Source organism: Zingiber officinale, chromosome 4A (genome assembly GCF_018446385.1).
Source record: "Zingiber officinale cultivar Zhangliang chromosome 4A, Zo_v1.1, whole genome shotgun sequence".
Taxonomy (NCBI): Eukaryota; Viridiplantae; Streptophyta; class Magnoliopsida; order Zingiberales; family Zingiberaceae; genus Zingiber; species Zingiber officinale.
The window spans coordinates 137,223,242-137,367,420 of NC_055992.1; the positions used below are offsets into that span (position 1 = coordinate 137,223,242).

Genomic DNA, 144,179 nt, shown 5'->3' on the forward strand with positions numbered 1-144,179 from the left:
AGCCCGTCGCGTGTGAATAGACTGGATCTCGAGTCGAGCGAGTCTGTCCTCGACGGAAGGAGGTGTCGAAGTCGAAGGCCCGGCTGATGTGGAGGGTCCGGCAGAGGTGGAAGGATCTGGGAAAAACTCCTCTGCCAAGAAGTTGGGTCACTCCTCACCCTCACCTGGTACGTCCTCGGCCTCTGGAGCACCAGGAGCAACGACTGGCGATGGACGGCCCTTCCAGGCCAGAATCCCCTCGGCAGTGACCTCAACACCCGCTAATCTAAGACTACACTGACCTAACTCATCATATATGGTAAGTGGGATGAGTGTCCCTCTGGTAGTGTCTATCCTAGAGGTGGAGAAAATCTGGGTCAGGATATGGCAGTAGGGCATATGGATCACTCCAGACGTGACTGTACTAGATGCCTGAATGATGTTATGAAACATATGCAGTGCAATGTCTATATCTAGGGCCTGACTAAGAGCGTACAAAAAGAATGAGTGGGATGATCACATCTTCGATACGTCTCGAGATGTGATGGGCAGGATGCATGCTGTCAGGACTCTGTACATAACATAGTCCTTAACTCGAAGAAGAGTAGACCTGAACTCAGTCAGGCCAAAGGGTCTCTCCTCCCCCAAAAAATGCATGTAGATGTCGTCCAAGGTAATATGGGAATAAGGATCACCGAATGGTAGATCCCTACTCGGGTAACATAAGAATGTACATAGAGACTCCCTATGTAAAATATCGAAAATAGGCGAATATTAATAAGGGATTTTTTCAGAATTTTTGGAGATTTTTCGGGAATTTTTCGGAGCTCGTACGGACGAGTTAACGAGGATAAAAATGGAGCCGGGAAAGCCTGTTTAGGCTACCCTGTTTTAATGAGGAAAAGTTTTATTTTCTTTTCCTTTTCCTTTTTCTTTTCTTTTTCTTTATTTTCTCTCCTCACCCGCTCGATTCTTTCCCCAAACCCGCGCCCCTTTTTCCTCACTGATCTATGCCCTACGGCGCTGCCGTCGCCCAACCGGTGCCGCAAACCCACTGCCACCCTCTCCTCTGCCGACGTCGACGACGCCACTGCCGCTGCCCTCTCCGGCCACTCCTTCCGTGTGCCCTAGAGCCATCGCCGGCCGAGCCGCTTCTCTACCCTAGCGCTGTCTTCTTCTCCTCTCACGCGACGGTTCCTTCTCCATTTCTTTTCTTCATTCCGCGTGAGAGCCACCGCCGGCCGAACCCTCCTTCTCTTCCTCTCCCGAGCACGGGTCTCCGGCTAGTATCCCGTGCCTTAGCCGAGCAACATTACCGCCGACACTCTCCTTTCCCCCTGTGCTGCCAGAGACGATCATCACGACTGATCTTCATGCCCTAGCACTGTCACTGGTTACCCTATGAGGAGTGCCCTAGCGTCGGCTTACCTTTACTCCAGTGGATCGTCGACCGAGCAAGGGTATTCGGTTGGTTCCGGCTACCATTGTGTTGGCAGCTTGTTGTTGACTCTGCCGATCCATGGCTTCCTAGCTGTTGAAGAAGAAGAGGAGGTGAGAACAGGTTATTGTTGGTATTCAGTTTTAATGTCAATTGATGTGGAATAGGGATTTCAAAGAGTGACTTGTTTTGGAATCTTTGTAGGTGTTATTAGCCATTACAGCTCTAGCTATGCTCTTCGTGGACGATCCTTGGCTTCGGCCAACCTTCCGATCTTAAGTCATCCTTTGATGGTGAGCTATCAGCAAACCACTTGAATTCGGGTAAGTTTTGAGGTTGATTCATGATGCTTAGTAGTTGATGGTAGTGAATTTGATTGGATAAGTGGATCATTAGTTTATGTGTTCTTGGATTAAATTGATGAGAAGGAAAGGGTTGGATCAGATTAGAGGGATTAATAGTTGATATGTTGATCATAGATCCTTAGTTTTATTGAATACCCTGTATTTGTAGGATTTGAGTTGGATGCGATCTCTTGGACTTGTTGAGGACGGTTGATACGACCTGCGTATGAAGGCGGGTACCTCTTGACTTATCTTTTATGATAATGTCTTTGGATATGCATAGTATTTTATAACTACAAGCAATGAACATGTTTGTCTTTGGTATGTCACTGTTTGATATCCATAGCATGTTAGGTTTATCGCCTGTGACGTATCCGTACTTATATCATGTGATTTATTGCCATGAGTACTGTATTACCATGAATATCTTAGTTTCTAGAATAAGTGACATACCATGTTTTACTGAGGTTAGGACTAGGTTCTGGACTTTTGGTTTCAGTCATGTGTATCGAGATTGTCTGATACTTAGGTTTTATGCCATGACTGGCTTGTGTACCTCTATTTGTATATCATGTATGATTCGTGTACCTAGACCTTGATTCTTGATATGTGCATATTGTTGGTACACATGTTATGGAAGGAGATATGTTAGGATCTAGGTTGCTATACCATAGAGGACCTGTATGCCCTAGATCCATGGATTGACCTACTGATACTGTGGTACCCATATTATGTATATATGGATTTTTCTATGCTGATCAGGTTATTCCATACTTATTATGTTCAGGACATAGGTTTTTGATATTCTATCTGACCTGTGTACTATAGATTTTGGTATGTGACCATCGTTTTTACAGTACCCCTTTTGTATATATGGATATGGTTGTGTTGATCAGTTTTTGTTATGCATAGTGACATGCATCATGATTGCATGCTGTGCGATTGTCGGCTCCACTATGGTTGAGCCCATCGCCAGTTACATGTACTGCACACACCCCCACTCATGGTTTAGTGGTATATCAGGCAGGTGTGTGGCGGTTCTACTGTTTGGCTCCGTTGGTCACATGACCCAGCGAGGTAGCCGGCAATCAGTTCCGCTCTGTTTGGCTCCGCTGGCATTTAGTGTAGCAGCATAGTAGCCGGCAGACGGTGGACTCTGTTTGGCTCCGTTGGTCAGGTGACTCAGCGTGGTAGAGATACCTCCCGTCATCGTGTCAGGAGATGAGAGCATTGAGCTCCCCATTTATGATTTGGGGTCACAGGACGGGAGTACTCGACAACATCCCGCCCACTCGGTCACTCATCGGAGTAGTGACGACAGAGTGCACGCTTGTCACAACCCTACCCACTCGGTCTCACCATTTGTGTGTGAGATGATCGACCGGTCAGGGGTGACCAGGACGCATCATTAGCATCATATGCATTGATGCATTTATATTTTTATGATTGTGTTTGCTGCATTTTGGTTGGATACATACTTTTGACCTGCATACAGGATTATTGACACTTTCGGTTTGACGACCTTTTTGTCTGGATAGGAGTTCCTGGTGAGTACAGCTTCCTCAGTTACCTTTCAGTTTTGCGTATTCCCTATATATGATTAGGAAGTTGTATTCCATGTTTGTTGCTGTTAGATATATCTTACTACTCATGTCCATTGGTATTCGCTGAGTTGTTGAACTCACCCCCGTTGATACTATTTTTTTCAGGTACCAGGTTGGTTTTGGTGTCGCTTGGAGTATCCTGTCTGCTGGTCCCCACGTCACATCAGAGGACTTATCGGTTTCACGTATGTTTTGTTTGTTTTATGTATCAGTTTGTTTAGCTCTGTACTCTGGTTTTATTTTTGGAGGGTTGATGTTGTTATGTGGTGTTTTGTATTTGTTATTGGTTGTGTAAGCCTAGCCGGCTAGCAGTTTTGTGGTACAGCCGAGTAGGCTGCTTTATTTTTAACTGCGTGGTTGTGTCAGCCAGAGGCTGAATTTGATATTAACTGCGTGGTGTTTGTTTTCTTTTATTGTTATTATTCCAGTCGCATGTGGCTGAGGTATATAGTGCTTGTAGAAAAGTTTCAGATTGTCCGCCGTACAGGGGAGATGCTGCCGAAATTTCTTCGGACAGAGACTCCTCTGGGGCGTGATACCCTAAGCTCTAAGCTAGTGCGAAGCAGGGAGGGAGTGAACTGAATGTCAGTTCCACCAACTCTGGTGGAATAGGTGCTATCATCAACCTTTTCAAGGTTGTGATAGAACTGGACACACAAGTCTTGATTCATTGTGGTGTTGCAGTCAACCAGTTTACATAGGTGATAGTAGTCTATCATCTGAACTACGAGGAGACAAAATTAGGCAAAAAATGCCCTACCAACATATCTAGGTTTAATGGACTCAAAGGTAAACCTAACAAAATCTATCCTATGCTGCTCCAAGGGGAATCTAGGGTCCGTAGAAGGGGCCCTAGCCGGTGTAGGATCAACAATGCGATGTTTCCTATTTTTGACAATATATATAAAAAAATACAGAATAACTATAAATAAGGGTAATAGGGAGATGTAAAATATACCTAGGAGGCATTGTAGGGCGATGAAGGAGTTGGAAAGGGTTGAAGGCGCCTTAGGGGAAGGAATCACACGATTTGGAGAGGGAATCGCGGGAGAGAAACGGACCGTGAACGAACAGAAAAGCTTCTGTTCGTTTTTGAAATCTCGGATTGGAGGCGCCTTATATGGTTTTTAAGGCGCCTTCATTGGGACATTAGAGGCGCCTCGGAGACCATCCGAGGCGCCATTGGTTAAGGTGGTGGGAAATTTCCCGTCGTGAGTAAGGGCGCCTCCCTCGTGTGGGAGGCATCTCCGCTGGGCGCCTACGTGTCCCTTTTTTTTTTGTTAATTTTTAAACATTATGTTTAATTAAAATAAATTAATTTTGAAAAAATAATTTTAAGTTAATGAATTTAGAAAAATAATTTTAAGTTAATCAATTTAGAAAAATAATTTTAAGTTAATTAATTTTGAAAAAATAATTTAAGTTAATTAAATTTTGAAAAAAATAATTTTAAGTTAACTAATTTTAAAAAATAATTTAAGTTAATTAATTTTAAAAAAATAATTTAAGTTAATTAATTTTGAAAAAGAATTTTAAAATAATTAATTTTTGAAGCATAATTTTACATTAATTAATTTTGAAAAAGAATTTTAAGTTAATTAATTTTGAAAAATAATTTTAAGTTAATTAATTTTTGAAACATAATTTTAAGTTAATTAATTTTGAAAAATAATTTAAGTTAATTAATTTTAAAAAAATAATTTAAGTTAATTAATTTTGAAAAATAATTTAAGAAAAATAATTTTAAATTAATTAAATTTTGAAAAATAATTTTAAGTTAACTAATTTTGAAAAATAATTTAAGTTAATTAAATTTTGAAAAAGAATTTTAAGTTAATTAATTTTGAAAAATATTTTATAAGTTAAAAAGAATAATTTTAAGTTAATTAAATTTTTGAAAAAGAATTTTAAGTTAATTAATTTAGAAAAATACTTTTAAGTTAATTAATTTTGAAAATTAATTTAAGTTAATTAATTTTTGAAAAATAATTTAAATAAATTATGAATTTTAAAATCGAATTTCAAATTTAATTCTGATTTTGAATTTATCTTAATTACGAATTTAATTTTGAATTTGAATTAATCTTAATTATGAATTAATTTTGAATTTGAATTAATTTTAATTACGAATTTAGTTTTGAATTTTAATTACGAATTTAATTTTGAATTGATTTTAATTAAATTTCTATTTTCTTAGTCATCTCACCCGATCTAAATTTTCAATCAGGTAATCCTACAATATATGTGAGATGAATTAAGTTCAATTTTAGGGTTTGGTTTAACTTTGTGTTAGATTCAGGTTTAGCTTTGGGTTCAATAAGTAGGCGTTCTTTGGATAAACTTCTGGGCTATGGTGAGTCACAAGGACATTATTAAAGTAACCATGCATTCGAGATTTTCCAAATAGTCCTACCCATTGAACTTAATATAAAACTTTGGTCTAACTGGTTAGGATCCATAAAGGGTAGCTTCGGTCAGTTCCACTTAGCCAAATGCACTAGGTCGAAGCCATATCTTCCTATACATGCGATGACTAAGTTTCCCCAACGTACTATCATCCAATACTTCACCAGTACCGTGGGTCAAGTTAAACCTAGCCCATTTTAGTCTAACCTTAATTACCCGGTCGGGTAGTCTACTCTTGTTTACCCTTATCGGGTGAATTAATTTCGGAGGTGCCAACTATTCTGTAGCCTTCCTTTGGATTTTAATTTGATTTAGTTTGAATTTAATTTTAATTTAATTTAATTTGATTTTAATTTAATTTATTGTTAATTTTAATTTGATTTTATTTTAATTTAATTTTAATTTAATTTAATTTAATTTAATTTTAATTTAATTTTATTTTTAATTTAATTTAATTTGAATCTAGTTTTATTTTTATTGTTTTTCTTCTATCTCCCCCTAGATCATAACCTCGATATGGTCTATCAAGGTAATGTATTTGATCCTTAGATATCCAATATTGTCCAAGTCCAACTTGATTGATCAGGTTGTACTTGGGGACCTATGCTTGGACCATTTTTCTATTTGTTCTTTGTATAAGTGATAAATATGATTTCCTTTTCGATTTGAATCCTAGTCCAGTTCTATTGTAGATTGACCTTTGTGTTCCAAGAATTAGGTCAAGGTTCTTGGAACCCAAAGAGAATAGTTCTAATGTTTTCTCCAGATCCTTGACCTGAGTTTTCAGGCTGGAATTCTCTTCCTCAAGTTTTTGGACTTGAGTCGAGTTTTCAGTCTGAACTGGTTCAGTCAAAGATTCGGCGTTAGTCACTTCTTTAAGAATAGCTACTTCCTTTAGAAGTGTCTTAATTCTTAGATTAGACTTAGCTAATTTTTGTAACAAGTAATTAATTAGATTGTTTAGTCAAGGGATACTTACAGAGGGATCGGGCCCTTTGAAAACGAATATGGATCCGTGGCTTCTTTCTGATTCTGCTTCCGACTCGCTCTCGCTCTCGGACACATCGATCTGGTCTCGAGCCATTAGGGCAAGAAGGCTCTTCTATTTTAGCACCTTCTTCTTCCTCTGCTTCTTTTCATCCTTCTAATTGGGGCAGTTGGCCTTGATGTGCCCCTTCTGGTTGCACCCATAACATATCACCTCAAACTTAACCTTTGAGCTGGGTTGAACCTCCTTTGATTGTACGGCTTTCTTTAGGTCTTTCTTGTTGAATCCCTTCTTCTTCTTGTAGAGCTTCTTCACAAGATTCATGAGTTCGGAGGTCAATTCGTCGTCTTCATCGTCTAAGTCGGGTTCGACTTCCGATTCAAGTTCAGTTCTTCGCTGTGATCTTGGTTCGCGTATTCGACTGGTACCTGCAACCAAAGCAATACCTTTCTCGATTGGTTGTGTATTAGTTTGTTCATGCAATTCAAATTCTGAAAACAATTCATCTAGTCTAATGGAAGTTAAATCCTTAGAGACTTTGTAGGCATCTACCATCGATGCCCACAATGTGCTCCTCGGAAAAGAATTAAGTGTGTACCTTATAATGTCCCTGTTCTCAACCTTTTGCCCGATAGCGTGTAGGGAGTTGAGGATGTCTTGAATCCGTGCATGGAGTTGACTTGTTGTCTCTCATTCCTGCATTTTCAGATTATATAATTTATTGAACAAAAGATCTCTCTTGCTTACCTTGGTGTCGGAGGTGGCCTCGTGGAGTTCGATCAGTTTCTCCCAAAACTCTTTTGCGCTGGAGATTGGTCCAACTCTGTTGAGTTCCTCCTTGGCCAGTCCGCACTGGAGGGTGCAGGTTGCTCTGACATCAGCTTCCACCTTCTTGATTATGGGTCAGTTCCCATTTTTCGCAGGGTGTCAGCTTGTCGTCTTCGTCGGTTGGCAGTTGTATTCCAGTCTTGATAATCATCCACGTGTCGAACTGTGTCTTGAGAAAGGTTTCCATTCGCCCCTTCCAATATCCAAAGTCTTCTCCGGAGAAAAGTGGGGGCGAATGGTGCTGAAATCTTCTTGTTGGGTCATTAGCGATATGCAAAAACAACGACAAAATAGAAATGTCCCAAGACTAGGTCTTGGATTAGAAGTGCGGGAAATAAAGTTAAGAAATAGCGAACTCGAGTGGTGTTGCACCAGCCTTGAGCAAAAAACTGATTCGAAAAAATAATTAGAATATAGCTATTAAGCTAATTCTAATTAACTCTGTAAAACTCAAAATACCACGAAAAAATTACGTGATCAGTGGTTGCACTAGATCAACGCGACCCCGCTCTGATACCAATTGTTGGATCGAAAGCGCTAGAGGGGGGTGAATAGCGCTCGTGGCTTTCACTATTTTCGAATTTGTAAAGACGTTCGTAAATCGTTCGAGTAATAAAGCAGCGGAATAAAATAAAGAAGACACACACAAAAACACACCAATATTTACTTGGTTCGGAGCCTAGGGCGACTCCTACTCCAAGGCCCGCGATCATTGATCGCTTACTGTGGGTAACAACTATATCGCGCAAAAGTTTGTACAACTGAGAATTACAATAAGTACAAACTAAACTTATACCGACGACATAATCTTAGAATCGCGGAGCTCCGGGTCGTCAGAAACTTGTAGCAGTACTTCAGAGTGTTTTTGATGCAGTGCGTTGTAGCTTGATCGCTTGGAAGATGATATCTTGAGCCTCTGCCTCGAACCCCCTTTTAAACAGTGTTGGAGGCGCCTCCAAGCCTGTCCGAGGTGCCTCCAGACCGCCGAGTCGCACGCGTGGATCAGCTCTGATTTGGTCGCACCTTATCCCACTAAAGGCGCCTCCAAGCTGCTCCAAGGCGCCTCCAATGCCTGGTCCAAGGCGCCTCCAGTGTCCTCCGAGGCGCCTCCAGTGTCTCTAGACAGCTGGCTTCGGCTAGCACCCAAGGCGCCTCCAAGCCCCATGGAGGCGCCTCGGACACTGTTCATCCGAGGTCTAAGTTGCTCCTTTGTTCCTGCAAATTATGTTAGTCCCAAACACAAACCCTGCAAAACAAAGTTAGCACAGAAAACAATATGATAGATATACTTGACAGTCATCGGACTGTCCGGATCTGACTTCGGATTTCCAACCGGAAACTCTAGGTCGACCCGACGCCTACTGCCCCCTCTACGGGGAACGCGTCCTCACCTACTCCACCTAGGAGATTTACCTGATGCCAGTGCGATCCTCCAGATCGACTGGACTTTTGCTTAGCATTCGTAGCTTCCAGACTTTTTGCTGGACTTCCGCTTCCCGACTGGTCCAGTCTTTCACCTGGTTCGCGACACCAGGACTTTCCACCTAGGGTTACCCCCCTAGGACTTTTGCCTAAGCACCCGACCCGCCAAGACTTTCCGCATAGGGTTACCCCCCCTATGACCTATGGTTACCACTCCCTAGGGTTTTCCACCTGCCTAATCGCAGCTGGGACTTTCTTGAAACACTCAGTTAAGTGCATTAGATCACATAACAACTTAACTTTGAATTCCTTTGCCATTATCAAAACAACGGTCGATCGTTGGATGCTTCCCGCACCAACATACTCTTCTAAGAAATGAGGGAATTACCAAGAAAAACGCAAAAGCTAGTGGTAGATTTGCGATCTGTAGGATCGTCAGCCCAATCCGCATCAGAGTATGCACGCAGCTCAAGAAATGAAGTTGAAAGAAATAAAAGGCTTTAAAATTTAGTGCCCCAAAGATACCTGAGAATACGAAGAACAACGGTCTAATGAAATGTAGTTGGTGCAGCGACAAATTGACTAACCACATGAACAACATACACAATATATGGACGAGTCACGGTGAGATAAACCTAAGCTTCAACCAATAGTTCTATAAACCTAAGCTTCGAACAATAGTTCTGTACAAACTAGGATTCGGCAAAGGTGAATCATTAGATGGAGAATATCGAGCATTAGTTTCAATAGGAGTATCTGTTGATTGCTACTCGAAATACCGTCCTAGTTCTCCTGTACAAAAATTTATACAAACATAGAACTATCCTAGCTACCCATGTGCTCTGCTGAAGTTAAATTTGGATTGCAAACGATGCTTAACATTATTAATCCAAATTATCCTTCAGAAGTTAAACTTGGATTGGAAACGAAATTTAACATTCTTATTCCAAGTTTAACCAATGTAATCTTCCTAAGTTAAACCATATTGCAGAAGTTATCAAATATCTATTTCAAAAATTGACTTCCAGGTTAAACATGGCGAGGCACTAGGCCTTCTTGGGTATGGGATCATCCACCACTTCCTAGACAAAGTCTCACAAAGAAATCGGATATTTAACTTCTTATAGTAAACCAAGCTTAACTATAGAGACCTCAATAGAAACACATTATCGAAATATGAAATCAAAAAACAAAATCGATAACAAAAATGATAACTTAAAAATCGATAACCTCTTGTGTTTGGTTTTTCAAGATCTATACAAAACGATGAACTAGTCATGATGCGGAAACTAATAACTAGTTATACCTCTTGTCGCTTATAGACCTCTTGATCTTCTGTCGTATTCCCCTCCTTCTCTTGGACGTCGTGTGGACGACGATCTTCCAAGATGAAATCCACACAAGCTTCTTCCAAGGCTTCCAAGATCTGGTCACCAACTAACCTCCAAAGGATGCTAGACAAGAGAACTTCCTTCTCTTCTTCTTCTCCTTCAAGCAACCGGCCACCAAGAAGACTCCACACAAGATGCCGTCGGCCACCAAGAGAGAAACCACAAGGAGAAGAGAGAAGGACAAGGGCCGACCACCAAGGATTAGAAGAGAGGAATAGAAGATGTGTTGTTGGGTGAGGCACCCCCTCCTTCTCTTTTATAATCTTTGGTCTTGGCAAAAAAGGAAAGTTTTAAACATAATTAAAACTTCCTTATTTTCCTTACCAATGACTAAAAAGGAAAGTTTTAAAACAAAAAATTAAAACTTCCTTTTCTTCTTATCATGGTCGGCCACCTCCTTGTGCTCCAATCAAGGAAAATTTTAAACACAAAATTAAAACTTCCTTCTTTGTTTTCAGTAAAAAAATTTTAATAGAAAAATTTCTCTTTTAAATCCCTTGTTAGTTATAAAAGGAAAACTTTATAAATTAAAATCTCTCTTTTAAAACATGTGGATGGTTACAAGAAAGAAAAGTTTTATCAAAAATTAAAATCTTTCTCTTAACTACAAATAAGAAAAGATATCAAACATTTCTCTTAATCCTTTGTAAAAAGCTATAAAAGGAAAGATTTAAAATTTTTAAAACTCTATTTTAAAACCATGGCTTCCACAAAAAGAAATATTTTAAAATTAAAATACCCTTTTAATTTTATGTGGTCGGCCACCTAGCTTGGGCTCCAAGCTTGGCCGGCCATATAACTTGGCTTCAATCCTTGGCTTGACCGGCCCTAGCTTGGGCTCCAAGCATGGCTTGGACGGCCACAATCATATGAGTAAGAAACTTGGCTCTAAGTGGATATAATAATTTATAAATAAGATGCTACAACAGGGACCGAGAGGAGGAATTGGTTTTGGTCTCCCAATGAGCTTGAGCTTCCCGTGTTCGCCCCGAACACCCAACTCAAGTTCATCAATAATATCTCATTCCACTAAAGAGTTATTATTACACTACCGCAACAATCTCATATTACAATATGGGCTCCTTCTTATCATGAGTGTGTTAATCTCCCTGTGCTTAAGATATTGAATGTCCACTAATTAAATGAGTTACTGACAACTCACTTAATTAATATCTAGCTTCAAGAGTAGTATCACTCAACCTTATTGTCATGTCAGACTAAGTCCCCCTGCAGGGTTTACATGACAATCCTTATGAGCTCCTCAAGGGGACATTATCAACCTAGATTACTAGGACACAGTTTCATTCTATAATCAACAACACACCATATAAATAATATCATTTCCCAACTTATCGGGTCTATTGATTTGTCGAATTAAATCGCACCCTTTGATAAATTAAAGAAATAAATATTAAGTATACATGCTTGTTACTATATCATGATTAAGAGTACACACTTTCATAATAACAGAGGTTTTATTCTTTTAAACAATCAGTATAAAAAGAACAACCTCAAATGGTCCTGCTCAATACATTCAGAGTGTACTAGTATAATTTTATAGTCAAGATAAACTAATACCAAATTATACTACAACCATTCCAATGGTTTATCCCATTCCATCTTGGTTGTGAGCAACTATTTATAATTTATAAGGAACTGATAACATGATCTTCTGTGTGACACCACACACAATATTATCTTCAATATAAATTAAATGAACAACTACACTTAGCATATAAATGTAGACATTTGACCAATGTGATTCTTATTTCAAAATAAATGTTTACAAAAAGCTAGACTTTTAGTATACACTCTAACAGTATCAACAACTCTATTATCAGTAAGACGAGCACGCTCAAACAGATCAGATATATACTTTGACTGAGATAAAAGATAACCTTTCAGGGAATAAGTAACCTCAATATCCAAAAAGTAGCATAGTATACTCAAGTCTTTCATAGCAAAACAATAAGCCAACTCAGACTTCAAGGAAGCAATTCGATCAGAATCATCACTAGTAATAATCATGTCATCAACATATAATGATAAAAGAATACGACCTGCACTCGTACATCTGACAAACAATGCTAAATCATAATACTAGGATGAAAATCAAACAAAGTAATCACTGTAGAGAACTTTTCAAACCAAGCACGAGATGCTTATTTGAGACCATAAAACGCTTTACAAAGCCTGTAAATTTCACCAGGTTGGTGTGAAATACTAGGAGGAGGTGTCATATAAACTTCTTCATGAAGATCACCATTTAGAAATGCATTCTTGACATCCATCTAAGATATTCTCCATCGATAAACAGAAGCAACAACAATCAGAGTATGAACAATCATCATTTTTGTAACAGGAGCAAATGTTTCCTCATAATCCATACCATACTCCTGAGAATAACCTTTAGCAACAAGACGAGCTTTGTATCATTTGATAGATCCATCAGATTTAGTTTTGATCTTATATACCTAACGAGAACTAATGGTATATTTTCCTGGTGGCAATGGGACCAAATCTCATGTATGACTCTGATGCAAAGCAGTTAGTTCCTCAGCCATAGCACTCTGTCAAAGTGGGTTACAAACAGCTTCTCTAGAAAATACGAACTCAGAAAGATAATGAATAAATGCAACAAATAAAGCAAAAGAATGAGAATAACAAGAGTAAGCAAAATCTGGTAGTTTAGTAGACTTACGAATACGAGTGAATTGACAACAGTGGAGAGAAGGATCATCCGCAATCTCAAGAGATGATTGGGTGGTAGCAGAAGGAGGAGCATGTGGAGCAGATATCTCGGGAACCAAAATACCAGATTCAGTTGAGCTACCAGTAGGAGTTGTGGGTGAAGCTTCCTCAATGTCGATATTGAAAGGATCAATGCAAAGTAGATCTGACTTTATCATATTATGTGAACTAGCAAGAATAGAAAAGAATGGAATATGTTCAAGAAACACAACATAACAAGAGACATATAATTTTTGACTAACAGGATCAAAGCAACGATATCCTTTTTGACTAACACCATAATCCAAAAAGACACAAAGAACAAACTGAGAGGCTAATTTATTACGTTCGACATCTAGACGAAGGACGAAGCAAGTACAACAAAAAATACGCAAAGAGGAGTAGAGAGGAGCATGCCCATATAATTTTTCAAAGGGTGATAAACTTGAATTGTGTGAGGTTGGAATTCTAATAATCATGTGAGCAGCGATAAAGATTGTTTCCCCCGAAAAGGTACTATAAACACTGGCAGACAATAAAAATGAACGGGATGTTTCAACAAGATGTCTATATTTTCGTTCAGCCACATCATTCTATTCAGGAGTATCTGTACATAAGGTTCAATGAATAATACCATCAGAAGCAAGTAACTGTGAAAAATGATTCGAAATGTATTCACTCCCCAAATCACAACGAAAACACTTTATGACACTAGAATGTTGAGTTCTCACAAGAGCTCTGAAGTTATTGAAAATAGTAAGATAATCAGACCTATGTTTCATAAGATATACCCAAGAGTAATGAGTACAATCATCAATAAATGAAACATAATACCTTGAACCCCCTTTTGTAGGAATAGGAGAGGGTCTCCACACATCAAAATGAATAAGATCAAATGGAGCAGAAGAAAAAGAATGACTTTTAGAAAATAGTAAAGTAGAAAATTTGGCTAGTTTAAAACCACTACAATCAGAAATATTAGAACTTTTTAAAGGTCCTAATATTCCTGTAAAAGCTAAAAACTACAAACGAGACGTTGAAACATGACTTAAACGGGAGTGTCACAAATAAAAATCAAAAGATAAACGACTCAAATGAAAAGATGATCAATCCACACTTGAAATTACAACTTCTAGTACTTTGAGTTGATCTAAAACATAGAATCTTTCTTATTTATGATCAGTCTCAATCTACCTCTGAGATCGTGGGTCTTGAACATAATAATTAAATGAAACAAAAAAGACTAGATATCTCATACAGCCAATTTAATAATCTTTTGTAAAAAGATGAATCAAAAAATTAAACAGATCACTATATAAATTTTTTTTTCCATTTTTATTGGGAATCGAGCCTTATCTATTTTTATAAACCTATCGTGTTATAATTGCATGCTGCAATTGTGCAATTTGGGACCTTGTTGGACATTGTGCATCTTCAAAAGTGGTTCCAGTTAACGAGGGGTTTGCAGTGATTTAAGATTTGGAGTGCTTTTTACTTGAGAACAAAAGACTTGACAGTGTAAAGTTTATAAATTTGTAAAATTTTCTTGTTTATTAATCAATAATGGAGACCAGACTTAGACATTAATTATTAGGGACCAATAAAATATAGGAAAATAAATAAATAAATCTATTATAGAAACATACAACAAATATTTTTGGTAGCAAATTGACAGTTTTTTTATTCAAGATCTCTAATGTACTTAATTCTAATATCCCATCACCATAAACAATTTACATATAGCACAAAAACATAAAATAATAAGTAAAAAATATTTTACATTCACATTTTTTTAAACTAAAAAAATTAATCACTACTTACTATTGCAACTAGTTGCTTCTTTCTTTTTGCATTTTTACCCTTTTATAACATATTAGATGAAACTTTATTATGCTAATCACTATTTGCATGCTTGCTTGGAATTCTTAAAATTCACTTGCCAAGGTCAAAAAGAGATTAAGTTCAATACGTTTTGATAGTAAATGGATGACATTTTGACAATTTAACTAAGTATTAAGTTAATACAAGGATAAAGATTATGTGATATCGGAAAAGGATATATATCGGAGGCGGAACACATTGTCATTCATTATATTAGATGAAAAGGGTAGACAACTAATTAACATTGACATGGTAAATTTTTCTTTATAAATATATAGAAAAGGCATGACTTACAGTGGCTATGGTTCAAACATGACTCATGCAATACACGAATAAAGAAGGTCTATTAAGGAGCCAAAGACATGCTAATATAATGCTGCATTTCTTAGTTGTCATCACACTTGAAGAATAATTGAGTCCGTCTCATAAGGTCAAAAAGAGAATAGGCTCAATAAATTTTGATAGTAAATGGTTGGCATCTTGACAAGTTAACTAAGTATTTGTTAGTATAATCAACTTCTAAGATTTTGATATTTGATAATATACTTGTCTAGTCAAGTTTAACTAAGAATTGACCTAAACAGGACTTGATATTTAGAAATGAGCTAAATCTAATCAGGTCAAAGGTTCACTGGATGACTAGCAAAGGTAAAGTCTAGTCAGATCAAAAGTTAACTGTATGACTAGTAAGGAAAAATTCAAATAGATCAAAGGTGAAGGGATGCTTGGCAAAGGAAAGTTCAATGGGATCTTAGGCAAGGGCAATTCTATGCGAGTCTGAAGGACTAGAAGCTTGACAAAGAAAAATCCTAAGGGAGTTATAGGGTTAACCCTAGGTAGTGAGATCCTAGGAAGTGGACCTTATGTAGTAGTCTTGGAAGAAGTCCAAATAAGAAACCTACTAGGTTGGGTAAACTTATAGGGTTGAAGTTAATCCTAAGGGAATGATTCTTAGGTGGAAAAGTCTTAGAGAAGTGAACTCTAAGTAATAGGTAAGTCTACTCAGTTAGATAGACTTACAGGATTAGATTGCATATTTTGTTGTGTTTGCATGCTTGTCTTGCAAGATCCTGGAACTAGAAGCAAGAAGGAAAGCAGACGAAGGCAACTGAATATAGTCGAACCAAGTCCAGGGTAAATCAGACTTGACTCGGGTCTAGCCGGACACAAGTTAGCTCGGTCGACCGATCCCAAGGATCGGTAGACCGATCAGGTTCGGTTGACAGGGTTCAAATTTGGACTCAAATCGATGGCGTGGCATGGTTTCGTATACTAATCCCAAGGAATGGTAGATCTAGATCAAGTTTATCCCAGATCAGTATACTAATAGGCTTTATCAGTAGACCAAAAAAAGGCTTATAAAAAGAAGCCTCGGGAACAAAGCTCAACAACAATTCTCTATGACTTTCTTACTCTGTGTTCATGAAAACGCTTGAAGCTCTATGATCGAGGAAGGTCCAGGAGGGGTGCACTACGCTCAGGAATTCTAGATTGGTGAAAGGTTTGTTTGTATTTTATTTAAGTATTTGCACTTCATTTCTTTATCTTTGTTTGTTGCAAAAAAGGTGGAATCGCCACCTTAGCGGCCCCCTGGGTCCGGCCCTACAGATATCCAGAGGGGGTAAATCACGATTAAGCTGGGGAGGAGGGGTGATTGGGGGTCGAGTGCAATTTAAAGTGCAGCAGACCGAGGTTTTACGCTCGTGTGCAACTGGCGACCCTCGACCCCTGAACCTCCGTTGCAAGCGTCAGGCACCCTTCCAGCTGATCCAGCCCGTGGGGGCTTCTTTATCTTTGTTTGTGATACAACTCTTGTAAGTGATTTCTCCACCTTCGGAAAAGTTCTAGAAAGGAGAAGATTTAGTGGGCGGACGTCTCCTATACTTAGGTGTTGGATGTACTGAACCTAGGGAGTTGGTAACCAAGTAAACCCGCGTATCTTTTTGGTTTGTGTTCTTTATTATATTTCCGCTATGACTAACTTTGATAGAAAAAATGAGCACACTACGAGAAAAGAAAAAAGATTGATCGCACCGGTTCTACAATTGGTATCACAGCCTAGAGGGCTCTTGATGGCAAAGGAGAAACCAATGTTAGGAGTTCGGAGGAACAAACAGTGCATCATCTGCTTCAAGTGTTGAAATACTACCACTAAAGAACCAGTGCCTAGAGAATAAGATGAAGAAAAAGTCCATGGAATTAGGGGATGTGATCCAGGTCAGTAATTTTAGAATTTATGAAAATGCCCCTGATAAAATTCATGATAAATTAGATGAGAAAAATCTAAACCTTAAAATTTTCAAATTTAAATAATAAAATACATCAATATTTCGATTAAGTTAATAAAGACTTTGATCAACCCGACATTACCCTTAATTTGGTCAATCAAAATCTTCACCAAATCAATATAAATTATTATCCACATTTCGATCTAATCTAAAAAGTAATAAAGATAATTCTAATTTAAAGGATTCAAATATAATTATGAAAATAATCCAAATTAATTAATAATTCAATTAATAAAAAATAATTCAAATTAAAAAAATACAAAGTTAATCATTAATAATTTAGAATGAATTAATAATAAATTTAATCTAGATATAGACAAAATTAATCATAATCTTAATAAAAATTTTAATTTATTCAATTAAGATAAATTCCACTCTAATTAATTCTAATAATTTGAACTTAATTAATTATCAAGGTAAATCTAATTCAAATTTAATTAAATTAAATAATTAATTTATAAAACCCTCAGGTTATGTCATGTACACATCCTCGAGTAGATTTCCATTTACAAATGCAGTCTTAACATCCATATGTAAGATCTCATAATCATGGTAAGCTACAATAACAAACATGATCCGAATAAACTTACGCATCACAACCGGTAAAAAAGTTTCATCATAGTCTATACCATGAATCTATTTGAATCATTTAGCTACCGATCGTCCTTTATAGGTATGCATATGACCATCCTTATCAATTTTTCTCTTAAAGATCCACTTACACACTACAACAAAAACTGCAAACGAAAACACCCCTACGACAACGATTTTAAGAGAAAGTGTTGCGTATTTGCTCAAAGACAACGGTTTTTTCCAAAACCGTTGTCTTTGAACTCCCCATTAAATATAAAAGACAACGGTTTTGGCAAAACTATTGTCATTGAGCGACTTTTTTTTAAAACGACAACACTTTTTACAACGGTTTTATAAATCGTTATCTTTATTCGCATTTTTAGTGGCTACAACGACAGTTTTGAAAAAACCGTTGTAATTGAATTTGGTCATTTCCCCCCTTCGCTGTTTTCCTTTCCCTCGCTGTTTTCTTTTCGGTGCCGTGTTTTCGCGTTCCCAAACCTAAGCCATTTATCTTTCCCTCTCCTCATACGACGTTGTGCTCCTTCTCGTTTCCTGGTGAGCGGAGGCGTTCTCCAATGGGTTGCTGAAGATCCAGACGCATGAGAGGGGGAAACCGGAGAACGGGATCTGCCATGACGACAGCGCGCCGCCAGTGAAGGCGAAGACCATCGACGAACTACACTCCCTGCAGAAGAAGAGGTCGGTGCCGAGCACCACCACTACTTGACGCCGACCATCAGCGTCAACGACAGCGCCCTCAAGTTTACCCATGTCCTCTACAACCTCTCCTCGGCCGATATCTGCTCTCATCTCCTCTTCATCACTCAAATCATCACATTTCATTCTCATTGAAAGAATCACGAATTCCTTGTAGAACTCTACGAGCAAGCCATAAAACATAAACATGGATCATTCATAACATCGACCAGAGCCTTGGCTACCTTGTCCGGCGCAAAGACTGGTCGTTCGCCGAGGGACAAGCGCGTCGTCAAGGATGAAACCACTGCCAATGAGCTTTGGTGGGGAAAGTAAGTCCACACAACTAATTCATGATCCTTCCATTGATGGTTCCTTCTCAAAATGTATGTGCACTATTCACGCAGAGGCTCACCAAACATAGAGATGGATGAGCACACCTTCCTAGTGAACAGGGAGAGGGCTGTCGATTACCTCAACTCTTTGGATAAGGTACACATGCACATCAAGTGTTTGATGTAATTCCTCATAGATCCTAATATGCCATCTGAATGATAAAAGGTATTTGTGAATGACCAATTCCTCAACTGGGATCCCGAGCATCGAATCAAAGTTCAAAGATGGAAATTATCATCCCAGGCACCCTGAATGATAAAAGGTATTTGTGAATGACCAATTCCTAAAGGCACCTTGGATCAAGGATGGAAGGTGCATGCCAAGAGCTTGAAGTTGCCTTCGACTGGATAAGTTCTGCAGATTAATGGAAATTATCATCTCCGACGCTGCAGGGATAAACTTCACAACTTGAGGCACCTTCAAGGAGGTTGAAGGCGCCTTTAATAGCTTATAATTCCCCTCTTCGAGTAGTGCATCAGATATAACATTCTAAGCAACTTCCGCTTCTATGCGGTGCTCTGATAAAGCCTCTATGACGTTTAAAAGCTCTTACGATGATTCTGCTAAAGATTTCATCCTACAAAGTTGTCAGTATTCTTTACTTTTTTAATTACTTGTAATTATTTCAAATTGTACTTGTACTCTTTACGATTGATTAGTAATTGTCCATCAAAAGCACTCTCACATGCGGACCTTGGAGTAAGAGTCGTCACAGGCTCCAAAGCAAGTAAAAGAAACTTGTTAGCGATTGCTTTGCTTTCTTTCTTTCTTTTGTATCTCTATTCCACTGTGTTTTACTCGAACGTTTTTAAACGAACGTGGAAGCCACAAGTGTCATTCACCCCTACCCCTTGTTAGAGTGTATACTAAAAGCCTAGCTTTTGTAAACATTTATTTGTTAAAATAAAAGAATCACATTGGTCAATATCTGCATTTATTTATTAAATGTAATTGTTCAATTAATTTATATAGTAGACAACATGGAGTGTGGTGTCACACTCAGAAGATCATGTTGTCGGTTCTCTATAAATTATAAACAGTTGCTCGTGACTAAGATAGAAAGGAACAAATTATCAGTATAGTCGTAGTGTAATTAAGTATTAGTTTATCTTGACTAATAAATTACACTGATATACTTTAAGTGTATTGAGTAGGATCATTTAGATATGTTCTTTTTGTACTGACTTAGTAAAAGAACTAAATATTAGTTATTATGGAAGTGTGTGCTCTTAATCCTAATATAATAACAAGCACATATATTTAATATTTATTTCTTTGATTTATCAAAGGGTGAGGTTTAGCTCGATAAATCAATATGCCCGATAAGTTGGGAAATGATATTACTTATAGTGTGTGTTGTTGATTATAGAAGGAATCTATGTCCTAGTTATCTAGGTTGAGAATATCCCCAAGAGGAGCTCATAAGGATTGTCATGTTAAACCCTGCAGGTGGATCTAGTCCGACATGACAATGAAGTTGACTGGTACTACTCATGGTGCTAGATATTAATTAAGTGAGTTGTCAGTAACTTACTTAATTAGTGGACATTCGTAATCTTAAACACAGGGAGACTAACACACTCATGATAAGAAGGAGCCCATAATGTAATTTGGGATTGATGCGGTAGTGCGGTAATAACTCTTTAGTGGAATGAGTTGTTATCGATGAACTTGAGTTGTGTGTTCGGAGCGAGCACGGGATACTCATGTAACAACCCAAATTTCCTCATTTCAAGTTCTAAATGTCCTTAAAAATAATTAGAAATATTTTTAAAATATTCTAGAGATTTTTAGAAATTTTTAAAGTATTTTTATGTAATTTTTGGAGATCGTTTGGTATTTTTACTAAACGAAGGAAGTTTTGACAAAAAAATTATCAAAGCCCGGATTCGAACCTAAACCGAACCTTAACTAAATCCGGCCAGCCAACTGATCCGCGACCTTTTTGTGAACAAATAGGAACTCAATTGATCTTAAGTCAGAATTAACCTTAAGCCATAAAAGGAAATGAAAATACCAAAATAAGGGGCTGAGGCAAGATTCGAACTAACGATCTCCGACTCAACAAAGCCCTTATCTGCCCAGGCTGACCAAGTGAGCAAGCAATTGTTTCTTGAAGAAAATTGAAACCAATAGTAGTTAAGCCATATTTTAGAAACTGAAAATAAACATTGAAATAAAAAGTGCGTGTCTGAGGGATCGAAGCCGAGGCCCTTGATCCGAGCAAAACCCGGCTGACCAGCTGTGCCAGCGGGCTTAGCTAATTTAGGAAGGAAACGAAATTAATTTAAGTGGTATTAGATGTCGAAATACCCTAGGTATTAAAAAGGAATTGTTTTATTTCCCGAGCCCGAAAATTTCTTCTCCCTCTCGTGTGCTCACGACGGCGCAATTTCGACGGTCTCGGGCGGAAACGCAACAAGGTTAGGGCACGTCTCCGGTGGCCGACGAGCACCGTTTTCGGCCGGTCTTCACCTGCGCGTGACCACCTCGACGAGAGGATCTCGGAAACGCAAAGAAGCCGCCGAGATCTTCATCTCTCCGAAACCCTAGATCTCCCTCTTCGGCTGTGAGTTCAAGAACACGAAGGGTAAGTGCTTCCTCACCTGCGGTAAGAGTAGCTCCGGGTTCTTGTTCTTTCTAGATTTCGAATTTACGTGAGTTCTTTTCGATTGGCCTCTTTCCGGATGTGTTTTTGGAATTGGCTCGAGGTTTCACAGGGGTTCTTGCTCATGTGATTTGGCTTCGGAATTTAGCTAGTGTTTGTTGTATGAAAGAAGCTCGATGTTCTTTAGAAGGTTTTCCGTGGCTCTGTGGCGATCGATTTATCTACGGTTGAGCTCAGTTCCGATTTCTTAACTGGAAGAATGAGATTTGGATTGGGTTTCTTATGAAGTTCTAGCTTTGGTCTAATGATGTTGTGCAGCTTTGAAGTTTCTACCGTGGATTGAGGTTTCAGATTTTGTGTAGAGAATTTTGATGGTTAAGGATTGTTAGAATAGATCCAAGCTTCTGTTTTTTTTTCTTCCTTGCAATTCTGTTGAAGCTAGTTTATAGATTTTTGGTTAGAATTGGATAAGTTGAATAATGATTTCTATGTTGTGCTGTTTGTTTCCGAGATAGCTTATAGTTTGGGACAGATTTGGCTTCTCTTTGAGGATGTGTCGTGTGTCCGTTTGGTTGGTATTTAGTAAACAGAGTTTTGGATCCATCTCCAGGTTGTGTTTATTTTTGATGGTGCATACGAAGCTTGGAAGAAAATGTTTCATTGGTTTAAGTTCTGTGATGTCTGGATTCGGGAATTTTATATAGTTTCTGTTGATGTTTTTGTTGGATGGTTGATGTTTTGAATCCTTCTAATGTTCATGGAAGCTATAGACAGAATGTTGACGGCTTTGTTTATTTATTATTTATGTAACGCTGGATTCAATTTGTGGTGGTTTGTTCACTAGAAAGCAGCAGACTTGTGTGGCTCTTGAGAAATTGATTTTGGTAGATTTTAGCGTGTCTCCAAGGTGATTCCATGTTCCTCGTGGGTTCTGAAGTTTCAGGATAGTGTAGATCATTTGAGGTTTGATTTGAGAGTGATTTTTGGCTTTTATTGAGTCAACTGCAATCTTAGTCTCGGATCCAGTGTCTTCAGCTGCAGATTTTTAGTTTGCATTTAGTTCCTAGATTTCTGTTAAGCATTAGTACAGATTTTTAATATGCATTGCAGATTTTTAATATGCATTGCAGATTTTTAATATGCATTGCAGTGTAGATTTTTCATTAAGCATTTCAGTTTCAAATTTTAAGTTCCCTATCAGTAGTTTGAGTTTAAGAAAAGTATAAGAAAGATAAAGAAAAAAATAAAGACTAAGGTCTTAAATTGATCCTAAATTCCAGAAGTTTAGGATAAAAAGCACACTAAGTGTTTGAATAAATGCCAAGGCATTTTGTTATAAGAGAATTAAAGAATAACAAGTATAAGGAAGTTATAGTTAAAAAGAAAATAAGTATTTTACTTTTAATGGCATGTACCGGACACAAGGTCCATTGGGTGGGCTCCTAGATCGCCCCTAGGCACAAGATCGCCTAGAAGTACCTTAGTAGTTTTGGGATTAGCTACCTCGACTCATATTAAGGATGCGCGTAAATTGGTACAATGTCGGGCCCAAGAGAAGTTGATTATTATTTTAAAGTAATAAAGTATAAGTTTTGAAATAAATAAAACAAGCTTCATTTATGCTTAGAGTCAGTAAGTTTAGCTTCTTTTAATTTGAAGCATGCAGTATTAGTTTTATTTGTTTCCTGCTTAGTTATTTAGCATGATTAGCTTTATTTTCCAGCATGCAGTTTTATCTTTGTGTAGCATGATTAGCTATTAGAATTACATGAGTAGGTTCCTTAGCTTTTCTTTGCTATTAGTTTGACATGAGCGGATATATTTATGCTTTACTTTCTTTTAGAGCATATAGTTTTTAGTTCATTCTGTATACATGCATATTCGTGTTTTTGTGAGTTAGATAGCGCTTACTAAGCAAATTTTGCTTATAGACTGCATTTCCTCTTACTGCAGATAAAGGAAAGGAAAAGATCTAGCAAGGAAGGCGACAAGGTGGTGCGGATTGTGTGTGATGTCAGGACTATGGAATTCTTGGGACTAGAAAAGAATTCTTTTAGTTTTCTTTCTTTATTACTAAGTTTTCCATGTTTTAGTGGACTATAAACGTTTGAGATTGTACTTTATAGTTCATGTCATTTGAGTTCATCTTTGTTTTAGATTGTTATTACTGCGTGGTTGTGAAGTATATATACCAGCCGCATGTGGTTGATGGTTATTATTTGCATGTATTGATGAATTTGGTCACTGGTACAAGGGAGACTCTGTCAAAATTTTTCGGTAGGGATTCCTCGTGATTTTGATCACACCGATTAAGTAGAGTTAATAGTTAAGTAACGGTCACCTTAGAGAGTAGCAGTAGTAGTAAGAAGGGTGGTCGTTACAATTGGTATCAGAGCAGTCCCCATTCTCTAGCATCACACATCAGCACCAGCTTTGCCGTCTTCAAGTAAGAAAGTATTTAAGTTTTCCTTTTATGCTTTCTTTATTATTTGCAGTATAGAGTATTTGCTTATATGTGCTTAGTAAGATAGAAGTTTTGTTTCTCTTTTATCCATATACCTAAGTTTGTTTAGAAATGATAGAGAATATACCAAGTCTTTTTCTTTACATAATTAGATGTCAAGAAAAGGACGTCCTCGTACTGTTCGTACTGAGAACCAAGATCAGGAGAATGAAGAGCTTAGATCAACTGAGCCCAATCTCTCTGAAGTTATTGCCCAACTCCAGAGACAAGTAGTAGAGCAGCAACAAGTGATTGCCAATTTGATGGCCAATCAGCAGCCAGTTCCTCCCACTCCTCCAACCATCAATGTGGAGACTCCAGTGGTGACTGAAGTTCCACCAGCTGCCCTGGAAGTCGTCACAACACCTAGAAGACAAAAAGCATACCTGATACAGTGGCTAAAGTTGAAGCCAGAAAGTTTCTCAGGTACGACTGAGCCCTGGGATGCTCAGGCTTGGTTCAAGACACTGGAGTGCACCATGGAGCTTCTTGACTGGCCAGAAGTTGAGAAGGTCAAGTGTGCCTCTTTCTGCCTAACAGGAAATGCTCGTATGTGGTGGGAGAGAGAGAGTTAAGAGCAAGAGAGTAGTCAATTAGGAAAGAGAACTTGTAAAATTTTATAAAAGTTTTTCTCTTGTAAAATTTTTAAAAAATTATTATTCCTTTCCTAAAACATGGTGGTCGGCCACCTTGCTTGGTGCCCAAGCAAGGGACCAGCCAAGTTTAATCCTAAACCAAATAGGATTGATCTCAACCATTGATTGATGATTGATTCAATCAAGAGGAAAGAAAAGGAAAAATAAAAAGGAAAAAGGAAAAACTCTTGGATGATTTTATTTTTCGTAAAAGGTTTTTCCTTATTTGCCTTGGGCAAGTAATATAAAAGAAGGGGTGAGGGGGCTTCATGAGACAACAACTCTTATTCTTTTGCTTGGGTGATCTCTTGGTGGTCGACCTTCTCCTTTCTCCCTTTCCCTTTGCTCTCTTCTCCTTGGTGGTGGTGGTGGCCGAATTCTAGAGGAAGAGGAAGGATTCTTTTGGGTGGTGTTCATCTTGGAGGATCGTCGCCCACACGACGTCCAAGGCGAGACGAGTAATACGGCAGAAGATCTCGAGGTCATTAACATACAAAGAGAAGGTATAATTAGCAATTGTTTTCCACATCATGCTAGTTTTTCGAAATAGTTTTTCGAGTTTGTGTTTTCTTCTTTTTCGAACTTGTGATTCGATTGTTCTTTTTGGTTAACCTAAAGTTATTTAAGGAAATAAATATTAGCTTTCCTTAAAAGGCTTTACCTAGGCGGTGGTGGTTGCTCCCATATCCAAGAAGGTCATGTGCCTCGCCATGCAGTCCTGGAAGCCAATTTTGGAAATTAATATTTATAGAATTAATAATTTAGGTAGATTTGAATCAATAGTGTTAAGTTCCGCTTGCGATTCAAATCTAAACCATTAAGAACAGATAAGTTAAATTTGGAATCAATGATGTTAAGTTCCGTCTGCGATTCCTAGTTTAACTGCTAAAGAACACAATAGGTTATTTAAGGAAAGGTTCGACACTTGTACAAAAATTTTTGTACAGTGGAACTGGTACATTTTCCTAGGTTTAACCAACAATTAGTATCAGAGCTAGGGTTTTGCCTCTATGTATTTTTAGAATTCAAATAGGTTATGCACATGTCATACATAATTTAGGCAGGATAGTAGTAGGATGTGCTAACTATTTGGTTGTAGGCTCCTACTATTATGGCTTATTGATATTGTGTGTGATTGGACCCTTGGACATGTCAAGGGCATTATTTGTGTGCATGATTGTATGTATAAAATACAGCAAGAGCTGTATTATTTTTAGAATTTTATTTTTTGTTCGATCTAGAATACATGTACATTCCCTCGTGGAATATAGGATCGATATATGTAAAATTCTATTTTTGTCGTGGATCGGATTCTTGCGAGGCGTGGTACTTTTGGAGCACCAGAGCGCAGCGGAATAAGAAGCAAGAAGGATGTGACAACTCGACCCGATGGCGGTGGCTAAAGATGGCAGCAGCTAGGGTTGGAGCATACTGAAGACAGTGATGGAAAAAGTCATAATAGTTGGAAAATTAATTTTCAAATTTATTGCTTTTATTTACTGTGATGTATGCTGGGATAGGTTAAAAATCCTCATTTTTAAATAACTAAGTGGGAGAGGGATTTTAATAAATTCCATGGTCTCCATTACTGGTTTGTAAGTGATGCAACAAGCCTGCGTGTTGGCTCTGAGTGCCTCCCTCCACAACGGATGGGTTTATTGCGGATCACTAGATCAGACTTCCTTTTATGGATGGCTATAGGAAATTATTTAGGAGCGTGTGATCTTCTTCAACTGAAGGGGCACAATCCTATTTAATGGACTTAGTATCAAGTAATGGTATACACTTAGACGCATTCAATAGTATCCTCCCGAACGGAGTCACTGCTGTTGTCTTGTGTGACCAAAGTGAAACCAACTATTAATTTTATGTCATAAAGTTAGGATGACAAGATAATAAAATTAATGGATCACACCCTCCTCTTACAAATAATGAATTTGTATACGTCCACACTAACATGGCATGCAATATTCACGGTGATTTGAGGTGTTGGTTAATTTAAAATAGTATTGTTTGAGGAATCAATATTATTCTAAATTTAGAGTTTCGACCAAAGTTTACTTTTGTGATTCTTAGGATGACTTTCAACCCACTAGCCATTATACTGAAAGAGAACAAACTTACTGGTCCCAACTATATTGATTGGAAAGAAACCTGGACATAGTTCTTACTGCTGAAAGCTATAAGTTTGTACTGACTGAGGTTTGCCCTGATGCACCTGACGGTGACTCTACCCCATAAGAGATTGAGTATCATAAGAAATGGGTAAAAGCTGATGAGATGGCGCGGTGTTATATTTTGGCATCAATGTCAAATATATTGTAACATCTGTTGGTTGCTACTCGGAAAACCTATAGGTTCCACTGTACAAAAATTTTGTACAAAGGTCTGAACCTTTTCCTAGCTACCATGTGTTCTTTTAAATTAAATTTTGGATCGCCTGCGGAACTTAACACGTTTGATCCAAAACTTAATCTATTTGTTCTTTTAGGTTTTGACTTGGATCTCCTGCGGAACTTTACACGTTCGACCCAAGTCTCCTTAAGTTATTAATTCCATTAAATATCAATTTCCATAATTGGTTCCCAGTACTGACGTGGCGAGGCACATGGCCTTCTTGGATATGGGAGCAACCACCACCGACTAGACAAAACCTTTTATAGAAAGCTAATATTTAATTTCCTAAAATAACTTTAGGTTAACCAAAGAGAACAATCAAATCGCAAGGAAAAGAAAAACAAAAGAACACAGCATCGAAAAAAACATATTCGAAATTCTAGAACGTAAGCCTCTTGTATTTGGTATTATTTCCATAAATAACTAGCATGATGCGGAAATAAAAATTACTAGTTATACCTTGTAGAAAAACCTCTTGATCTTCTACCGTATTCCTCTTCTAACCTCGGACGTTGTGTGGGCAACGATCTACCGAGATGAGAAACCACCAACCACCTTCTTCTCCTCCAAGCAAGGTTCGGCCACAAAAGGAAAAACTTCACCAAGGAGAAAAACTAAAATACTAACCAAGCTCCAAGAGATGCTAGCTTTCTCTCCTTCTTCTTCTTCTTCTCCAAGTAGTATCCGGCCACCACAAGAGCTCCAAGGGGAAGAGAGAGGTTCGGCCACCACAAGAGGAAGAGAGGGAGAGGATGGCCGGCCACACCAAGGAACAAAAGAGGGAGAGAAATAATAGATGTTGTGTCTCATGAAGGCACCCTCACCCCTTCTTTTATATTCCTTGGCCTAGGCAAATTAGGAAATTTAATTACAATAAAATTTCCTCAATTTCCTTGACATGATTTTATTGAGAAAAATAAAATAAAATTTCCCAAATTAAAACCAATGGTCACATCAATGAAGGAAAAAATTAGACAAGTTTTAATCAACAATTAAAACTTCCTAATTTGTTTCCGGAAATTTTAAAAAATAAAATTTCTCTTTAAAATCTCTTCATGGTTGATAAAAGGAAATTTCTATAATTTTAATTTTATCAACATGTGAATAATTTTTAAAGAGAAAATAAAACATCTCTCCAATCTACAAATAAGGAAAGAGATCTAATCTCTTTCTTTAATCTTTTGTAGATATTTTACAAGAGAGATATTTTAATTTTAATTCTCTTTAAATTATATCTTCCACATAATAATAAAAATTAAAATTAAATTTCTTTTTTAATTTAATTTGGCCGGCCCTACTAGCTTGGGTTCAAGCTAGGGCCGGCCACCCAATTTTATACCTAGGCCGGCCCTAGCTTGTTTCCCAAGCTAGCTTGGTCGGCCCCTATTGGGTGGGTATAGAAGGTGGGTATAGGTGGGTATAGAACTCTATAACTAAGAGGCTACGATAGGGACCGAGAGGAGCAATTGGTTTTGGTCTCCCGATAAAATTAAGCATCTCGTGTTCGCCCCGAACACACAACTTAATTTTATCAATGATAATTCATTCCACTAGAGAACTATCATTGAACTACCGCACCAATCCTAAATTACATTTTTGGGCTCCTTCTTATTATGAGTGTGTTAGTCTCCCTGTGTTTAAGATATCGAATGTCCACTAATTAAGTGAGTTACTGACAACTCATTTAATTAATATCTAAGTCCAAGAGTAGTACCACTCAACCTTATCGTCATGTCGGACTAAGTCCACCTGCAGGGTTTAACATGACAATCCTTATGAGCTCCTCTTGGGGACATTATCAACCTAGTATCTCTAGGACACAGTTTCCTTCTATAATCAACAACACACACTATAAGTGATATCATTTCCCAACTTATCGGGCTTATTGATTCATCGAACTACACCTCACCCATTGATAAATTAAAGAAATAAATATCAAATATATGTGCTTGTTATTATATCAGGATTAAGAGCACACACTTCCATAATAACCGAGGTCTTTGTTTCTTTATAAAGTCAGTATAAAAGAAACGACCTCAAATGGTCCTACTCAATACACACTAAGTGTACTAGTGTAATTATACAGTCAAGATAAACTGATACCTAATTACACTACGACCTTCTAATGGTTTGTTCCTTTCCATTTTGGTCGTGAGCTACTGTTTATAATTTATAAGGTACTGATAATATCATCTTCTGTATGTGACACCACATACTATATTATCTTCAATATAAATTAATTGAACAACTACAACTAAATGTAGAAAATTTGTCCAAATGTGATTCTTTATTCATAATGAATGTTTACAAAGCTTAGGCTTTCAGTATACACTCCAACAACATCAACATCAAGATTTACCAACAGCTTATGATATAATGAACAATCTCAAAGAACTCTTTGGGCACCAGAGTCGGACTGCTAGGCAAGAGGCAATGAGGAAGTTAATGACAGCCACCATGTCTGAGGGGACACCCGTAAGGGATCATCCGTAAGGGATCATATCCTCAAAATGATGGCTTGTCTGAATGAAATACAAGTCCTTGGAGGAGAAATCGATGGGGAAACCCAGGTCGACATAATTCTCCAAACGCTACCCAGAAGTTTTGAGCAGTTCCGCTTGAACTATAACATGAACAAAAGAGAGTATACGTTGGCGGAACTTCTGACAGAACTACAGGCAGCAGAAGGAATATTTCGTCATAGTTCTTAGATTCACTATGCTGAAAATGGTTCTACTTCTAAGTCGAAAGGCAAGAAGAAGAAGAAACAAGTCTTTTCAGCAAAGAAGGTGAATAAACCTCAGAGTACAGGACAGAAAGCTGGAATGAAAAAGCCGAAGGGCAAGTGCTTCATCTGCAAGCAGTTTGGACATTGGAAAGCGGACTGTCATCGTAGGAACCAGAACAATAAAGGTATATCTCATACTCTAGTAGTTGAAACATGTTTAGCGGTGTTATCTACCAGCACTTGGTGTGTAGATACGGGAGCCACTGATCATGTCAGCAATTCTTTGCAGGGGTTCCAGGAAACCCGGCGACTATTTGATGGAGAGATAACCGTCTACATGGGCAATGCTACTAAGGTGGCGGCTGTTGTAGTGGGAGATGTCTACTTATCTTTTGATAGGAATAGAAATTTGATTTTAAGAAATTGTGTTTATGTACCCAGTTTTAGAAAGAATTTAATTTCAGTTTCTAAACTGTATATGGATGGATATTCAGTTTCCTTTATTAACAATGTCATTATAAAGAGAAATAAGGTGATTATCTGTTCTGGTGCATTGGTTGGCAATTTATACACTTTAAATTCAATTTCTCCCACAAAGCAAAATATGGAAATTAATAACACATCTTCTAACTCTAATAAGAGAAAAGAACCTTCAGAAATGAACCAAACATATCTTTGGCATCTAAGGCTTGGACATATTAACTTAAGTAGGATTCAAAGGCTTGTAGCCGATGGACTCTTGGGTTCATGAGAGTTGGAAAACTTTTCAACATGCGAATCCTGCTTGGAAGGTAAAATGACCAAGAGACCTTTTAAGGCCAAGGGGTATAGAGCCAAAGATGCGTTAAAACTTGTTCATTCTGATTTGTGTGGTCCTATGTCTATCCAGGCAAGAGGTGGTTATGAATACTTCGTCTCCTTTATAGACGATTATTCAAGATACGGATACATTTACCTGATGCGCCGCAAGTCTGAATGCTTTGACAAGTTCAAAGAATATAGGGCTGATGTGGAGAAACGTCTTGGTAAAAGTATCAAGACACTACGGTCTGACCATGGTGGCGAATACCTCTTTGGAGAGTTTAGGAATTACTTATCAGAAGTCGGGATTCAATCCCAATTGACTGCACCTACCACACCCCAGCAGAATGGTGTGGCAGAACGAAGGAATATGACTCTTATGAAAATGGTTAGATCAATGATGAGTTATTCAGAATTACCGAATTCGTTTTGGGGATATGCTTTAGAAATAACAGTGTATATTCTGAATATGGTACATTCTAAAACAGTTCCTTCTACTCCTATGGAATTATGGAGTGGGCGTAAGCCTAGTCTGAATCATATCCGGATATAGGGTAGTCCAGCACATGTGCTGAAGGAAGATACTGACAAGTTGGAATCACGTACAGAAGTTTGTCTGTTTGTTGGATATCCTAAGGGAACGAAAGGTGGTTTGTTTTATAATCCTAAAAATCAGAAGATCATTGTTAGCACCAATGCTCGATTTTTAGAAGAAGATTATGTAATGAACCATAAGCCCATGAGTGAAATAGTTCTAGAAGAAATTAGAGAGGACACGTCTATTTCAGTACCAACAGTACAAGATGAAGTACCACAAGAGACTGCAACACGTGTTGCACATGATATACAACCACAGACGGTGCCTCGTCGTAGTGGGAAGGTTGTAAGGCAACCTGAGAGATTCATGTTTTTGGGAGAGTCTTCGGACTTGATCCCGGGTAAACATGAATCTGATCCCCGAACATATGATGAAGCACTCCAAGATATAGATGTAGTATCTTGGCAAAAGACAATGAATTCTGAAATAAAGTCTATGCACTCTAATAAGGTCTGGGAGCTTGTAAAACCACCTGATGGTGTAAAAGCCGTTGGATGCAAGTGGATCTACAAAAGGAAAAGAGGGATAGATGGGAAGGTAGAAACCTTCAAAGCAAGGCTTGTTGCGAAAGAGTATACTCAGAAAGAGGGAATCGACTATGAGGAGACTTTTTCGCCGGTAGTCATGCTTAAGTCTATCCGGATACTCTTATCCATTGCTGCTCATATGGATTATGAGATTTGACAAATGGATGTCAAGACAGCTTTCCTTAATGGAAGTCTTGAAGAAAACATCCATATAAAGCAACCAGAAGGGTTCATTGAAAAATGCAAAGAGCATCTAGTGTGCAAGCTTAATCGGTCCATTTACGGATTGAAGCAAGCTTCAAGATCTTGGAACATCCGGTTTAACGAAGTAATCCAGTCATATGGATTTATTCAGTGTCTGGATGAGTCTTGTGTATACAAGAAGTGTAACGGAAACGTGGTGGTATTTCTTGTACTATACGTAGATATTTTGTTAATTGGCAACAATGTCAAGGTATTATCAGACGTAAGGGTATGGTTGTCCAAACAATTTGATATGAAGGACTTAGGAGAATGTGCACACATTCTTGGGATCAAAGTTATAAGGGATCGCAAGAAAAGAATGTTATGTCTATCCCAAGTTTTATATATATATACAATCCTTGCTCGTTTTAGCATGCAAAACTCCAAGAAAGATTCTTACCTTTTAGGCATGGAGTAGCCTTATCTAAAGAGATGCCCCCAAAGACATCAAAGGAGATTGAGGACATGAAGGCAGTTCCTTATGCTGCGACTGTAGGAAGCCTTATGTATGCAATGCTGTGTACGAGACCTGATATCTGTTTTGCCGTGGGCATGGTTAGTAGATATCAGAGTAATCCTGGACAAGGGCATTGGACTGCGGTAAAGCATATATTAAAGTATCTGAGTAAGACTAGAGATTATATGCTAGTTTACCAAGCAGACGAGTTGCTCCCTGTGGGTTACACGGATTCAGATTTTCAATCAAATAGGGGCAATAGTAAGTCAACATCAGGCTATGTGTTTACTCTAGGAGGTGGAGTCATTGCATGGAGGAGTATTAAGCAGAAATGCGTCTCGGACTCAACCATGGAAGCTGAGTATGTGACAGCCTCTGAGGCAGCCAAAGAAGCTGTATGACTCAGGAATTTTCTAATGGACTTAGATGTGATTCCTTGTTTGCCCAAGATCATCACAATTTATTGTGATAATAGCGGTGCAGTTGCAAACTCGAAGGAACCACGAGCTCATAAGGCAAGTAAACATATTGAGCGCAAGTACCACCTGATACGAGACATCGTCAAGCGAGGAGAAGTTGTCGTCGCCAAGATTGCATCAGAAGATAACCTAGCAGATCCTTTCACAAAGGCCCTTCCGGCGAAAGCTTTTGATCGGCATGTGGAGGGGATGAGAATCAGATGTAAGGCAACAGATATGGCAGCTTAGTCTTTTAGTATAAGTGAGAGATTGTTAGAGTGTATACTAAAAGCCTAGCTTTTGTAAACATTTATTTGTTAAAATAAAAGAATCACATTGGTCAATATCTGCATTTATTTATTAAATGTAATTGTTCAATTAATATATAGTAGACAACATGGAGTGTGGTTTCACACTCAGAAGATCATGTTGTCGGTTCTCTATAAATTATAAACAGTTGCTCGCGACTAAGATAGAAAGGAGCAAACTATCAGTATAGTCGTAGTGTAATTAAGTATTAGTTTATCTTGACTAATAAATTACACTGATATACTTTAAGTGTATTGAGTAGGATCATTTAGGTATGTTCTTTTTGTACTGACTTAGTAAAAGAACTAAACCTTAGTTATTATAGAAGTGTGTGCTCTTAATCCTAATATAATAACAAGCACATATATTTAATATTTATTTCTTTGATTTATCAAAGGGTGAGGTTTAGCTCGATAAGTCAATATACTCGATAAGTTGGGAAATGATATTACTTATAGTGTGTGTTGTTGATTATAGAAGGAATCTGTGTCCTAGTTATCTAGGTTGAGAATGTCCCCAAGAGGAGCTCATAAGGATTGTCATGTTAAACCCTGCAGGTGGACCTAGTCTGACATGACAATGAAGTTGAGTGGTACTACTCTTGGTGCTAGATATTAATTAAGTGAGTTGTCAGTAACTTACTTAATTAGTGAACATTCGTAATCTTAAACACAGGGAGACTAACACACTCATGATAAGAAGGAGTCATAATGTAATTTGGGATTGGTGTGGTAGTATGGTAATAACTCTTTAGTGGAATGAGTTGTTATCGATGAACTTGAGTTGTGTGTTCGGGGCGAGCACGGGATAGTCAAGCTCATCGGAAGGCCAAAACAAATTTCTCCTCTAGGTCCCTGTCGTAGTCTCATTATAGCCTCAAGTCCATCCAAATGTAAGGCTCTTCTTGGTGTCCAAGAAGGGGGTCGGACCATTGCTTGGTGACCAAGCAATGGCCGACCACATCCTCTTATAGGGGCCGGCCCTATAGCTTGGTGACCAAGCTTGTAGGGGCCGACCAACATTAATTCAAATAGGAGGGTTGTTTTGAATTTTTAAAATCTTCTCTTTGTAGAAAACTATAAGTTTTAAAAGAGAGATCTTAATTTTTAAAACTTTCCTTATTTGAATTAGGCCACATGTTTTAATAGAGAGTTTTAAAAGGTTTTAAAACTTTCCTTTTTTAACCATCCTCATGGTTTAGAAACAAAAGGGAGATAAGTTTTAAAATTAAAATTTTCTATCATCATGTTAAAAAAAGAAATTTTATAAGAGAGTTTTTAAATTTAAAACATGGTTTTAATTTTTAGAAACTTTCCTTTTTTTAACTCCTACTTTAGGAAAGAGAGCTTGTAAAATTTTATAGGAGTTTTTCTCTTGTAAAATTTTTAAAAAATTATTATTCCTTTCCTAAAACATGGTGGTCGGCCACCTTGCTTGGTGCCCAAGCAAGGGACCAGCCAAGTTTAATCCTAAACCAAATAGGATTGATCTCAACCATTGATTGATGATTGATTCAATCAAGAGGAAAGAAAAGGAAAAATAAAAAGGAAAAACTCTTGGATGATTTTATTTTTTGTAAAAGGTTTTTCTTTATTTGCCTTGGGCAAGTAATATAAAAGAAGGGGTGAGGGGGCTTCATGAGACAACAACTCTTATTCTTTTGCTTGGGTGATCTCTTGGTGGCCGACCCTCTCCTTTCTCCCTTTCCCTTTGCTCTCTTCTCTTTGGTGGTGGTGGTGGCCGAATTCTAGAGGAAGAGGAAGGATTCTTTTGGGTGGTGTTCATCTTGGAGGATCGTCGCCCACACGACGTCCAAGGCGAGACGAGGAATACGGCAGAAGATCTCGAGGTCATTAACATACAAAGAGAAGGTATAATTAGCAATTGTTTTCCGCATCATGCTAGTTTTTCTCTTTGTAAGAATTCTAAATACAAGAGACAATTAGATCTAGTTTTTCGAAATAGTTTTTCGAGTTTGTGTTTTCTTCTTTTTCGAACTTGTGATTCGATTGTTCTTTTTGGTTAACCTAAAGTTATTTAAGGAAATAAATATTAGCTTTCCTTAAAAGGTTTTGCCTAGGCGGTGGTGGTTGCTCTCATATCCAAGAAGGTCATGTGCCTCGCCATGTAGTCCTGGAAGCCAATTTTGGAAATTAATATTTATAGAATTAATAATTTAGGTAGATTTGAATCAATAGTGTTAAGTTCCGCTTGCGATTCAAATCTAAACCATTAAGAACAGATAAGTTAAATTTGGAATCAATGATGTTAAGTTCCGTCTGCGATTCCTAATTTAACTTCTAAAGAACACAATAGGTTATTTAAGGAAAGGTTCGACACTTGTACAAAAATTTTTGTACAGTGGAACCGGTACATTTTCCTAGGTTTAACCAACACCCCTCTCTTGCACATCTCGATCCTACAAAGCCGGAGCGAAAGGTTGCTCGAGAAGGCTAGAAAATGGGTTCGGGTGAGCCTTAATCCTGATGGCCGAAATCACCCAAGCGAGCGGAATCTGAAAAGGGTTCGGGTCTTGCTAAAGTTTTGGTGCCTAATTCGAAAATGATTAAGATAAGACCAAAGACTGTTGATTGATATTTATTGGATATGCACATAATAGCAGTGCGTATCGATTTTGTATGTATGAGTCACACATATCGGAGATATACAAGAATTCGATAATTGAATCAAGGAATATCTCATTCTTAGAGCATGTGTTTCCGTATAAGACTCGAGAGGATGTTACCTCATCAAAACGGGCATATAAAACACAAGGCGAAGAAGATGATGATGAACCAGTTGAGGTTGAGCTTAGACGGAGTAAAAGAGCTTGGGTAGAAAAATCATACAGATCGGATTTTATCACTTTTATGTTGGAAAGTGAGCCCCGGAGTCTCAGAAGCAATAAGCTCGTCTGATGGACCTCACTGGAAAGAGACAATTGCATCTGAGATAGAATCTATCTTGCAAAATCGTACTTGGGAACTTGTGGATCTTTCTCCAGAAAGTAAACCACTAAGTTGCAAATGGATCTTCAAGAAGAAAATGAAGTCAGATGGCACAATTGACAAGTATAAGGCCAAATTGGTAATCAAAGGATACCGACAATGAGAATGCCTCGATTACTTCAATATGTATTCTCCGGTGTCGAGAATAACTTTCATTAGAGTATTGTTTGCTATCGTCACTCTATGGAATCTTGAAATACATCAAATGGGTGTAAAGACAGTCTTTCTAAATGGGAATTTAGAAGAGAAAATCTACATGGACCAATCTGAAGGATTTTCTATGCCAGGACAGAAAACAAGGTCTGTAGATTGGTCAAGTCATTATATGGTTTGAAATAAGCACCTAAGCAGTTGCATGAGAAATTTGATAATGTCATAAAAGAATATGAATTCAAGATTAATGAATGTGATAAATGTGTCTACATAAAAGTCACAGAGAGTGTTTATGTCATCTTGTGTCTCTATGTAGATGACATACTTATCATTCAAAGTAATAATAAGATAATCAAATCCACAAAAGGGATGTTGAACTCATGATTTGATATGAAAGACATGAGCCTAGCTGATGTAGTTCTGGGAATCAAAATTCTTATAATAACAGAAGGACTTGTTCTTAGTCAGTTTCATTACGTGGACAAAATTCTTGAGAAGTTCACTAAGGGTGATACGGTGTTGGCACGAACGCCGATAGATACAAGTCAACATCTATCTAAAAATCAAGGTGAAAGTATCTCTCGCCTAGAGTACTCTCGAGTGATTGGAAGTCTGATGTACTTGATGAGTTGTACACTCATCAACCTGATGTAAGTTGGATAACGACCAGACTTAGCCTACGTAGTAAGTAACTGAGTAGATGCACGAGTAATCCTGATGTTAAGTACTGGAAGGGGATAACAGGTGTATTAAGGTACTTGAGGTATACTCGTGAATATGGACGACATTTTATCAGATATCTCGCTGTGATCGAAAGATACAGCGATGCAAGTTGGATATCTGACATAAAAGACTCCAAGTCTATGAGTGGATATGTATTCACTCTTAGAGGTGCAGTCATTTCCTAGAAATCTTCTAAGCAAACCGTAATAACCAGATCCACGATGGAATCTGAGCTTGTAGCTTTTGACAAATGTGGTGAAGAGGCTGAATGACTACGATAATTCTTAGAAGATATTCCAAGATGGCCGAAACATGTGCCAATAATTTGCATATATTGTGATAGTCAATTGGCAATTGGCTGGGCACAGAGCCATCTGTACAATGGTAAGTCTAGACATATACGTCGTAGATATAATACCATTAGACAACTACTCTCAACGGGAGTTATCACTGTTGATTATGTGAAGTCAAAGAATAACCTAGCGGATCTGCTAACCAAGGGATTAAACATAGAGTTAGTTACAAGCTTATCGCAGGGGATGAGCTTGATGCCAATGATAAATGTTGATGCAAAGGAAACCCAATCTATGTAGACTGGAGATCCCAAGAACTAGGTTCAAAGGGACAACCTAACTATACCGACAAAAAATTGCTCATTGTGGGGAATGACCCAATGGATCAGTGAAGGATGAATGTTAAGCACGCGACTTTTAATGATCCAAGTGTTGGTTGCTACTCGGAAAACCTAAAGGTTCCACTGTACAAAGATTTTATACAAAGGTCTGAACCTTTTCCTAGCTACCATGTGTTCTTTTAAATTAAATTTTAGATCACCTGCGAAACTTAACACGTTTGATCCAAAACTTAATTTATTTGTTCCTTTTGGTTTTGACTTGGATCTCTTGCGAAACTTAACACGTTCGACCCAAATCACCTTAAGTTATTAATTCCATTAAATATTAATTTCCATAATTGGTTCCCAGTACTGACGTGGCGAGACACCTGGCCTTCTTGGATATGGGAGCAACCACCACCGACTAGACAAAACCTTTTATAGAAAGCTAATATTTAATTTTCTAAAATAACTTTAGGTTAACCAAAAAGAACAATCAAATCACAAGGAAAAGAAATAAACATAAGAACACTACATCGAAAATAAATTCGAAATACTAGAATCGTAAGTCTCTTGTATTTGGTATTTTTTCCAAAAATAACTAGTATGATGCGGAAAGGAAAATTACTAGTTATACCTTCTAGAAAGACCTCTTGATCTTCTACTGTATTCCTTTTCTAACCTCGGACATTGTGTGGGCAACGAGCTTCCGAGATGAGAAACCACCAATGCACCTTCTTCTCCTCCTAGCTAGGTTCGGCCAAAATAAGAGCTTTACCAAGGATGAAGAAAACCACTAACCAAGCTCCAAGGGATGCAAGCTTTCTCTCCTTCTTCTTCTTCTTCTCCAAGTAGTATCCGGCCACCACAAGAGCACCAAGCCAAGAAAGAGGTTTCGGCCACCACAAAGAGGAAGAGAGGAAGAAGATGGCCGGCCACTCCAAGGAATAAGAGAGGGAGAAAAATAATAGAGGTGTTAACCCATGAAGGCACCCCCACCCCTTCTTTTATATTCCTTGGCTTTGACAAATTAGGAAATTTAATTACAATAAAATTTCCTTAATTTTCCTTGACATGAATTAATTGAGAAAAATAAAATAAAATTTCCCAATTAAACTTATAATGGCCGGCCACATCATAGAGAGACAAATTAGACAAGTTTCGATCAACAAATTAAAACTTCCTAATTTGTTTCCGAAAATTTTAAAAATAAAATTTCTCTTCAAAAATCCCTTCATGGTTGATAAAAAGAAATTTCTATAATTTTAATTTTTAACATGTGAATAATTTTCAAAGAGAAAATAAAATATCTTTCCAATCTACAAATAAGGAAAGAGATCTAATCTCTTTCTTTAATCTTTTGTAGATCCTTTTAAGAGAGATATTTTAATTTTAATTCTCTTTAATTAAATTATATCTTCCACATAATAAAAAATTAAAATTAAAAATCTTTTTAATTTCATTATGGCCGGCCCCCTCTAGCTTGGGTTCAAGCTAGGGTCGGCCACCCATAAACCAAGCTTAGGCCGGCCCTAGCTTGATTCCCAAGCTAGCTTGGCCGGCCCCATTTAGGTGGGTATAGGTGGGTATAGTACTCTATAAATAAGAGGCTACGATAGGGACCGAGAGGAGGAATTGGTTTTGGTCTCCCGATAAAATTAAGCATCCCGTGTTCGCCCCGAACACACAACTTAATTTTATCAATAATAATTCATTCCACTAGAGAACTATTATTGAACTATCGCACCAATCCCAATTTACATTTTTGGGCTCCTTCTTATTATGAGTGTGTTAGTCTCTCTGTGTTTAAGATATCGAATGTCCACTAATTAAGTGAGTTACTGACAACTCATTTAATTAATATCTTAGTCCAAGAGTAGTACCACTCAACCTTATCATCATGTCAGTCCTGCAGGGTTTAACATGACAATCCTTATGAGCTCATCTTGGGGACATTATCAACCTAGTATCTCTAGGACACAGTTTCCTTCTATAATCAACAATACACACTATAAGTGATATCATTTCCCAACTTATCGGGCTTATTGATTCATCAAACTAAATCTCACCCATTGATAAATTAAAGAAATAAATATCAAATATATGTGCTTGTTATTATATTAGGATTAAGAGCACACACTTCCATAATAACTGAGGTCTTTGTTCCTTTATAAAGTCAGTATAAAAGAAACGACCTCAAATGGTCCTACTCAATACACTCTGAGTGTACTAGTGTAATTATATAGTTAAGATAAACTAATACCTAATTACACTACGACCTTCTAATAGTTTGTTCCTTTCCATTTTGGTCGTGAGCTATTATTTATAATTTATAAGGTACTGATAACATCATCTTCTGCATGTGACACCACATACTATGTTATCTACTATATAAATTAATTGAACAACTACAAATAAATTGACCAAATGTGATTCTTTATTCAACATAAATATTTACAAAAGCTTAGGCTTTCAGTATACACTCCAACACCAAGAAGAGTACTGTGGAATACTCTTAAAAGATCACCTATATGAGAAAGAAGTGGGATCGCTTCGAAGAGAATTGGAGGCACAATTCTTAGAACTTCTCACAGAACCAGGCATGTTCATGGCCAAGAATGAACACACTCATGAGAACTGAGTGTATCAGGAAAAGTCTTGAGTGAGATATGTCAATACTTATACAGACGACAAAACAGTTCAAGGACATCACGTCTACTGTCAGCCAGTAAGTAAACAAATCTTCAAAAAGGAAGGTTCAAAGGGTAAAACCTACCTGTCCTATACTAGACTCAACTGCTGAATACTATCATATACCCTATCTCCATTCATGTGGGAGATTGTTGAATATGAGTGAATAGAGAAGAGGTGGAAGAAGATAGAAGCTCAATTGTGAATAAGACTTTAGTCCCACATTGGGAGTTTCTTGGCATATTAGTTGATTTATATTGATTCACATGCTTTGATGATGTGAACAAATGCATGGGGAGATGCTCTCTTTCACGGATGGGTGCGCAGGGGAGGTGCAAATCTAGGGCCCGGATTGCACTGAACTAAGTTGACTCGTGTGTGCGGCCAAGTGGAATTAATAACCAACATTTTGCCATGCAAACCTTTTTGTTGCTTGAGCTCCTATAAAAGGAGGCTGCGACTACATGCAAAAGGGTTACACACACGAAAAGCTGAAGCTCTCCACCTACGTTCCCCCTTTGACTCTGTCGTGCAACTCTTGTTCAGCGGAGTGCCTGTGATAGTAGTCGGGTACCTCTCAGTTCGCTGTGACTACCAATGCTTGGTGGGAATCACGGTTAGTCGTTGTATCCTGGGAAATAAACGACCAAAGAAAGCCTCGAAGCACAGTCGGAGGTGAGGCAAATATGTTTCAAGGAAACTGCGTTCATTGCAGACCTGAGTCCCTACAATTCGGTCGGCAGCAACTCAGTCGGCAGCAACTCGCTCGGCAAAAGCCCTGCAACTCGGTCGGCAGCAACTCGCTCGGCAGAAGCCCTGCAACTCGATCGACAACAACTCGCTCGGCAGAAGCCCTGCAACTCGGTCGACCTCTTCACTCGGGCGGCCTCTTCACTCGATCGGCCTTAAGCTTCACTCAGTCGGCCTCTTCACTTGGTCGGCCTCCACACTCGGTCGGCCTTAAGCTTCGTTCAGTCGGCCTTAAGCCTCGGCAGTCGACGGTCGGCACTCGACAGTCGGCACTCTATGGTCGGCACTTGGCAGTCGGCAGTCGGCACTCGACACTCGACAGTTGGCAGTCGACAGTCGGCACTCGGCACTTAACAGTCGACACTCGACAGTTGGTACTTGGCGGTCGGCATTTGGCACTCGGCACTCGGCAGTTGGCACTCAACAGTTGGCACTTGGCAATCGACGATCGGCACTGGCATATATCAATCCCTACTGATAACTTGAAATTATAACTCAGATAATTTTAAAAGATAAATTAAATTTAAATTTATATATTCAAATACAATTCGGCAATTTACCAAATCACGCACCTAGACATCTTAATTGACCAAAAGGCGTATGCTACTTTGGTATTTACCAAAGGACGCACTTTTTCAAGTGCACTTCCCTTTTTATCCTTCTGACAAATCAAACTCTTTTTTTGTCGTTTTTCTTTTCTCCCTCTTCTCTATCCTATCTCCTCTTTCATCAACGACATTTAAAATTTAGTTAATTTTTTGATAACATTTTAATACATTTAGAGAAACTAAAATAAACTATGAATAGTAAATTTGAACTCCTTGCAACATCAAGAATCCACAGGAACTGAAATGGGTGTAATCTGAGGTCTCTAGGTCCATCAGTGGGTTTCGGTCAAAACCCACTAATGGACCTAGAGACCTCAGATTACACCCATTTCAGTTCCTGTGAATTCCTGATGTTGCAAGGAGTTCAAATATGTTATCCATTGTTTATTTTGACTTTTAGAAGGTGTTAAAATATAAGAAGAAAGAATCAGCAAAAAGGCTCCACGTTAGGCCTGATATGAATCATATCAGGCCCACGTTGGGCCTGATCATATGATTCCATACCCAATGTGGATCTCACTCTATTAGGAATGCTCAACTGTTTTAGGAACTCTTCATTTCATAATAGATGTGTTTATGATTGCTCTAAGTAGAAAAATAGATAAGGACATCAATGCATATCCTCCTATATATATGTTTCAGCTAGTGATGAAATCAAGTGGGAAAAGGCAGTAGCAAAACGTTGAGAGTTCTCTGATAAATTAGAGAATGTATAATGATTTATTACCTGTAAGAAATACATATGCAAACACTTAGAACAAATAACATAGTATAGTTATTGAAAAAAGAGAAGATACGTATAATTTTAATAAATAGAATTGACACAATACCAGATAGACCTAATTCTTCTACTAGCATGTAACTGCAAATAAGTCATGACTCACTTATTTCTTCTTTCTTTGTAAAAGAAAATTAATCCAAAAAATGAGATCACTTACGAGAAATAAAGGAAAAGGACAAAGAGACACCACTCCAAATTCTGAAGGCTGAAAGAAAAGTGTGTCAATTATTTAAATGGTAAAAGATACCAAGCAAAAGGCAGAGGAATTGGAAAAATCATTACTTTTCAATATCCAATCCAGCATATTTGAAGAGGTATTCAGCAGTTAAGGCTTTTCCAATGTGCATAATTTTTCAAACTCCCAACAAAGACATACATCATGAACTAAAATTTAAGTCAAAATAAAATGCTACATTGGAAATGAAGAGTTCCTAAAACAATTGAGCATTTCTAATAGAGTAAGATCCACATTGGGCCTGATATGGAATCATATCAGGCCCAACGTGGGCATGATATGATTCATATCAGGCCTAACGTGGAGCCTTTTTGATGATTCTTTCTTCTTATATTTTAACACATTCTAAAAGTCAAAATAAACAATGGATAGTATATTTGAACTCCTTGCAACATCAGGAATTCACAGGAACTGAAATGAGTGTAATCTGAGGTCTCTAGGTCCATCAGTGGGTTTCGGTCGAAACCCACTGATGGACCTAGAGACCTCAGATTACACCCATTTCAGTTCCTGTGAATTCCTGATGTTGCAAGGAATTCAAATATGCTATCCATTATTTATTTTAACTTTTAGAAGATGTTAAAATATAAGAAAAAAGAATCAGTAAAAAGACTCCATGTTAGACCTGATATGAATCATATCAGGCCCAACGTAGGCCTGATATGAAATTTTTTTGTTGATTTTTTTTTTTTGTATTTTAACACCTTCTAAAAGTCAAAATAAACAATGGATAGCATATTTGAACTCCTTGTAACACCAGGAATCCATAGAAACTGAAATGGGTGCAATCGGAGCTCTCTAGGTCTATTAGTGGGTTTTGACCGAAATTCACTGATGGACCTAGAGACCTCAGATTACACTCATTTCAGTTCCTGTGGATTCCTGATGTTGCAAGGAGTTCAAATTTGTTATTCATAGTTTATTTTAGCTTCTCTAAATGTATTAAAATGTTATCAAAAAATTAACTAAATTTTAAATATCGTTGATGAAAAAGGAGATAAGAAAGAGAAGAGGGAGAAAAGAAAAACAAAAAAAAAAAATTGATTTGTCAGAAAGATAAAAAGAAAAGTACACTTAAAAAAGTGTATCTTTTAGTAAATATTAAAATAGTATATATTTTTTGGTCAATTAAAATGTCTAAATGCATGATTTAATAAATTGCCGAATTCAATTAAATCCTCGAAAATCTCTCACAGGACATTGTTTCGTCCAACAGAAGAACCCTTCTCTTTGAAAAATTATTAAAACATCGTTTCATTTTAATTTTGTATAAAATAATACTATTTTAGATTTAAGTTACAAGTTGGATTATTAAGTTGTCGACACATATCTCTATGGTTAGATAGCAAAAGAGTGTTGGATATGACTTTTTAAAAAATTAATTTAAAAATAAAAATAATAAGAGAATCCAGGGTCGTCGACACCCTCAATGAACTTTTTTTAATATCACGTCAATGTCCAGTTAAAAAATAAAAATATCTCTATGTCTACCTATTATAAAAAACTCTCACAACAACTCCTCATTAGATTTAACACTCGAAATAATATTAATAATTAAAAAAATTATATAAATATTATCATATATTAAATAAAAACATAACATTATCATAATTGAACGTTGAACCTTTACTGCCACATTATGTATGTGATTTTTTAATAATAAATATTAAAAAATAATAATTAAAAAAAATCACTAACGATGGAGCGCCTCCTCCGCAACCAGAGTCACTCCGTCGTTTGAGGAACGGACCTCCCTCGAACTATGAGAGAAAGGTTTGTCTCTCACGCCACATCACCAGTGGGAAGGAGCTTCCCCGGAAATGCTCTAAGTTTTCAAATAAGGTGAATATTTTAGAAGTAAGTTTTTAGTGTGCATTATGTATGTTCTTATACGAAGCTATCTAATCAATCGAGCTTTGCTTGTATACTTTAATTATATTATCAAAAAAAAACGTACAAATTTCAAAACAAAATTATCGGTATTTTCCTTTTTTATATGATATATAAGAGTTATTGAGTACTTGCTAACTATTGTCCCTTATTTTCAGTGTTATTATAGTAATTATAATTATTATTACAAGGTGTAAAAGTGATTATGCAGTTATTATACTATGTAACACCTAATATAAATCATTGTAATGTTATAGTAGTTATTTAGTAGTTTTAAAATTAATTTTAATGAAATTTAAATAATTTTATTTAAGTTGATAAAAAGTATTTTTATATAATAGGGTTGAGAGTTTAGATTTTTGGATTTATGAATTAATTATAATTGTGTAACATCTATTACTATTAGCTACTAAGAATTAATAGTTACTATAATCTGAAAAATCATATATTTTATTTTAATCAAATTAACACATAAATTCTAAATCTTAAATATATTTAGAAGTCATAGAGTAATTTTTATATCTTATAATAGCTATTCGATAGGGCTTCAACCAAGCTGGAATAAAAGATATTTTCAAAATAAAATATCTGCTTTTGATTTATTATTATTATTATTATTATTATTATTTATAAAGGATGATGTTATCATTTGATAAATCGGGATATCTTCTAATTTTTGTTTCAAAAAAATAAAAAAATAAGAAACATAATAGGTAAAAAATGTCTACACAGGGGTAAAATAACAGATAATAAATAATACAGCTATGGATGCTCCGATGCTCTTTTATCAATATCGTACCCATATCGCTAAAAGAGTCCTTCTCTTTGAAAAATTATTAAAATAGCACTTCATTTTGTTGTTTTGTATAAAATAATAACATTTTAGAGTTCATTAGTAGAAAGTAATACCACCTTAATTTAATTACAAGTTGGATTATTAAATTGTGGACACGTATCTTTATGGTTAGATAACAAAAAACAAATAAGTGTCCTCTCATTCCATTATTGCTCCGGTTATAATGTAGCAGAAGGATTTTAATTATCATTTAAATATTTATAGTTTGATTTCTAATTAAATATAATATATTTATAAAGATTTTTTTCTAAATAAGACATATAATTAAGGATATTGAGTTTTTAGGTCATTCATCATCATGAGCACTTTTTAATTTATCATAATAATTAATATAAAACTTTAGTGAAATTAAAATGATTATCTGATTAATATTTTTTATATATAAAATTAGTCGGATATGAATTTTTTTAATTAATCTTAAAACAAAAAATTACAAGAGGATCAGTTTTCAAATGAGACGAATATTCTAGAAGTAAGTTTGAGTGCGCATAAATTTTATGCTATGCTCTTATATGAAGCTATCGAATTAATCGAGCTTCGCTTAGATTCTTTACTTAGACGTCTCAATTTTTTTTTTTAAAAAAAAAGAACATTCCTTGTGTAAAAAAATAAACAAAGCACCTATCAGGTATTTTATCCAAGAATATCCTTGATTTTTTAAGTTAGTGTAGCAGCTGCTAGTTATTATATCAGATAGCTGTTAAAATGTTGTTCTTTAATTTTGAGTATTATGATAGTAGCTATAATTGTTGTTATAATGTATAAAAGTAATTATATAGATATTATAATATGGAATATATAATACAAATAGTTGTAATATTGTAATAGTTATTTAGTAATTTTTTAAAAGTGATTTTAATTAATTTAAAATGAATTTAATAAAATTTAAATAATTTTGATCAACTTAATAAAAAAATATGAATAATGATGAAAAAATCTCAAAAAAAAAATTCAAGATACATAAATTAATGGTTCAACATTTTTATTTGTATGGACCCATCATTTTAGATATCTATCTCTAAATTTCTTTTAAAATTTTTCATTCTACATATTATTATTTTTTAAATAATTATATATAATAATATTTATAATTTATAATTTAATTATAACTATATAGTAACTACTATTAGCTGGTGTAGCATATAACAACAATTAGAAGATGAGCATTCGGTTAATTCGGTTAATTTGATATTAATTTATATAAATTTTTTTTATTGTTATTTTAAATAAATTTAGTTAATTCGGTGTTAACTGAAATAACTAATTCGATTAATTCAATTTTAGTAAAACTTTGATTTGATTCGGTTAGTCAACACTAAATCGATTTTTTATTAATTCGATTAATTTATGGATCGAATTAATCGAATGCTCACCCCTAATAATAACTACTGAATGATTGTTATAATATAAAAAATTATATATTTAATTTTAATCAAATTAAATCATAAATTATAAATCCTAAACACAATTAGGCGATATAGAGTAATTCTATCTATTTAACGGCTAGAAGCAACCAATCTGGAATAAAAGATATTTTCAAGATAAAAATTTTGTCTTTTAATTTTTTATTTTTTTTAAATTAATAAAGATCAATCGGAATCGGAGTAACCTTTCGATTTTAGCTAAAAATAAATAAATAAGAAAAATAATTTCAGAAATTGTAATTTGTAATTAGAAAAAACATATCAATCGATAGAAAAAGAATACTAGGGGCGGACTCCGTCCCCGAAACCCTAACCACAAAAAACGTAAAAACCTTAACCATCTCATCCATGCGGGGATCGAACCGACCAAGAGTTCTGCAAATTCCAGTCGCAGGTTCGCCTACCTCCGCCTCAGCCCTAGAATTTTCAGGTCAGATTTCCAATGGCTTCTCTTGTTCGATCCCTTTCAGCTCATTTCCTCTCTTCCTCCTTTCTTGTATAATGCCGAGCTGCTGCTTGCTTTGAAATGTGTTCCTCGAGTATTGAATTTGTCTGAGGTGGCGTGTCTGTGGTGGAATTACTAGTTAGGTATGCCATTTCCCCTTTAATCTAGGGGTTTATCGTCCTGAAGATGGTGTGCCAATAGAGCCCGGAATTGTTTATTACTTATCCAGTAAAGAAGCAAACTCGATGTTTTTGGAATGGAGTTGTGACCTTTATGGGAAGACGACCTCAAATGATCCTATTTTCTTTTCTCCCGTGTGTCAATCCGATGAAATGAGTACTTCCTGTTGGCTATCGCTTTTGGAAATAAATTGGTTCGTGTATCTCTGTCTGTCTGCTTGACTTTAGTTGCTATACTTTATTTCAATCTCCTAAGGTCTAGGCATTTGCTAGTTGTTGCTCCAACTAAATTCATCACGACCAAGTAGTTTCTGCCGTTCCTCTTTTACTTTGTCATTTAATTTGTCAATAAGCTTCAATATGATTCCAGTTACTAGTACTTGATTATTGGTACTTGCAGATATAAGTCAGTGGGAACCTTGTGCTATTACTTATCTTGTCTTATGTAGTCTTTAACTATATTCAAATTTTTTACTTGTAGATATTTGCTCCGTCCTAAAAATGTTAAGTCAATTTGTATAAACTGTCAGTCTAATTTTTAGTGTAGTTCTGAGTTGCATGAGGATCAGAACATCAACATTTTTACAATCCATTAGACATTTCCCACTTTTGAAATACATGTTGTTTCTTCTGTTGTATACTGTTAATTATTGTGTAAATATCTAATTATGAAATCAATAAAATAATTACATGCATTCAGGTTCTTTTGAAATGTGTTTAAGGTCTGTCTGCTTTGATCTACCTATTTCTTACAGCTATTTATTAAAAATTGTATTCAAGCTCATGATGTGATGTAGGCTTGTGTAACAAATTCCTTATCATTTTTGCGTCGGCTTGAATGGTCCATGTGGCTTTTCTAGTTAGCTACCATGTATTTTGTGTTTTTATTCAGAACGTTTTTACCCTTTTTATCTCAGTTAAATGATGAAAAAGCCATTTGTAAATATTGTAAACTCTAATAAGATATTTGAACCTAGTACTGTTAATTTTCAATTATTGTTTCTTCACTTTGTTAATTTCCTGTCGTTAAATCCTTCTGAAGAAAAAATTCATATTTTTAGGATTTGCATTGTATGTTTCTGATATTATATTGTTTTTCTCCTTCACATAATCTCATATCCTAATGCTATTCAATTCTTTCCAGCGTACTGAATTTCTGATAAGGAACAATGAATGGATCATTCAATGGGCAGATTTTGGTGGATAAGCTTACCAGACTTAACAATTCACAGCAGAGTATAGAGAGTATCCTTGTTTATAAAATTATTTTAGATCTTTCGACTGGTGCACATGACTGCACAAAGTGTGGGGAAGAAATATGATAGATTTTAGAAGTATTAGTTCAATTAATTTTAGACCTTTTAGGATTTATAGATGTTATATGAATTGTATTTTTAGAGTTCCCATTTTTGGGATCTTTCTCCAATGCCTTATGATATATTGGATCAAGATTAGTATGTCAATTTTTATCTTTTCAATGTGTTGTCCATCCTGTATTTCGCTTTGGGCCTTCTTATGTACCACTATGATGATGTAAGGATAGTCTTTCTCCCTTGCTGAAATGCTCCAGCTCTTGATTGTTTTGTTCTGGCGAACAATGTTAGTTGTTTTTAGCAATAAAACACTGATCCGGATCTATTATGCTTAACTTTGGATTAGCCTTATCACATTGGTGCATCTTCCATCGGTACAAAGCTAAGCAAGTTGTTGAAACCTGGGAGCAACAATTCTATTCCTCCCCTAGGGAACAAAGAGTTTCCTTCTTGTATCTGGCCAATGATATTTTGCAGAACAGTCGGCGAAAAGGTTTAGAATTCATTAATGAATTCTGGAAAGTGCTTCCTGATGCTTTATCTGATGTATTTGCTAATGGAGATGATATTGGAAGGAAAACTGTGCAAAGATTGGTAACATAAAATTGCTTCTCTTATTTACTTGTCTTTCTATCATCATTTGGAAGTACAATTATTTGCATTTTCTTATTTTCTTGTCTTTTATAACTTAATCCCCCCAAAAGATTAATCTCACAGATTCTTTCTATTCTCAGAAACATTATACTAATTTACTAGACTTCATGTGTAGGCTTATAGTCACAGTCACATTTCTGTTTATATTTCCTTTTGGGACTCAATCTGATTTTTTTAATACCAAATAGTCATATATTTGTCATGTCCGTCTTATCAACCGAACTAATATTAAGGGTGTGTTTGGTTGGGGGTTATCCTTGATAACCTTGGTTTTCCATCCAAGGTTATTAAAAAAAACTCTGTTTGGTTTAGGTAATCAATGATTCTCGAGTAATGTTCCACGCCTAACACGTCAGCAAAAGGGGCATGCAACCAGGAATCGGAAAACTGAGGTTTTTCTTGATTCCAGGGTTAACGAATTATTTTACCAAAAATACCCTCCGATAAGAGAAAAACATAAAAAAATAAAAAAAACATAAAAAATAATAAAAACATAAAAACATAAAAAAATAAAAAAACATAAAAAATAATAAAAATGTAAAAAAATAAAAAATAGAAAAAAATGTAAAAACATTAAAAAATATAAAAAACATAAAAAAAGTATAAAAACATAAATAGAAAAACGTAAAAAAAATAAAATTTTAAAAAAGTAATATTGTAATAAACAAAAAAAAATTAAAAATTTAAAAAAATGAAAAACAAAAAAAAAATGAAAAAATGAAAAATGTAAAAAAAATGTAAAAAGTAAAAATAAAAAACATAAAAAATAAAGAAAAACGTGAACAAGAAAAATTTAAAAAAAAAACCTAGAGTTTATATAATAATAATAATAATAATATGTATAATTGGTTTTGTAACTAAGGATAATACAGTAAAATATTAAACTAGGTTATTCATTAAAACCTTCAAACAAATAAATTTTTGTTCATTACCTAGGTTGAACCAAACAATATAACCAAGGTTATACACGATAACTTAAACTAAACACACCCTAATAGTCAACGATGCTAAGCAATATGTGCATTAGATCGTCCTCTAGACTTATTCCTGCAATACTCGATTGAATGTTTGGCATAACCACTATGAACACATTGTGGAATTGAATTTCATTTTTGATCATTTACATGTCGACCATCTGACATCTCCATGATATTGTTCAACAAAATGAAGTATATTCTTGAAATTCATTCCACTTTCTTAATATACAACACATTCTTGAATAGCAAAATACGTTCATTCTACATTCTTAAGAAAATAAAGTATCCTTGAATCAAATGACCATCAACATCTTTATACCTAGTAATGCATGTGACATTCTTTTGGAGTACATTTATCTTTAGGCAAAAATGGAAAGGGAGCCCCTTAATTTTGTTGTTGTCAAAAGGGCTCTCCATAACAAGAACAACAACAACCAAGCATTTTTCTACTAGGTGGGGTCGGTTGTATAAATCTTTTTACGCCATTGAACCCTATCTCCTATATATCATCATCTATATTTAAATAAATTTTATCTTGTTTTATTGTTGCTAACCAAGTCTTTTTTGGTCGTCCTCTTCCTCGTTTGATATGCATGTTTATCATAGTTTCACATCGCCTAACTGGAGCATTTATTGGTCGTCTAAGTACATGTCCGTACCATCTTAAACCTGTCTCTCGGAGTTTGTCCTCAATAGATGCAACTCCGACTTTCTCTCTAATGCTCTCATTCCTTATTTTATCCATCTTCGTATGCCCACACATCCACCTTAACATCCTCATCTCTACAACTCTCATCTTATGCTCCTGTGCTCGAGTCATAGCCCAACATTCAGCTCCATATAACATAGCAGGTATAATTGCGGTTTTATAGAACTTACCTTTAAGTTTAAGAGGTACTTTACGGTCACATAAAACACCCGACGCTCCCCTCCATTTCACCCATCCTGCTTGTATTTTATGTAAGACATCTCTTTCAATCCCTCCATGATTTTGTAAAAATGATCTTAAATATTTAAATCTCTCGGTTCCGGGCAACTCGTCCTCTCCTATCTTAACAATTGTTTCATTACTTTTAATATTGCTAAACTTAAATTCCATATATTCTATCTTTAATCTACTAAGCTTAAAACCTTTCCCTTTTAGTGTTTCCCTCCAAGATTCTAGCTTAGCATTTACTCCTTCACGTGTCTCATCTACCAAAATAATATCATCTGCAAACAACATGCACCATGGTACTGTGTCTTGAATGTGCGCAGGGACTTAGGGTTGATCCTTGATGTAACCCTATCTTTATTGAAAATGCTTCAGTTACTCCGCCTGAAGTCTTTACTCTGGTCGTTACATCCTCATACTTATCCTTAATTAGTTCAATATATGTTACGCTAATCTAAAATTCTCCATATAATTTCTCTTGGGACTCTATCATAAGTTTTTTCTAAGTCAATGAATACCATGTGTAGATCTTGTTTTTGCTCCCGATATTTTTCAATTAATTGTATAAGGAGATGTATAGCTTCTATTGTCGACCTTTCAGGCATGAACCCAAATTGATTTTCTGTCACTGTGGTCTCCTTCCTTAATCTTTTTTCTATTACTTTTTCTCAAAGTTTCATAGTATGACTCATTAGTTTAATACCCCTATAGTTTGCACAATTTTGTATATCTCCCTTGTTCTTATATAAGGGAATTAGGGTACTTATCCTCCATTGATCAGACATTCTTTTTGTTTTCAATATCATGTTAAATAATTTTGTAAGCTATTCAATACCTTGTTTCCCTAAGCACTTCCATACCTCTATCGGAATATCATCTGGTCCAACGGCTTTTCCATTGTGCATCTCATTTAAAGTTTGTTTTACTTCTGAAGTTTGAATTCTACGATCAAAATTAAAATTTCTATGCTCATTTAACCTAATTAAATTACCTAAGTTAAGTTGGTCACCTAAACCTTCATTAAAAAGTTGATGAAAATACCTCTTCCACCGCTCTTTTATTTCTCCATCATTTACTAATACCTTATTACATTCATCTTTAATACATCTTATTTGGCTAAGATCTATTGTTTTCCTTTCTCTCACTTTAGCTATTCTATAAATGTTTCTTTCCCCTTCTTTTATATCCAATTTTTGATATAAGCGTTCAAAAATTTCATTTTTTGCTTCACTCACTACTTTCTTAGCTTCTTTCTTAGCTATTGTATATTTTTTTAAGTTTTCCTCGTTCTTACAAATATATAATTCCTTATAAGCTATTCGTTTTTCCTTCACTTTCTCTTGTACTTTCTCATTCCACCACTAAGATTCTTTACTTAGTGGTGCATGTCCCTTTGACTTACCGAGTACACTCTTAGCTACTATTTTCAACTTTGATACCATCTTATCCTATGTTGTATTTGAGTCATCGTATATTTCACCTAATGCTTGTACTTCTACCTTCTCCTTAAATATATTTTGTTTCCCATCCTTTAACTTCCACCACTTAATTCTAGGAATTGTATATATTTTCTTTCTATTGATACTATGTTTGAGGCGTATATCCAACACTACTACCCTATGTTGGGTAATTAAGCTTTATCCAGGGATGACTTTGCAATCTTTACAAATCTTTCTATCCTTCTTCCTAACCATAAGAAAGTCAATTTGCGATTTATTATTCCCACTTTTGAATGTGACTAAGTGTTCTTCTCTTTTCTTAAAAAACGTATTAGCTAATATAAGGTCATATGCTATCGCAAAATCTAATATAGTTTTTCCTTCCTCATTTCTCGTTCCAAATCCATAACTCCCATGTACTCTCTCATATTCCTCATTTTTCACTCTGACATGCCCATTTAGATCACCTCCTATTAAAATCATTTCATTTGGTGGAATATTTTATAGTATTTCATCTAAGTCCTCCCAAAATCTTGATTTGGTAGCTTCATTTAATCCTACTCGTGGTGCATATACGCTAATTATGTTCATAGTTTCTTTCGCCACTATTATCTTAAGGGCTATAATTCTATCCCCTTTTCTAATTACTCCTACAACTTCATCCTTTAACAAACTATCTACAATGATACCCAATCCATTTCTTGCTTTATTCTTTCCATTGTACCATAACTTAAAACCCGAGTTCTCTATCATCTTTGCCTTCTCGCCTATCCATTTTGTCTCTTGTACACACAAAATATTAATTTTTCTCCCAATCATCATATCTACTATCTCCATTGATTTACTAGTGAGAGTTTCTATATTCCATGTTCCAAATCTTAGATTATTAGTTTTCCTATCATATTTGTTCTTATCTAACTTATGGTGTGAGAACTTTTGCCTATTTAACACTACATCCAAGTTCTCATGGAGATGTAGCGGTCCTTGCTGAGACGTTACAGTCGGATCCTGTAACGCGAACTCTTGCATATTTAACGCGTTCCTTTCGGGGAACAACCTAGCATTAGCACAATAGTTTAATGGATTCATTCATTGAATATTTGTCATAGTTTGATGATGACTGGCAACCTAACGCAACCCTCCTCTTTTATCCGGGCTTTGGACCGGCCATGACTTGTCATCATGGGCGGAGTTGTCAAAAGGGCTCTCCATGTTGAAAAAAAAAAAATTCAAAGGGTGCCTCATCCTATTTTTCATATAAAATACTCTTATTCTAACACTGTTGCAAAGCTGTTACAAAATGAAGCAAAAATGCACACATGGAGCATTATATTATATCAAAGTATTTTTTTTTTTCAAATTGGTTAAAATTGCTTCAACTTAGTCTAAATTGCTCCAACTTGATCAAAATTGCTCCAACACTGTTTTTGGTTAGAACTGCCACAACATTGAGAAGGTTGACTAAAATTTTGGTCAAATTATTGCAACATTGACTAGGTTGACCAAAATTGTTTGTAATAGTTTTGGACATTGTAGCAAATTTGCCCAAAACTACTACAAAAGTGCTAGAAGAAGGGTATTGATGGGGTGCTCTTTTGATATTTTTTCAACATAGGGCGCTTTTTAACGATAACGAAACTAAGGGGGGTGCCCTTTTGAGCTTTGGAAAGGGGAAACCATAAGTGTGGAAAGGTGATTGACTATGATTATCTTGGGTTTAGATGAGCATAAAGAGTAAAGAGGGTTTTGTCGACATAGATGAGCATCTTCCATGTAGAAGTTTTGGCTAGTGGAAGATCATAATGAAGGTGGAAAAACACTTGCAACTTAAGAGAAAGGGTTTTATTGTCGAACAAGCTCGGGCTTGTGATGAAGGTGGAAAATGCTCATGGCTTAAGTGGAAGGTTCGTCGTTGCAAAAGAAAGCTTAGGCTTGTGGAAGATGCTCAAAGATACTTGCAACTCAGATGCTCAGGCTCATGGAAGACACTCGCGATGAAGGCAAAGCAACATAATTTGTCCATTTGCACACGGGTATTGGTGTTTCTAGTGTGTTGGTCAATAGATGGAATGAAACATTTCGTCTTTGCAGATTGAAAGATTAAAATTTGAAATCATGCTACCTTGATTCTGCAAATGCTGCTTGTTTACACATAACTTTTTGACTAATGGGAAAATGTAACTGACATCCTCCCAACCTTATTTTTCTTCATGCAACTTCACTTTTTTTGTTTCTAAATTAGTAATCTTTTTAGGTTAACATTTGGGAAGAGCGGAAAGTTTTTGGTTCACGGGGACAAATTCTCAAGGAAGAGATACTGGGAAGGAAGCTTGAAGATAAAAATAAAAATGGAAAGGCAATTACTCAAAACTTGGTAAGGAGCTTTAGTTGTGGGGTGTATTTGTTTAAGCCTATCGGTTCGTCCGAAGTTTGTGTATTATAGTTTGCTACACTGTACTTTTGTGTTTAAAAGTCTGTTTGATTTGTACAGAACCAATCTAGTGGAATACTGGAAAAGATTATTTCAAGCTATGATAAACTTTCTGATGAAGATTCTTTATTTGGAAAATGTCAAGCTGCTCTTAACATCATTGATAAAGTAGAAAAGGAACTGGGAAGTGATTTTGAAATAGGTATATTTTCTTATCTGTTAATAAGTATCTGCTTGAGTTTCATTTGCACTTCTTTTTTACACTATTATTCCTTAGGAAAAAAAACTTGTTTCAGTTAGTAGCTTATTCATTACCTATCAATTTTACTCTTATAGGCTTAAACAAATTGACTTTATTTGTCTGTTGTTTTTTCATGATTGCTTCTTGCTAAACAAGTAAGTCTTCAGTCAATCCTAGGTTCATATTCTACTTTTTAACACAAGGTTGAGTTCTCACCCAGAATTTGTAAATAAATAAAGTACCAATTTTTGTCTGCGAGGAGCATGATATTGCGATAAGGGGCAATGCACATTAGCTAATGTAACAAGATACAAAAATGTTTCAGTGCACTAACATGGACACACTCTTAAGCATTAGAAAAACATCCTCTTTGACTATAGTGCTCAAACTGTAAATTAACTAGAAATTCCAATTAGCAGGATTGATTATAGAATGACCTAACAATTTTTTAATCTGACAATTGGCTGTATGTGTTATCTAATTTTGGTATTTAAATGTAGACAAATTACTTTCTTTCAAATACATGTTAGGATGTGCATAACTCATACCATTTCATTTCCTTGAACTAAGGTTTAAAGGAAGGTTTAAAATTTTGAGCCGTGTCAAAGTTTTGGTCCCGACCAGAACAATACGTTTTCGGTACTATATCATGTCGTGCCGATATGTTTTTGGTACTTTTTTTTAAATATAAGTGTATATTAATTAAAAATTAATTTTATTAATATTTATTGCTATATATGCTCACTATTAATGTTATATTTCAGGTGTTGAGGTGTTGAGTTGTATTTCTCATAAAATATTTGATGCATATTAAATTTTTACTTAAAAAGGTATAAATTTAAAAATTATTTTTAATTATTAACATATATAATTATTTTTAAAAAATATTTAAAAGATATAAAAGTAATTCTTAAAATACCTATTTTTTAAAAAATATGTAATTCTCAAAATTCAAAACTAAATCTAAAATTATAAAATTATTTGAAAGGATCAAAGGTAATTATAAAATTATTTGAAGATCTTAAATTATTTTTCGAATGTATTTGTAAATTTTTAATTTTTAAAAATTTATTTAAAATATTTAAGAATTGTATTTTGAAATTTTTTAAAATTATTTTAAATTCACATTCAATGTTCAACATATATTAAAAAATTAAAATTATTTTATAATTTTTAAAAATTATCCTTTAAAATTAAAAATTAAAAAATGCAGTGAATTGCCATGGTGTTAGTTAGCCGGTGGAATGGTAAATTCTGCTAGTGTCGATCAGCGGCATGACATGAAATTTAAATCCATGGTTTAAAGTACTAGCCAATTTTTAATTGGACAATTGAATGTATTTAATATGTACTTCCAGCATCCAAAGCATAGATCAACTACTTTGAAATATCAAACAGTATTACCAAGAAAGAAAGAAATACAACAAAAAAGGAAACAAAGTTGAGAAATAAATTAGAGAATAATCCGTCATTAGTGCTTTTGCAAATAAATTAAACAACTTAGAATATATTTCAATATTGGCATATCTACAAATAAATTTTAAATCTCAGTTTATCATTTGTTAATTTGGGGATTGATGTTTTTTTTCTTTTGGTAAATAATCAAGGGATAATTGTATCCTAGTTAGAGTCTAACATGTGTTCTTTATTATTTCCTAGTTTGTTTTAGATTGAGGTTATAAAGTCATCTTATGTTTAGGTAATATTCAACTTTTGATTACTGAATACTATCATCTCCTATGCAATTTAGTTATCATCCATAAAATTAATTAAAATAAAAATACCATCATTAACATTCTCTTTTACTTGCATGTTAATTTATTTACCATCTTTCATATTTTCATGCATTATATTTATTGTACCTCCATGGGCATAGCCGAGTTGGTACTTGGTGGTAGATTGTCATATGAGAACAGAGATCGAATCCCTAGAGAAACAATCCCTTTGAGGAATAAAATCCTTCTCACTTAAGGAGGTCGTTCGGTCAATGTGATTTACTCCTTTCATCTTGTTGTGGGGTTGGTGGTGAGGGACGCTTAGTGTGAGTGAGTCACTTTTTGCCACATGCATTATATTTATCGTATTATTATTATTATTTTTTTTAGAGTTGAAGGGGAGTTTTAGCGCGATGGTAATGTTGTTAAGGTTGTGTATAATAGACCCTTCTCTGAAATCCTGCTTTGTTGGAAGTTTCATGTTTTTTGTGTTATTTATCTAAGTTTAGATCTACATAATGGGAGGAAACACTATAACTATTCTACATTTATATAAGATATAAATTTTAGTTAATGTGAGTATATCAACCAAACTATACTCTTGCGAACAATGAGCTTAATTTCTTGAGAGCTAGAATTAATCATCCAAATAATTATTTTTATGCTTCTAACTCTGAATAACATGCATACTTGATGCAAATAGAAGAGCAGTTTGAGAAAGCAATTTTAATATTTTTATTGAGTCGCTTTTGGTATTCGTGCGCGAATTAATGGAACCAATAGTTAGCCGCTGCATCAATACTTATACTCAACAATATTATCTAGACAAGAATTAAATTTTTTTGCATTGTAAATCTATGCATGTTAGGATGGATGCCCTGCAATAATTGTTTGGAGATTATCATATCATATTGTACAATTGTTAGATTTTTTTTCTTCTCCGGATCCACCACAATAATTGTTTGAAAATTATATAAAATTTCTGGCATCGGGAATGATATGCAAATTCTTTGTTCTTTTCCATATATTTCTGATTGTGACAAGTAGCATTCTCCTTTAAAAGTCTATAGGCCTAAAAATTAAAAATTTTAAACATAACTTTTAATTTGGCATTTGAATAATGATGAGTCTATTTGAGAAATAAAGTGCAACAGGTCCAACGCTTGAAAGTCAAAGTTTGAAATGTTAAATAGGTAATCAAAGGAGTCTTTATCAAGCTTCTTGAATGTATATATTTATGAGTCCTTTATGTTTCTTTTCCCATGTTCTAAGAGTCCACCTAAGGACAAGTATGTGTGGTTTCTGTACTGCTGTAGTATGAAATAAAAAAGTGAGATTTAAAATTATTTTTTCAGATTGTGCGATATAATTTGCATATGGTGTGATGCTTAGGATTCTTTGGTGTGATGCCTAAGTCTCTTCAACAGGTTTTAAACTATATTTCAGTTTACTACATTACCTATCTTCAAATAATCAGACTCTCTTCTTGTGTTGCATCAATTTCTTAATAATTTTTGTAGTCCATCTGGTAGACAAAACCATATTTACATCTCACTGACAGGTAGCTGCGTTGCGATCCCTTTTATCATGTTTGGAATTTGATTCACTGCATGCTAAATAGATGATGAATAATATTAGTTTGACTAAAGCTTATCTGTCAAATTTTATTTTGTTTTTGGACATCACACCTTCAGATTAATTCAGTGGTTGTTGAATAGGAAGTGCAAATGGATCTGAAATTATTGGTAACTTACAAATTCAGCATGGCATTCTAGGAGAGTGCATTGAGCAACTGAAGGCATCTGAATTGTCTAGAGCAACTCTAATCTCATATTTAAGAGAGGCACTTAATGAGCAGGTGCAGCTGGCTGACGTTTTAAACAGCTCTAGTATAATGGACTTATTTTAGTTTGCTGAATTTTCTTCATTTACATGACAAATTTTATATATCTGTTTTTTCTTTCATTTTTATTGATTTTCAGGAACTAAAGGCTGAACAAACTGGCCACCAACTCCAGGTAATCTTCTTGTATTTTTTAAATTATCTTTGCATCAGTTGCTCCAGCCTCTAAAGATGCACTTTTTTTGGGTTCTTGTTTGATTAACAAGACTGTTGAATTTGATTCGAATGTCACTAACGCGCATTCATGTCTGAAGACGTGTTAAGGTTTCACAAATTAAGCTACAGTTATAACTCCCTCTTACACAAGAAACATACTTCCATCCCTATTTATAGAACCATATTCTTAGGTTCAAGGTCATCATATTAAGGTTTGTATTAGGGGGTGCAAACGAACCAAATCGAACCGAATAGTATGAAAATATTGATATTTGAGTTCGAACTTGAAAAACTATATATGATATTCAAATTCAATTTGAAGCTCAAAAATATAAATAATTTTGGCTCGAGCTCGGTCCTAATTGTTCAAACTATTCAAGCAGAATTGAACTATAGTTCGAAATGATTTAAATTCGAATTTGGTTCGAGTTATTCGGACCTTAATTTGAGCATATTTAAATTAAAATTATGTAAAAATAATCAAAGTTCGAGTTCGGTTTGCGAGCGGCTCATGAACAATCGAAAAAAAATATTATGGGTTCAAATTTGGCTTGAAAAAATTATCAAACATGTTCAAATTCAGCTCGAATTCGATAATTTCGAATATGAATCAAATATTTTTTGAGTTGGCTCAAAAAGCTCGCAAATAGGCTTGATTCGTTTGCACCCCTAGTTTGTATGTTGCAATATTCAGTTAAAAACTTCTAAGATAGTTTTTAATTGATTGTTTAACTTGTAATATTTCTTACATCCTGAAATAAACAAATTAATCTAATATTTTATTGGTATTTGGTTAGTATATTTAGTTTTTCAATAACTAGAACAGAATACATCTCACCTTGATAAAAAATGTATGAAATATGTCCATTTCATTCCATTCAAAATTGAAATATTGTGGACAACTAAGTATTTCTACATTTGGCTACTTGTGATAATGAAAATCATCAACTTGAAGTTTAATTGATCCACGAGATTGAGAGGATGATGATGATATTTGATAAAGGAATTGGAAGATGACTTTGACACTGTTTTACTTCTCATCTATGTTATTGCAACTCTAGTATGAACATCCAACATATATAGACGGGTAGATGAAAGAGTACAAGAAATGCATCTTCTGTCACTATTGACTTCATTGAGTCAGTGTTTTGATGTGATAAGTCTTTTTCTTCTTCTTAGTATGGATATTGACTCCATGGTGTGATAAAATGAGAGTGCGAGAGTATGCCAACCTCATTACCACAAGATACAGTTCATTAGTTCTGGTTACAGCCTCATTTAATCAATCACTCGATCTTAAAGAACTATAAAATAGTCCAAAGATTTAACTCTTAAAATGACACTTGCTGACTTGTCTGAAGCTCAATTAAGAAAATTAGTGATCTAAAAATGGAGCCAATCTTAGCATTCCATGTGATTCTCCCTACTTTTCTTGATGATCCTATTTTGGAGACCGTATCCTCTACCAGGGGATGGTCCACAATACAATTACGGTTGGGTCGCGGTCACGATTCGGCCATAATTGGTTGTGATCCCTTTCTGGGTTCACCTTCCTATCTAGATTATAATTTGGGTCAAGGTGGGTGGCCAGAGGCCGCCCCCTACTAGGCGCTTGGCCACCTACTCACCGCTGGCGGCCTCCGAGCGGCCGGCCGCTCACCCCGACTCAAACTACAATCTGGATGGAAAGGTGAATCCAAGGAGAGATCACAACCAATTGCGACCGAATCGCTGCCGTCATCCGACCACAATTGTATTGTGGACCATCCCTGGTTCATAAAAAGTGGATCAGAAGATCCTCTCTCCACTATTTTGTCAAGTGATAAATTTGCTTATAGCGGTTTTATTAAGACATTGATAATATGCTGTTTGTTGGTACTTGTTATCTCAAGTTTGCCAACTATGATTTGATTTTTTTTCCTCTTACACTGCATACCAAATTGAGAGTTTTATCATATATGAGAAAAATTGCAGTGAAGGCATTTGGAGCTTCATTTTTATTTGTTGACCTTTTCACTTGTTGCACTCTTTCAGTCTCTTCTTAGCGTTGTCATTTTCAGACATTGAAGCTGCAATTGATATATGAATGAAATTTCACCTTTCAGTAACTTGCAATGTTTCTTATATTAGAAGAAACAATTAGAGAAGATGACTATGAAGTTAAGTTTGGCTCCTTGAAGACCAATACCGCATAAGAAAGTGTCAATACGACCTTTCTTTTTATTTATTGAAAGGGACAATAAAGAAAATGTTGACAATTTGTGGGGACCTAAGTTTTTTTAAGTGAAAGAGAATGATGCAATAAAAAGATAGAACTTTTTAAAATATAAATAAATCAATCCAGTAAATAAACTAATTCTTGAATTAATTTTGTACTTGTTATAAATTTATTAATTTTTTATTTTTGTTCTACGAAATCTAGTCTGTTTATGCAATGCCATGATCCCTTTTGGTAGCACATGGATTTTATCCTACATCTTCTAAGTCCTGTGAGATTATTTGTTGCAGCGCATGCCCTTGCTCTTGCTAGTGCTTACCATTTGACTGTCTCTCCACATGACAATGTTTTTCCTTTTTTACGTGTCATTGTCTGAGATTCCTCCTACCCTTACCTTATTGCTCCCATTGTGTATATATATGATCCATCTTTTTAGTTGATTAGTTGGGTTTAGTTTCCAATATATTTAAGTTCAATTTGATGAGCTCTTTTTTTTCTTTTTCTTTTTCTTTTTCTTTATAAAAGTCATGTCTATTGAATGCATTGAATCAAATCATCATTCATTAATCTTTTATAGTCTTAGAGCATCCACATCAACTTCCCTAAATACAAAATTTACTTTAAATTTTATGAAAAAAAAAATTTTACATCAGCTACCCTATCCATTCCCTAAATTTATATTTCATAAATAGTACTTCTCTAAATTTATAGATTGAAATCCATTCCATAAACATTAAAATATCATTTCATTTGGTAGATAGAAAAAATAAAGGGAATCGATTTGGTAATGAAAAGTAGATATTAAATAGGGAGAGAGAAAAAATAATAAAAAAGTGGGAGAGAAGAAAACAACAAAAAAATAAAGATAACGGAAATTTTAGGGTAGTTGATGTAGTGTGTATTGAAAACTGATTGTCTAAATTTAATAAAGTGAGTGGTTTATTCCAAATTTTAGAGATATTATAGAGAAACTGATGTAGATGCTCTTACAGCTGAATGTAGCTTATCACAGTACTAATTCTACAATCCTAGAACTCTAACAACTTTGTTGGATAACATCTCATTTTGTAGAGTCAGGGAGTAGCATAGTTTGAGAAATATGATTTGCAAAAACAAATTAAAAAAAAATCTCCAGATTCATTTCAGTAATAAGATTTTGGCACAGCTCATATATACATGAAAACAATTTGTTCCAGAAGATTTAAAGTCCTCAAACACTCATCATGATGAGTTTGCTCAGAAGAGTTAAATGCCCCCAACCATTCATATTGTGTGATTCCCATCTGTTTGGGGGGTCAACCTTTTTCACTCAGACTTAGGACGGATACTAACAGTTTTTATAACCCCCAAATAATGCACACACAATGTTTATAATTTGAAAATGGTGAACCTAATAGCTTGTTCTCATCAGTCGTATCAAGGTGGCTCTATGGGGTGTTCACACAATATGCACGTGGAGTCTCAAATCCATCGGAAGACAGTTGGAAGACTCAACCACCTTGCTGGTGGTATATTGGCATTTGGCAGTTGAAAGTACTATTAAATCACATTTAAATTCTAGGAACTTGCCGCAGGTTGAAATAGAAGTGTTTAACCATTAGAATTGTCGCGTTTATGGTTGCCCAACTTTAGTAGTTGTCCTACATTAGTACAATATGACCCAAGCTCTTATTAGCATGCTATCTTTATAACAATTAAATTTGTGTTCCTTAAGTCAGCTGTAGTTACAACTACTTCCACATTGCATTTTATCATAAGCATGTAGATAGGGCCTAGGATCCTTCTTCTATCTTTCTCATGTTGGCAATCAGTATTATTATGACAAAATAATTCCCTAATTTAGATTGATTAAGAATGGCCAAAACTCAAGCAATACAATGCATGCTTAAGTAGCTGCAGAATATAGCTTCTTAATGCTAAATAACAAAGATTTTGTGGCTCTTTGATATTCTGGTTCTATACAATTGTGACATTCTTCATGCTTTAATGCACTGCGATCTTAAGTTTCTATCTTGTAGTATTTGAGCTAGTGCAGGATCAGTGTTAGTAGTTTCTTCTATGCTTTATGAGAAGCCATGAACTATGGAATAATACTTCCACGCTTTACCACCTCTTCTTTCAGACAGATTTATCTTTGGTCATCCACCTATGTTCTGGCTTCATTAGTGGTGATTGATATGAGTGTAATTTTTTGTTTACACCTAGTATCAAATTACATGTTCGTTCACAGTTTGTTCCTTCTCCTTTCTGATAAATTGTGTTTGGACGCTGAGCATCTAGTCTATCTTCTGCCCCTGTGGGAATCAATGTAACCTCAACAAATACTGATAGCATTAAATATGCAAATCAAGCTGTATTAGCAAGGAGATATTTGCCGTAATGTCGTAGACGTTCATTGAAGTTTTTCGACATATGCTTTCTAGTTCATGTTCATAACTTTGTTGTCAGATTTCTAGGAAATACGCACAAGCCATGTTAGTCTCAATTGCTTGCAGTTTGGAAAATATGTTACAAATAAGGTTTAACACTTTTTTTGGCCAAATTGCGCTAATTGATGTTTGCAGATTTATGTAGTGGAAGGATTACACCGAAAAATAGCTAATGATTTCTTTCAATCCACATATATACCTTGACGCCTTTTCCATTTGCTCAATCTTTGACTTTCCACTTGCTTAGTATGCTATGCTTTTTCTTCAACCCCTGGTTTCTCACTGCTTCCCTACAAGATTGGATCTTATTCCCTTTTTGGTACTTCAACAATGTGTACTTAACTTGCATTCTCTTTGTTGAGCACTGCAATTCGTCATTTCTCTCTTTATTTTTTCAAGTGATAGAATTTCTTGTCACGCGTTTTCCAGGTCGCTGAATTACGATGCAAGCAAGCAGGTAACATCTTATCGCAGCTCAATGTGGAACAACAACCTCCAGCCACACAGAACCCGACTGAGCCATTACGCTTTGCTCCTGAAGTGACTGCTAGCTCTGCTGTTGATGCTCAAATCACGCTGAGTAGATGCACCCAGGAAGAACCCCTCCCTGACATGAAACCTTCTCTCAGCGACGAGAACAGGAAAACAGAAGCTGCTGCAGTTGCAGCGAAACTCACAGCATCTGCTTCTTCAGCCCAAATGCTGAGCTTCGTCCTCTCATCTCTGGCCTCGGAAGGCGTCATTGGCCCGGCAAATAGAGAAGAATCCCCTGATAGCAAAAGGCTAAAGCTACAGAACAGCCTGCCCCCACCTCACCCTCTCCTTCAAGTGCCGATGCCACCGCCATTTTCCCATCCAGAAGCAATGCATCAGCTTCCTCCTCCGCAATCGTCATCCCCTAACCTGGAGCCGACATCCACTTCAGTGTCACTCGCGACACCGTCACCGTCAACTTCTGTCCAATTCATGCAATCTGCTGCGGGGCCTATGACAGGCGTCCCTTACGCGTATGGCTCAGCTCCGCCACCTCTACCAAACTATCCAATGTTCGGCATGCATCCCAATCTAAGTTCTCCAAACCCATTCTACAGCTTTCAACCACCTGAAGGCCCCAACCTCGTTGTGCAACCACCGTTGCCATCGGGACCACCTCCCCTGACTCGACAATAACATGGTTTCTTGTCTAGGGAGCATAAAAGATTCAACTGATGCTTATAACTTGCCCCCTTATACCCATGCAAACTCACTTCGAACCTATGTATAATCTTAAATTGCCTTGTGATCGGAAGCTTAAGCATGTACATTCTGTTATGACATATACCGACACCATTGTAGTTGAAGATATTGCTCTACTGAGTCGTGTTTTAAGAGATTGAATTGTTGTGTTAACAAATGAGAACAATATTACTATGAACATTTTATCTTTGACCATTGTTAGTATCAGTCTCTTTTTTTTTTCGATTTTAGTGTGTTTAGGGCCGGCCTTGGAGGAGGGTCATATTGGGCGATGGCCCTGGGCCCAAAATTTGGGAGGGTTTAATTTTTTTTTTTTATATTATGTATTATAGGTATGTAGTTGGGGCCTTGGGTAGTTTGGTCCAAATTCATATTTCAGAATATTTTTATAATGTTTTTTCCTTTTATCCTTTTAGGTTGTAATTTGTAAAGTGGTAAACAAATGAAAAATTAGGGATTTGAGACTGCCATGAAACAATTGGGAGGTATAATCTTATTTTTTGAAAAGTATAGGAATAATGGTTTTGTTGTAAGTTTGACTATTATTAAAAGTCTTGCATCCTAATATTTACACTAAAGCGTCATATTTTTAAGTTTCATTATCAGAATTTTTTAAAATTGATTATTTTATTGTTGTTGTGGACATGACGATTACTTTTTTAAAATGTAGATTTGAGCAAATGAAAACTTTTGAAAATATATTTGATTTTTTATTTGATTCAAAAATGTTAAGAACTTTGGATGATGATGAATTGTGAAAATATTGTGTCAATCTAAAATCTACTCTAATTCATAATAACTCATCAGATGTTAAATTAGATGATTTATTTATCGAATTAAAAAAATATTACAAATGACTTTACAAAATATAATAATGTTTACAATTGATATTTTTTAATTTGTTCAAAGTATAAATTGTTATCCAAATATTGCAATTACTTATAGAATTTTATTGATTATGCTTGTTACGGTAGCATCGATTGAAAAGAGTTTTTTAAAATTAAAATTATTGAAAATATATATGAAATCGTCACTGTCACAAGAAAAATTAAATGGATTGATAATTTTATGTATTGAAAAAGATATTTTGAAAAATCTTAAAACTGATAATATTATAGATGATTTTGTAAATAAAAATATTAGAACAAATCATAGATAAATTATATATTATTAAAAATTTATTTTGGACCTTATTTTATTTTTTCACCCTGGATCTTCTGAGTCGAAGGACCGGGGCTAGGTGTTTTGGTTATAAATCTGGTCTCATATTCTAGATGTTGGGAACGACTCAAATGTAGGAATTAGAGCAACGTTTATGTTAAGTTTATATGCACTTCACGTCTCATCGCAAGACGTTGATGAGATGCATTCAATTAGTTAGAGGGCGGATTTACACTAGGACGAGTGGTGGCACCTCTTGGTGACCTCATGTCGCCAGAGCACGCGGACCTCCAGCTTTCAGTCGTCGTCGACGGTATTTCTGGGGGTGTCGGCGTCGACAGATGCTACAAGGAGCTAGTATATCCCTTCGGGTGACTTCGTGTCGTAGGAACTGCAAGAGATCCAGTAGGTGTCGAACTACGACGACATCATGGTGTGGACAGGGGCGGATCAAGTGGGGGGGCGACATCGGTGGTCGCCCTCCCTTGCCGGCGGTGAAACCCCTAGTATTATGGGGTTTCACCGGTGGAGATAGAGGATACCGCCCCTTGTTCCGTGTAAAAATCACCTCTCCATACTTGAATTTCTGGATCGATGGGCGTGGAGTAGGTTCTATGACGTTAAATACAATGCTGTTGTACAACCAAAAATTTTAATTTCAAATCACTCAACAATTGTAATTCAGTTAAAAATTATTCAACGCCAGCCAAATTGTCAAATTGTTAAGTTTCATAATTTATTTAAATTTTAAAAATAGTTATTTTTATATTTTGAAAACAAGTGAAGATTTTTTTTTTAAAAAAGAGTATTAATTTTTAAAAAATATTATAATTTTTATTAAGATAATAGGTTTTATTAAAAAAATAGTTATTGTTTTTTTAAAAAAATCTAGGTATCTATAAGGCTGTAAATGAGCTGAGCCGAGTCGAGTTTTGGGGCGCTCAAGCTTATTTGATAAGGTAACCGAGTCAAGTCGAGCCGAACTTAAAATGAACTAAGATTTTGAAATGATTGTTCAACCTTGGCTTGGTTGATTTTTTATGAGTTTGAGCTTGTTTGAAGTTTGGCTTGAGCTTGACTTGTTTAGATGTTATCAAACTCTCAATTCAAGTTTGGCTTAAGCTTGGTTCGAGCTTAGCTTGATCTTGGTTCAAACTTAGTTTGTTTAGATGTTATCGAGCTCTCAATTTAAGCTTGTTTGATTGTTTGAGAACTTTAATTGTTTGATTAATTATTGAGCTTGATAATTTAAACTTATTTGTTTATTTTATTTTATTTTAGTATTTATTTAACATTTTAAAAAGAATTTTATTAATGAATATGGTTCGTGAACATTATTCACGAACGTTAACGAGCTGAACACATATGTGTTCAAGCTTGTTTGTTTAGTTTAACGAGTTGTTCAAACTTGTTTATTTAATTAATCTTGTGTATATTGAACGAACATAAACAAGCTCTTATTAAGCCGAACACCAAATTTGTTCATGAACATTTGGTTCATTTACAGCCCTAGGTATCTAAACTTTTTATTCATTATTGTTCAATGTGTCTTAAAAGCGACGTCCGACCTTGCTACCTCGTCGTGAGGTGGTCGGCGAGGTCCAATCTCGTGGCCTCATTACTTACAACAACATAAAGAACAAGAGTCAATTGCAACGATAACAGAATACCCTTTTGAGCTTCTGTTGGACAAAAATATGCCTCAGGAAAAGGACAAACTTCGAAAGAAAGTGAGGATTTTTGGCTTCCACATCTAAAAAAACAGACAAAAACAATGCAAAAAATAGATGTTTGAGTAAAGAATGTAGACAAGATTGTGAATTATCAACTCAAAGGATCGTTGATCGCTTGCACTGCTCCTTAGGGGTGAGGTCTGTTGGAAAAAAGAATTATGGGAGAAGAAATAAAAAAATTATAGAAAAAGAGCTCACTCTACATGGAAGAGGAGGAGAATAAAATAAAGAACTCAACTTAAAAAGATATATATTTATAGATTTATTGGATAATCACTAATCTCAAATACATTGAATTTAGATTTATTTTCTTTATTTTATCTCCACAAACTCTTATCCTTATTAAGATTATCACTCATCAAATTCTATCCCTATCTTTAAATTCTCATTCTTATCCAGAAATGTCATATCATCATATTCTATCTTCATTTATCACTTCATTATATTTTATCTCTATATATAATTAAGTTTAATTTTCAACATCCCCTCTTAAACTTAATTTTGTGATTCCAAACAAATTTCGCATTTTGATAAAGTCTTCAAATTTGAATACTTTTTAAAAATATCAACAACTTGATCTTGAGACTTTATGTATTCCACTTGTATCTTTTTTCTTGTAATGCACTTTCTGATATAATGATAGCGTGTATCAATGTGTTTGCTTCTATTATGGAAAACTAGATTCTTTACTAGTGCTATTACAGACTTATTATCAATTTGAATCTTAGTTGTCTTATACCCTTCAAGAAGTGGAGTGTTAACTCCCATGTATCTTTCTTTTCGATCATCTTAACTTCTTCATCCATCACATCTTTCCACTTTTATAGTTTCATGGAAATCCATAGACTCACAATCAGCAAAAAGGCAACATAGAGTAAGATTATCTTAATTTTTAGTTACCTCATAAAGTCACATAAGTTTCTGAAGCATGATACTATTTCACTTTAATTTTCACTTGAAATTGATGCAGATGAGTTTTCTTGAGTACTTGATGTTAGTATTACCAATGGAGTAATAGACTCCTCTCTTGTTTGCTCGTTGCTCCACATCTTCTTCTTCAAAGTATGGAAAAAAGTTGTACTCTTCAGATTTCCAATTCCATTCTTCTTCTTTATTAAATACACCATCTCGACACATGAACGTGGGTTATTCTCCCAAAAACTCTTAAATAAGCAATCTCATGTTTCCTTCCGCTCCATGCTTCTTGTGGTGTCTTGCCCCACATACTCCTTGTTGGTGATCAGTTGGATAAGTATATTGCGCATGCAACTGCTTCTACCCAAAGGTCCTTTGGTAGCCTCTTGCTTTTGAGAATGCTCCTTGTCAAGTCAAGGATGGTTCGATTCTTTCTTTCCGCCATCCTATTTTATTGAGGGGATCTTGGAACCGTCAAGGGTCGTCGTATTCCGTTGGCTTCACAAAGTTCTTGAAATTCCTTTGAGGTAAATTCTCCTCCTCGATCAGAACACATAGCTTTGATATAGAGATCACTCTCCTTTTCTATGGTAGTTTTAAATATCTTGAATATGTCGAAGACCTCTAATTTTTGCTTCAAGAAATATACCTAAGTTATTCGAAAAAAAGCATCTATGAAAATAATGAAATAATTACTCTTACTAAGTGAACTTGGCTTTATCGGGTCACAAAAATCCATATGTATAAGTTCAAGCGGCTTTTGGGCTCTTGAACTTGACTCCTTTGGAAAACCTCTTCTAAATTGCTTCCCACGTAGACATGCTTCACATAATTGATCAGAATGTTTGATGCAAGGTAGTCCTCTTACCATTTCCTTCTTTGAAAGCAATTCTAATCCTCCAAAATTAAAATGTCCAAATCGAAGATGTCATAGCTAAGTGATGTCTTTATAACAAACTTTGAGACAATTGATAACATCATTTTGAATATTAAGCAAGAGCATGCTATTTCTTAACATAGGCACTTTAGCAATTAAGCAACCAATATCATCTTTCAAGATAAGCATATTATATTTTAGATGAATATCATATCCTTTTTCCAAGAGTTGTCCTAAGCTCAAAATGTTGTTTTTCATATTTGGCACAAAGAAAACATTTGAGATAAATTCATGTTTTTCATTCTTCAAGCGGATGAGAATGCTACCTTTGTCTTTCACCTCGATCTTTGATTCATCTCCGAAGGATACATTACTATCAACTGATTCATTAAGCTCTATGAACATGTTTCTTTTTCCACACATATGATTGCTTGCACCAGTATTAAGATACCAGATTGTATCTTCGCCTCTTTCATTATCTTTATATGCTAGCAGTAATGTGTCATCTTTTTCTTTCCTTTTCTCCATATAGTTTGCTCTTTCATATACTTTATTCTTGGGCGATCCACATTCTTTAGCATAATGCTCAAACTTGTCATAATTGTAGCACTTAATTTGAGATTTATCGTACCTCGAGTTTGTGTGTCCTCTTCCACGTCCTCTTGTTGAATTTTCTCCTCTTTCATTGTTGTTGTTGGAAATCCATCCTTGTTCATTAGCACGACCTCATCCATATCCACGACCTATTCCACGTTAACTTATATTGTTACTGAAGCTTTCATCTTTCTTTGTCGGTTGAAGAGTCATCTTTAGAAGTTGTTGAGTAATTTCTTCATTTATCTTCTTCTTTTATTCATGGGCTTGTAATAAACCCAGGAGTTGCTCTATTGTCATGGCTTGTAGATCCTTGGTCTCTTCGATGATGGATGTCATATTATCAAATTTTGAATCCAATGATCGAATAATTTTTTCAATGATAGTTATTTCTTCTAGTTTTTCACCACTTCTCTTTAGTTGATTGAAAATGGTAGAGACTCTAGAAAAATAATCAGATACCAACTCACCTTCTTTCATATGAAGAGCATCAAATTGACTTCTTAACGTCTGAAGTCGTATCTTTTTTACTTTTTCTTCTTCTTGATATGAGACTTAAAGTTTTTCCCATATTTGCTTGGCCGAAAGTAGCATTTGAGATTTTCTCAAAACCATCTTCATCTAAAGCTTGATAAATGAGGAAGAGAGCCTTCTTGTCTCTCTTTCGTAAATCTCTCAGACTGTTTTTTTCAATCGAGATAGCGTCAAGTTATCACGCGGCTTAACATAGCCTTTTTTTTATAACCTCCCAAACATCATGAGCTTCAAGATGCACCTTTATCTTAATACTGTAATTATCATAATTACTGACTTTGAGTATTGGAACTTGGAAGGGAATCATATCTCCATTAGCTATAGCTTTGATACCACTTTGTTAGAAAAAGAATTATGGAAGAAGAAATAAAAGAATTATGGGAGAAGAATTCACTCTACATGGAAGAGGAGAATGAAACAACGAACACAACTTACTTTATTCATTGGAAAATATACATATTTATAGGCTTATTGGATAAGTACTAATCTCAAATACATTGAATCTAGTCTTTTTTTTCTTTATTCTATCTCCGCGAACTCTTATCCTTATCAAGATTGCCACCTCATCAAATGTTATCCCTATATTCTTATTACGAACTCTCATTCTTATCCAGTCATATTCTATCTCTATTTGCTACTTCATTATATTTTATCTCTATCTATAATTAAGTTTAATTTCCAACAAGGTCTAACCTCGTTGCTAGTAAGGTCCAACCTTGCAACCTCACCGCTAGTAAGGTCCAACCTTGCAACCTCGCCGTGAGGTCGTTAGGTGAGGTCTGACCTCACGACCTCGTTGCAAGATCACGAGCAAGGTCGCCACCGAGGTTCGGTGAGCCGTGATCTCGTCGCGACAGTGAAGACGTCACTGCTTTCCTATCCCTTCTCCTCATTTACTTTTATCCTTCATCTTTCCATTTTACTTTCCTTGCCCTTCTCCTCTTTCTCCTTATTTACTTTTTATCTTTGTCTTTCCATTCCCCTTAAGGAATATATTTCCACGGTGAATTTCTTTTCCTTCTTCATCCATACCTCTGAATAAACAAAGTGTGACCTTCTCAAATTTAAAATTATGAATCTGCCCATAGTTAAAAGTTATTTTCTATGAAATTGGTAGTTGAAAATGGAGTTTATCATCTAGAATAGATGCAACCACACTAAGAACCAAAAGGGGTGGGATTAGGGCCCCAGGGCAATAGGGCATCTTCTCAATTTTTCATACATCTAAGGATTGAATCATAGTTTTGACGAATTAATAGATGAATTTTTCTTAATGAATGATTGACCTAAAAATACTAGGTTGATAGACTATCCGAGTGCTTCCCGATTTATCTTGGTGACCAGTAAAATTTTTTCATAGGATTAAATCAGTTATTACAAGATTAGTCAGAGTAAGCTGAATATATGATGTTAATTAAAAAAATTGAAATTATGGCAACACCATGCATTCTAATGCATGGTTTGATATTCGATAGTAAAGTGTTGTTATTCAGATTCAACCCCTACAAAAATTGCTAGACAGTTCTCTACGTTCACCATCGTAATCATTACACAAAGCAACTATTGATAATAAAGTGGTGTAATCCAAATTTAAACCTCCTAGGTTAACAAACACTCTTCTACATTCAATGAGTCAATCGCTAAACAATATTTCCCGCATTGTTATTTCTTTCCATTATTCTGGCTAGATTCTCTTTCTTCCTTCTAATCTTATATCAAATGCGTATCTATCTACAAGGAGATTATTGTCAACAAAAATATTTCATAGAGCGAAGAAGTTCACACAGTGCAAAAGGACATCCCATATTATCATTTTAGTTAAAAGGATATTTTTTTAAAACAATAAATAAATAAATAAAAATAACACTTCATCATATTTTCTATCTGAAAAATACTCTTATTTTAGTATTATTAAACTTATAGCGGAAAATGATTTTAACTTTCTGTTGTTTACGGTTGGGTTGATAAGATAATTGAGTCAGAATAAGTCAAGCCTATAATGAATCAAATTGTTAAAATAATTATTTAAGTTTGATTTTTTCTTTTCAACTTGATTTATTTAGATTTTATTGTATTATGTACTCTCAATTTGAATTTGTTTAAATTTTTATATTTTTAAGTTTATTTGATTAGTTAATAAATATGATATTACAAACTTATTTGTTTGTTTTGAAAACTTTTTTTTTTATCTATTTATAAGTTTGATAAGATTTTTTTTTTGATAAATATGGTCCATAAATTTTGTATATGAGTATAGACAGTACATAATTTTTATTTATGCATATTATTGAGCTAAATATACGAGTTGTTTATTAATTTAATTTAATAAATTATTCAACTTATTTATCTCATATATATTGAAGAAAATAAATAAATTTTACTAAACTTATTAAATCAAACATCAATTTATTTACAAATATTGGATTCATTCTTTTTTTAGCCTTACATATACCGTCTCCAGAGTTATGGTATCACGATAAGACATATATTAAATTTTTGGGTTGGTCATCATACGTTTCTTGATTTATCTTGATAATTGATAAAAAATTTCCGTTAGATTTGATCGATCATTCTAGCAATGATCAATAGGCAATTTTTTTTTTTTAAGCCTTACATATACCACAAACATACTCTAGTTATATCCGACCTGTAAAGTAAACCGATTTAATTTGGTAAAAACTAATTATTTTCAGTTCAAATTGAATTGAAAAAAAAGTTTTAAAAAATAATTAACGGGAAGAAAAAAGTTTGTTTAGTCCGTCTATAATAGATAAATATGAAAAACTTACTTTCTCCATAATTGATGGATAAGTGGATAATTCATTTTATGGATGATCTATTTTAATAGACTTCATTACTTAAACAAATAGATTCATCATAATCTATCAATTATAATGAAATCATTTTTTGATCTGTAAATTATGGACAAGAGAATCTCGTCTATTATTTTCCTCAGTTTTTATTTTAGTCCCCTCAAGTAAACACTAAACAGTGATTAAAATAAACCAATTTAATTTAGTAAAAACTTATTTACATATATCTTTGTTTTGTTAAATGTTTCTAAATACATCAAATTGAAAATGTTAATGATTTCAAATATTGTTTATCTACGAAATTTGGGCAAATTTGGGCGTCCCGCCCTCAATTTCCGCATGAAATTTTAAATCCATTTATTTATTATCTTTCCATCGATAAACGTGCCATCAAGATCCAGTGCTCCTTTTCTCTTCTTCATCCCCAAGACGTTCCAGGTCGCACAACACTAAACTGTCAAATAGAAACGCCTATTGACTTGTTGACCCCACTAAGGTTAGGTAGTTCATTGGTTGTTAACAGGATACAGGGAAAGGTTAACCATACTGCATCCGTGAGTGTTTCCGCCCTCCAAAACCCCTCGCTCCGAGTCTCACTGGTTTCGTCTCGTTAGGGTTTTCGTCCATGGATTCTGATTCTGGAGTGGCAGCGGAGGAGATCAAGAACGCGGTCGGCGGATCTGGTGCCGGCGACGCTGAGCGAGAAGTCGACGAGCAGAAGGGCGAGGATGGCTCGCCGGGTGGGGCCGGAGGTGACGAAGAGGACAAGAAGGTAGAGGAAGAAGGTGGCGATGGGGCGGCCGAGGTGGCGAAGGGGGGTAAGCGGAAACGAGGGAGAGGAAGAATTGCGCGGGAGAAGAGCGGGGAGGGGGAGGAGGAAGGGACGGCGAAGAGAAAGCGTCGGTCGGTTGCGAAGGAAGCGGCCACGCCGGTGGAGAGGCCGTCGAGGGAACGTAAAAGGGTCGAAAGGTTCGCTGCGATGTCTCCGCGCAAAACCTCGGTGCCGAAGACACCGTCGTTCGAGCAGGTTAGCCGAAGTTCCTTGCTTGAACGAAAACCTCCCAGTGATTTTCCTCTGTTCAATTTGACCGATTTCTTGTAGCTGTTCTTGATATCGTTATATTTTCTGTGGATTTTAGGGCTCTGGCCAGAAGCTGAAAGACATACCAAATGGTACTACCTTTCCCAACTCGTTCTACACTTTGTTCTCACCCTTTAGTCGCTTTATGTATTGGAATTAAGTTGATCTTTAAGTGCCTTCTTGGATCATTTGCAACATAGATCGGAAAGTCGCCTTTTTGCTATTTTTTTTACTAGTGAAACATTTTGTTTTCAATTGCTTGAATGTATGATTTCGTGAAAATAGCAATGAAGGTAAGGGACAGCTCTTTCAAGTTTGGGAACAAAACATCAACAAAAATGTGGGAGAAAAACTCACCCCTGAATTATCAATATTAACTATTGTCAATAAGTAGAGAGCAAAGTAGTTACTTCTCATTAAATGATAGAAAAAACATGAGTGTCTGTGTGTTTCTCTCTGAATTTTTTATATGACATAGGGAAAGTAACGTTTTTGTAAGTTTATTACAAGACTTAGACAATTAATCTGAGTGTTGAGCAAATCAAGAATTAACATATACCTAGAGCCGAGTTAGTCAGTAGCTTTACCCTTTATTCCTCAAGTACAGTGGAGTTCATAGTGTTTGGGTGGTTGGTAACTGTGTGCAAATATTGATTGATTAATGATAAAATTTATTTAAATATCTATTTAAATAAAACAAAAAAACAAGACTTGGTAAAAGATAAAACAAGATAAAATTTATTTAAATATAGATGATGATATAATAGGAGATAGAGCTCAATGGCGTAAAAGAATTCATACAGCTGACCCCACCTAGTGGGAAAATGCTTGGTTGTTGTTGTTGTAATGATATCTGTATGGTTAAAGTGATATTTTTATTTGGTGACTGGGAGACAAACTATAATTGGGAGTTGGGACTAATATGTTTTCTTGTTGTGGTAGGAGGTAAATGATGTAAAATGTTTGGCAACTAAGTGGCAACATGTACACAGAGTTAATATAGTAGATATGAACTTGTTGGGACGGATATGTCTAGTAGATTAAAATTCCTTGATCAATGGTGGTTAATATAATCAAAATTAATGATAGTAGTAGATTGAGTTTAATAACAACAAACGAACTACATGCTGATTGTATCCCATCATACAATTTTTTTTGTACTGATAATATCTAGATGTTTTATGTGACGTACATGTAAATTCAAAACAACAACCCATGTTAATCCCAACTATTTGGGCTTTACATGAATATTATTCCTTATCGATCTCTATGAAAGACCAAATTCCTAAATGCTAATATTTATAATATTCATTCTCCTGAATCACTTTGAAGTTCTAATTATGTTAGGTGTTCTTATTCCTCATAGTACTGTTTGAACATGGTCATGTTATCTTAACTTAATTTCTCTTCTTATATGATCTATTGGAGATTTGGAGTTGCACCTTGTTGCTCTCAGATTCTAGAGATTTTTTAAATATTCTTTCTGGTGAACTTACATGTGTATCTTAACATTCTCATCTTTGCTCCTCAATTGTTTTTCTACGCTCCTTACTATTGTCATATCTTCTGACAATAAAGAATGATAGTTACCATTTTTCTTGTAGCCTTAGGGGCACATTATAATCGAACACGAGACTTCATATTCTTTTTTCATTTCAATCATCCAATCATATCTTCAGAAATGTCTTTTTTCTGGATAATAGATCTAAGATTAAGGTTTAAAATTTCAACCCATGTCGAGGTTTTGGTCCCATACGAGAATGATATGGTTTTAGTTTCGTATCATCCTGTGTCGATATGGTTTTGGTATGTTTTATTTATATATAGTAATTATAAAATAAATATGTGTATGGTGTATATAAAAATAAGTTGTATATTGATTTTGTACAAGTTTTTAATTATTGAACAATTTAATATTATTAGAAAAAATAATTAAATATAGTTTTTTTAAAGAAAAACTATTTATAATAATAAGTACATAAATTAATACAAAGATATTACTTTATATATAATAATTATATAAATTAACTATTTATTCATTTGATTAATTATTAATTAAATAATATTTATTTTAAATAGTAAAAAATATCAAGTAAAAAAATTACAAAATAATAAAAAAAATTATCAGAATATAAATCTAATTTATTAGTTTTTTTAAAAAAATTAGAATTTTTAAAAAATTTTAAATGAAATTTAAAATAATACAAAATAATAAAAAAATATATTAGAATATAAATCAGAATTATTATATTTTTTAAATTTTTTAAATGAAATTTAAAACATTAAAAAACAATTTTCCAGAATATTAATTAATAAAATTTATTAAATTTAAATTGTTTAAATTAATTAAACAGAAAATTAAATTTCGATTGGGAAAAGAAATGCCGTGGGGTGTCGTGGCGGATCGCTAGGGGGTGTCCGGTGGTGCTAGAAGAGTCTCGCGATGACTCTTATGACGCATTCAAGATGGAGATGCCTCTAGTGCTAGTTTCGTCCACTCGGCAGAATGGTAAAAACCGTCCGCACGGAATGACATTTCATTTGCTGTCCAAGATATCTAACATTATTTGCAGTTCTTGTCCATCCATCTTAACAATTGCCTATTTCCTAGATAAAAGCTCTACGGACGATAAAATCCTGGGACTGCATTAAATTTGATGCATTAGTTTTTGGATCTTTTTGGATCTAGCTCATGGAAATAAAGTTTTATACAGGGTCATCTTTAATCTAATGAAGAAGAAAATTCTTTTGTGAGATGACATAAGTAGATGTTTATTAAAGCTTATTTGTAATAGAGAGTCGGACTCATTTTGTTTTCTTTAGCTCTTTTTTTTTGCAAACTATTCTTACTTTTTTAATGACATTGCTACATGCTTTAGTTTCATTCAAGCTGTCTAAACGAAAAGCGGATGAGAATCTTCGAGCTCTTCACTCCCTTCTCTTTGGAAGGAAATCGACTGTAAGATTCTGCAATCACTGTGCTTTTATACATATGATTATTATTTCATTCCTGGAATAATTTAAATATCATTCAGGTACATTATCTTAAGAGAAATATCTTGCAGTTCTCTGGATACGTTTGGAGTCAAAATGAGGTAATTATTCTAGTCTTTCCATTTTTTATCATGTTGTAGGAAAAACAGAGAATAAGGGTGAAAGAAAAACTTGACAAGTATAATAAGGAAAGATTGCTTGATTTCTGTGATCTACTTGATATTCATGCAGTAAAGACCACTACCAAAAAGGTACACAGTACAATTGTGTTTTATTTTTTATTTTACATCAATCAGTAACCATATATGATGAGTTTCCCAGAAAATTCACCTTTAGTTCATGTTTTTCAGGAAGAAATTGTATCAAATTTAATGGAATTTTTGGAGTCGCCTTGTATTACTAGAGATGTAATACTAACAGAAAAGGTTAAGGATTTGTAATTTTGATCTAATGTTCCTTTGGACTTCTATATTTAGTTCTTTAAGAGATCTAGCATCCATAATACATTGTTGTTACTACTAGAAAGGGAAGAGGGGGAGGCAGTCAAAAGGAACGTCTGGAGAAATACCTTCAGAAAAAAGTACTAAGGTCTGTTTTTTAAGTATTATGTATTTCTTACAAATATGAGCAATTGGTTATTGGCTTGGTTAAGGAGAAATTTATTTTTGGATTTAGTTTGCATATGATATTTGTCTTGGCACTCAACACAGGCAAGACTAGCAGTACTCTTTTTTCATTCTAAGTACTTAACATGTCTGGAAATTGATTAGTCAAGGTGTTTTTGTGATACTTGTAGTTTTTTATTCTTCTCTCTTTCATCGATGTACAAATGTGCTAAACTTTTCTCAAACATATAGTATTTGCCTTCTTTGTTCGTTCAGTAGTGAAGAATTTGGTTCCATTCTAATCCTTTAATTGTTCAGATAACATGTAAAATAGTTGTAAATAACATGTCCTGTTTTGGTATTCAGAAAGTAGTCTGTTGTCATTCATTGATCAGAATTTGATTAGATCAAGTAGTTTATAGAACCTGATGTATCCTCTTTCATGTCGGCTAAATATTGATTTCAGCTTGTTCTTTTAAGTAAAGGGTATTGTATATTAAACAAACAATAAAATTTTGCACATATTTTTGGTTATAATTAAAATTATAAATATTGTCAAAATAGCCTAATGGACTACTTTAGGGCATAAGAAACTGTTATTATCGCTTGTAACGTGTGTGACTGCTTACCATTGCCAAGAGTGTAACAAAATATTTGCAATCCTCGAAAATGTTTTGAAGAAACCAAGCAAGAACTTGCTTTTTTTCTGGAAATTATTGATGGTTGTTTAGCAATCAATAAACACACTGATGCTATTCCATCGATCGTGTGGGCCTTTCAGGACCTTGCATAAACCTTGTCCTATAATGGGTGCTTTGGATTTCTGGAAAAGTAACCTTTAGCAGTTTGAATTCTATCGAAATGAAAATAAAATAGACTGTATCAGCCTGATTACAATCTTTAGAAAGTGTTCCAGCACAGTAGAAGGATTGTCTGCAAGTTTTGACCATCTGATTTTTTTTCTGTTATTACTTGGAGGGTCATTAAATTTTAAAAGCAATAATAATGGTCAAAATAATAGCACATTTGAAATCTTTGTCCAATTGGATAGTAAGATCAAGTGATCAATTCCTGGCCATAATTACTTTGGATAGTTAGATTAAATCCTTCAATGTGTATGATCAACCATTTTCATTTTGATCTGGTTGATTATCCAAGTTTCATGTTTTGATGAATAATTTCTCTTCTGTATGTTTAAGACAGTCAACCTGATGGGTTCCTCTTTTTGTACAGAAACTAAGAACGAGTAACCAACAATCCACTGCAGATGAGAATGGTGACAATGAAGAGAACGTTGCTGGTGATGCAAAGGATGAGATGCATGACGGCGAAGATGATGGGGAGTCTCAAGAAGAGAGTGATCATGGTAAGAGTGAAGAAGAGGAAGAACAAGATGAGCGTGCTCCAACCAATAAAAGTTCTGTTGCTAAGCGAACAAAGAAGAACATTGCACCATCTGAAGAGAAGAGCAAAGTTACTCCTGTCAAACAGATGGCTTCCGGTAAACGTTCTTCAGAAGATGATTTAGATGTATCTAGTGAAGATGATCCAAGTTCACCCCCAGAAAGCAAAAAAGATTCCAATAGGGAGATGAATGAACCAGAAAGGAAGGTCTCAGCAAAAGAAAAAAGGTCAAGACGAAATAAGTCTGCTAGAGGCACTAAAAGTACCTCTACATCTTCTGCTAAAAAAAGTGATTCTTTGGATGATAGTGAGTCTGAACCACCTCCAGACTCAAAAAGCAAAAAAGTAGGTAGAAAAGGCCGGACTAAGGAGAAAACTCCATCCAAGAAGGAAGCAACTGGCAAGACAAAAATATCCAAATCAGAGTCAAAGGAAACAGCAAATAAAAAACGAGGTAGATTGTTTTTTTTTCCATGTCAAAGTCAGATAACTAACTGTTTTATTAATATTCTTTTTCTGATAACAAAAGATTTCTGCCCTATATGAAGATTTATGTTATTTGGAAGTCCCTTTTTTTAAAATTATTATTTCAATTGATGAATACTCATTATCTAAATGCAATTGACAAGGTTATAGAGATATTTCTATGTGCCACTTTCGAATTCCAACTAACTTCTTTATTAGACCAAAGTTAATTTGTGCTATAATATTGCATTCTTTGAGGAACTATAGGCTTGGTAAAACAGGGGCTATGGGTAATGCTAATTTCAAGTATCGAGTGTGATTTATGTTTGAAAATCATGGATATATTTCTAACACTATTTTGTCTTGTTTGGATTAATTTTTTCTTGATTGCTGATTATCTGGTCATGAAATTAGGAAAATCTAAGCTAAGTGAGGCTAAGAAGAATGAACCCAGCACTGAGGAATTGCATTCTGTTGTTAGTAAGATATTAAAAGAAGTGGATTTCAACACTGTAAGTTGCTTCAGACTTCTTGCTTGATGCTTCAGTTTTTGACTTTTTTTTCCTTGTTGATATTTCTAATCGTCAAAAACATCCTTGGGGTACAGGCAACTTTGGCTGATATTTTGCGGCAGTTAGGTATGATTTTTCTTTGGTTTAACAACTCTACTAATTAACACTACAATCTAGGACAAAATAGGGATGAACATATTGAAAGTTGATGCATGAAATAAACTGCTGACAGGGGCTCACTTCAACACCAATCTGATGGATAGAAATGCCGAGGTGAAGCGCATAATTGAAGATGTCATCAATAACATGACTGATGAGGAGGATGAAGAAGGCGCAGAAGACGATGCTGAGAATGATGATGATGCTGATGATGCAAAAGAAGATTCTGATAGAGATGATCAAAAGTAACCCCTGGAGTGATGTGTATCTGTAGCTTACTTTTAGCGTGATGGTGCTCTCTCCTCTCATCGGAGTGACTCCCGAAGACCTAACCATTTGACAAATATATATCTGCTCGGCTGAAGTTAAAATCATGTTGTTTGACTAGTTCATGTACAATAGCCTTGTCTTTTACTAAAATGTTTTGGTAGCTAGATACTTCTGACTTAAACATGCAATAATTAGGCTTATGTTGTCTTTCCCCTTTTAACTATCAGTGAAAGACCTCTCTACTTCTCATGTTTGTTGCAGTCTTGGCTTCATGTACTTCTGCAATGTAACATTCAGCCTTTTTACATGAAGCAAGGAAGATGTTGTAGTGATTCTTTGGATTCCAATTGTCATCGTCTATTGTGTTAATGCTGTGTTTCTTTTATTTTTTTGATAATTCAAGTGCTTAAATTTCACCCGATTAATTTCAGAGATAGATGACTCTTTGGTTCGCATATTGAAAAAAACCGGAGTATAATTTATATAATGATGTGATTCACTCTTATTTCTATTGGAATGAGTTTTCCTATTTTACTTATTATTTGGAGAGTTTGAGAGTGATATGAATGATTCATTCGTTATTTCATCTTATTAACGAATTGAGATAGGCTTTACTTACTAATTTTAAAAATAGACATTATCCATATTCAAAAATCAATCTCTAAAATATTCATGCTGAATCTTATTCATCTTATTAATTCTCTAAATGTTTTATCATTGCATGCACGCTTGAAGATTTATTTATTAATAATGAGTGTCAATCAGAGTTGAGTTTGATTGTTTTTAAATGTAGAGCTATGATACTCTCAACGAAATATTTAAAGATAGACACATAAATTTATGTTCCATCATTTCATTTTTTATGAGTATCATTATTTTGTGTTTATCCTTAAATATTTTATTAAAATTCTTTATATCTGAACATATCATTTTTCTTAAATTTATTTATTTTTTTGAACTTGTTTAATTTTTATATTTTTTTTTAAGGATGGTATAAGTTACAAAAAATATAGATCATTAAAATTTTAAATATGTAAATAAAAAATCAATTTTATAATTAAATTTTATATGAATTAAATTACCTTCTGATCCATTCGATTGTTGTTTCACATTCTCACCTTCAACTAGATAAAATGTAATATTTTAATAAGGTTTGATAACCACTCGAATCGCAAGAGGCTTATGACTTGTGTATATCAACATGAACCCTAAAAATTTAATCAAACAATAAATGTTAAAAATTGAACAAAACGTTATTTATTAAAATATTTGATAAAACAGCCTCATGAATTGAAAACCTACCAATTTCGACACTCTTTGCTCTATTCATATCATGTTTAACTCTAGTAAGGTTTTAATAGGAAAAATGCAATTTATGATATTGCATTTAGTATAACATATAAAAGGAGAGCTGGATTGAGCAGAACTCGAAATTCTTCATTCGTAAAAACCCAACCGAGATATTTGTCGTTGTTTAAATGAAAAATCAGTTTCCACAAGGCTAGCTGAGCGACATAGGAAAGTACTGTAGACTAAACAGATATATATATATTTTTTGAGATATAGAAATAACCAAAAAAACCCAGGTAACAGTAGATTTCAAGAGACTAACAAAATATACACAATATGTCAGATACTTGCGATGAAGAAACTACTAAAACCTATATGGCAAAGGTTCCCAAAAAAAGGATGGTATTCGCGATGAAGAGACTACTGAAATCTATATGCCAAAGGTTCCCAAAAAGAATGAACCCGAGAGATGCCCCATCAAAACCTGAAGTCTACCAGATGGAAGGCACTGGTTAGTGATCATAAGCTTGTCTTGAGTGTATCAGCTCATTTCAAGCTGCTGAAATAAAACAGAACAGCAAGAGTTAGCATACAACAATAATAGCAAAAAAAACAAAACAAAGAAAACATGGTTTTGTTCGATTACTAGATTAGAATGAACACATGGAAAGGTGTAGTTGAGTAACAATTCAAAGTGCAAATTTATTTTCAATAATAGAAACAAGTTTCAGCATCTTTTTCTTGAGCGGAAGAAAAGAGGAAATTAACTCAAAAACAATGCATGTAAATGATGAAACTCCATTAGTTTTGAGTCCCTCTTTTCCTTCTTCCATACACGTAAATGGACCATTAGCAAACTATGTGGTCTGCTAAAATTGACTACGCGGCCACATATGTGGAACAAGCACACTTCGCAGGTCTCATTGTCGACAAATTAAAAGTATATATTGCAAAGGAATAATATTATTGCATTCAAATTGATGAAAGTGATCGTACATGATACATATAGATATTGTAACATAAATAGATGCAAATACACCTAGGAATATCAGAGATCCAAAAACAATCAAAGATGAACCGAATGAAATTAGTGTAAATAATAACATGATCCACTATTGTCATACCTTCATCTAGGCAACATGCATCAACAAGTTTATATGCAGATATTAAAATTTTAGGTGCCTTTTTTCTAAATGAATTTTATTAGAGATGCAAATTTCAACTCAAAAGATAAGTTTTGTGATCATAAATGTATTCTCCCCTTTATATAAATCACCTTAAACTAATAAGAGAGAGAAAATAATGGAATCATACGAATTTAACCATACTGATGGATTGTGGCAAGCAGTAATGTGACATCATTTAAAAATGAGGACAGTGCATCGAATGTCTTTAGTATGTATGGCACAAATTGTCCATGTCAAAGACAATACTATCATAAACAATCAATAAAGTCCTAATTTAATTTCCATAAAATCGATCATGTTTGCTATTTAAGGTGAAGCACCATCCCAAATCATGGACTCATATCAATTGGTTTGTTTCAATTATAAACTACTAACTTTTGCTAGAGAAGGTAAAATCTAAAATGAGAACCAATGATGACCAGTAAAAGAAACAAACAGTTTAAAAATAAAATAAAATAACTAAAGGGGAAGGAGAAATAATATTAATTTCATTTAAGCAAAAGGACAATTTAAGTAAGCAGATAATTCTCATTGAGGAAATACCAAAATAATAGTTTAAATTAGCAGAGACTCCTTAACAAATCAAGCTAAAGTACAGATAGATATTAGTAAAAAGAAAACCCCCATGGTATTAATCGAATTGGATTGGCAAAATTGGGGTCAGGATATAACCATTTTATAAAATTTAGAAAAAATAAATAATAAAGGAAATTTTGTAGTAGAATCTGAATTGTAGTGATATTTAATTAATATAACTTAATTATCAATTTATAATAAAATTCACATCATTTACATATTGTACAATTTGTTCAACCATCTAACTGCCTATAGTCACAAGTGCTATAATAACTTTTACTCTAAAATTATTAATACATAATATTGCAATATTAATCAACTAAATAGTTAAAAGAATATAAATTAACTAAATAACAGATAATTAATAACAATTTCAATTGCTAGTTATTACTTAAATTAATAAGTTGAATAAGTAAATTTCACAACTATTAATAGTGAATATCAAATTATTATTAATATCACATAAACAAACAGAAAATTATATCATATTTTTAATATACTTATCATATTAAATAATTAATAAATATAATAACATAAAGAAAAATGGTAGTATTTATCATTTAATAGATATTGATAATTAATAATCATATATTGACATAACATTTTCATATAGTAGATTCATATTCCTAGTTTTTTGGGGGAAAAAAAACTCCTCCCATAATTTGAGGACGGGCTATGAGGGGTATCTTGAGTGTAATCACCTTTGCTACAAATTAGTAAACCTAGTTATGCAGGAATTTGTGAACAGGCACCCTATCCATGTTCCTTCCCAAATAAAGAACAAGTATGCACAACAGCATTTAGAGGAAGATCTCTTATCCAATTAGTAATATTCTACAAGTAGAAAATGTCAAGATGTGGACACAGCCACAACATGAAACACTACTATTGACTGCTTGGGATAGCCAACATTTCACTGCTTCCAAGGTTTCATATTCTCAAACTACTCATCTAAATTTTCCATGGCAGTAGAAATAGTCCACTGGAATCTAAAGCAACTTCCATAAAAACATTCTATGTCTTAGACAAACACAAGTGAAATTTTATGATAATAAACATGAAGTTGGCCAAATTTTATGGAACGTCTTGGCATATGTATAGCAAAGGTTGTAGGCAAATGTTATAAAAAAAAAAGTAACATATCAAATTTATCATCAATGAGGAAACAAACTCAAAGATAGCAACGCTTGCTCTTATATAAGAACTGAAAGCCCTAGTCCAGGTAGCTTTCATAACATGTAGAAATTGAGGAAAAGAAAATTGTATTCCTTGTTTTTAAAGATAATATGAATGATATATAATAACTCAATTAGACCTTAAACCTAATATGTCAAACAGGGAGCTAACCCCATTAGAAAATATAGACGTGTCTAATAATTCAAATACATTTAACACGCCTTCAGATGAAGGTACGGATGTATCTATTCAGCTTGTTACATAACTAGAAAATATAGGCCAAGGCATGATAAAAATGAAAAACATATTGCTAGCGTGCATGCTAAGTAAAGCTTTGACAACACATACAGGCATTAAATCCTTGGCATCAGAGCAGCAAGTTGATAAAGTGAGGATGAATTGGTTTCCTGTATTAGATTAATAGAGTTATAAGTTTAATGGATTTGGTTTCATACTAACCGTTCTAGGTTTAGGAGTTTGTCATGAGTCTATGTAAATCCATGTAAAATCCCAAAATTCTAGGTAGTATCAAAGCCCTTTCCAGGATTAAAATTTTTAGAAGGTTTTTCATAGAGGGTGGCTGCCAATGCCCCCCTCATCTCTCATTTCTTTTCTCTCACTCATCCTTTATTTTCCTTTTTGTTGGCTTTGCAATCCTATAGCTCATCTGCTTCTGGCCCAACATGATGGGTTCTTGTTTCATGGTTGTAACTTGTGCTCCCACAAGCAGATCCTAGCACTGCTAGACCTCAAATGAAGAACGTCTGGTAATGTGTTGGGGTTATGGACAATAAAGACGGATAGCAGGCTTCCATGTGGGGAAGAAGTCACTGAGCTTCTCAAACTTCTCATGAGCCGGGTGAAGATTTATACAGGAACTTGAAGGCACACTAGGATGCAGGCAGAGAGAAATCACATTGGAAGAAAACATTAGAGGAGGCCACCAACAGCCACTCCTAGGGGATGCCACTCAACTTGGATGCTAAATCTAGTGTCTGAATGTAGAACTAAATGCACTACGTGTAGAATCGAGAAAAGCGCCCCGGGCTGAATAGCGCGTGTCATTTTTTTTTCCCACGATTTTCAAAAAATACACACAGAGGAAATAACGCAAAGACAAACACAATGCTTTTGAACCTTTGCCAATTATCAAACACAAGTTCGATTATCCAATGCTACGTATGACTAATAATTCACAATGCATTTAACAAGAATGATGGCCAAGCATGACATCCACAATCATACAAATGACAAAATACAAAAAATAAAGGGGATTTCTAAACTTTGCATAAAACAGAAGTTCATACAACGAAAATTAATGGAATAAAAGTACAGCAATGAAAAAGTTAGCTATATAAAAATGATCAACAGATAAGGGATGTTGGCTGTCACCTCACCAATATAACAAGGCAGGAATTAAGGAACCACCAGTAGATGCTTTGCGAAATAGAATGCTTAATTTCTTAATCAAATGAATATTCTAACTCCAGCTAATTTTAGTTTGCAGACAAAAAATTGGACCAGCCAGATAAGATCTCCCACAGCAAACTGCAAAAAAGAAGGGGGGAAAGGCTTTATCTAAGTCATCTAACAATCTTCCATATTTTATAGCATCAGAAACTAAATGACTAAATGCATAATGAAACAAAATGATTCTGGTATGTCAAGAATATACCAAGTTAAACAACTAGGTAACTGTTAGTTTAATGGCCTCTGCCACAGCTTCTGTTTTACTATCATGGATTATCTGCAGAAGTTCTGTAGGAGTTGCTGCAGGGTCTAGCTCAAAGAATCCCTTTGGAGCATTCTCAGCTTCTTCACCGGTCAGTAAATATGAAGGAACTTGATGTGAAAAGCGAAACATCTCTGCCCTTTGGATTCTCTTTACTTCCTTGGGATCTGTGTTAGGCCTAAATACTGTTCTAAATCCAGAAACTTTCAACAAAGGACTAACAGATACACCATGTTCTTCATTATAATCTTCGAGTACTTCAACCATATCATACTTGTAGATCACATCATCAGGAGTATGTTCATTCCATTCTGGAGACCAATTTCGGTAAAGAGCCCAGGTATCACCTTTTCTCGGGACAATTTTTATGACACCACGCGGTCCCTTTTCCCACCTAACCTTGTGCGAGAAAATATTTATGGTAGTATTCACCTCAGATCGTCCTATTCTGAAATCACCACAGCTCTTTGGAAAACCAGATGCAACCCAATTTAACGGGCCAAATTCACTATTGGACCTTGACGTCAGATAACTAATGCGGATTTTGAAAGGATTCAAAGTGATAACTTTCTGAACTAATGCATAATAACGAGGCATACCATCCTCATCATCATATGTAGTCCATATTTCATCACCTCGAAAAGATTGCTCTGAACGATCATTATCAAAATCATGAAAATCTGGATCAGGAACATCAATTGACACTGGTTCATTAATCTCACTATCTGAATCAGCGAATTGAGCATTAGGTGAATTGTTCTCATTCAAACATTGTATGGTCTCACTCTTAGGTTCCAGAGTCTGCTTTTGGCCAGTAGCATCCCCATGCACCATATCGTTGCCCTCATCTTTACCAGTTTCACTAAGCTTTTGTTTCTTCTTAGAATTTTCTTTCGCATCAAGTTTCACAGAGGCAGCAGACTTCCACTCTTTTAATTTCACTTCTATTGCTGACTTAGTCATCTCAATCAACATCGTTTTAGTATTAAAAAGACAGAACTGTATGTATGGATTGCTTGGTCTTTCAACCATTCTGGACTTTAATGTGTCACCAAAATTTCCACTCACTCTATTTATCTCAGATGAAGGAAATTGTTGTGTCAGAACTGCTCTTTTATCACTCCCAGGCTCATGACCAATGCTTCGCGCTTGTTTTACAGGTATATTAATGCTTTGACCTGTATTAGGTACCCCAGCGGGATTAGTATTTTTCTTGAGAGCATTAGTTTTCCTGTGAAGATTCACTTCCCTTCTAGCTGCTGTTTGTGCCTCTTCACGGTCTCCCCTTACTTCCTTATAAGTCTGATGGATAACATTTGCAGCCTGTGCAGCAGCAGCTGATGAGGCAGTAGCACAAGCAACTCCTGTACTACAACATAAGGGGTTCCATTTGGAGTTTGAGTGACTGAAAGAAGCTGTATTTGTTCCATTCTGGAGTCCACTAGATTCTTTATTGTGAAGCATTGAGTTACTTTTCACTTGACCTGAGGCATTTTTGCTAGGTGCACTATGATTGGAGTTTGGCTGACTCTGCTGAGAAATTGGCACCGATGATACATATAGGCTAGGAGACTTCGTCTCCTTAGCTAGAAAAGGTTTGTGGCAATTAGGACAAAGAAGGGTATGATTAAGGTACACCTTGAGATACTGATACCGCATGTTGCACTTATCACAAACTGTCCAAAATGTTTCAGGTGTTGATGACTTGCAAGATAGATTCATGGCTGCAGAAACCACTTTAGTCCTACCATTCCCCATGTGTGTGTTTTTAGTGTTTTTGGAGAAATTTGGAAACCCATTACCATTACAAGGAGCAGTTTTGTTTTTGGTTGGTTGGGAAAATTTCTGCAATTTTTGGTCATATAGCATTCTCCTATACTTATCAGATAAGACACTCCATGCCTCGGAAATTAGCTTAAAAGCACCCTCAGCACCAACAGATTTATTCTTGTCAGGATGAAGCAGGAGAGCCAACTTCCTATACTGTTTCTTGACTGTATCTTCATCCGCCATAGAACCCACACAGAGAATAGAATACCAATCGCTCTCCCCATTAGCTTTACGTTCAGACGCAATATAAACATCAAGAGTTGATATCAACTGGATCAGGCCTTCAAGAGCTGGAAAGAGATTTTGGGCCTTTAAGGCAAATTTCTTGGCAGCCACGTAATCCTTTTCCATGAGCTTCTTTTCAGAAATCACCTTTGCCCTAATGGCTTCATCCTTATTGCACTCCATCTTTCAACCTTCTTCCGGTGATCGCAAAGCTCCTCTTCCTGATAGATCTCAGCAACCAAGGTCAAATCAAACTTGCTGCACACTTAGCAATAACCCTCGCAGGAACCATTCAAACGCGATGAGTTCCCAACCCACAAAAAAATGGACAAAATATTGAAAGGTTCTCACTTTACTAAACAGACATTATTGAAAGATCCTCACTTTACTGGAAGAAAAAAACCGCACAAACGAAGTCTCAACTCATCAGCATTTCAAAAAGCTGTAAAGAGGACTTGGAGTAGGGGCGCGTGAAACACGTACCTGCCGGAAAAGAAAATGCCCAAACCCTAAACCGTAGGACCTCCAGCGATGGACGGCGAGACTACCGATTGGGAGGGTGGAAGTGGAGGCGATGGGCGGGGATTTGAGGCGGCGCGATCTCCAATTTGATTTCCCCCCAAATCCGAAAGGCGAAGCCCAAGAAAATGATATAAAACCGCTTTCTTCGCCCAAGTACGAAAATGCCCAGAGAGAGAGAGAGAGAGAGAGAGAGGGGGACGAAAGAGAGAGAAGGAGGTGACTTCCCTTACTTTTGGCCACCATTTATAGAAATAATTTTCTAACCCTAACCTAACCAAATTAGAAAAAAAAAAAAACCCTAACTCCAGTTAAATTCTAACCCCAGGAGTGGGGGTCCACTTTCACCTCTTTTTAAATTTTTAAAAATTATTAGATTTTTTTTAAATAATTTTTTATTCATGTTTAATTTTATTAAGAATTCAAGAATTATTTTTTTATTATGGTGAAATTTAACTCAATTTGAAAGAAATAAGATATTATTTCTTACTATATATTTTTTAAAAATATATATATTCATATAAAAATAGATTAGATTAATGTCAAGATCATTTTAATTCATTATGTAGTTTATTAAAATTGAGCCAATTCTTCAACTCATTCTCTTACCTTTCCATTTTTTTCCCCTCTCTCTTGCTTGAAAACATTAGACTCATTTTGAAAGATACAAACAGGAGGAGGATATGGGTTATAAAATTGCATACCAATCCTTTTCTAATGGTAAAGGGTGAAGGTGAAGTTGTTAGCTTACCAGCTCTTTTAAGATCTCACACACATTTTGAAAGAGGATAACTCATAGGACTATTATTCAGCCATAATTGAATAGTCTTCCTAAAAGAGGGTACAAGATAATCGAAAATAACATGTGTATTCATCGATAATTAAACTATATTTCTCTAGTAGCAAGTCCTGCTCGAGTATTAACTCGGCTACAACCGAGGCTATATACTAGTCTCTTCATTTATACACATCTTCGATCACTTTCCCTTTTCTCTCTCATTGCCAAAATGTGAAATCGTTATCTTAGTTGGCCCTTTTGAAAAGATTTCACACACTCTGAAAGAGGATAAATAATAGGGCTCTTATTTAGCCTTAATCAAGCAGTCTTCCTAAAAGGGGGCATAAGATAACCAAAAATAGCATTTACATCTATTGAGAATCAAACTATATATCTTTAGTAGTAAGTCTTGCCCGAGTATCAACTCAGCTACAACTAGGGGTATATACTAGTCTCTTCATTTATGCACATCTTCGATCACTTTCCCTTTTCTCCCTCGCCACTAAAATGATTTGTCTTAGCTAAATAAACCTATTGGGTCAAGCATAATATGATAATAGTTTTGTTGAGTTTAGATTGTTATGTTTGAGAGATGTCCTAAGACAATCATCTTATGTTTTGTAATATTTATTTTGATAAATAAAGATTTACTATTTGAGTGCAAATTGTTTACGTATTTGAATGATCTTAAACTCATTTACTGAATGTTCGTAATACGATTCATAGCATGAGAGGATTTGTGATTCAATCACAATAGTGAGTGTCTCTACATGTGTAATTATAAAAGTATTTGAATATTCCCTAATCAATGAATTGATTTATCTGGACATCATCAATTCTGTGAGACTAACACGGGTTATACTCATTGATTTGACTAAGTAGTTGTTACTCACTAGCTGGGAACATTGAAATGTCGAGAGTAAAACATGGATACTAGTTATGATAACTAGTTCACTAGAGTGACTTGTTGTAAAACTTCATATGATTCTCTACATGTATTGATATGTCCGTGAAGTTCTTATTACAACTCGAGTATAAGTTTCCTTAGACTTGAGGTATTCAAGTCACCTTGGTTATGGAAACTTATACTTTGATATCTTAAACAAAGTATCTCATTGGAGATGTGGACCTGAGATGATGAGATATGAGTTAAAGTGTCCGAAGGTGTTTGGATAACCCACAGAATTCACCGCTTCCTGTAGGGAGACATATACCCTATGGTCATTTGTCGAGGTTGTTACTCAAAGCCTTTACAAAACATTACATGTTAAAAGTATGAGACTCTTAGACACATGATTGGAGTAATTCGAATCCATAGAACGAGTAAATATTACTTGGGATAGGTATAATGTAGTAAGCCTAGTGGAGATAAATACATAGACCATGTTCTAAACCAAGTGGATATAAGATGAGTGAAAAGAATGAGGCACGACTCACTATAGTTGCTAAAGGGTTCAGAACTTATTTTGGAATCAACTGTGATTTTCTGGTTAATTGAGGATCATGATGTACTACTAGGTGTCACTCACGATCAATTCATAATTAAATAGTTAATTATAGACGACAAAAATAAATTGAGAACCTATTGGGTTACACACACTACGAGTATCTGAAAGATGTAAAACAAGTTTGAGAATTTAATTTTCAGATCAAGAGATAAAATGTTTGGTTGGACCAATAAAAGACAAATAAGGAAAGATATTTGTCGAAATAGAAATACAGATGACTCATGCCTGTTGTAGAAGATATGGTTTCATAATGGGTTGATAATAAATCAAAAGGGGTTTGGTTTAGTTATGAAACAACTTGGTTTAATAATAAACTAAATAGGTTTGGTTTAATTATGAACCAAGGTTGTTTGATTTTAAACCAAACTTATTCTTAATGGTAATGGATCAGTTTAGTTTTGCTTATTGAGTTGAGTAGATGATTTGCTCTCTAAGTCATGTAAAGGTTTATAAATACTCCTCTATAAGGAGAAACATATCAACATAGGTTTATTGTTCTAGGTTTTCCGAAAACACTAGCCACCCTCTCTCTCCTCTCCCTCTCCTTGACGTCGGCCACCAAGAAGCTCAGAGAGATTTTTCTTCCAAAACTTCTCAGCTTCTTCTTCTCCTCTAGAATCATCTCGCCTCTATGCTGTGCTAGTACAAATCAGAGGTAAACCTTATTGCTCACAAGAGTTGTTTTGAAAATCTCGGTTTAGATACGAATAGAGACAAGGTTCATGAACGTCGCTAAAATTGATTCCCTTTTCCTTCGCATCATCTGTAAGGTACGCCAATAATAATTGTTATTCTTTTATTTTGTGCTTATGTTTGCATGTGTTATATCTTGCATGCATAGTACTATAATGTAATAAATTAGGAATTTATTATATTTTTATTTTTCTGCTGTGTATGTTTTTGTGAAAATGTCTAAAACATGCATTCACGTTGGACTCATAACTCCCAATGGTATTAGAGCTTGACCATGCTTGGACATAATCATAAAAGATATTTTATGAGTCATAGTTGGTTATAATTTTTTTTAAAATTTTTTTTCCAATTTTTATTATGAATTTTTATTTTTGGAAAGTTTCCTAATTTTTTAGGAAATTTTATTTTTAGAAAGTTTCTTATAAAATTTGGAAATTTTCTGTTTTGAAAATATTTTGTAAAAATAAATTTAATAATAATAATTTTTTTTAGAAAATTTTCTAATTTTTATTAATGGAAAAGTTTCTCAATTTGTTAGGAAATTCTATTTTTAGAAAGTTTCTTAAAAATTTAGAAAATTTTAGTTTTGGAATTATTCTATAAAATAAATTTAGCCATAATTTTTTTTAATTATGAATTTCTATTTTTGGAAAATTTCTAATTTGTTAAAAAAAATATTTTTGACAAATTTCTTAAAAATTTGGAAAATTTTGTTTTAAGTAATATTCTGTAAAATAAATTTAGAAATTTTAAATTTTGAAAAGATCCTAAATTTATTAAGAAAAATTCTAATTTTATAAAGTTTTCCTAATTATTAGGAAATTTCTAATTTTGAAAATTTTTCTAAAATAAATTTGAAAATTTTCAAATTTGAAAGTTTTAAAATTAATTAAGTAATTCTAATTATATATTTTCTAATTTGTTAGGAAATTTAAAATTTTAAAATTATTTCCTAATTAATTAGATTTTCTAAATAGAGAATTCCTTCCTAAATAAAATATGTAATTAAATTTTAAAAATTTATTTTCTAATTTAATTAAAAATATTTGATTTGTCAAATTACATTTTAAGATATTTTTTATTTCAAATAATATTATAACAACTATGAAATTATTTTTACTATACTTGTATGTCATATAAATGCATTAGATGCATATTATCATTTTGATGCAATGTTATTTATCATGTCATTTATGTCAAGCAATGTGTTATATCATTTTATATGTCATCATTTTGATCATGTAGGTGATGTCATATAAGTAGATTATGCATAATGATGATTACACTTAAATCCCTTACAAAAATATTAAACTTACACTTTCTGTTAATATGGTAAGAAAAGAGTTTAATTACTTATTTTAGTTGTTGTGCTAAAGCTAAACTCAATCTGAAATTAAACATGTTCGAACCATTGAGATACAATTTCATGATTAACAGGCTGATTTTAACTTGAAGCGTTGATTTATTGTATCAAAGTCAAGGTCAACATGGATAGAGGTGAAGTTAGGTAATATGCATTTGATGTATATTTATTAATGTGTTAACAACCCGATATTTATGCAAATATTAATTAGTTGATAGCATAATATGATAGTTGCATATATGATCAGTATATTTGATATCTATCACTATATTTAAAAATGACTTGTTGCATCAAAGCTAAGGTTGTTCTCATCTGAAATGAATAGCAACTCATTTGGAGAAAACCTATAATCTCTCGGATTAAAAATAAAGGCTCTTGAATTTGATAAATAAGCGAGAATTTTATTCTATGTAAATTATTTACATAATAAAATCACATCTCATATATTCTCGTTTTTGTATTTCTAAGTTAATTATTTAATTATGACATCTTTAAATTTGTGTTTGTTGATGGACTCGAATAAACTAACTGGATCGAACTTCTTAAACTGGTTTCGAAACATAAGAATTGTTCTCAAGGCTCAGAAACTAATATATGTCCTTGAAAAAACACTTCCCATAAATATAGCAGATGATGCAACACCGGATCAAGTATTGGATTTTGAAAAGCACATGACTGATTCTTAGCTTGCAAGTTAAATCATACTGGCCTCGATGTCTCCTGAACTACAAAAAACAACATGAGTATATGGATGCTTATGTTGCCGCTACTCGGAATTTCGTTTTGTTTCCCCTGTACAAAAATTTGTATAAGCACAGAACTTTTCCTAGCAACCCATGTATTTTTCAAAAGTTAAACTTGGATTGCAAACGAAACTTAACATTATTAATCCAAGTTCAACTCATGTGTTCATCAGAATTTAAACCATATTACAGAAGTTGATTAAATATCTATTTCAAGGATTGACTTCTAGGTCGTTGGCGAGGCACTCGACCTTCTTGGGTATGAGATCCTCCACCACTTCCTAATCAAAGCTTTTCAAAAAAATTGAATATTTAAACTCCTTACAGTAAACCCTAGGTTAAACTACAGAGACCTCAATCAAAGCACAAGATCGCTAGCCTCTTGTGTTGGTACTTCAAGATCCATACAAAGGAAAAATAAACTAGTACACAGCAGAAACAATTAACTAGTTATATCTTTTTTTTAGCTTAAAGACCTCTTGATCTTCTGCTATATTTCTCTCCTCCTCTTAGACGTCATCTGGGCGACGATCTACCAAGACGCAAAAACCACTCAAGTCCTTCTTTCTTCCAAGACTTTCGGCCACCAAAGGATCAAAGCTAGGAATACCACCTCTTGTTCGTCTTTCTTCCTTACAACCCGTCGGCCACAAGATGGTTGAAGCCTCTTGATGCCCCCGCCCTTAGGTGAGAAAGCAATGGGAGAATAAGAATATGAGGGGGCCGACCACAAGGAGAATAGAAGACGAATAGAAATTGTGTAGATGATTATTTCCTCTAAGGCACCATATATCATCTTTTATAATCCTTGGTAATGGCTAAAAAGGAAAGATTTTAACAATAATTAAAATCTCGCTTTTAAATTTCTTATTGTGGATGGATACAAAAGAAAAGTTTTAAAATTAAAAATCACTTTTTTAAACATTATAGATGGCTAAAAAAAGGAAAGATTTTTAAAATTAAAACCTCTCTTTTAAATCATGGTTACAAAAAAGGAAAATTTTAACAAAAATAAATCTCTCTTTTAAATTTTCTATTGTGAATGACTACAAAAGGAAAGATTTTTTAAATTTATAACTCTCTTTTAAAACCATGTGGATGACTTCAAAAAAGGAAAGTTTTTAAAATTTAAAATCTCTCTTTTAAAACATTGTAGATGACTACAAAAAGAAAGATTTAAAAAATTAAGAAATTGTGTAGATGATTATTTCCTCTAAGGCACCATCTATACTCTTTTATAATCCTTGGTAATGGCTAAAAAGGAAAGATTTTAACAATAATTAAAATCTCTCTTTTAAATTTCCTATTGTGGATGACTAAAAAGAAAAATTTTAAAATTAAAAATCTCTCTTTTAAAAATGGTAGATGGCTACAAAAAGGGAAGTTTTTTAAAATTAAAACCTCTCTTTTAAATCATGATTACAAAAAAGGAAAGTTTTAACAAAAATAAAATATCTCTTTTAAACCATTGTAGATGGCTACAAAAGGATTTTTTTTTTTAAATTTAAAACTCTCTTTTAAAATCATGTGGATGACTTCAAAAAAGGAAAGTTTTTAAAATTTAAAATCTTTCTTTTAAACAATGTACAATGAACTCTGATACCAATTGTTGGCGCTATTCGGAATTTCGTTCTGTTTCCCCTATACAAAAATTTGTACAAGCATAGAACTTTTCCTAGCAACCCATGTGCTTTTCAGAAGTTAAACTTGGATTACAAACGAAATTTAACATTATTAATCCAAGTTCAACCCATGTGTTCATCAGAATTTAAACCATATTATAGAAGTTGATTAAATATATATTTCAAACATTGGCTTCCAGGTCGTTGGCGAGGCACTCGGCCTTCTTGGGTATGAGATCATCCACCACTTCCTAGTCAAAGTCTTTCAAAAAATTTAATATTTAAACTCCTTACAGTAAACCCTAGGTTAAACTACAGAGACCTCAATCAAAACACAAGATCGCTAGCTTCTTGTGTTGGTACTTCAAGATCCATACAAAGGAAAAATAAACGAGTGCACAACGGAAACAATTAATTAGTTATACCTTTCTTTGTAGCTTAAAGACCTCTTGATCTTCTACTGTATTCCTCTCCTCCTCTTGGACGTCGTGTGAGCGTCGATCTACCAATACGCAAAAACCACCCAAGTCCTTCTTTCTTCCAAGACTTTCGGCCACCAAGGGATCAAAGCTAGGAACACCACCTCTTGTTCTTCTTTCTTCCTTGCAACCTCGCCTGCCACAAGATCGTTGAAGCCTCTTGATGCCGCCGACCTTAGGTGAGAAAGCAAGGGGAGAATAAGAATATGAGGGGGTCGGCCATAAGGAGAATAGAAGAGGAATAAAAATTATGTAGATGATTATTTCCTCTAAGGCACCATCTATCCTCTTTTATAATCCTTGGTAATGGCTAAAAAGGAAAGATTTTAACAACAATTAAAATCTCTTTTTTGTATTTACTATTGTGGATGGCTACAAAAGGAAAGTTTTAAAATAAAAAATTCCTCTTTTAAACATTGTAGATGACTACAAAAATGAAAGATTTTTAAAATTAAAACTTCTCTTTTAAATCATGGTTACAAAAAGGAAAGTTTTAACAAAAATAAAATCTCTCTTTTAAATTTTCTATTGTGGATGGCTACAAAAGGAAAGTTTTAAAATTAAAAATCCACTTTTAAACCCATCTTGGTCGGCCCCTTGCTTGGGCACCAAGTAAGGGGTGGTCGGCCCCTTGCTTGGGCACCAAGCAAGGATGTGGCCGACCATAAGGATGACTTGGGTGGATGCGAGCTTTATACATAGAGGCTACAACAGGGGCCTAGAGGAGGAATTGATTTTAGCATCCTGATGAACTTGATCTTCTTGTGTTCGACCCGAACACCCAACTCAAGTTCATCAATAATAACTCATACCACTAAAGAGTTATTATTGAACTACCGCACCAATCTCATATTACATTATTGGCTCCTTCTTATCATGAGTGTGTTAATCTCCCTGTATTTAAGATATCGAATGCACATTAATTAAATGAGTTACTGACAACTCACTTAATTAACATCTAGCTCCAAGAGTTGTAAGGTATCGTAAAATAAATAATAAATGCTATTGGACGAAAAATCTTATTGGATTTTTCAGGAATTTTTAGAGATTTTTCGGGATTTAAAAGGAGTCCGTATGACTCGTTTTAAGGGGATGAATTTCGGGGCTAGTTAGAGGTCTGTTTGGAATACCCAAATTAAGTGGGACTTGATTTGGGAATGAACTTAGATTTTAATTAATCTAACTTAAGTTTAAATTCCGATTCTCTTAATTTCTTTCCCCCATTTCTGTTGGAACCCCAAGGTTGTTTTGGTGTGAACAACAAGTTAAGTTAGTTCCTGTGTGTATTTAACCTTGTGTCTAAGTGTGCAGGAGCTTAGGAACACAGGTAGTCGAGCAGAAGATACAGCTAGAGAGAAGGACGGCACGCTGTGCGTCCGAGGGACGAATCGCTGCAGAAGAGTACACCGGCGGACGAGAAGGAAGTGCGCGGTGGTTCCGAGGGACGAAAGCCGGAGCGGAAGATTGCTCGGGGAGCAAGAGACGCAGCTAGCGAGAAGGTCGACGACCGAGGGACGAAGACTGCGGATGAGTACGTTGGCGGACGAGAAGGAAACACGCGGCAATTCCGAAGGACGAGAAGCCGGAGGGAAGCACGCTCGAGAAGACCGGAAGTTGGGTTCGAGTGAGCCCTTTTCCGAATGGCAGAGATCACCCAAGCGAGCGGATCCGGAGGAAAAGAACCGGACCGAGGCGGGAGTGAACCAGAGAAGAAGTCCCGGACGAAAAAGTCAACAACTGTTGACTTTGGGCTCCGGGGCGCCCGGAACCATCCGGGGCGCCCTGAGCAGTAAAATTGACCAGATCGAGTTTTGACTCGATCTGAACGTTGGGGGATAAGTTTTATCCCCCCAGGATGCCGGGAACCCTTCCAAGCGCCCCGACCAAGGCTATAAATATAGCCTTGGTCCAGAAGCTCAGAATTAACTGAGAACTCAAGCATTCTTTCTACACTTGTATGCTTTTCTGTTTTAAGCTTCTGTTGTGCGCTTCATTGCTATAAAAGGCTTCTCCGCCTGAAGGAGATACTAGTGCTACGCTTTCTTGGATTAACAACCTTCCCGGTTGTAACCAAGTAAATCTCGGTGTGCCTTTTACTTTTATGCTTTTATTTATTTCTCTTATTTTATGCAAGTGTTAGTTTAAGAGTTCGAGAAGGGTGTTTGCGTTTTGATTCTTGCAGGGCTATTCAACCCCCCTTCTAGCCGGCCCAACGGTCCTACAAGTGGTATCAGAGCCAAGGCGCTTCAGGAGGACTAACCGCCGAACGAAGCAACGAGATGGCCGGACCAAGCATTCACCCGCCGAAATTCGAAGGGGATTTTGCCACTTGAAAAAAACATATGCAGGTATTTCTTACAACAGATATTGAACTATTTTTAACAATGAAATTTGGCTTTGAAGCTCTAGAGGACAAGGAAATAGATAAATGGACAAAAAAGGAGCAGGCTGACTTCGTGGCGAACGGCAAAGCAGAGTACCATCTGCTAAGCGTTCTTCCGCCTCAAGAAGTCAACAGGATCGGAAAATACAACTTCGCAAAGGAACTTTGGGAGAAGGTCCTCGAGCTGCACGAAGGTACGTCCGAAGCCAAACTCGCTAGACGAGATCTGCTTCGCAATCAGCTAACCAGCCTGCGACTTGGGGAAGACGAGACAGTCGCACATCTGCACTCCAGAATAAAAGAAATCATCACCGGACTCACGAATCTCGGAGAAAAGGTAAGTAACCGAGATTCGCTCAGGTACGCCTTAAATTCATTTCCAAGAAATTCAAAATGGACATCACTAGTAGATGCTTTTTACATTTCGAAGGACTTAGAAAAAATTTCATTAGAAGAATTTTTTTCAACATTTGAAGTGCATGAGTCAAGATGTGCAGGAATGAAGGAGCCCAAGAACAACGTCGCCCTCAAAGCTTCGAGAGACGAACCTGAGTCGGAATCTTCTCTGGACGACGAGGAAATGGTAATGATGGTAAGAAGATTTAAGAAACTTTGTAAATCCAGATCTACTAACCATCCGCAGGGGAAGAAGAAAAGGACGATCCGCTGCTACCACTGCGACGAAGAAGGGCACGTCAAGGACAATTGCCCCAAGCTGAAGAACAAGAACAAGGAAAAGGGTAAGAAGCCTATCCAAAAGCGAAAAGCCCTAAAGGCGACGTGGGACGATACGTCGTCGGAGTCGGAAGTCGAGGCATTCTCCGGACTTGCTCTAATGGCAAGTCATCAAGACGACGACTGCGAGTCAAGCTCTTCCGAAATGAGCATCGAGAGCATCGATGAAGGGGGGATCTTCGTCAGAAGAAAGCAACAGTTCAGGGGGAGACACGGAAAACGAACTCGATAAGGTAAGTCAGGTACGTTCTCTTCCTCCCGATAAACTTTATAAATTTATTAAAATATTAACTAAAGACTGCTGTAAATTAGAAAAAGAAATAAAAAAATTTAAAAATAATTTTAGCTAAGTCTTGCCCTCTAGAAGAATTAGATAAATCAAAATTAGAAAATGAAAAATTGAAACTTGAAAATAATGATTTGAAAATTCAAGTAGATAATTTGAAAAACCATGCATGCTCATCTAATTCTAGAAAGTTTAAAAATTTAAATTGGTATTATAGATATCACCCGGGATAAATTAAGAATATCTCTAGAAAATATGTCCCTAAGAAATTTTTAATCAATCCAGTAGGCTGGAACCTTTATTGGGTTCCTAAATCTTGCTTAGTCTAAGTTTTAAAATTAAAATTAGCACTTTTCAGTGAGAAAATTAAACAATAAGTTTCTCTATAAGGCTTTGTCTAAGAAAGTGGTTGTTGCTCCAATAACCAAGAAAGCCTAGTGCCTCGCCACGACCTGGAAGCCAAAATATTGAAATAAATGTTTAATTAACTTTCTGTCAAAGCATTAAAATTAGAATTAATTAATGCATTCAAAGTTTTTTTTAAATATTTTTGTTCAAAATTTTTATACTTAGAAAAATACTTTTTGCCTAAATCAAATTCTTACTTAAGAAAAATCCTCAAAGTTTGAAAATTTATTTCAAAAATTCTTACTTAAATTCTTTTTAGAAAAATTCTCAAAAATCACCTTTTGATAAGCTAAAAACTTTTTTCTAAAACTAGAAATCTTAGCAAAATTACTTAGAAAATTTTTTCTGAACTTCTTAAAACTTAGATTTTTTTGAAATATTCTTTTCTAAACCCTTAGATTGTTTTTCTTAGAACCCCATTTTTTTGTGATCAAAGGGGGAGAAGAAAAAGTATAAGTCTAGGGGGAGGTAGAAAATTGAAAATTACAAATTTATGTTTCTATCCTTTTGCACTAAATTGAAAATTAAGTTAGTCTTAATTTTTATATCTATTTTTGACCCTAGCTTAACTTGGGTTGATCACACCAAAAAGGGGGAGATTGTTGGAACCCCAAGGTTGTTTTGGTGTGAACAACAAGTTAAGTTAGGTCCTGTGTGTATTTAACCTTGTGTCTAAGTGTGCAGGAGCTTAGAACACAGGTAGTCGAGCGGAAGACATAGCTAGCGAGAAGGACGGCATGCTGTGCGTCCGAGGGACGAATCGCTGCGGAAGAGTACACCGGCGGACGAGAAGGAAGCGCGCGGTGGTTCCGAGGGACGAAAGCCGGAGCGGAAGATTGCTCGGGGAGAAAGAGACGCAGCTAGCGAGAAGGTCGACGACCGAGGGACGAAGACTGCGGATGAGTACGCTGGCGGACGAGAAGGAAACACGCGGCAATTCCGAAGGACGAGAAGCCGGAGGGAAGCACGCTCGAGAAGACCGGAAGTTGGGTTCGGGTGAGCCCTTTTCCGGATGGCAGAGATCACCTAAGCGAGCGGATCCGGAGGAAAAGAACCGGACCGAGGCGGGACTGAACCAGAGAAGAAGTCCCGGACGAAAAAGTCAACAACTGTTGACTTTGGGCTCCGGGGCGCCCGGAGCAGTCCGGGGCGCCCTGAGCAGTAAAATTGACCAGATCGAATTTTGACTCGATCTGAACGTTGGGGGATAAGTTTTATCCCCCCAGGGCGCCCGGAACCCTTCCAGGCGCCCCGACCAAGGCTATAAATATAGCCTTGGTCTAGAAGCTCAGAATTAACTGAGAACTCAAGCATTCTTTCTACACTTGTACGCTTTTCTGTTTTAAGCTTCTGTTGTGCGCTTCATTGCTGTAAAAGGCTTCTCCGCCTGAAGGAGATACTAGTGCTACGCTTTCTTGGATTAACAACCTTCCTGGTTGTAACCAAGTAAATCTCGGTGTGTCTTTTACTTTTATGCTTTTATTTATTTCTCTTATTTTATGCAAGTGTTAGTTTAAGAGTTCGAGAAGGGTGTTTGCGTTTTGATTCTTGCAGGGCTATTCAACCCCCCTTCTAGCCGGCCCAACGGTCCTACAATTTCTTTTTCCCCTCACGCGAGTTTCCTTTCTCCCAAGCCCTCTTTCACGCGATTTCTTCTCGCACGATCGTCGATTGCCACAACTCACCGCCGGCAATGATCTCCTCTGCCGGCGTAACCTTGGCCGAGCCTCCCTGCTCCCTCTCCCTCTCGATGCATGGAACCTTTCTCCTCTTCATATCTTGCACGAACGCCCCGATACCGACTGTGCACGTCCTCCACCGTGGTCGCGGCCTCGTCGAGTTGCCTGAAGAAGGCTGCTGGAGCTCGAAGGGTACCGATTATCTCCAGCTGAGCAGGCGTCTCGGTGGTTGTTTCTTGCGGGCGATCGACGACAATCCGGCGAAGCTAGGGCACAGCGGGGTTCCGCCCGATTGAGCCCCTTTCGCTTCTCCTCTTCGATCTACTCACTAGAGGGTGAACTAGGTCATCACCAGTTGGAATGGATCGCGCGATTGAGGTAAGGGCAGTGTCGAGAAATGCTGTGGATTCAAGAAATTATCGTGTAATGGGTTTCTTTTGTGATGTTCTTCTTGTTCTGGACAAGGGGATGGTATCAGAACAACTCTTTGATGAAGTTCCTCTGGGCATATCACTGTCCTCTACATTTTTACAGTTGAGTAAGGCTTTGGCTGAAGGATTGGCGGTCTATTAAGGTGAGTAATGTCTCTGTTTGTTAAGGTTTTATTAAACTAGTTACTCTACAGCTAGGTTTTGGGTTTGATCTTGGAAGAATTGGTGTAGTGGTGCTTCTTTAATAGTTGACGGCAGAGGTCTTGTGGGGCTGTGAATATTGATCTCTTTGGCATATCCTGCTGTTGGGGTCCAAATTGGAGAAGGGTCGGCTAACTAGGGTTTGCCATCAACAGAATGAAGCTATTGCAGAGGCTATGGCGTTTGATCACTGTGCACATGTCATGGGTGAGTTTCTTTAATGACTTCGCTTTGATTTCCATTTGTGGATAATCTGTTCTTTCCCTATTTCTCATGGGTTGGCAATTGTATGCAAGGGCTAATTCATTAGGGCAGGTGACATGTGAAGGAAGGTTTTTGATATGATGAGATTGATTATCAGATTCAGTGGTTGGAGGTGGATCATGAGGATGATTATGCATGTTTGATTTATGATGTGTAGTGGATAATAATGGGATGTTGGAGTTTGTGATCGGTTGTGGATTTGGTTAGTTGTTGATGATGATGTTAGGTGTGATGTGGATTGGATGAATTATTGTGGTGGATTAGTAATTTAGAGATAGATTTATTATTAAATCAAATGATGTTGGATAGAATTGGATTATTGATTTTAGAAGATGACCATGATTAAAGTGATTAACTGATGAGTAGAATTGAAGTGAAGGATTATGGATTTAGTTAAACCTAATTAGATTAAGGAATTAGGTTAATTATTTCGATTAGGGTTTTCTCTAATTAGATTGAGGAGTTTTATTTAGCTATTTGCTACTTATATAATTAGCTAAATATATTATGTGATTGCAGGATTTTGTTTCGAGGCGAGCGTCTCGACGTGAGATTGGTTTATCTGATACGGTCGACAGATAAAGACGGGTATTTCTTCCTTTGTCTCTATATATTTCTTTGAGCTTAGTGCATGATTATTATTCGATAGATTAGGCTGTTTTACCTTATATCGTGTTCGTTTGTTACTTTCCTGCTTGATACTTATGCTTGATCTTTGAGGTTTCTAGTTATATCATATACAGTCTCTACTCTTGATATCTACTCTGCTATATTCACACATGTAGAGTATGTATTGTAGGGATTTTCGAGTTGTTTGTATTTATCATGCTGATTGTGCATATGACGGGGATTGTACGTAGGATGATATGTGTTATAGGAGTCATCATGTTGACCATACATTTGCATGTTGTATGTACACACACACGTATTTGTTATGTACTTTTGGAGGAGTTGTGTTGATTATATATTTGTTGTATATACAAGTGTCTGATGTGATTTTACTGGAGGATACATGTTGATCATATTTATGTTTTGTGTATATGTGTCTAGTGGGGTTATTGGAGATTTTTGGTTGACTATACATGTGTAGTTGTATACATACATTTGGTGGGATATGTGGAGATATCATGACGATTATGTTCATGTTGTGGAGTACTTATGTGGTTTGGATGTTGCATTGATGATGACAGTGTTGATATCATGATTATATATATATATATATATCATGTTCATCATTTATTGCATCTGACGATTATTGTCTTCCTTGTGGTTGAGAGGGTCGTCAATCTTTTATAGCCGTCCATTCGACCACTGATGGAGAGTGGTAGCTAAGGAGTGGAGCTATGTCATGTCCTGTCGCGCTTACTCAGCTGCTCAGTGTTTTTACTCTGTCAGCCTCGACCACTCTGGAGTAGTGAGTCTTGAGGGTACAGTAGTCAAGGGGCTTGAGTTGTGAGTGGTCAGGAACCCTTAGCTATGTAGTTAGATAACTACATAGTATATTGTCGCCTCAGTTGCTTTATAGCGATTACGTGCGTGAGGCTTGTACGGTTTGTCACGGACCCAAGCCTCTCGGCCATACCAGGGTCGTGGTGTCTAGAGAGGTGGCGGAGGTGACCATGGAGTATGCATGCACATTTGCATATGATGCGCGGTGCATCTGTGGATATATATTTGCATATATGCCTAGTAGATACTAGTTGCATGTGATTATGGTTGTTGCACTTGTTTGAGATATGCTTGTTGCATATAGTTGTCATGTTGCATACATGCCATTAATTTTACATGTATATGCAGTCGTATTTATATTGCACAGGTGTCACAGGTATGTCTGTTGCAGATCCGGTGAGTTTACTGATCATTGTACCATGTGTCGATTCCAGATTGGGTATGCATCTGTCATTATGTTAGTTGTGGTTTGTACAGTTTGTATGTCAGGTTATTATGTCAGATATGTTTAGGTGCATTGATTTCGATAGTATGATCATGTTCTTTATTCCCTACTGAGATTGTATACTTTTTGATCTCCATGTTTTATTTATGGGTCATGCACTATCTTGTCTATTACCCGCTGAGTTACCTATACTCACCACCACATTTATATCTTTATGTTTTCAGGTAGATGGTAGAGTGTCGCTCGGAGTATCCTGTATGTCGGGTCCTACGTCACATCCGAAGACGGTTTCATCTAGTGTTTGTTTTCTTTTTTGTATATCCTTTTGTTATTTTTGGCATTGTATTTGTGTGTAGCCATGTGACTATCTTATGGTTTTGGTGTTGTATTTGTGTTTAAGCCGTGCCGGCATGCATTGTATTTATTTGATTTGTGTGGGCTTTCCTTCGTTTTCCGCTGTGTTTCTAGTACAGTCGTGTGAGCTGCTGTATATATAACTGCATGATTGTGATTGTTTCATTCCAGCCGAGTGGGCTGTGATTATAACTGCGTGGTTGTGTATATATTCCAGCCGTATGTGGCTGATGTATATTTTGTATGTATTGATGCTTCAAATTGTCACTGGTACAGGGGAGATGTTGTCGGATTTTTGTCTAGCAGGGACTTCTTTGGGGCGTGACACAGTACCACTCAACTTTATTGTCATGTCGGAACTAAGTCCACCTGCAAGGTTTACATGACAATCCTTATAAGCTCTTCAAGGGGACATCATCATTCTAATAAATAGGACACAGTTTTCTTATATAATGAACAACACACCATATAAATAATATTATTTCCCAACTTATCGGGTCTATTGATTTAACGAATAAATCTCACCCTTTAATAAATTAAAGAAATAAATACTAAGTACATGTGCTTGTTATTATATCGGGATTAAGAGTACGCACATCCATAATAACAGATGATCCGGTAGTAAGAGCGGGCCCCCCCTTCTCTTGCAAAGTCAACGCCAAGTGGAAGTCACCGGAACAGCCGCCCACCCAGAGGAGAGTGTGGTCCGACCGGACGGACGGCCATAGATGGTCGGTCCGACTGGACTGCCGGCCGGCCGATGGAATCGAGTACCCGGAAGCGTCCGGCCGGTTTTCACTTATAGTTGGTAGGCACCCTGTCAAATCGGGGTTCCGACGCTCAGTTAAAAAGGTCATGGACCGAGCTGACCTTTTGACCGATCACAGTCATAAAGCACCCCTGTTTGTTAGTCTCCACAAAGCACAAGTAAACCACGGCGGATGTCCGGTCGGATGTTTAGGTATCTTTCCGCTCGGACTACAAGTTTGGAGCAAAGGAAAGGGCCAGAGGATTTCTTTCTCTGACAACCTGTAGGTTTCACGTGTGTGTCATGCTCCAAATCTTGTGACAGGGGATTCTGCTGTCCCATCGAGGGCATGCTTTGACTGTAGCGATATGGACCAGGTAAAAAGGACAGCTTTCGACAGCCGCATACCTAGGATAAGACGGGGACACTTATGCACCTTGGCACGCGTGCCCAAACCTTTCACGGCTCTATATAAAGAACCTCGGGTTTCATCGACGGGGATGCTTGGTATGTACTCGAGACTTCGAGCCACCTTGTTCATCGTGATTTACCCGACTTGAGCGTCGGAGGGTCGTGAATCCCTTCCCGGCTCGACTTCTGTGATAGCCGGAGCATCTCGACACTAGTTGAGACCTACATCAGCGAGCCTTGGGCGTCACGTGCCAGGTCCAGCCGTTCGGACAGATCAAATTGGCGCCGTGCGTGGGAACGCCTCCTGCATCCGGCGAGACAATGGACGAGGCCGACGACAAGACACGGTGGCGCTTTCGAGGGAGGAACTCACGCCTGGTCGAGATAAGGGCCGCCAAACTCGTGGAGCAAAGCAAAAGCATCCACGAGCAAGGAGCAACAGCAACGTCCGCGTCGGGGCCGGAAGCACCTCCACCACCGTCGCATTCCACCGGCCTTATTTCGCACCGAGCCACGCCACCCGGAGATATAGGATCTTCCTCGGATGAAATGCCAAGGCGGGATGACAGGAAGGGCTCCCGGACGGACTCATCTCCCGAGAGGACCAACCGCCAATTTTCGGAAGCCATTCTGCGATCCTCTGCCCAAGCATTACGTGCCCCCTACGATCGGCGAGTATAATGGAACAACCGGACCGGATGATCATTTGGGTAAGTTTGATAATACCGCCACGCTCCACCAATACACTGATGGAGTGAAGTGCCGAGTCTTCCTTACCACGCTCTCGGGATCGGCTCGGTGGTTTCGTAGACCGCCGGACGGATACATCACAAGCTTCAAGGACTTCCGAACGGCCTTCCTCCACCACTTCGCCAGCAGTCGGCGTTATCAGAAAACAAGCGTTAGCTTGTTCGCCATCAAACAAGAGCCAAAGGAATCGCTTCGAACTTACATCCAGCGATTCAACCAAGTGGCGATGGACATCCCAACAGCCACATCGGAAACGATGATGAACGCCTTCACACAAGGCCTTGTTGATGGGGACTTCTTCAGGTCGCTCATCCGAAAGCCGCCCCGAGACTATGATCACATGCTACATCGGGCCAACGAATACATAAACGTGGAAGAAGCGCAAGCCGCTCGGAAAAAAGAAGCTCCAACCGAGCGTGCACTTGTTCATGCCGAGCGGAAGCAGCACTCCGCTCAGCAACCACCTAGAGGACCAAGGGCTGAAGCAATTCGATCTCCCCACACCAGATCGCACGTACAAGAAGTGGCTGCCGCTCGGCCCAAGCCAAAGAAGAGGTGGACCCCAATGTTCTGCTCCTTCCACCAGTGTCCAATCCCGTTCCCCGGAGAGCCGAACGACGGTCTCCTCCCCTCAACACGAGGCAAAGGACCCGGAAGCCGACCGGACCCGCATAGAGAGGCGACATCACCATACGTCCGATCGGCATAGATCCCCAAGGCAGGAGAGTCGCCGGACGTCGCGAAGTCCGGTCATCCACTCGGAAGAAGAAAACAGGAGCAATACTTCCCGAGGAGAGATAGGCATGATCGTCGGAGGGCCGACCGACGGTGACTCCAACATAGCCAGGAAGTCATATGCTTGGTGGTTGGAAATCCACGCCGTCAGATGCAGTAAGGAGAAGGCCGAAGGCTCCCAGATCAGCTTCGGTCCTAGGAACCTGGAGGGAGTAGAGATCCCTCATGATGATGCCCTGCTCACCCGAGCGGTGATCGCCAACTACACCATTCAGCGGACTTTCATCGACCCGGGGAGTTCGGTGAACATTATCTTTAAGAAGCCATTCGATTAGATGTAGATTGATTGAAGTGAGCTGCTACCCATGGCGACCCCGCTCTACGGGTTCACCGGCAATGAAGTTTTGTCGATCGACCAAGAAAGGTCGGAGGACCAGGACAACAAACTTCGTGGTGGTTGACTCTCCCTCATCCTACAACGTCATATTGGGACGGCCGGCGCTCGGCGAATTCCGAGCGGTTGTCTCAACCTTCCACCGAAGATAAAATTTCCCGTGGAGGACAAAGTTGGAGAAGTGCGGGAGATCAACTAGCAGCTCGGCGTTGCTATATAGAGATGATCCGAGCGAAGCTTCTTCCGAAGGTCCCGAATCGAGGTACACGCCATAACCGAGAAACCTCCTGCTTTAATTTATGATGAAAAGGAGAAAGTTCAGATCCATCCGACCCGATCGGAGGCCACCACTTTCATCGCCTCGGATCTAGAGGAAAAACAAGAAGAAGGCGATCCAATGCCTCCAGCAAAATCATGATGTCTTTGTTTGGTCGACACACGAGTTGCCCGAATTCGCCTAGCCTAGCGCAACATGAGTTGCATGTCCGACCGACGAGCAGAAAAAAAGAGATTTTAGCGCCGAGCGTAATGCCATAATCCGGGCGGAAGTAGAGAAACTTCTGAGGCCGCCACATACGCGAGGTGCAGTTCCCGCTGGCTAGCCAACGTGGTATTGGTCTCCAAGCCGGGGCAAGTGGCGAGTTTGCATTGACTTTCGGGACTTAAACAAAGCATGTCCCAAAGATTTTTATCCTCCGCCTTGGATAGATCACCGGTGGACTCTACTACGTGAGTTAATTGCATGCTCGACGCCTACCGGGGCTATCACTGTACCGCACCGCCAAGATCAAGAAAAGGTGAGCTTCATAACGCCGACGGCACATATTGCTACAATGTGATGCCGTTCGGATTGAAGAATCGGGCCACCTATCGCTTGATGAACAAGGTATTCAAGGAGCAGATCGGGCGGAACCTGGAAGTTTACGTGGACGACATTCTTATCAAATCCGTCCGAGCGGCAGATCTTTTCAAGGATATGGAAGAAACCTTCCGAACACTGCGCAAATATGGAGTCAAGCTAAATCCCCAGAAATGCCTGTTCGGAGCTAAAGGAGGGCGTTTCTTGGGGTATATAGTGACCGAGCGGGGGATCGAAGCAAATCCCAACAAGGTGAAAGCTCTGCAAGACATGCTTCCTCCCAGAAACACAAGGGAAGTGCAACGGTTGACCGGTCGGATAACTGCTTTGTCCAGATTCATCTCCAAAACTGCCGACCGGAGCCTGCCATTCTTCAAGATCCTACGCAGAGCTACTAAGTTCCAGTGGAACGAAGAGTGTGACCGAGCATTTGAAGAGTTGAAAACATATCTGAATTCCCTGCCTGTACTGGCCAAGCCGATCGGAGGTGAGTCACTGTATATGTATTTGTCGTCAACTGAGCATGCTGGGGCGAACGGCGAAGAGCAGCCGGTGTATTTTCTGAGCCATATTTTGAAAGATGCTGAATCTCGCTACACCGGGCTCGAGAAGTTGGCCTTTGCATTGGTTCTAGCCGCTCGGCGCCTTCGACCGTATTTCTTGGCCCACACAATCATTGTCCTGACGAACAGTCCACTCGGAAGAGTCCTGTTGAATCCAGAAGCGTCCGGACGGCTTATCAAGTGGACGACAGAATTAAGCGAGTTTGACATCCAGTACCAGCCCCGCTCGGCGATTAAAGCCCAATCCTTGGCTGATTTTGTGACCGAAGTGCAGAGGCCCGAGCCGGAAGCTTATGTGGATGGGTCTTCCACTCGACTCGGAAGCGGGATTGGGATATTACTTATCTCACCGCAAGAAGAAAAGATGCACCTATCCGTCCGGCTGGACTACAAGGCCACCAACAATGAGGCGGAGTATGAGGCCCTTATAGCGGATTACAAAGGCACGACATGTGGGGGCGGTAACTCTATTCGATTCACGGTTGGTAGCCAAACTTTCCCAAGACCTTTGAAATCAACGTGTTCGGCTTAAACTCTACGAGGCCTTTGAAAACTCAAAGCTACTTTCCGAGAAGTGCTTATCCGGAAGATTCCCCGAACAGGCGGCCGATGAGTTGGCCAAACTCGTGAGCTCAATAACGCCGGTCGCCATTCAGCAGCCAATTGAAAAAACGCGATGGTGGCGCATGTCGACCGGATGCAAGGCCTCGCGTTTCCAAGTGACTGGAGGACATCTATTATAGAATTCCTCCGTTCGGGCACCACACCATCCGATGAATATGCAGCCTCCTCGGAAGAAGAGCCGGTCGGTTTACACTCATCGGAGATCGGCTTTACAAGAAAGCTTTCTCGCGTCCTCTGCTAAAATGTGTGAGCTCGAGGACTCGACACATCCTCCGGAAGTACATCAAGGATCATGTGGAGGTCATCCGGGCGGAGGCCAAGAAGATCCTCTTGGCCGGATACTTTTGGCCAACTTTACAAGCGGATGCCGCTCGGACAAGTATCTACATGCCTTTCATGCCGTAGTATCACAACTTCTCCCACCGACCGGCAGAGGAGATGAAGGCATCAACCATCTCATGTCCGCTCGATCGGTGGGGAATGGATATTGTGGGTCCATTTCCGATGGCGACCGGGCGGAGGAAATTTTACTAGTGGCGGTAGATTATTTCTCCAAGTGGGTGGAGGCCGAGACCGCAAAGATCATCGAGCAAATGGTTAAAAATTCATCCGGCAAGACATCATTTGTCGGTTCGGCATCCTCGCCGGCTGGTGTCCGACAATGCGGCAGTTCACAGGGAAGATGTTGGAGGATTGGTGCCAGCTACGGCATCGAGCAACATTTCACGTCCGTGGCCTATCCTCGAGCAACGGTCGTCAATCGGGAAATTCTTCGTATTCTGCTGCCGGCTCGACCATTTGGGAGGGAGTTGACCGGATGAAGAGCGCCTTGTGGGCTATCCGAACGACGCCAAAAGAAGGGACGGAGTCACCCGTTCCATTTGGTATATGGCGGTGAGGCCGTCATACCGGTCGAAGTCGGTTGAGTCAGCCAGGATCCGGAACTATGATGATGACAACACCGAGCGAAGAAACATGGAGTGGACTTGGTAGAAGAGGAGAGGGCAAAGGCGTCTGTTCGGCTGATCGGCAGTGGATGAAGCAAAACTACAACCGCGCGTAATTCCCAGATCGTTCCAAGTCGGCGATCTTGTCCGGAAGAAAGTCAAGCCGGTCGGCGACGTCGGCAAGCTTGAGCCATGGGCAAGCCCTTTCAAAATCATCGAGAAGCTCCGCTCGGCGCCGTATTATCCGGAGGATGAAGACGGACGGCTAGATAGACCGTGAGCGAACCACCTCCACTTTCCGGGGTGAAAGGTGTATCATCAAATCACCCTGTGTATTTCATTTTTCGACTAAATACTTGAAATGCAGAGATGAAAAGTCAAAGGAGCGAATATAAGGCATTATCATCGTAGCGCGAAGGCCCCCAGGCCGATCGGCCGGGAGGTTTATGTGGTTAGACTTGTAAGCAAATAACCCGTACCGTTCGGCCGGAATTAAATTGGTCATGCCAAACGCTAGATCGAAGGCCCCGTACCCTTCGAACGGAGGTATATTATCCGAGCCAAAATACTCGATGAAGTAGATCCTGAGCCATGCGGCCAGGAGGGCATTATCCAAGCTGGGGGAAAGGCGAAGAGCAACGCCGAACGGAAGTGTCAAAATTAGCCTTGACGGCCGTCTAGCCCAGACGTTAAACCGCAGAGCCGCGCCGACCGGCTATAAATATCCGCGCCGACGAGCACCGTCGTTAAAGATCAAGAGACGGCGTCTATAAACCCTCCGAAGGAAGACCGACAAAAATCAAGAGACGAGCCGGCGCCTATAAACCCTCCGAGCGGAAGACCGATGAGCATCGTTAAAAATCAAGAGACGAGCCGGCGTCTATAAACCCTCCGAGCGGAAGACCGACGAGCACCGTCGTTAAAAATCAAGAGACGAGCCGGCGTCTATAAACCCTCCGAGCGGAAGACCGATGAGCACCGTCGTTAAAAATCAAGAGACGAGCCGGCCTATAAACCCTCCGAGCGGAACACCGACGAGCACCGTCGTTAAAGATCAAGAGACGAGCCGGCGTCTATAAACCCTCCGAGCGGAAGACCGACGAGCACCGTCGTTAAAAATCAAGAGACGAGCCGGCGTCTATAAACCCTCCGAGCGGAAGACCGACGAGCACCGTCGTTAAAAATCAAGAGACGAGCCGGCGTCTATAAACCCTCCGAGCGGAAGACCGACGAGCACCGTCGTTAAAAATCAAGAGACGAGCCGGCGTCTATAAACCCTCCAAGCGGAAGACCGACGAGCACCGTCGTTAAAATCAAGAGACGAGCGGCGTCTATAAACCCTCCGAAGGAAGACCGACGAGCACCGTCGTTAAAAATCAAGAGACGAGCCGGCGTCTATAAACCCTCCACCGGCGAGCACCGGCGTTAAAAATCAAGAGACTAGCCGCCGTCTACAAACCCTCCGAGCGGAAGACCGACGAGCACCGTCGTTAAAAATCAAGAGACGAGCCGGCGTCTATAAACCCTCCGAGCGGAAGACCGACGAGCACCGTCGTTAAAAATCAAGAGACGAGCCGGCGTCTATAAACCCTCCGAGCGGAACACCGACGAGCTCCGTCGTTAAAGATCGAGAGCCGCGCCGACCGGCTATAAATATCCGCGCCGACGAGCTCCGTCGTTAAAAATCAAGAGACGAGCCGGCGTCTATAAATAATCCGAGCGGAATATCGTCGACACTGCGATTATTCGTATTCCCCGCCGATTGTCAGACCGAAGCTATTTTCCGATCGGACTCGAGGTATAAAAGGTTCGGATCGGCTTATAGCGAGCGATTCTGGCTAGCAGCCCAGATTGATATTCGGCCGGACGGAAGAGCTGGGGAAAACACTTCATTCTGGAAGAATGCACCTCGAATGCCCAAGGTATGATGTGATAGAAGACGAGCGGACCGTACAAGTGTTAGCCAGGGAACAGTGCAAGAAGATAGAGTGCACGAAAGGATAGCATTTCATTGAAATTAAAAAATTGGGCCGAGTGGCCTAAGTACAAAAAGGTTCACATTCAGCCGAGCGGCCAAATTACCAGAATTACTCAATATAGTCGTAGAGGTCCCTCGAAATATTGCTCAGGAGCTCCACCTGATCGCCGGCTGGAATATTGGTGGACTCCGGAAGATGGCCCTTCGACTTCAGATAGGTCATGGTGGTCGTAATGGCCAAGTCGAAAGCTGAGTACATCCGCTCGTAAATTTTCTCCGAGAATTCAGGCGATCGGATGTGGTTTTGTCGAAGAGCGGCCACTCGGCTCGACTCGGCATCCTGATATTCTTTGAAGGCCGCCTGGGAGCTTGTGAGGGCCTCATTCAGATGCTCAATCTTCTCCGTGTCGGCCGAGCCTTCTCCCGATCGAGCTGCTCCGTCGGCTCCTTTATCTTCAACTCCAGGCCCCGGGCCTCCACGTTTTCTTCTCCGGATCGGAGATGGCTGTGTTCTTCCGAGTGGTGGCCGAGTTATCTTTGTGTCAAGCGACTTGACCTGTCGCTCGGACTCGGCTAGGGCGTGGGCCCGATCATTGTTTTTCTACTCAGCAGCCAGCAGAGTTTGAGCTTTCTTCAGCTCTTTTTGCAGCTCGGAGTAGGAAGGTCCTTGGGAGCCGCTCGGACCACCTGCCGCCCGCAGTTGCCTTATCTCCTCGTCCGCCATAGCCAGACGGCTTGAAACTGCTATCTCTTCCACCCACCTCTGAAACGAGAAGGCGCAGTTGTTAGAAGCCGAGCGGAAATATTTTAGGTAAAACAAAAACAAAAACAACGAACTTACCCGTAGCCGCTTGCATGTGGTCATTGGCTAAGTTCCAGAGGGGGATCATTTCTACGCGCGCCCACATCTCGGCGAGGGGCCCTTTCAAAGTAACAGTGTGCTCGGGCACGGTCGTCCGGTCAGCTTCTGGAAGCAACTCTTCCCAGACAGCGGCCGTGCCTGTGGATCGCCCGACCGGATCGAAGTCAGCAAGACCGCGAATGGATGGTCGAACGTTGGACTGAGCGGGGGGGAGAGTGTCGACGGAGTGGCCTCGACCGAGCCCACCGTCCCGGGCCCCGATGAAATGGTCTCGCACCTGCCTTCCCTTTCGCAATGAGGCGGCCCGGCCGAGGGTTGGACCATGGAGGTAGCCGAGCGTAGCGGGTCTCCACTCGGCGTCTCTTTGCGATCCTCCTCCGAGCGGACCCTTCCTGGGGCCGTTGGTTCCCGGAGGGGTAGCCGTCCACATCTGTTGAGAGGCTCGAGCCGATTCACTGGTGCCGCTTTCTCCTTCGTGAGAACCGACCAGCTGAATACCCAGCGCTTCCATTTCCTGCGCCGCCGCTCTTTAGAAGCCGGCCATCACCGAGTCCATGACGATGTCAGGTGCATAAAGAAAAGAAATCGGTTAGCAATTAAAGCAAGTGCCAAAGCAAAGTTCTTACCAAGCCGGTCGGAAGTGGGGTCCATATAGGACTCAGCCAAATGTACATCACTCCCTCGTGAAGAAGCTTGTTGATGTCAAGTCGTAGACCGGCTAGTACATTTGCGGCGTGAAGATAGTCCGGTCGGGTCTTGAATTTCTTCATTCGGGAGGGAGGTAGACTGACTTGCCACTGGGTCGGAAAGTTTGGCTGACTGGGCATGCGGAGGTAGAAATAATAGTCCTTCCAATGTTTATTGGAAGTGGGTAGTTTATTGAAGAAGACCAAACCGGGCCGAGCTTGGAACATAAAGGTGCCCGGCTCGGCTTGCTTAGGATAATAGAAATAAAAGAAGACCTCCGGTCGGAGGGGAATGTTGTGAATCTTGAACAAAACGACAACGCCGCAGAGGAGACGGAAGGTGTTTGGTACTAAACTTCCGAGCGGCACGCCAAAATAATTGCAGACGTCTGCTATAAAAGGATGGACGGGGAACCGCAGACCGGCGGTAAATTGGTCGCGAAAGACACAGAAACCACCGCGCGGCGGTCTGTGTGGCCGAGCGGCAGGACCAGCTAGGCGAACTTCGATATCCTCGGGGATTTCGAAATTGTCAGCCAAAATATCAAAATCCCGTTGTTCGAAACGAGATCGCATGGTAGTATACCATGGGCCTAAGGATTGTTCTTCGGGATGAGAAGAACTGGCCATGATCGGGGCAGAAGAAATCAAAAAGGAAGTTCCAAAGACGAAGGAATGGAATTTCAAAGACTCGAGCTAGGGGAAGAAATACGGATTAGATACCGGAAAGGAAGGAGGAGAGATCTAAAACCTTACTGAGGGGAGATGAATCGAGGAAAGGCGCCGGAGAGCGTCAGAAGGCAGCAACAAGATCGCCGGAGCTCCACAGCGCAGAGAGCAACAGTAGAGGTAACGGAGGCATGTGAAGGCGAGAAGGAAACGAAGAATTTATAGGGTGAGGGCCGGTCGGCCTCCACCGTCGGATCCAGTCACGGGAATCAATGCATACATCTAGCCGTTTATTTCGATTGCTTCGGTCACATCAAAATATCATGCAACCGCCTCCGTACTCCGATGGCATTGCTCCACGTGGCGGTCAATCATTCGGAGCATTTAATGAAGGTATGATCGACATTGATGTCGAAGATTGGCGCAGAACGCAAGGAGATCCGGCGAAAGCCATCATTGATTCATTCGAGGATACCTCTGCCGCTGGCCGAGCGGAGAAGATTAGCATGGAAGAGCCGTTCGGCTAGACTCACAGTCGGACTATGCGCCTCCTTCGACTAGACTCAAGGGAAGGCAAGTGAGTAAGAGCGGGCCCCCCCTTCTTGCAAAGTCAACGCCAAGTGGAAGTCACCGGAACAGCCGCCCACCCAGAGGAGAGTGTGGTCCGACCGGACGGACGGCCATAGATGGCCGGTCCGACTGGACTGCCGGCCGACCGATGGAATCGAGTACCCGGAAGGGTCCGGCCGGTTTGCACTTATAGTTGGTAGGCACCCTGTCAAATCGGGGTTCCGACGCTCAGTTAAAAAGGTCATGGACCGAGCTGACCTTTTGACCGATCACAGTCATAAAGCACCCCTGTTTGTTAGTCTCCACAAAGCACAAGTAAACCACGGCGGATGTCCGGTCGGATGTTTAGGTATCTTTCCGCTCGGACTACAAGTTTGGAGCAAAGGAAAGGGCCAGAGGATTTCTTTCTCTGACAACCTGTAGGTTTCACGTGTGTGTCATGCTCCAAATCTTGTGACAGGGGATTCTGCTGTCCCATCGAGGGCATGCTTTGACTGTAGCGATATGGGTCAGGTAAACTTTCTGACAGCCGCGTACCTAGGAAAGGACAGGTAAGCTTTCTGACAGCCGCATACCTAGGATAGGACAGGGGACACTTATGCACCTTGGTACGCGTGCCCAAACCTTTCACAGCTCTATATAAAGAACCTCAGGTTTCATCGACAGGGGATGCTGGTATGTACTCTGAGACTTCTGGAGCCACCTTGTTCATCGTGATTTACCTGACTTGAGCGTCGGAGGGTCGTCGCTGGGAATCCCCTTCCCGGCTCGACTTCTGTGCAGGATAGCCGGAGCATCTCGACACTAGTTGGAGACCTACATCAGCGAGCCTTGGAGCGTCACGTGCCCAGCGTCTGTTGACTTCTGGTTCGGACAGGATCAACAGAGGTTCTGTTCTTTTATGCAGTCAGTATAAAAGGAACAACCTCAAATGGTCCTGCTCTATACACACATAGTGTGCTAGTGTAATTTTATAGTCAAGATAAATTAGTACCAAATTATACTACAATCATTCTAATGGTTTGTCTCAATACATCTTGGTTGTGAGTTTCTATTTATAATTTGTAAGGAACTAATAATATGATCTTCTGTGTGACACCACACACCATATTATCTACAATATAAATTAAATGGACACGTGTATTTAACTAAATGCAGATATTTGACCAATGTGATTCTTATTTCAAAATAAATGTTTATACAAAAAGCTAGCCTTTTAGTATACATTCTAACAACTTATACAATTATTTTTCATCTGCGTGAGCTATTTGATGAGCAAGCTAGATCTGAACGGTTCGAGATCACCAATCTACTCTTTTGCTCAAACATGCAGGAGAGTTCATCTACGGCACAATTTGTGCTGAAGATGAATGACTACATTAAGCATTTGAAATCACTTGGATTTACATTGGATCATGAATTAAATATTGACTTAATTCTGCACAGTTTACCGAGCAATTATTCACAGTTTGTAATGAAATACCAAATAAACCGCATTGAATCTATAATTCCACAATTGATCAACATGCTCAAAGATGTGGAACCTTATGTGAAGAAAGAATAAAAACATTGATCTTAGTAAACTTCTCGAAAAAAAGTTCTAAGAGGAAACTAAAGCATCAGGGCACTGGGAAGAAGAAAAAGGTTAAGACGGTAAAACCAACAACAAAAGGTCATACCATTATTGTGGCAAGATGAGACACTGGCAAAGAAACTGAAAGATTTATTTTGAGTCTGTGAAGAAGAAGAAGACATCTGATGCCCCATCTACTTCAAGTATTTTCGTTATTAATTGTCATACTATTTTCTCTGACACTTGGATATTGGATACCGAGTGTGGCTTACATATATGTAATGTCATACAAGGACTACGGAATAGTAGAAGACTCGTCAAGGGAGAAACAAATCTGCGAGTTAGCAATGGAGTAAAGGTTGCAGTTGTCACCATTAGAGCATATTTGTTGAAGCTTTCTAGTGGACTTGTCTTAGAACTGGATAATTATTATTTCGTTCCCGCATTAATAAATAACATTGCTTCTATTTTTATTTAAATAGAAAGGGTTTCCATTTGACCTTTAATAACAACTGTTGTTATATAACTTTGATGAACAACTAACCTCCTACTCATGACATTGTCGCCTTGGTCATATAAACAAAAAACGCATGTTCGAATTGCAAAAACATACAATTTTGAAATCATTTGAATTAGATTCATTTGATACATGTGATTCATGTTTAAAAGATAAAATGGCAAAGTTACCTTTTATTGGAAAGGGTGAACTAGTTAAGGAGTTACTTGGTCTCATACATACCGATGTATGTGGATCAATATCAACTCATGTACTAGGAGGTTATAGCTACTTCATCACCTTTATCGATGATCACTCACGATTTGGTTATGTGTATCTTATGAAACATAAATTTGAAGCCTTTGAAAAGTTCAAAGAATTCAGAAATGAAGTAGAGAAATCACTTGGTAAAGTATTAAGATACTTCAATTCGATCGAGGTGGTAAATACTTAATCTAAGAGTTTCAAGATTATCTAAGAAACAATGGAATATTGTGTCAATGGACTCCGTCTTATATACCACAACATAATGGTGTATCTGAAAGGTGAAATCAAATCTTGTTCGGCATGGTTAGGTCAATGGTGAATCACGCAATTCTTCGCACAACCTTTTGGGGTTATGCACTCAAGACAGTTGTTTACTTGCTAAACAGAGTCCTGACTAAGGCAATCTCTATTATTCCATTTGAACTATGGGCTAGTAAGAAACCTTATCTATCTCACTTAAAGATATATGGTTGTCCTGCTTATGTGAAGAAGGTTGTATCTGACAAGCTAGACGCTAAGTCTGATTAGTGTCTATTTGTTAGTTATCCTAAAGAAACAAAGGGTTACCAATTCTATAATCCCTTAGAACAAAAAGTATTTGTTTCAAAGAATGTTGTGTTCTTAGAGAAAGGATTTCTCTTATAGGAAACAAGTGGAAGTATGGTTGAACTTGATGAAGTTTCAGAGACTCTAATAGACGATGAAGAGATGTCTGGTTAAGAACCGCAACCAATTACTCATAATAATGAACCATCGGTTGAACCTATGGTAACACTGTAACGACCCAGCCCTCTTGGCCCATTTGGCGGCCCATTTGGCGACCTCTCATGTCGTCGACCGTCGGCCCTTATGTCGTCGGCCCATTTGGCGACCTCTAATGTCGTCAACCGACGACCCTTGGCCGCGCCGTTACTCACTAGGACTTTCCACCCCTGGTCAGTGGATTTTTGCCTCCCCCAGGATTCGAACTCTAAACCTCCAGGCTTAAGTATTAGAGTTTATGAATCCTGGTAACCAAGTGAGATCATCACAGTTAGTCAAGGTTGTGGCGAGGCACTAGGCCTTCTTGGTTATTGGAGCAACAACCACTTTCTAGACAAAGTCTCTTAAAAAAAATTAGACATTTAATTTTTCTCTCTGAAAGCTCAGAAGAAATTCAATCAAAATATGATTTTCGAACCCAATATAGGTTCTTTCTTACTGGGTTAATTAAAAATTTGGGTTGTATATAACTTCTAGGGATTTTTCTAAGTTGGCCCCTGTGAAATTGTAAATACCAGTTTAGTCTACTGATAGTGTTGGATCGAGAAGCGCTAGAGGGGGGAGGGGGAGGGTGAATAGCGCTTGTGGCTTTCACGCGTTTCAGTAAAGCAGCGGAATAAGAAATAAAAACAAGACACATAGACACCAAGATTTACTTGGTTCGGAGCTTTGGGCGACTCCTACTCCAAGGCTCACCCTCCTTGAGCATTTATTTTGGGCAACAACTAATATAGCGCAAAAGAGTACAATTGAATATTACAATAAGTGCAACAAAAGCTATACCGACAACAAAATGGAAATTTCGAAGTTCCGGGTCATCGGGGACTTGTCGTAGCTTAGCCGGGACGTTTCTTGAGCAGCACACGAAGGATGAATCACTTTGGAATTGATGATCTGAGCTGCTAGTCGAATGCCCCATATAAAGGCTGTTGGAGGCTCCTCAAAGCCCCTTGAGGGTGCCTCCAACGAGCCGAGTCAACCGCACGAATAAACGCTGAAGAAGTCCTCGCTGATCCTTTTGAAGGCGCCTCCATAAGCCTTGAAGGCGCCTCCAATGTTGTCCGAGGTGCCTCAAGCCACCATGATGGTGCCTCTAGCCTACCGTCCGAGGCACCTCAAGCCTCCATGAGGGCACCTCCATGTAGCTTCCAGTGCTGCCTCTGCCTTGCACCCAAGGTGCCTCAAACTCCATAAGGGTGCCTCAGGTACTGTTCATCCAAGGCTAATCTTGCTCCTTTGTACCTGCAAAACATGTTAGTCCACAAACCAACCACATATCCTACTAAACAAAGTTAGCACATACAATAATCATAATAATAAGAAAGTTTGACAGTCACGGACTGTCCGGTTCTGACTTCGGATTTTCGACCGGAAACCCTAGGTCGAACCGACGCCTACTGTTCCCTCTTCCGGGGAACGCGTCCTCACCTACTCCACTCATGAGAGCATACCTAATGTCAGTTCGGTCCTTCAGACCGACTGGACTTTTCGCCTAAGGTTACCACCCCCTAGGGTTTTTCACCACCTAAGGTTACCTCCCCCTAGGACCTAAGGTTACCCCCTTAGGATTTCCTCCACCTAGGGTTACCACCCCCTAGGACCTAAGGTTACCACCCCTCAGGACTTTCCTTCACCTAGGATTACCACTGTTAGAGTATATACTAAAAGCCTAGCTTTTGTATAAACATTTATTTAGAAATAAGAATCACATTGGTTAAGTATCTACATTTATATATATTGAGTGTAGTCGTTCAATTAATTTATATTGTAGATAACTCGGTGTGTGGTGTCATACACAGGATATCGTGTTATCGGTCCTTTATAAATTATAAACAGTAGCACACGACTAAGATGGAAAGGAACAAACCATTGGAATAGTCGTAGTGTAATTAGGTATTAGTTTATCTTGATTAATAAATTACACTAGTACACTCTAAGTATATTGAGCAAGACCATTTAAGAGAAGTTCTTTTTATACTGACTTAATAAAAGAACAAGTCCTTAGTTATTATGGAAGTATGTGCACTTAATCCTAATATAATAACAAGCACATATATTTAGTATTTATTTCTTTAACTTATCAAAGGCTGAGATTTAGCTTGATAAATCAAAAGACCCGATAAGTTGGAAAATGATATTACTTATAGTGTGTGTTGTTGATTATAGAAGGAAACTGTGTCTTAGTAATCTAGATTGATAATGTCCCCAAGAGGAGCTCATAAAGATTGTCATGTTAAACCCTGCAGGTGGACTTAGTCCGACATGACGATAAGGTTGAGTGGTACTACTCTTGGACTAAGATATTAATTAAAGAGAGTTGTCGGTAACTCATTTAATTAGTGGGCATTCGACATCTTAAACACAGGGAGACTAACACACTCATAATAAGAAGGAGCCCAAAATGTAATTTATGATTGATGCGGTAGTTCAATAATAATTCTTTAGTGGTATGAATTATTATTGATGAAGTTAAGTTGTGTGTTCGGGGCGAACACGGGAAGCTTAATTTTATCGGGAGACCAAAACCAATTCCTCTTCTCGGTCCATATCGTAGCCTTTTGTATATAGAGATTTATACCCACCGCATACCCACTCCTTACTCAACCCAAAGGGGCCGGCCAAGCAAGCTTGGAGACCAAGCTTAGGCCGGCCAAGCAAAGGGTTGAGCAAAGATGGAGGGGTCGGCCAATGCTTGGAGCCCAAGCATGATGTGGCCGACCCTAATAAAATTAAAAGAATTTTATTTAAAATCTTTTCTTATGTGGATAACATGGTTTTATAAAATAGAGTTTAAAATTTAAATCTTTCCTTTTATAGTGTCTATAAAAGATTAAGAAAAGATTTAAAATCTTTCCTTATTTGTAGATTGAAAGAAAATTTTAATTTTGATAAAACTTTCCTTTTTTGTAACCATGTTCATGATTTAAAAAGACGTTTTAAAATTAAAAATTTTCTTTTATAAGTATCTACAAAAGATTAAGAGAAGATTTGATATCTTTCCTTATTTGTAGATTGAAAGGAGATTTTAATTTTAGATAAAACTTTCCTTTTTGGAAATCATCCACATGTTTAAAAGAAAGATTTAAATTTATAAAATTTCCTTTAACAACCCACCATGAAGGGGAAAATTATTGGAGAAATTTTTTATAATTTTTTAGAAACAAATTTGGAAGTTTTAATTCTTGTGTTAATTAAAACTCTCCTTGTTTAGAGCTTATAGGTGGCCGACCATTATAATTAAGAATAGGAAATTGATTTTTAATTAATTAAATTTTCCTTTTCACGGCAAAAGGAATTAAGGAAGTTTTTATTTAAATTTCCTTATTTGCCAAGACCAAGGATTATAAAAGAGAGGGTAGGGGTGCCTTCATGGTTAACGACTCTATTCTATTTCTTCCTCTCTTTTCCTCCTTGGTGGTGGCCGACCCTATTGTTTTTCCTTCTTCCTTTTCTTTCTTTTTCATTGGTCAGACCTTATAATCTCATGAAGCTTGAAAGTGGCCGGATTCTAGCTTGGAGAAGAAGGAGAGAAAGGAAGCATCCCTTGGAGCTTAGTGGTGGTGGCCGAACCTCATCTATTCTTGGAGTACTTGTGATGGCCGAATCTTGCAAGGAGAAGAAGGAGCTTTGGTGGTTCTCATCTCAATAGATCGTTGCTCACACAACGTCAAGGATAAGAAGAGGAATACGGTAGAAGATCAAGAGGTTGTTGCATACAAAAGAAGGTATAACTAGTAATTATTTTCCGCATCATACTAGTTATTTTTCTTTATAAGAATTCCAAACACAAGAGGTATTAGATTCTAGTTTTTCGAATTTGTTATTCGAGTTTGTGTTTTTTATTTTTCGAATTTGTGATTTGATTGTTCCTTTTGGTTAAACCTAGAGTTATATAAGGAAATTAAATATTAGCTTTCCTTAAAAGGTTTTGTCTAGGCGGTGGTGGATGCTCCCATATCCAAGAAGGCCATGTGTCTCGCCATGCAGTCCTGGAAGTCAATTTTAAAAATTAATATTTAATTGAATTTATAACATAGGTTGATTTGGATCAATAGTGTTAAGTTCCGCTTGCGATCCAAATCTAAACCATTAAGAACAGATAAGTTAAATTTGGAATTAATAATGTTAAGTTTCGTTTGCGATTCCTAATTTAACTTCTAAAGAACACAATAGGTTGTTTAGAAAAGGTTCGACACTTGTACAAAATTTTTGTACAGTGGAACCGGTACGATCTTTCTAGGACCAACCAACAACCACACCCTAGGACCTAAGGTTACCGCCCCTTAGGGTTTTCCACCACCTAGGGTTACCACCCCCTAGGACCTAAGGTTGCTGCCCCTTAGGATTTTCCATCTGCCTAACCGCAGTTAGGACTTTCTTGCAAACCCATTCAAGCACATTAGATAACAACACAACTTAACTTGAACCCTTTGACATAATCAAAACATAGGTTCAATCGTCGGATGCTTCATGCACCAACAATCTCCCCTTTTTTTATTATGGCAACACGGTTCAAAGTTAAGTTAAAAAATATGACAATAAATAAGAAATTTAAACATGAGCATGAAAAAAAAATTGTAAAGCTTAAGCTTCTCCTTATATTTAAATTCTTAATCCTTAATTTTCTTTAACTTTGAATTTTCTTTAACTTTGACTCTTCTTTCCTCCTTTGACATAAATAAAAAAGAATAAGTACAGAGAGAAAAAATGGAAAAATATTCTATATAATTCTAAGCTCCCCCTGAATAGTAGCACTTTATAGTTGAAAATGACTTAGCGTTTCAAAAAGAACTGTTTTAAAAAACACTTAATTTAGAAAATGCCTTGGGCAATACTTAGTGTTTTCAACAAATACTTAGTAAAATTTAGCATTTTGAATATAATTGCTTTGAAAAAACACTTAGCACAATTTTAAAAGCCTTTGAAAAATACTTAAGTCAATTTCAGCAAAAACAAATTAGCTAAACTTAAGCTTTTGAAGATAATTGCTATTTAAAAACATGAGCTTTTAAAAAGATGTTGACAAACACTTAAAAGTATTGATAAATACTTAATTTTAAAAATATTTTCTTGATAGAAGTTTAGTTTAAGTACTTAATTTTAAAAGGATTTTCATAAAAACTTAGCTTAAGAACTCAACTTTGAAAACATTTAACAAATCATAGTTAAGTATTTTACAAACTTAAAACATTTTCAAAAGTATTTTAACTTGATGTTTCAAGGAAAACTAAGCCAAAAAAAAATTTGTTTAGAAAAGTTTTATTTTCAACAGAGACTTAGCTAAATTTTGAAAATAATTGTTTTGTCAAGTTCTTAGCTTTCAAAACTTAAACTAAAAACACTTTGATAAATTTAGCTTAAAAATATGTGAAAACGAATTTTGATAACCTTGAGTTTTGAAACTTTCTTTTTCATAACTTAGCTAAAAAAAATATTTTTGAAAATACTTAGATTTTAACAAAGATTTAGCTAAGCTTTTGAAAAATTGTTTTCAAAAAAAGGAGTTAGAGAGAAACTTAGTTAAGTACTTTGTCTTAAAAAATTGACAAAGGACCCCTTCTTAGTTTCAAAAACAATTTATATATTTTTGTTTATTCCAAATATAGTTTTTAAAAATTAACTTTCTTTCTCATAATATTTTGAACAAAAATTTTAACTCAACTCCCTTTACTCCCCCTTAATTAATGCTTAAAAATTTCGGGGATCCTAGAGTCCAAGTATGTAAATTAACAAAAACTTAGCAATTGTTACATATGAATTTCCTAAATTCTCATCTCACCCATTCTAAGTTATCAAGCGAGTTTAGCTTATGAGTGAGTGTGAGACGAAGTTAACTTTATTTAATTCTTATCAATATTTGAAATTGAGGTGAGTTTGAAAATTTAGTGAGTTTGAATTTCAAATGAGTAAACACTTAAAATTTTGAATATATTAAAAATTAATGAAAATTTTATATATTAAATATAATTTGGAAAGTAGTTATAAAAAAAATAAGATTTTTAAAAATCTAATAATTAAGTGATTAGGATTTTCGAATTCTAATATGATTTTAAAATTAATTGTCATGAAAATATGATTTGAAAAATAATTATTAAGATTTTGAAAGTCTAAAAATTAATCATTTGAAATTTAACTATGATTTGAGAATTGATTAATATTATAGAAATCAAATATGATTTGATTATCATATGATTTGAAAATTAATTGACATTTTAAAATAATTAAGATTTTTGGAAGTCATTAAAATCAATTGTGATTACTTGAAAGTAATTCACTTTTTGAAATTAATTATGATTTCTAAAATTAATTATAAAATTAATTATGATTTTTAAAATAATTATGAAAATAATTATGATTTTTTAAAATAATTATGAAATTAAACTTAGTTATAAATTCGAGATTAAGATTAAAATTAATTAAGTTAAACTTATTAAATTGATTAAATTGAATTAAGGTTGATTAATTAGATTAAATTAAATTAGGTTAAATAGATTCGACTAAGTTCATTCTAGGTCCATCTCACCCGATTCTAAGTTGTCAATCAGGGAACCTTATGTATTTTTGTGAGATGGTTATCTTTTTAATTTAGATTATGTCTAAGGATTAATTTACATTTGAGTTAAACTTAGGTTTTCCAATTAGTCAATTAAATACATATTTCAAAGATTGGCTTCCAGGTTTGTAGCGAGGCACTAGACCTTCTTGGGTATGAGATCATCCACCACTTCTAGACCGAACCGTTCAAAGAAATAATATATTTAATTTTCTTTTTGAAACCCCTAGATTTAAAATCAAGTGTAAATTATGCCTAGGTCCTTAATCTATCCTAATCTAAACAAGTATAATAAAAAGCAGTAAAAAACAAGCATAAAAAAAATTTTATTTTATAATAAAAATTATCTTTTTATTGGTTCTCCCTGGATCATAGTCTCGATATGATCTATCAAGGTAATGGACTTGATCCTTGGGGACCCAATATTGACCAAGTCCAACTCGATTGACCAAGTTAGACTTGGGGACTCATGCTTGGACTATGTTTCTATTTGATCTATTTATAAGTGACAAATATGATTTGAATTTATGTTTGCGTTTAAACCCAAGTCCAGATCTATTATAAACGGCTCTTTGTTTTCCAAGAATCAGATTAAGATTCTTGAAACTCAATGTGAACCGTTCTAACGTATCTTTAAGTTCTTTACTTGAGTTTTCAAATTGATATTTTCTTCCTCAAGTTTTTGGACTTGAGTTGAACTTCCAATTTAAACTGGCTCAGTCAAAGGACTCGAGTTAGTCACTTCCTTAAGGGTTGTTACCTCCTTTTGGAGTGACTTGACCCGGACGTTGGATTTAACTAATTTCTTTAACAGATAAGGAACCAAATTTTCTAGATTAATAACAGAAATTAAAAAGCTTATAGTGGATTTAGGTCCTTCGGAACCAGATACGGATCCGCGGCTTCACTCAGACTCGGTTTCTGATTCGCTCTCAATTTCGGACCCGAACTCGAACTTGGTTTCGACAATGTTCGCTTGTACCGGTAGAGCGAGGAAACTTTCTTGTTCTTCTTCGTCGGAGTCCGGTTCTTCTTCTGACTCTGGTTCGGTTCCGCGTCTTGCTTTTGGTTCACACACTCTGCTTGTACCTACAATTACAGCTATACCCTTCTCGGTCATAGTAGTATTAGTCTGCTCATTTAACTTAAATAATTCATCTATTAAATCATGTGTACTTGCCTTCATATCAGAAGTACCTTCATGTAGCTCAATTAGCTTCTCTCATAACTCTTTCGCACTTGAGAATGGACCGACTTGGTTCAACTCCTCCTTTGTTAGACCACATTGAGGAGTATACATCGCTTTGGCATTGACCTCGACCTTCTTGATTATGTTTGCGTCCCAGTTCTCGCAAGGTACCAGTTTTCCTGAGCCGTCGAGTGGAAGAGGGATCCCAGTTTTGATGATGATCCACATTTCAAACTGGGTTTGCAGATATGACTCCATTCGGCCCTTCCAGTAGTTGAAATCTTCGCCGGTGAAGAACGGTGGGCGGGCGGTGCTATATCCTTCTTGGAGAGCCATTAAAGATCTTGCACGAAAAAATGAACAGAAAACGAGTCCCAGGACTTGATCCTAGATTATGCGGTTTAAAAATAGAAATGAAATACGATCTCGAGTGATGTTGAACCTACTTTGAGAGAAGAATCCGATTACGAAAAATTAGATCGGAAGACAACAAGAATACCGATTCCGATCGACTCCGAAACACTGAAAAACACCACGAAAAAGTGCTTGACTGGTGGTTACACCAAATCGAAGCGCCCCCGCTCTGATACTAATTGTTGGATCGAGAAGTGCTAGAGGGGGGAGGGGGAGGGTGAATAGCGCTCATGGCTTTCACGCGTTTCAGATTCGAAAATCAACAAGAGTAAAGTAGCGGAATAAGAAATAAAAATAAGACACACAGACACCAAGATTTATTTGGTTCGGAGCCTTGGGCGACTCTTACTCCAAGGCCCACGCTCCTTGAGCGTTTACTTTGGGCAACAACTAATATAGTGTAAAAGAGTACAATTGAATATTACAATAAGTGCAACAAAAGCTATACTGACAACAAAATGGAAATTTCGATGTTCCGGGTCGTCGGAGACTTGTCGTAGCTTAGCGGGGTTGTTTCTTGAGCAACACGCGAAGGATGAATCACTTTAGAATTGATGATTTGAGCTGCTGGTCAAATACCCCATATAAAGGCTATTGGAGGCGCCTCAAAACCCCTTAAGGGTGCCTCCAACGAGCCGAGTCAACCGCGCAGATAAACGCTGAAGTCCTCGTTGATCCTTTTGAAGGCAGACATAAGCCTTGAAGGTGCCTCCAATGTTATCTGAGGCGCCTCAAGCCACCACGAGGGCGCCTCCAGCCTACCGTTCGAGGCACCTCAAGCCTCCATGAGGGTGCCTCCAATGTAGCTTCTAGCGCTGGTTCTGCCTTGCACCCGAGGCACCTCAAGCTCCATGAGGACGCCTCGGGTACTGTTCATCCGAGGCTAATCTTGCTCCTTTATCCTCGCAAAACATGTTAACCCACAAACCAATCACATATCCTATAAAACAAAGTTAGCACACACAATAATCATAATAATAAGAAAGTTTGACAATCACAGACTGCCCGGTTCTAACTTCGGATTTCCGATCGGAAACCCTAAGTCAAACCGACGCCTACTATTCCCTCTTCCAGGGAATGCGTCCGCACTTACTCCACTCAGGAGAGCATACTTGATGCCAGTCCGGTCCTCCAGACCGACTGGACTTTTCGTCTAAGGTTACCACCCCCTAGAGTTTTTCGCCACCTAAGGTTACCTCCCCCTATGACCTAAGGTTACCCCCCTTAGGATTTCCTCCACTTAGGGTTACCACCTCGTATGACCTAAGGTTACCCCCCTTAGGATTTCCTCCACTTAGGGTTACCACCTCGTATGACCTAAGGTTACCACCCCTCAGGATTTTCCTTCACCTAGAGTTACCACCCCCTAGGACCTAAGATTACTGCCCCTTAGGGTTTTCCACCACCTAGGGTTACCACCCCATAGGACTTAAGGTTGCCGCCCCTTAGGATTTTCCACTTGCCTAACCGCAGTTAAGACTTTCCTGCAAACTCATTCAAGCACATTAGATAACAACACAACTTAACTTGAACCCTTTAACATAATCAAAACATAGGTTCAATTATCGGATGCTTCCTGCACCAACAGATAGATCTAACATTTGAATGGTTATAGGTATTTGTGCATGCAAAATTTTGTTTGAATAATTCTTTTTTTTTATTTTCATTTTTCATTTTCTAACTTTAAATTATCAAATAATTCTATTGGGCATGTCTTCGCTAATTGTCTTTTCAAATCAGTATTTTTATTTTCTAATTTGTACAAATTTTTAGAAAATATTTTAATAAATTGGAAAGATTGTTCGGGTGAATGAGCACGTACCTCACTTACCTCGTGAACTGATACTCTCCCTTCATCTGAGCTTTCCTCTAATAATCCTCCCCCTTCATCGATGCTCATTTCTGAGCTACTTTCGTCATCTTCTTGGTGGTCAGCCAGTAGAGCTAGTCCGGCGTAAGCTTCGATTTCGGACTCGGAGGACAACGATTCATCTCATGTGACCTTCAAATTCTTATGCTTTGGTCTATTGTCCTTGCCATTCTCCTTCTTCTTTAGTTTGAGGCAGTCATCCTTGATGTGCCCTTCTTCTTGCAGTTGTAGTATCGAACCTTCCTTTTATTCTGATCGTCCCTTTTTGTCTGTGACTTAAATTTATTAGATCGAATAGATTTATTAAATTTCCTTACCAATAGTGTCACTTCATTTGCGTCAATGGATGTTTCAGAGTCTGAATCTGGTTCGCCCTTTTGGTTGGCTTTTAATGCTATGTTGTGGGCTGTCTTTTCTCCTTTGTTTCGCAAGTCTGCACATCTTGATTCGTAAAGTTCAAAAGTGGAAAAAAGACTTTCTAATGAACTAACTTCGAGATCTTTGATATTTAAAATGAATCGACTATAAATGTCCTCTCGGGTGTCCTAGGAAATGCATTTAAAGTATACCTTAATGAATCTCAGTTCGTTATCTTTTCTCTGAGATTCGCGAGTCCGATGATGAGTTCTTTAATCCTCGAGTGCAGATGCACAACTGTTTTGCTTTCTTCCATCCGGAGGTTCGTCAATTGGTTCTGAAGCAGGTCCCGTCTCGCGAGCTTTGCTTCGAAAATTCCTTCATGTAGCTCCAAGAACTTCTCCTAAAGTTCCTTTGCTAATTCGTAATCTCCGATTCGATTTACTTCCTAGGGTAGAAATACGCTGAGTAGATGGAATTCGACTCGTCTATTTGCTACAAAATCGGCTTGCTCCTTTTTGGTCCATTGGTACTCTTCTTTTTCATTTCCTTGGGGGTCTTTGGGAGATACAAAACTATATTTAGTTATTAATAAAATTTCAAAATCAATTTTGAAAAATACCTCCATGCATTTCTTCCATGACATAAATTCTCCCTCAAACTTCGATGGGAAGATTGTCAGTCCGGCCATCGTTTCAGTGCTTCAGTCGGTGGTTAGTCCTTCTGAGGCAGTTGAGCATTGATACTAATTGTTGGACCGCTGGTGGCCGACAAGAGAGGGGTGAATTGTCTATCATCAAAAACAACACCCTTCACATTCTTTTAACTCTAATTAAAAGCAATAATAATAGTAAATTAAATTAACAACTAAAAAGACAAGACACAGGATTTACTTGTTTACAACGTAGGTGGTTGTTAATCCAAGAACAAGAAAAAAAACTCTAAAAGATCTCCTTCGGTGAAGGCGGAGAAGCCTCTTACACTCGTTAATTGCTCATACAGCTGCTAGGAAATGAATACTGGAGTTGATATCTATTTCCTAAGACTAGGGGTATTTTTATAGCCCCTGGGAAACCTTATCTTGGGCTAGAAGGAGCCTTCAACATGGTGCAAGGCGCCTCCAGCAAAGCACTATTGGATAAAACTTTATCCACTGCAAACGACAAAAATTGCCTGGTCGAAGGCACCTTCTATGCACATTGAAGGCGCCTTCAAGTGCTTGAAGGCGCCTTCTAGCAGAAGGCCTCAGCAACTCGCCGAGCTCCAAGTTTCTTCTCCTGCTCTTTCGCTGCTCCTCTCACTCGAATGATTTAGGCTAACCGAAATAGGGTTCACCCGGACTCATTTTTCGGCCTTCTCCTCGAGCAGACTTCCTTCCCGGCTTCTCGTCCCTCGAACCGCTGCACGCGTCCTTCTCGTCTGTCGATGTACTCTTCCACAGCACCTCATCCCTCATATGCACCGAGCCCGTCGACTCTCTTCCCGTGTCATCCTTCTCGCTAGCTACATCTTCCGCTCAACTTGCTATGCTCCTGCACACTTAGACACATAGATCAAATACTAACGAGACCTAACCTGAGTTTGTTGATCACATCAAAACTACCACAGAGTTCCAACACTAAGAATATGTTCTTGGTATATGGAGATAGTGATATGGTTATACGCAGGTATATAGATGCCAACTTCTATACAGATAAGGATGACTTCAAGTCTTAATCTGGATATATATTCACTTTGAACGAAGGCGCAGTTAGCTGGAAGAGTTCCAAGTAAGACACCGTAACAGATTCTACATGTGAGATGGAATACATTGCAGCTTCGGAAGCAACAAAGGAAGCAGTTTAGATAAAGAAGTTCATCAATGAATTAGGAGTGGTTCTAACCATTGTTGAAGCATTACCAGTTTACTGCGACAACATTAGAGTCATTACGCAAGCAAAGGAACTCAGGTCTCACCAGCGATCCAAACATGTGCTTCGCTGCTATCATTTGATCATGGAGATCTTTAATAGGAAAGAAATACAACTCGAGAAAATTCTCATTGAAAGGAACCTAGTGGACCTTCAACAAAAGCTCTATCACAAAATAAGTTTAAGAGTCGCGTCCAAGCATATGGTATAGGACACCGTGGCTATTGACATTAGGCCAAGTGGGAGTATGTTATGTTTGAGAGATGTTATAAGACAATCACCTTATAGTTTGTGCTATTTATTTTGATAAATAAAGATTCACTATTTGAGTGCACATTATTTATATATTTGAATTATCTTAAACTCATTTATTAAATATTCACAATATCATTCATAGCATGAGAGAATTTGTGATTGGATCACAATTAATGACATCTCTACATGTATAATTATGAAAGGATTTGAATATTCTCTACTCAATGAATTGATGTATCTGGACATCATCAATTTTGTGAGATTAACACGATTATACTCCTTGGTTAACCAAACAACTGTTATTCACTAGCTAGAGACATTGGGATGTCGAGAGTAAAACATGGATGCTAGTTATACTAACTAGTTTATTGGAGTAACTTCCTGTAAGACTTCATATGGTTCTCTACATATATGGTTATGTTTGTAAAGTTCTTATTATAGCTCGAGTACAAGTTTCCTTAGACTTGAGGTGTTCAAATCATCTTGGCCATGGAGACTTATACTTTGACATCCTAAGTAAAGCATCTCCTTGGAGATGTAGACACGAGATGATTGGGTATAAGTCAGAATGTCCGAAGGTGTTTGGATAGCCCACTGAAGATTCATCGCTTTCTACGGGGAGACATATATCCTATGACCACTTGTCAAGGTTGTTACTCAAATCCTGTGCAAAACATCACATGTTAAAAGTATGAGACTCTTAAACACATGATTGTAGTAATCTGAATTCATAGGATGAGTAAATATTACTTGAGCTAAGTGTGACACAGTCAGTCTAGTGGGGACAAACACATAGACCATGCCCTAAATCAAGTGGACATAAGACGAATGAAAGGAACGAGACACGATCACTATAGCTACTTTAGGGTTCAGAACTTGTTAGAATCAACTGTGATTTTCTAGTTAATTAGGGATCATGATGTACTACTAAATGTCACTCATGATCGATCCATAATTAAATAGTTAATTATGGACGGCTAAGATAAACCGGGATCCTATTGGGTCAAATGCACTACGAGTATTTAAAAGATGAAAAATAAGTTTGAGAATTTGATTCTCAGATTAAAAGATAAATTATTTGGTTGGACCAAATAAAAGACAAATATACAAAGATATTTGTTGAAACAAAAGTGTAGATGGGCCATGATTATTATAGAAGATATGGTTTCATAATGATTTGATAATAAACTAAAAGGGGTTTAGTTTAGTTATGAAATAACTTGGTTTAATAATAAACCAAATAAGTTTGATTTAATTATGAACCAAGATGGTTTGATTTTGAACCAAACTTATTCTCAATGGTAATGGATCGGTTTGGTTTTGTTTATTGGGTTGAGGAAACAACTTGCTCCCCAAGTCACGTAGAGATTTATAAATACTCCTCTATGAGGATAAACATATGAACGTATGTTCATTGGTTTAGGTTCTTGGAAAACCCTAGCAACCCTCTCTCTCCTCTCCCTCTCCCTCTCCTTGCCGCCTGCCACCAAGAAGCCAAGAGAGATTTTCTTTCAAAGTTTCTCCACTTCTTCTGTTCTTGAATCGCATCGCCTCCATGCTTAGCTAGTACTAATCGGAGGCGAATCTTATTGCTCACCAAACTTGTCTTGAAGATCTCAATATGGATACAAATAGAAGCTAGGTTGTGAACGTTGGTAAAGTTTATGCCTTTTTCCTTTGTATGATCTGTAAGGTATGTCTAGAATAATTGTTATTTTTTTATTTCCTAAAATTTTATTTCCCGCTTATGTCTGCATATGTTGTATTTTACATGCATGGGTGTGTGTTGTAATAAATTAGAAATTTATTATATTTTTATTTTTCCACTATGCATATTATTGTGAAAATGTCTAAAGCACGCATCTGCGTCAGACTCATATAACCCCAACAAAGATAACTATGGTCAAGTTAGAGATCAATGTTTTGGACCTCAACTTTGCTAAAAATTGAAGTTCCTCGACTTTTGCTCTTTGACTTCAAATTCATGGTTAATAGCGAAAATTAGGGTTCTAAGAAATTTATATGACCCATCAATGTATAATTGTTTCCTTTTGAATATTGGTTTATTCTCCTAAGCAAATTTTATTTTGCATTCGCAATGCAACCAATTTTTATTCAACTTGACATTCGAAGAAGATGAGATGTTCAACTTAAACCACCTCAAAAATAATGCCAATGGATCTAACCGGGTGACCGAAACATGTTGCAATAGGGAACTAGTTGAGATTCAAATAGTGTCGAGGCTTCTTCTACCAAATCTAACACCACCACTTCACTTCGAGTGTAACATTCTCTCGTGACTAAAATCATATTATAGTAAAGATTCCATGCTTTTATTTTGTACCAACAAGATAAGGAAATCACCTTTGCAATGATTGACTATGTTGCTAGTGTTGTTGGGGGGCAGCTATCATGAACACAAGCCAACACATCCCTGTAGTCTCTGTAAATGGTGAAGGAATCATAGACTCTCCCGTCGCTGCTCCTCTTGTACTCGAAAAGAAGTGAAGAATGGTTAAAGGCAGTAAGCTTAACGAAGCCGAAGTTTACATCTCGATAAAGACTCCATCTTGGTACAACGTCGGAGAAGTTTGACAAATGGCTCCCACCTCCACCGGCAACAACATGGATGGTTCCGTTCATCGTGCCAGAGTAATGAGATGCTTCATTGTTCACACATTGGTTCTGTCAAGTGAATGTTTAGATGCTAAAGGAGTGGACTACTTGTTGAGTATATTTATTATGTGAATACTCTTTAGGTGCATTTTAACGAGAAAGGAGAGGAGAAAATGTTGTTTTCGAACCTGATAAATCGGGCAAGTTCTCTCATAGTTGTGAACATGGCCATAGAAGGCGATATCCACCCGATACTTCTGCCAGAGCTTCTGAAGGCTCTCCCTTCCCATTGGCTCTTCGAATGATCCCTCCAAAACATAATTCATGCCGGAAGAGTAACCGAGAACACGATGGGCAGCAAATATCAACCATGGTTGTTTCTTCCTGTCAACTGATGCCAGGCAATCTTCGATAAATGCATATTGTTCGGAGCCCTCTCTCCAGTCATGCTCAGTGTCTGCTATGCAGAAATGGAACATACCGAAGTCAGTAGAATACCTGCACAATGACAATGGATGACATACAATGTATGTGTTATCTAGACTTGAACTGTCACTGTCATCTTAAGCCTAATACAGAAGAAACTAAGGTAGAATATTGATGTAATTGACAAGGATTTCAAAACTGAGTATCAGATTGCAACCATAGTTTATTTCTGAAAAACCTAGCAAGGTACTGTAGAGAGTCAATATAGCTCAGATATAGAAGAACCCTTTGCTTACCAATAGTTGGCTCGGTTTTCAGCTGGCACATAGAACATGGTTTCAGCTAGCACACCGCATTCTCCTCCGGAGTCTATAGTGTTATAGAAAGATCCCGTATTTGGCCAATCTCGTTCATGATTTCCGCTGTAGAAACAATGCGCATGTCTCTTTCAGATAGAGCAAATATTTAGGGTGTCTTCAAATACTCGAACAAGCATATGTCAAAAACTTTTTAGAGTACTGCTGGACCTTGCAAGCATATAGGGGACCCTTGAACTAATTGGCTCCACTTGTGCAGTAAACTGATCCCACTGTGATATATATCCATTTGCATAGGTGATGTCTCCTATATGGAAGACAATGTCGACATTGTCCAAGTCTTTGACAATCATATCCGTAGTGTTCAGTGAACCAGGCTGATAAATACTGTACTCATTGGACCCATCGCGCTCCGCCTGTGGAAGAATAAAAGTATCCATTTTAACATCACCTCTTTGTTCGCGAAGAAGATGAAATACATGTAGGACAATGAAAAAGATGCATAACTTATAGCAGATCAAGCAAAAGTGGAGTTGACAATAAACATAACCTTCCCCATGTCACCAAAAATTATGATTTGTTGCACAGAATTTTGTCCGGGAAAAGGAGATGCCCGGAATGAAAAAGACTTGCTCCAAATGTAGGAACCGTTGAACAACTGATGACCAAGCTTGTAAGTGTACCTAAAGATATAGCAAAGGGAATGATTAACCATATCGTTAGTTAGAAAAAAAAAGGACATACTAATCGAGTTTGATGTTTCATACTCTGCATTTGGCCATAATTCCTTTAGAAAGCTTGTGTGAATATAACCGGGATCTCTCCACCCAAATGTGCGAGCTGGTGAGCCTGTATATATAGATAAGTGCAAGTCTCTTTATCAAAAGTATACCACTTTATGATTATGAGGACATTTAAACTTCACTACAAGACCAAATTTACAACTGGATTGTTGAGATAAAAAACTCAGAAAACAAGACTGAGGTGATGCAATCCTGAGAAAACACTGGTACATAATGAGATTTGGAAGGAAGGGAACATTTAGTTTCCACACAAATGTCTTACAAAGTAGAACCACGTTTAGAAATTAAACTAACGCAATGTCTTAGTTGCAATTTTCCTAAGGACTGTCTCAGAGAAAAAAATTGAGCTTTTATCTTAAGGGAACAGGTAATCGGGCAGTCATATTGTAGAGGAAGTTAACTTTTTTTGGATAACATGATTGTCCTTTGTAGGATAAAGAGAAGATCAATTATAGGGTGAAGAGAACACTTCTAATACTGCTAATTAAACATTTTATCTGCTGCGATGGCTGTCTTCAACCAATTTTTAGTCAGAAAATAGAAGAGAAAGATCATACCACACAAGGTTCCGCGATTGAACGTCAGTGTTCCAGCTGGTGACCGTGTTATGGGTCCCCATTTTGGTCCCCATTCAACAAAAGTAATTGCTTCATTAATGTCATATCCGCTTGTCCATGTAACAGTCATCTATACACAAATTGGTATCAACATTTAGATAAGACGACCAAATCCCCAGATTGGTATGTAGAGTTTAACACCAATTTGGTAAATGAAAGACTGATATAACAAAATGTAAATATATATTCATTGATAAAGAACGTGGGGAAAATTTTTTATCCTAAAACAAAATTTCCTTATTCATTAAAATGTTTAACTTTATCACTAAGAGGATTATAATTCAAAACTGATAAATATCAATAACAAAATGTAAATATATATTCATTGATAAAGAACGTGGGGAAAATTTTTTATCCTAAAACAAAATTTCCTTATTCATTAAAATGTTTAACTTTATCACTAAGAGGATTATAATTCAAAACTGATAAATATCAAGACATGCGCTTTCAATTAAAATTTGCAAGTATAAAAGGTGCCTTTCTTTGGATTTTCAGGATCTCAAATTCTTCTCCCTTATGAATTGTCACTTTATAAAATAGAAGAAATAGAGAAAGAATTGAATCCAATACTTATACTCGACTACTTTTAGCTCACCGCAAGATAGCCTTAAGCATGAGAAAACAAAAGCAACTGAAACAAGAATTAGCTATGTTCTAGATGGAGCAAGAAAGTCAATTTGATACATTATGGAGGAAATTCGACATAATCTCTGAGACACAACTTCTTGTTAAGTGTGAGATGGATGATTTTTTCATATTTTGGTCAAGTATACAAGAATTGATAAAAAGATTTACACCCTTAGCTGCATGCATTTGCAATCAGAGAATAAGCCAAAGAGCACCAAGCAAAAAACTAATAGGTTTACTTCATTCCACAATTTTCCTTGTGCAAGCCTCGGGTACACTGGAGCCTTCGGATTTGCAAAAGTGATCACATTCGACACTGCAATTAACTTCGGCTTCAGGCCACCAACTGAAATTAGACTCCAAACACAAGTTCAAGAGAAAGAGAAACAAGGTATAAGAGCTTACATTTTCTAAACCCCCACTGAACAACGCAAACGAGAAGTCAGCCCGCTGATTGATCAACTGAAACCTCAACGTACCACTCCCAGTGGTCGCATAGCTCGGGTTTGAATAATTAACAAATTGATACTAGTATAAGGGCGATAATTAACCGAATATCAGCATAAAACGAATACTTTTAGTCTCTCGGCCAATTAGGGATTCAAAAAGTCACCTTTATTGGAGAGGTACAAATGAGTGGAACTTGATCCTCAGGGTTCTCAACGGAGCAGGTGGATGCGCTGTGATTTAGAGAAACAGAATGAATGGATCCAATAAACCTAGCTACGTATTGAAGAGAGAAGCAAGTAGCGGTGTAAGAAGACGGCAAACTTAAAGTTGGCAGGAGAGAACACTCCGATCCAGTCGTCCGGTGTTGGGTTGGGGCTTCCAAGCTCCACTATCACCCATTCAGTGTCTTCGCCCTGTGGCAGATCAAAGGAACCAACTTTTAACCTAAACTGAAATCCGGGAGGAAAAGGGGAAAAAGCGAGCACCTTGAGGCCAAGGAGTGGCGGCGAGGCCCTGACGAAGGCCTGGTCTTCGAGGGAGAGACGGGTCCTGTGGATGGCGACCCGGGAGAGCGGCTGCACTCTGGCGAGGTCATGCTGGCGGCCGCCGGCGACGAAAGGAAGCAGGACGAGGAGGAGGAGGAAGAGAAGTGAGCTTGCGGAGGTAAAGCTCATCGCTGCGAACGCCCCAAAGCCATCGGGGTCCGCGGGGCGGGTATAAACTGGATGCGCGTCTCAGGCCGGCAAAATTTGGATTAGATTTTATATATATATATATATATATATATATATATATATATATATATATATATATATATATATATATATATATAATTTTAGATAAAAACTACTTTACTATAAAATAATTTTAATTAAAATGGATTAAAAATATTTGTTTTATTTTTACTATTTTATTAAAAATCTCTCCTCTTTACTAACTAACTTTGATGAAGCCTAAAATGAATTTACGTTAATATCCTTTTTCTATTCACACTAAAAATAATTCCAAGATTTATTAGTAATTCTACAAGCGAAACAATCAGTGATTTAGAGTTCGAGACTCAGCTGCAGTATACTATTATGAATTTTTCTCATCATTAATTTTCTATGGTTGTTTTATATAAAAAAATATAGTTCTTTTTAGTCCCACATCTTAGAATTGACAATATTATGATCAAAGAAACTTCTATAAATATTTTAAGTCGATCGACCATATTAAAAAATATACTTTTCTTAGTTTTTTTTACATAATATTAAATTAAATTAATTTTTTTCATAAGGAACCCGTAAAAATGACACTCGAATGAATAAAGTTGGAACAAATTTATTAGGATCATAATTGTTAAACATGTTCCATGATGTACCGATTATCTATGAAAATATAGAGATCATATCCTTTGTCCCAAAATTCTCTCCATGTCTCCTCATTGATCAGACGGGTTAGATCATATATTAAAGAGATAGTATACATCATAAGAATATCATGATCATCCGATCGATGAGGAAACATGGAGATACGAAATCTTGAGATAGAGGATATGATTTCGAAAAAATATGAAAGTACTATATTAACAGTTCTCCTATTCACTATTATTAAAAGGGAGGTAAACAGAAAAAGTCAAATAGTAAATGTACCGAAATTATAAAGATGATGAAATCTTCTATTGAGTTTTAACCCCTAATTACTAGGGTCTTATCTTAAATATTTATCACTGAATTATACTCCTAGAGACTAGGAGAAATTCTCTGATCCATAAATTATGAATCAAAAGATGATCTACTTTCTTTGATTTTGATTAATTTTAAATAGATAGTGATCCTATCCGAGCGCTGAGTCGACGGACGCTGGGGACGTGACACGCTTCGCTGTCTCCGACTGGTGGCGTAGATCTCCGGCGAACCTACAAAGAAGCCGAGCCGGGAGGGGTTTCCTGACGACAGTCCTCCGACGCTCAAGTCAGGCAACGAGAAATGAGAGAGGCAGCGTAACTGTGGCTACAGTGAAGATTCCGTATACCTTTGTCGACGTCTAGGGGTCCTTATATAGGACCCCGGGGAGGCGCGGACACGCTTCTCGATGCATGTACGCTTCCCCAAATATACCTTAACGATCCCATGTCAGAAAAGTACCCCTGACGCTATTCCGCAATCGTCCGAGCATATCCCGGATGTGACGGTGGAAGCTTCCACTGTATGATCCTGTGTACGGCTCGACTGCCACCCCTGCTGCCTGTCGGCGGCAGACGTCTCGAGGATGATGTTATCCCCTGTCTCCTTTGTCCTCTTGCGCCTCCTGTCTGTTCCAGGGCCGAGCCGTTCGGCCGCTCGGCAGGCATATCACTTCTGCCCCGGTTGTAGGTATCGGTCCGACTGGAAGGACTCTCGGTCGTATGCTCGGATGAGATTGTTTCTGCCTGTCTTTGTTGCCTTGTGCCCCGGCCGAACGGACAGCCCGCTCGGCCATGAAACCTTTTTACCTCGAGCATCGGAAACCCAACCCCTAGTCGGGTTGTCTTTCATTCGGCTCGGGGGATTCCCGGTCGGTCGGCCTTCTCAGTCCGGTCGATCGGGTGGCCGGTCGGCCCTTTCAGTCCGGTCGATCGGGTCTCAGGGTTGAATCTCTTGACCTTTGACCTCTACGTGTCGCTGACCTTCCGCTAATAAAAATCCCCCGTCCTTACCACCAGATTAGATAGAATCTATTAAAATCAACCACTACATATAACGGATTATCTTCTTATCCACGAATTAGAAGATCCATCCTCCCCAAAAGACATACTAACTATGTCTATAGTTGCTGCAGAGTTGCTACAAGTTATAACATTTATGATCTCAATTTTAAAGTAATTTTGATTGAGTTTAAAATATTTTAAATAAATTGATAAAATAGTCTTTATATATAGCAATGTTGTTAAATCGGTTTATTTAACCTGTTAGTGTGGAATAAGAATATTTTTGGGTGAAAAATATGACAAGATGTTGTTTTGATATTTCTTTTTTAAAAAAAGGAATGCCCTTTTAATTTTTTTGATCCAAAAAATAATTATATCTTTATTTTGTTTAGCAAACTTGAAGAATTGAATGTTTCACAAAAATTTTAAATTCAACCCTATAAATTTTAAACTCTTAACAATATACTCCCACTAATTAGCTTCACTTAACTAGATAATGGTGCAATAAACAAGTAGTATCAAAGCTACAAGAGCATTTTGGAAAAAAAAAAAAAAAAGAAAGAAATATATAGGCCCATTTGAAAGATAATTTCCTATGGTTGAAATTTTAAAATAAATTTATTCAAAACAATAAAAATACTCATTTAACTTCTATATATTAACAAATATCAACTCATACGGTAATCATCAAATTTAGTACAATTGGTCATGAAATTTATACTCTACCTATTGACTCGTAAATCTTTGTCCAGCGGTAGGATATATTTTGTATTTACACGTGGTATTATTGTGATAATCATGAAATTGATTTTTAATACGTGTGAAATGCATCGGGATCATATTAATATTAGGCCGCCATGTTTGATGAGAGCTATCATTTTTTATTTGTTTGTCATTGAAGATTTATAGTATTTTCGTATAATAATTGTTGAGCAAATAAAAGGTAATACCAAACCTAAGATAATCGATACGGTTTCATAGAAAATTTTCATCGACTATTAAAATAAAGCAAAATACGTGAGTTACAAACAATTTAAAAATCTAACATCTTATAATTATAATTATGTACCTCATTTGAAAGAAAAAAAAAACTCTTATAAATACACTATGGTACCCTTCTATTTTACTATAGCACAGGAGAGCAAATATAGAAAAGCTCCATAGATATTATTTTAATGTCTCGGTACAAGTAAAATTCATTATAATCTATTGGAAGTTAAATATTGATAAATTGATTAATCAACTTTTCACTAGATTTTATATATATATATATATATATATAATTATCATATCACGTATATTAATTTTAAAATTATGTAGTCATTTCCGTTGTACCTCTACTAAGTCGATTAATAATAAAAAAAAACAATCGAATTGATTTCTACTTGAAAATCAATTGACTAATTTGAACACTAATCGAATCGATTTTTTTGTATGCCAAAATTTCAAACAAATCAGTCTACTGATAATGAAAATCAGTCGTATCGATTAAAAATTGGATTTGGATAAAATCGGATGATGAATCAAACAATCTCATATTGACATAAAATTAGTTCATATATGTTTGGCTAATTCTCTTGATTATATTCATGTTATCAAACATCAATTTAATCTAATATATTGAGAGCAACAATTTTTAAATACGAATGTGTTTGAAAAATTCAATTCATTATCCATCCATCGATTTTGGACAAAATCAGCCGATGGACCAAACATCCTCAAATTAATATAAAACTATTTTTATGTGTTCAGATAATTTTCTTGATTATATCTGCATTCTTGAACATCAATTTGACCAAATATATTGAGAGCAGTTATTTTTTAAATACGAGTGTGTTCAAAAAAATTATAATTCATATTCAAAAAATTATTACTCTTAATAGATTGAGCTAAAATAATGTTTGAGAACATGAATATAATCAGGAGGAGACGAACACATAGGAGTTATTTTATATCAATTCAAGGTCATTTGATCTGTCAATGAGATTCGGGCAAAACTAGCTGATTGACCAAACATTTTATTGACATGAAATTAATTCTTATATATACGACTAGTTCTCCTAATTATATCTATGTTCTCAAATATTAATTTGACCCAAAATATTAAAAATAATAATTTTTTTAATACAAATATGTTTTAAAATTTTTTTTATTGAGTCAAAATGATATTTGAGAGCAAGGTTATTTTATTTACAAATATAGTCATTTAGCCAAAATTGATTGATGGACCAAACATTTTTAGATTAATGAAAAACTAGTTCATATATGTCCAATATAGGAGCCCCCAACCCCCAATTTCTTTATTCGAGGTCAATATTGTACCCACATGACTCAATCAGACCATAACTTAGATCGAAAATAATTTAGATATCTCTATAATGACATGATATTATTTACTTTGAGGCTAAGCCCTCCTAGTTTTGCTCTTGGGCTCTACTCAAAAGACCTCATGTCAATGGAGATATCTTTCTCTTTATAAATCCATGATCTTTCCCATGTATTTTCAAGGTGGGAGTATGTTTGCAACCTTGCAACATCAACATATTCATGTTCTCAAATATTAATCTGACTCAATATATCGAAAGCAATGGTTTTCTGAACACTAATTAGTTTTTTTTAATACATTCATGTTAAAAAAATACTGCTTTCAATATATTGAGTCAAATTGATATTTAAGAGCATGAATATAATCATGAGAACTAACTGAACACATAGAAACTAGTTTTATTTATATCCGAGGACGTTTGGTCCATCAGTCAATTTTGCTTGTAATCGACTGATGGACCATGAATTAAATTTTTTTTTGAAGACATTCATATTAAAAAAAATCACTGCTTTCATTATATCTTATCAAATTGATATTTGAGAGTATGAATATAATTAAGAGAAATAGTCGAATATATAGAAACTAGTTTCAGGTCAATTCAAGATCGTTTAGTTCATTAATCGATTTTATCTAAAATTGTCTTGGATATAAAAGTAAATCGATTTGACTAATTTTCATTATTAGTCGACTGATGTACTCGAAACTTCGACATAGAGAGAAATTGATTCAATTAATGATAAAAATCAATTGACTGATTTTCAAACAGGAATTGATTAATTTTTTATCAGTCAATTAATTAGAGATAAAATGAAAAACTGAATACTTAATTTGATAATTTTAAAATTAATCTATGCGATTTGATAATTTCAAAAATTAAACTACATCATTCGATAAAAACAATTTATTAATCAACCGACGAAATCTACTGTTATTTGTGAGCAAAATCCAATAACTCGTAGGAGTCTATCGTTGCATCTCTAAAAGGAAGCAAATCCTTTGGGACTCAAGGGGTAGTCTTCCGGTGATCTCTTGAACATTCGATCAAGAGGGAGGGGCAAAGAGACTCCTAAAGCTTACGTAGGGAAGGCTCCACAGATATTACTATAGATTCATAGGATGGTAAATAAATTGGACGTTTATAAATAAGTTTTGATAAAAATTTATTTATATTTATTCAA

At 36.8% G+C, this 144,179-nt stretch overlaps 4 protein-coding genes across 10 annotated transcripts; 2 read left to right on the forward strand and 2 right to left on the reverse strand.

The window, feature by feature from the left end:
- The first annotated feature begins 47,232 nt into the window (after positions 1-47,232).
- LOC121971401 (regulation of nuclear pre-mRNA domain-containing protein 1A-like) lies at positions 47,233-65,428 on the forward strand. Of its 2 annotated transcripts, none has more exons than XM_042522653.1 (8): positions 47,233-47,393; positions 48,732-48,832; positions 49,247-49,494; positions 55,159-55,278; positions 55,396-55,537; positions 59,010-59,149; positions 59,274-59,309; positions 64,427-65,428. In XM_042522653.1, exons 2-8 carry the CDS (start codon positions 48,757-48,759, stop codon positions 65,165-65,167), a joined length of 1,503 nt encoding a protein of 500 aa, XP_042378587.1. In that variant the 5' UTR covers positions 47,233-47,393; positions 48,732-48,756; the 3' UTR covers positions 65,168-65,428. The 2 variants fall into 2 exon arrangements, with proteins under 2 accessions (XP_042378587.1, XP_042378588.1); XM_042522654.1 differs by lacking the exon at positions 47,233-47,393 and adding an exon at positions 47,584-47,781.
- Positions 65,429-74,449: 9,021 nt separating this feature from the next.
- Positions 74,450-81,697, forward strand: LOC121971402 (protein DEK-like). Its single transcript, XM_042522656.1, has 11 exons — positions 74,450-74,887; positions 75,000-75,033; positions 77,821-77,900; positions 77,977-78,036; positions 78,076-78,186; positions 78,286-78,360; positions 78,458-78,523; positions 79,774-80,398; positions 80,824-80,921; positions 81,017-81,047; positions 81,154-81,697. The coding sequence occupies exons 1-11, from the start codon at positions 74,486-74,488 to the stop codon at positions 81,327-81,329; spliced, it is 1,758 nt and encodes a 585-aa protein (XP_042378590.1). The 5' UTR covers positions 74,450-74,485; the 3' UTR covers positions 81,330-81,697.
- Positions 81,698-82,865: 1,168 nt separating this feature from the next.
- LOC121971403 lies at positions 82,866-90,100 on the reverse strand. 5 transcript variants are annotated; one of them, XM_042522661.1, is made up of 4 exons: positions 89,850-90,100; positions 87,255-89,587; positions 86,972-87,127; positions 82,866-83,199 (listed from the first exon to the last, which is right to left on the reverse strand). In XM_042522661.1, the coding sequence occupies exon 2, from the start codon at positions 89,547-89,549 to the stop codon at positions 87,267-87,269; it is 2,283 nt and encodes a 760-aa protein (XP_042378595.1). In that variant the 5' UTR covers positions 89,550-89,587; positions 89,850-90,100; the 3' UTR covers positions 82,866-83,199; positions 86,972-87,127; positions 87,255-87,266. The 5 variants fall into 5 exon arrangements, with proteins under 5 accessions (XP_042378595.1, XP_042378594.1, XP_042378592.1 ...); XM_042522660.1 differs by having other exon boundaries at positions 82,866-83,196; positions 86,977-87,127; positions 87,255-89,754; XM_042522658.1 differs by having other exon boundaries at positions 86,977-87,127; positions 87,255-89,754.
- A 44,187-nt stretch (positions 90,101-134,287) lies between these two features.
- On the reverse strand, positions 134,288-138,740 carry LOC121971404 (nucleotide pyrophosphatase/phosphodiesterase-like). 2 transcript variants are annotated; one of them, XM_042522662.1, is made up of 12 exons: positions 138,490-138,740; positions 138,326-138,417; positions 138,168-138,234; positions 137,960-138,082; positions 137,794-137,886; positions 136,868-136,997; positions 136,275-136,356; positions 136,058-136,190; positions 135,718-135,923; positions 135,487-135,612; positions 134,953-135,262; positions 134,288-134,833 (listed from the first exon to the last, which is right to left on the reverse strand). In XM_042522662.1, the coding sequence occupies exons 1-12, from the start codon at positions 138,676-138,678 to the stop codon at positions 134,528-134,530; spliced, it is 1,857 nt and encodes a 618-aa protein (XP_042378596.1). In that variant the 5' UTR covers positions 138,679-138,740; the 3' UTR covers positions 134,288-134,527. The 2 variants fall into 2 exon arrangements, with proteins under 2 accessions (XP_042378596.1, XP_042378597.1); XM_042522663.1 differs by lacking the exon at positions 137,794-137,886.
- Positions 138,741-144,179: the final 5,439 nt, after the last annotated feature.

Bases quoted from the DNA above. Each gene is read 5' to 3' on its own strand.
- LOC121971404 (XM_042522662.1), bottom strand. From the start codon at position 138,678: ATGAGCTTTACCTCCGCAAGCTCACTTCTCTTCCTCCTCCTCCTCGTC. The intron at 138,235-138,325 runs GTTTGCCGTCTT...TCTAAATCACAG, and splicing joins TTCTCTCCTGCCAACTTTAA to CGCATCCACCTGCTCCGTTG. The intron at 137,887-137,959 runs GTAAGCTCTTAT...GGTGGCCTGAAG, and splicing joins TCAGTGGGGGTTTAGAAAAT to CCGAAGTTAATTGCAGTGTC.
- LOC121971402 (XM_042522656.1), top strand. From the start codon at position 74,486: ATGGATTCTGATTCTGGAGTGGCAGCGGAGGAGATCAAGAACGCGGTC. The intron at 78,524-79,773 runs GTCTGTTTTTTA...CTTTTTGTACAG, and splicing joins CTTCAGAAAAAAGTACTAAG to AAACTAAGAACGAGTAACCA. The intron at 80,922-81,016 runs GTAAGTTGCTTC...CTTGGGGTACAG, and splicing joins AAGAAGTGGATTTCAACACT to GCAACTTTGGCTGATATTTT.
- LOC121971403 (XM_042522661.1), bottom strand. From the start codon at position 89,549: ATGGAGTGCAATAAGGATGAAGCCATTAGGGCAAAGGTGATTTCTGAA.
- LOC121971401 (XM_042522653.1), top strand. From the start codon at position 48,757: ATGAATGGATCATTCAATGGGCAGATTTTGGTGGATAAGCTTACCAGA. The intron at 55,279-55,395 runs GTAAGGAGCTTT...TGATTTGTACAG, and splicing joins AGGCAATTACTCAAAACTTG to AACCAATCTAGTGGAATACT. The intron at 55,538-59,009 runs GTATATTTTCTT...GTTGTTGAATAG, and splicing joins GGGAAGTGATTTTGAAATAG to GAAGTGCAAATGGATCTGAA.